At 50.0% G+C, this 122536-nt stretch overlaps 1 protein-coding gene across 2 annotated transcripts; it reads right to left on the bottom strand.

Annotated features, from left to right (window-relative positions):
• Positions 1 to 25229: 25229 nt before the first annotated feature.
• Positions 25230 to 115778, bottom strand: LOC140430760 (probable D-lactate dehydrogenase, mitochondrial). Of its 2 annotated transcripts, XM_072518439.1 has the most exons (11): positions 115636 to 115778; positions 109626 to 109738; positions 107512 to 107653; positions 103224 to 103365; positions 88506 to 88665; positions 72160 to 72359; positions 58269 to 58397; positions 39062 to 39189; positions 38882 to 38972; positions 36770 to 36881; positions 25230 to 26712 (listed from the first exon to the last, which is right to left on the bottom strand). In XM_072518439.1, the coding sequence occupies exons 1-11, from the start codon at positions 115708 to 115710 to the stop codon at positions 26547 to 26549; spliced, it is 1458 nt and encodes a 485-aa protein (XP_072374540.1). In that variant the 5' UTR covers positions 115711 to 115778; the 3' UTR covers positions 25230 to 26546. The 2 variants fall into 2 exon arrangements, with proteins under 2 accessions (XP_072374540.1, XP_072374541.1); XM_072518440.1 differs by lacking the exon at positions 36770 to 36881.
• Between the last annotated feature and the right edge of the window lie 6758 nt (positions 115779 to 122536).

Raw genomic sequence — 122536 nt, 5'->3', positions numbered from 1 at the left:
GTCAGGCTTCCTGGCCTCGCCAATCTCGGTCCGGGGGCTCGTGGGCCTGAATAATATAATTTAGGCGACGGGTGGTCGGGTGTCCCAGGTCGAGGACCTCCATGCCCTACACCTCCTGTTCCCCTTGATCCCCGCTCTAGTGGGAAATGGTTATTTCAACGGCCCTGTGTAGGTCCAAATATTCAGCCGGTTTCTCTGCATCGCCGCATCGCAGATACCGAAAACCAGCCTATCTCGCAATGTTTTGGACAATGATGCCCCAAACTCACAGAACTCCACAGGCTTCCTTAGCTGGGCCAAGAATTTGGTCACGGACTCCCCCGGGTATGGAAATGGAAGCGCCTAACTATGATGGGCAGCCTGAGGCCGAAATGCTTGCCCACAGGGGCTGGTTTAGCACAGGGCTAAAGATCGGGCTTCAAAAGCAGACCAAGGCAGGCCAGCAGCACGGTTCAATTCCCGTACCAGCCTCCCCGAACAGGTGCTGGAATATGGCGACCAGGGGCTTTTCACAGTCACTTCATTTGAAGCCTACTTGTGACAATAAGTGATTTTCATTTCATTTTTCACCAACATGACCAAGTCAGTGAAGATCCGTGTATGAGGTGCGTCGGGGTGTATGAGGTGGGTCGGGGTGTATGAGGTGCGTCGGGGTGTATGAGGAGCATCAGGGTGTATGAGGTGGGTCGGGGTGTATGAGGTGGGTCGGGGTGTGTGAGGTGGGTCGGGGTGTGTGAGGTGGGTCGGGGTGTGTGAGGTGGGTCGGGGGGTGTGAGGTGGGTCGGGGGGTGTGAGGTGGGTGGGGGGGGGTGAGGTGGGTGGGGGGGTGTGAGGAGCGTTGGGGTGTGTGAGGTGCGTCGGGGTGTGTGAGGTGCGTCGGGGTGTGTGAGGAGCGTCGGGGTGTGTGAGGTGGGTGGGGGTGTGTGAGGTGGGTGGGGGTGTGTGAGGTGGGTGGGGGTGTGTGAGGAGCGTGGGGGTGTGTGAGGTGCGTGGGGGGTGTGAGGGGCGTCGGGGGTGTGAGGGGCGTCGGGGGTGTGAGGTGGGTGGGGGTGTGTGAGGGGCGTCGGGGTGTGTGAGGTGCGTCGGGGATGTGAGGTGGGTGGGGGTGTGTGAGGAGCGTCGGGGTGTGTGAGGAGCATCGGGGTGTGTGAGGGGCGTCGGGGTGTATGAGGTGCGTCGGGGTATGTGAGGCTCTTGATTACGCTAAATGTGGTGGCCCCACAATCCGTGAGGAGGAATACCGTCTGCCGCTCGTCCCTGATAATGGCATTAATACGAAAATAAATACTGCATTCGCTCCAAGTATTGGAACCAGTTCTCGTTACCTGCAGCAATGTTTTGTAGCTTCCCTGTGTGTGGCATGTGTGCCGTCAGTAAAGCGGCCTCTTGAGGCCTTTGAAAAGTGGGCTGAGTTTGAAGAAGTTGGAGCCATCAGCAGCTCCACTTTATCCTTGTTGCCAGTGTTGAATCTGGGCAGAGCAACCACAGGAAGTGATGGAGGCAAAACAAAAAGGTTTGATTTTTCACACAATATACAAACTCCGGGTCAAACTCCACATCCGGGTCAGGATTTTTATATCCATAGAAACAGATTCCCTTGTTAAGGGAAGCCGCTTAACGGGGAAGTTCATATTCTGCCGAGGTCGGGGGAAGCTAATAGTTCACACCCTGTGACCCCCGTGAGGGTTATAACAGCATGAAAAGCAGAAATGTGCTGTGGTTGCGGACAGATCACAACTCTGTTACAAACCTTGCAGGATTGAACCATTCCGAACAGTGGGCCCAACAGACCACAAACACCTTTGGGTGGAATGAATAAAAACCCCCAGAGAATTCTGGAAATACTCAGCAAGCCAGACAACATCAGTGGACAGAGAAACAGAATTAACGTTTCAGGCTGATGACTTCTCATCAGAAGTGGAAGATGTTAGAGATAAACAACTCTTAAACAAATACAGAGCCAGGGCAACTTAAAAAATAGGGAGATTGGGTGGAGGAGAGGTGTGGGGCAGGATTTTGAGTTTGGGTCAGGATGCTAACATCAGGGGCAAATAGGGGTCCCACGTGCACTGGAAACCGTCGGCTGGCAGTGAATTCCCTGAAATAGCCAAATACTGGCCAGAGGGCATGTTCGTCATCTTGGCTCTTGATACTGGAGGGTCAATGAGAGGCTGATGGACGGGAACAAACTGGAGTTGTAGCTTGCCCTTTCAGGTAAGAGAAAGAGAATGTGCCTGTAGCTTGAGTCCTCCCCAGTAAAGTTTAAAACCGTTTCATTTATAAATGACCGCATTTACAAGGGTGACATTTTTGGATGGGGCACCCCCCCCCCCCCCCCCCCTCCGACCCCCCCAACAAGGAGAGCTGTAGCCGTAGCTGTTAATAGGTAAATGGAAAGGATATTAAAGTCTGCCTGAAGCACTGACCACCTGGTCTCCCATCAGGAGGCTGCCTCCAGGCCTCTGGCTGAGTGCCCGATATCGTCAGGGGCACAGAAGCCTCACTAGAAAATCCAAGTCGGCCGTTAAAAATTGGCCTTAATGGCCATTTATCTAACCTTAATTGGCTACCTAACTCTTGCTAGCGGGTAGCTTTTCGCCCCTGATCCTGCCCCTGGGAAAATGGCCCGTAGGCGGATAAGTGCTGGCTCGCCTCCTCTGCATTAGCGACCCCTGCCCCCACCCACCCCCACATGTCAACACAAATTTTTTTTTTTTTAATGTATTTTCTTACAGACATGTATCAAAACAGGTTAAAACCCATAAACTCCCCGGGAAACATACTTTCCAGCAAATTTGTACCCCCCCCCCCCCCCCCCCGCCCCCCCATGACAAACAGCTCCACAAACATAGTCACAAATGTCACCCACCTTTTCTCAAGCTCTCCACAGTGCCCCTTAACTCATATTGTATCTTCTCCAATCGCAGCAAGTCGTACAGGTTACCCAACCAAGCCTCTACCCCCGGTAGCGATGCCGACTGCCGTTCGAGTAAAATTCGCCACTGTGCAATAAGAGAGGCAAAGGCCACGTCCTCCTCCGCTATCCTGGCTAAGACCGCGAACACTCCCGCCCAGAATCTTCCCAATTTTTTGCAACCACAAAACATGTGCGCGTGATTCCCTGGCCCCCGACCACACCTCTCACGCTCATCTGCTACCCCCTGAAAGAACCCCCTCATTCTCGCCCGAGTCATATGCACCCTGTGCACCATCTTAAACTGTATCAGGCTCATTCTTGCACAGGAGGAGGTCCTGTTTACCCTTCGCAGTGCCTCACTCCATAATTCCCAATTGATTTCCATTCCCAACTCCTCTTCCCATTTCTCCTTGATCTTCACCACTCACCCCCATCCCTGCCCCCCCAGCCACTTTCATATATCCCCAATTCTTCCCTCCCCTTCCACATCTGGAAGCAGCAGTCGCTCCAGCAGGTGTATCCCAGAAACCTAGGGAACCCCCTCCAGACCTTTCGTGCAAAGCCCCTAACCTGCAAATACCTGAACTCACTCCCCCTCGGGAGCTCTACCCTCTCCCTTAGCTCCTCCAGACTGGCGAACCCTTCCTCCAAATACAAATCCCTCACCTTGTCCAGCCCCACTTCCCTCCAACTCCTGTATACACTAACCAACCCCCCCCCCCCCCCCCCCCCGGCTCAAACCCATGATTCTCGCACAGCGGCGTTAGCACCGACGTCCCTTTCCATCCTAAAATGCATCCTCAGCTGATTCCATATCTTCACCGTGGACTGCACCACTGGGCTCCCTGAATACCTACTCGGAGCCATTGGCATCGCTGCCGACACCATAGCCCTCAAACTAGACCCCTTACAAGATTCCTCCTCAATCCTAACCCACTCTACCCCTTCTCCTTCCCACTTCCGCCGCACCTTGTCCACATTCGCTGCCCAATAATAATGAAGCAAGTTTGGCAAAGCCATCCCCCCCTGCTGCCTCTGACTCTGTAGCAGGGTCCTCCCCACCCTCGGCACCTACCCCACCCATACAAAGTCTGAAATGATCATGCCCAATTTCCGAAAAAAGGCCTTTGGTATAAAGATCGGGAGAGCCTGAAAGATAAACCAGAACCTCGACAGAATATTCATTTTCAGCACTTGGACCCTCCCCGCCAATGTCAAGTGCAGTTATACCACCTCTTTAGATCCTCCCTGGCTTCCTTCTCCAGCTTCGCTAAGTTCCACTTATGAAGCTTTGTCCATTCCCTCACTACCTGTGACGAATGTGACATAAAATAGTTACTTTAGAGATATTAGTTAATGTAATGTAGAGGTAGGCCAGTCTAATTCTGGTGAGTTCACAGACAAAGGATTTCAGACCGCATGGAAAAGCAGGAAGAGGTGCGTCCACCAAAGCAGGAGAAAAGGATGCTGAGTAATAAGGGCCAGAGGAAGGGATTGGAAGTGAGCCAATCAGAATAGATCAAACAGGTCAGGAGGGATATAGGCTGACCTATGGGCGTCGAGTATGTGAAACCTGATACCATTTGAATTGATTTGCAGAGATCCCTTTGTCTTTTTGTTCATTCGCTTTCCTGGATATAGGAGACTGGACGTGTCCTATGTTTCTGTGAGAGGAATCAAGCTTGCAAGCTAAATAAAATAACTAATGCTGTACCTGCAAATCCATCTCGACTTTTATTGAGGCCAGACTGACGGGTAAAGAAACTTGGGATTCAACATTTGGTGCCGAAAACCCGGATTTCTCAAGACGGTTCAGACCAACTGCGAAATCAGAATTAGACTGATTATGAACAGGAGGATGGGGAAAGAGGGCCCACAATGCAGAACTGGAAAATGACCACGCATTGATTTTTCCCCTCTTCTTATCGTCTGATTAGTCTGGTCACTCGCGGTTGGTACAGAAAGATTGTCTCGACGAAATCAAAGGTCAGTCTGGGAATTAGCAATTTAATTGATGGGATTTCATATTGTTAATTCGGCTTGGGTTAGGTTATGGAGTTGATGAGACATTTGAAATTGAAAATGGTTCAACTCCATGTGTGAGTTCTGATTCAGCTTGGGTTAGCTTATGGAGTTGATGAGACATTTGAAATTGAAAATGGTTCAACTCCATGTGTGAGTTCTGATTCGGCTTGGGTTAGGTTATGGAGTTGATGGGACATTTGAAATTGAAAATGGTTCAACTCTGTGTGTGAATGTTTTAAATATATAGTTGATTAAGCTAAAATTGTACCCTTGGACTGTGGTGGCGAAGGGCGCAGTTCTGAGGACTAGTTGAGATTGTGGGGAATGCTGCATATTGGTTGAAGCAGAGGTCTCTCAAAGGGTTAACAGCAGCAGCCTGTAGTGTAATCGGATACCTTTCCTTTGAGTCAGTGAACTCCAGCAAAGTTACGTTTTGAATTAATTAAAGGAAACCAGTGGGTTTCTCCACCTCTTTGATAAAAGTTATTATTTTCGAAAGCAATTGATTGAAATTGCCAGAATCTTAAGTTTTACTTACTTGAAATAATGTTTATCTCATTTTATCTGGAGATTAATAGAAACTTAAAGAAGATCACGGACACCATTTTAAAAAGTGTAAATCTGGAGATGATAGTTGACTGTGCCAACATTTTTGTGAATGTAAGAAAAACTTGTTAAAAGAAAAATTGTTAAGATAAAGAATTAATTAAGTTGTAAATGTTATACAAGTTTGTGTTAAGCAAATCGTGAATTTAGTTCTGAGTTGAGATCAGAGCGAAGCTTGCAAGTTGCAGTAATTCAATTTGAATTTTCAAACATTTTTAAGTTTAAAAAAAAAACACTGTTAGAACCTTTTCAATCGCTTTTCCAAAAAAAAACCAAAAAAAAAACGCGCAAGTAGAGACAGGAAAGACGCGGGTCAAACAAGAGATGAGCTACGTAGTTCAATGGCTGGCCTTGAATTGACAGAAAATGATAAATTCAATAATTTAGAAAATGTTCACTAAAAGTTCCGACTGCACCTGTAGCATTGTCTGCACTAATTCCAGAACCACCAGAGTATAATAATTGATATCCAGTCACTGCTCCCAGATTCCAATTATGCCAGTAACTCAAGCCCTTTTGGGTGATAGTATGGGTCCTGATTTACCATCTTCACGATCAGTAGAGAAAGAGGAGCTCTGTTTCGCAAGCCCAGTTAGCTCTAGGACCAGATCTCGGACAGCGAGAGAAGGGCTTGATCCTCACCAGAAACAATTAAGTATACCACCTAAGTCCCTCCAAACTAAGGAGAAACCGCAAGGTTTGTAGAACAAAGGAAGCTGCAACAGATGATTTTGAAGAGAAAGAACTCCCTCTAGTGACAGGGAGAGACGTCGAAGAACCAGAGGAAATAGCTAGAGTGCCCCCTGGTGAGATTCGGAGACAGTTGCCGATTAGGAAGATACCAAACCCACCCAAAAGGACCCTCAGCTCCTTTTTATGGCCCACCGAATGCATCAACAGCTTTACAACCGCAACCCCCTCTAAGGGACCATTAGTCTACTGGGAGAAGAGGACTAGGCAGATATAGAGGGAGCAATGCATGTTTTAATTGCGGCCGTGCAGATCACTGGCAACAGGAATGCCCCTTTAAAAGACAGGCAGTAGAAGGAGATTATCCGAACCAAAGGAGGGGGTACCCACCAAGGGGAGGACAGACGAGATACACTGACTTCTCCCAGGAAAACCCTTTCCCAACACAGGATTGACTAGCTAATTTAGTCATAAGGACTCTCCAATCGGACAGGGAACCTATTATCTCTCTGCAGATAGGAGATCAACATCACTCATTTGTAATCGACACTGGAGCAGCCATGTCTTCTGTGCAATCAGAACTTCGACTACCACTATCCGACCACACGCAGCAATTGTCGGGGTTCCAAGGACAGGTGTGTGAGTATCCTATTTCTGAACCTGTCACAGTCACTTACGAGAATAAGTCTGCAGATCATCAGTTTGTAGTGACTACTGGATTGGACTGTAACTTGTTGGCCCGAGATTTACTGTGTATCTTCCAGCTACAGCTAGAGTACGGAGACGAAGGGGTAACAGTTAAATCATGGAGGATGAGACAACAGTGCTATATTTCTATCACCCCCCAGTGGTGGACGTTAGACATTGAACAGTCACTGCATCACGTTACCCTGGCCTATGACAGCACTGGACGAAACAGGGAGTTGGAGGACAAATACCGGCCATTAATTGGGACCGAATGGCCAGTCAAGGTTACAGCCACAGTCACGGGAAAAGAAGGTACAGCCGATTTTGTTACAATATCACCACATTTATGGCCACAGTAAGCTTCGGTAAGCCCTCATATTACACGTCAGGTCCACGACCGGTACCATGCCAGGGATCTGGGGCGAATGGTAAGGAGGGCAGTGGATCATTCGGATCCAACAGAGTACGCACTTCAAGTCATGCCGGACGGCACTACCATAAAATATTTTGAGGTCCCTGAAACAACTAACACTCGACTGCAGCATCACTGGGGACATGATGTGTTGGAATATGTCAATCCACAAGTCTGGACGGAATACCCATCACAAGTGGGAAAGACAAATGTTACACCTATAAAGGTAATGATTAAGGATCATGTAAAGCTACCTTCCATTCGGCAATACCCCCTGAAATCCCAAGCTGCTCCGTCTATAGACAAATTAATTCAAGAGCTGTTGCAACAGGGTATTTTGGTCCCTTGCCAATCAGAATGTAACACCCCCATACTTGCTATGCCTAAACCAGCCAAACCAGACCAGTACCGATTAGTAAATGATTTACATTCAATCAATGCCATCGCATAGCCGTTACATGCTCTCACCCTCCAACAGGATATTACGGTGTATAGCTCCCACTCGGTCATCGCACTATTGGGGCAACTGCAGACTCAGCATCTTACCGCAGCTCGTCAGAATAGGTATGAGGTATACCTTTTGAACAATCCACGTCTGACATTTAACCACTGTACCACTATCAATCCAGCCTGTTTTCTTAGTGGTCCCCCTGGCCATGAAGACGCACCTGGCCACGACTGTTTAGCCTTGATTCAGGAAACTACCACAATAAGGGGCGATTTGAGTGACATTTCGTCAGAACAACCTGACATGATTATGTGTGGTCAAATATCCCACCGGGGTTTAGTTAATGACCTACTGCAGGCCCTTCTTATCCCCGCGCAGATTTCCGTTATTAAATGCGCTGCCCACACAAATGGTAAGACCCCAGTTGACGTTGGTAATGAACGAGCAGATTGTGCAGCGCGGACAGCCGCGCAAATTCAGCAAGTGATGGTGCCTAAAATGTTAAGTCAGACTAAACGATCTACTATAAATATGTCTGCTTCTGACAAGTCAATGCCAACCATCCAAGACGTCATAATGTTACAGGAGGACGCTCCTGAGAGTGATAAACAAATGTGGAAACGGTTAGGTTGTACATATGATTCTGTTTCCTCTTTATGGACCACGCCAGCACATCAGACTTGTATGTCTGATGTACTGGCTTTATGGGTCATTGAATGTGTACACTTTGCAACTCATTGTGGGGCTCGAGGGACTAGTGATTTGTTGCTGGACACTTGGTGGCACCCTAAAATGCAGGGGTTGGCCCAGAGTATCAGTAATCGGTGTTTGATTTGTCAGCAATATAACACCGGAAAAGGTATCCCTTGTGGGATGGGGCAAACCCCGTTGCCCAGTGGTCCCTTTGAGACGCTTCAAGTGGATTACATTGAGTTGGAAAGGTGTCAATGTTATAAATATGTTTTGGTCATTGTGGATGTGTTCAGCAGATGGGTCGAGGCGTATCCGACTACCGATAATAAAGCTGCTACTGGGGTTAAAGTTCTGATGCGGGAAAGCATTCCCCGGTACAGTAGACCAGCTCAGTTGAGTTCTGATAACGGGCCTCATTTTCTTGGACAGATTAACCTGCCTCCCTTCTCCAGTGCTATTTTACAGGTGTGGAGCATGATGGGGTGGCTACGCACCGTCTGTGTGATATTTGGCCTCACCTCGCTTGGAGTGTTATTGGCGATGGACATGGAAAAGGAGAATATTATCTATGTTTGTAACCCCAACCAATCTACAAGGATACATCACCTATGCAAAGGTGATGTTCTTCGCTGCCCCCATATACGAGGACATGGTATCGACTCATGGAAGGTTGTCAAAGTTAAGGAGAATGCAGGACTCATGAAGCAATTGCACCGGTCCCGGCGATGGGAAGGGAATATTATATGGACATTGCCTTGTTTTTGGAATACATGTAAATTTGATTTTGGATGTGTTAAGATTGGTGCAAGAAAGGTAACATCAGGTCATCAGGAGAGCGTAGGAAGAGGCTATGAGAAAGAGAAAGGGACTAGAGAGAGGACGGGGCGTGTGAGAAGGGAAGTACAGCTAGAACGTAGGTTACCGGGAAATACACTTAAGTTAGTTAAAGGCCAAACTGAGGAAAACCCGGGTAGTATGAATCTCTTTTACCAGATTTACCACCGCTTGTATGGCCAGGGACGGGTTGTCTGCTACCCGAACCCCGCAGCGGTGTCTAGGTTATTTTCTGTTTCACCGCTTTGGGGCACTCCCCAAACGGTGGTTCATTGTCAGCATTCCGAGCCACTGCCCGAGCAAGTCACTCTTCCTTACGATCCGGGTTCAGCACCACTGGCTATTTGCCTTCCCCTTCCTCGGGATAATTCCCATTCACAGTATGATAGGCTGCAACAGTGGAGGGCGTACATACCTAGCCACTTCACTCCCAATAGGGATTCCCGGTCGTACGAGAATTGTTTCAGCAGTGAAGGATACGGCTGTTTGCTGGTAGAGGTGGAAACGAATATAACATGTCTGTTCCCCACCTGTACGGACAGGAGGTGCCATATCACCCAGGCGTCTGGCCAATGCGTTTGTTACAACACCACTTGCGTTCCATTGAACGCCGGCCTCCAGCTCCTTTGTGGATGGGCGAATGTCTCTCATATCACTGTTGGGACTAGGGCTTTTCGCATTGCTAGGCGGCCCGAATGGGCGTTTCAAAGCTGGATAAACTGGGCTACTGGGGGATCCTTACGCAACCGATATACTGATTGTGATGCTAGCCTGCACACGGAACAAGGATACTACTTTTTATTTAATGGCACAGCGACCAATGTTTTGTCACCCCCATTTCCCCGCCAAATTGCTATTGGGACTCTAGTCCCTACCACAGTCCCCTGCCCTTCGGCGTGGAAGCTGCATAATCAGTTAGCACGCCGGGCAGTCTCTGCTGAATTTTGCGAGAACTGGAAAAAACCTCAGGTTCTTGCACCCAACCGGGGCCACTCATCCGGGTGGGGGATTCTGAGCGTCTTGACACTGGGAGGTGTGGGGGATTCTTTGGCTGTCAGCGATAGGAATTATTTTATTTGTGGCCTTACCATCTTGGGAAATGAAGCCTTGGGAGCCCTCGGGGCAATAACCAAGGAATTGTCTCAGCTACGGTTGTTTGCAATGCAGAACCGGTATGCTCTTGACTATCTTCCGGCCCGTGAGGGTGGGGTATGCGCCATAGTGCAGGGCAAGTGTATCATGGGAGTTCAGGACTTGACCGCTAACATCACTAAATTTATGGATCACATACGGGATCACCTGGACGGAATGCAGGATCCTGGCTCTTGGGGTAACTGGGGATTTGGAGGTTGGAAGGACTGGTTGATAAATATGGCCATGTATTTAGTGGTGGCTATCGGCTGCATCTTTGTGGGCCTAGCTATCCTTAAATGTGTGTTGGGTAGAATGCGGGGTGCACTGGAACAGATCAACGCCCCTAAAATCTTAACTGTTAAAATCCATGAGGGTGCAGCAGATGAGGGGGGGGGGGGCTGAGCCAGGAATTGGAAATGCAGCGACGGATCTTTTTAGATGAGGAACCGTAGCTATGGATTGGATAGTTCGGTTATCATGGAATGATAAAAGGAGGGAATGACGAATGTGATATAAAATAGTTACTTTAGAGATATTAGTTAATGTAATGTAGAGGTAGGCCAGTCTAATTCTAGTGAGTTCACAGACAAAGGATTTCAGACCGCATGGAAAAGCAGGAAGAGGTGCGTCCACCAAAGCAGGAGAAAAGGATGCTGAGTAATAAGGGCCAGAGGAAGGGATTGGAAGTGAGCCAATCAGAATAGATCAAACAGGTCAGGAGGGATATAGGCTGACCTATGGGCGTCGAGTATGTGAAACCTGATACCATTTGAATTGATTTGCAGAGATCCCTTTGTCTTTTTGTTCATTCGCTTTCCTGGATATAGGAGACTGGACGTGTCCTATGTTTCTGTGAGAGGAATCAAGCTTGCAAGCTAAATAAAATAACTAATGCTGTACCTGCAAATCCATCTCGACTTTTATTGAGGCCAGACTGACGGGTAAAGAAACTTGGGATTCAACACCTGAATCCCCAAATACCTAAACCTATCCCTCGCTACAGGAAATGGCTTTCCCGCTAAATTGGCCAACCTCCCAGCTCGTTCACCGGGAAAACGTTGCTTTTCCCTACATTCAGTTTATATCTCGAGGACCCTCCAAACCTCCCCAGTAGGCCCATAATCCTTCCCATACTCTCCAGCGGATCTGAAACATACAGGAACAGGTCATCGGCATAGAGCGACATCTGATGTTGCTCCCTCTGTCCCCTCATTATTCCATGTCACTCCACCGACCCCCTGAGAGCCATCGGCAACGGCTCTATGGCCAGCGCATATAGTAACGGCGACAGCAGGCACCCCTGCTTCGTACCCCTGTATAAGTCAAAGCTCCGCGAACTCATATTATTCGTCCTCACACTCGCCCTTGATGCCACATACATGCCACATATAGAAGTTGATAAATTCCTGATTTCTCGAGGAATTAAGGGCTATGGAGAGAGAGCGGGTAAATGGAGTTGAAATCAGCCATGATTGAATGGTGGAGTGGACTCGATGGGCCGAATGGCCTTACTTCCGCTCCTATGCCTTATGGTCTTATGGTCTAACTGCACCCATGCTGCAAATCTCAGCCCAAACCCAAACCTTCCCAAAACCTCGAACAAGTACCGCCACTCCACTCGATCAAATGCCTTCTCCACGTCCATGGACACCACCACCTCCGGTACCAGAGCCCCCGACAGATTCATCACTACATTCAACAGCCGTCTTATATTACCCGCCAACAACTTGGCCAATACTTTCCTATCCGTGTTCAATAGTGATATCATAAAATTGACAATGCAGAAGGAGGCCATTCGGCCCATCAAGTCCGCACCGGCTCTTGGAAAGAGCACCCTACTTAACCCCACATCTCCACCCTATCCCCATAACCTTGCAACCCCATCTAACCTAAGGACAATTTGGCATGGCCAATCCGCCTAACCTGCACATCTTTGGACTGTGGGAGAAAACAGGAGCACCCGGAGGAAACTCACGCAGACACGGGGAGAACGTGTAGACTCCACACAGCCAGTGACCCAGCGGGGAATCGAACCTGGGACCCTGGCACTGTGAAGCCATTGTGTTAACGACTATGCTACTGTGCTGCTCTCCACTATGCTACTGTGCTGCCCTCCACTATGCTACCGTGATGCCCTAACGTGGGCCTGTACGACCCACATTCCACCGGGTCCTTCTCCTTTTTGGGGATTAGCATGATTACTGCCTGCGTCATCGTCTCCGGCAACTCTCCCTTCTCCAGTGTTCATTAAACGCCCCCAACAGATGTGGTTCCAGGTCCGTCACAAATTCCGCCGGATACCCATCCGGCCCTGGGACCGTTCCTGACTTCATACACCTGATACTATCGAACACCTCCCTCAGACCCGGGGGCTTCTCCAACGCCTGCCTCTTTGCTTCCTCCATCTGGGGAAACTCCAGCTCGTCCAGAAACTGCCCCATATCCCCCTCCTCTCCTCTCCCGGGTCCGCCTCGTACAGTTCCTGGTAGTATTCCCTAAACGCCTTGTTTATCTTCCCCGGTTCCGACACCACATCTCCAGCCCCAGTCTGTATCTGCAATATTTCCCTGGACACGGCCTGCCTCTGCAGCTGGTGCGGCAGCATGCGGTTCGCCGTCTCCCCATACTCGTATTGCACCCCTCTTGCCCTACGCAGTTGCCATACCACCCTCCCTGTTGTCAAACTGTCCCTGCAACTTTTTCCTTCCAGTCAATCCCTCCGCGGTGGGTACACTCGAATATTTCCTGTCCACCTCCACTATCTCGCTCACTAGACGGTCATGTTCCTCCCTCCTTTCCCTATCCGCACGAGCCTTAAACAAAATAATTTCCCCCTCCGACCACTACCTTCAGTGCTTCCCAACAAATGGCCGCCGACACTTCCCCATTTTGATTCAACTCCACATTCTCCTTAATCGCTGCCCGCACTTTATCACAAAAACCTCCATCCGCCAACAACCCCGAATCAGACCTCCATCCCGGCCTCGCTCATCCAGATCTAAACCGAATCTCCAGCCAGTGGGGTGCATGGCCTGAGATAACTATCCTCGCATACTCTGACAGCATGAAAATTCTGTCCATATTTCAGATATATCACTTTCAAAGTCATCTTTTTTTTAAATTTAGAGTACCCAATTCTTTTTTTCCAATTAAGGGGCAATTTAGCGTGGCCAATCCATCTACCCTGCACATCTTTGGTTGTGGCGGTGCAACTCACACAGACACGAGAAGAATGTGCAAACTCCACACGGATCGAACCCGGGTCCTCGGTGCTGTAAGGCAGCAGTGCTAACCACTGCACCACTGTGCCGCCCCAAAGTCATCTTTAAAAAGATCCTGGTTAGATACAGAGCTTCCCGGTGGAGCCGGCCTCCACATTGCTGGAGGCCGGCTCTTCTTTCTGCTGAATTATACAGAAAACAAGCTTTCCATTACAGCAAATCTGATGGAATTAAAAAGAAACAGTTAGTTCTCAAAGCAAGGAGAGTGTGACATTGGGCGGGATTCTCTAATAATGGGGCTATGGCCCAACGACTCCGGCATCAACGGCCGCCGAAAGTGAGGAATTCTCACCTTTCTAGGAGGCTAGGTTGCTGCCGGAGACGTCCCCGCAGCTCCAGCCAGCATGGAACGGCCGGCGCGAATTCGCGCATGCGCAGAACGGCCGGCGTATTTCCACGCATGCGTGGGGGTTCCCTTCTCCGTGCCGGCCCCGGGCAATATGGCGGAGCCCTACAGGGGCCCGGCGCGGAGTAAAGTAGGCCCCCACGGAACCAGCCCACCCACCGATCGGTAGGCCCCGATTGCGAGCCAGGCCACTATGAGAGTCGCCCCCCCCCCCCACGTCGGATCCCCCCGTCCCACCTCTAGCATGGCCCCGCACACTCACCTTCCAGGTACCACCGTGTAAGAGGTGAGTAATCCATGCCGGCGGGACTAGGCCAAACTCGTCGGCCACTTGGCCCATTGGGGCCTGGAGAATCGCCGGGGGGGGGCCCCTGTCAACGGCCCCCGACTGGCGTGGCGGCGATCCTGTGGCTGCCCAAAAAACGGCGCTGGAGAATGGGGAAGCCGGCGTCAGGGAGGCAGGGCCCGATTCTCGTGCCCCCCCCGGCGATTCTCCGACCCGGCGCCGGTACATTAAGAGTTAATGTGATACTATATCCTACCACCAGATGGAGCTGGGGAGCAGACCTATAAAAAGGAGTGCCTCAGACTTCTGGGAGAAGGTGTAAGAAGGAGTAAGGGGAAGCTTAGAGTAGGTGTGAGTTAAGATACATCAGTAGTATAGGGTTCTGTAGCATATAGTATAGTCTTATTTATTAGTTAATACCTTGTAATGTGTTCAAATCATAATTTGTGTAGTGTAAATAAACAGCTTTGTTTGATAACATAGCATGATGTTCTTTGGCTACACTACAACTTTAATCCATCCTGAGAAACTCAACAAAGAACATCACAGAATGCATGGAATGGAAATTTTAGTAGATCCATCAAATTTGCAAGACAATCAGATGTTTTTGAAATATCAGGAAATCCTGGATAATTGGATCCGACAAGTCTTTGAGAAGGAGAGGCAGGAATGTGAGAATTCTGTATCAGTTGTAACAACAAGTCTTGGAGGAAATTTAAAAAAAAAAGACAGCATTTTTTTGACAAGGTCCCTCATGGCAGACTGGTACAGAAGGTGAAGTCACACAGGATCAGAGATGAGCTGGCAAAATGGATACAAAACTGGCTTGGCATAGAAGTTCGAGGGTAGCAGTGGAAGGGTGCTTTTCTGAATGGAAGGCTGTGACTAGTGGTGTTCCACAGGTCCAGTGCTGGGACCTTTGCTGTTTGTAGTATATATATTTGGAGGAAAATGTAGCTGGTTTGATTAGTAAGTTTGCAGACGGCACAAACTTTGGTGGAGTTGGGGTAGTGAAGAGGCTTGTCAGAGGATACAGTAGAATATAGATAGGTTGGAGACTTGGGTGGAGAAATGGCAGATGGAGTTTAATCCGGACAAATGTGAGATAATGCATTTTGGAAGGTCTAATACAGGTGGGAATTATACCATAAAAGGCAGATCCCTTAGGAATATTGACAGGCAGAGAGATTTGGGCGTACAGGTGGATAGATAGTAAAGAAGGCATACGCCATGCTTGCCTTCATCGGTTGGGGCACCGAGTATAAAAATTGGCAAGACATGCTGCAGCTGTACAGAACCTTAGTTAGGCCACATTTGCAATATTGCATACAATTCTTGTCGCCACACTACCAGAAGGATGTGGAGACTTTGGAGAGGGTACAGAAGAGGTTCACCAGGATGTTGCCTGGTCTGGAGGGTATTAGCTATGAGGAGAGGTTGGATAAACTCAGACTGTTTTCACTGGAACGACGGAGGTATAGGAATGATCTGATAGAGGTTTACAAAATTATGAGTGGCATGGACAGAGTGGATAGTCAGGCGCTTTTTCCCAGGGTGGACAAGGGGACATAGGTTTAAGGTGCGAAGGGCAAGGTTTAAAGGAGATGTGCGAGGCACGTTTTTTACGCAGAGGGTGGTGTGTGCCTGGAACTCGCTGCTGGGGGAGGTGGTGGAAACATATACGATAGGGGCATATCTATCGGGGCAGCACAGTGACACAGAGGTTAGCACTGCCGCTTCACAGCGCCAGCGACCCAGGTTCAATTTTGGCCTCTGTGTGGAGTTTGTACGTTCTCCCCATGTCATAGATTATCATAGAATTTACAGTGCAGAAGGAGGCCATTTGGCCCATCGAGTCTGCACTGGCTCTTGGAAAGAGCACCCTACCCAAGGTCAACACCTCCACCCTATCCCCATAACCCAGTAACCCCACCCAACACTAAGGGCAATTTTGGACACTAAGGGCAATTTATCATGGCCAATCCACCTAACCTGCACATCTTTGGACTGTGAGAGGAAACCCACGCACACACGGGGAGGATGTGCAGACTCCGCACAGACAGTGACCCAAGCCGGAATCGAACCTGGGACCCTGGAGCTGTGAAGCAATTGTGCTATCCACAATGCTACCGTGTCTGCGTGGGTTTCCACCAGGTGCTCCAGTTTCCTCCCACAGTCCAAAGATGTGCAGGCTAGGTGGATTGGTAATGCTAAATTACCCTTAATGTCCAGGGATGTGCAGGTTCGGTTCTGGGTTACAGGGATATGGCAGGGTGGATGGAGAGTGGAAATGGGTAGAGTGCTCATTTTAAAGGTCGGTGCAGACCTGGGGGGCCGAATGGCTTCCTTCTGCACTGTAGGATTTCTATGATCTTGATGAATACAAGAATAGGAGCGGAAAAGAGGGATATGGACCCCGGAAGTGCAGAAGGTTTCAGTTTAGACAGGCATCATGATGGACGTAGGCTTGGAGAGCCTGGGTCACTGTCTGTGTGGAGTCTGCACGTTCTCCCCGTGTCTGTGTGGGTTTCCTCAGGGTGCTCCGGTTTCCTCCCACAGCCCAAAGATGTGCAGAAATGGGTGGATTAGCCACGATAAACTGCCCCTTCGTGTCCAAAAGGGTTAGGTGGGGTTGCTGGGTTGCAGGGATAGGGTGGAGGCGTGGGCTTAAGTAGGGTGCTCTTTCCAAGAGCCGGTGCACTCGATGGGCCGAATGGCCTCCTCCTGCACTGTAAACTCTATGATTCTATGAGAACTCCTGCCCTCCGGGGAGAACTCCCGCGTTCTGGCAGAAATTCCGTGTTCCAGGAGAACATCACGTGCTCCGGGGGGGAACTCCTGCGCACTGGGAAGAACCCATGAACTCGCACGCTCTGGGGAGAACTCCCACGCTTCTGGAGAACCCCTGCGCTCCAAGGAGAACTCCCGCATTCCAGGAGAACTCCCGCACACTTGGAGAACTCCTGCGCAAACTCCCATGCTACTGACTTGTGATCCCTTAGGCAGCCGCGCGATCGCGTCTTCGTGTGACCACTTGGTCTACACTACATTACCCCTTCTTCCCCCTTTAAAAAATGAAGGCTAGTTGTAGAATAGTTCATGACATAAACCTGGAACCTTGTATTAGCTTACTCATACACTCTGAGTGTGTAATTATGCCAGCTGGCCGGGTTGGAGTCCTCAGTGTGGATGGTAATAGGCGCTCTTTCGCTGTACCTGGTGGATGCAGGGTTTGCTGCATCGGTCTCTGGCAGACCTTCCATTTCCACTAGCTTGGGGGGGTGGGGGGGGGGCTGGATTGTAGGCTGGATGGCTGGGTGGTGGTTGATGGTGCTGATTCAGATACCTGCAGTAGGTGACGCTGGTTTCATATGTAAGAGGCACCATCCGAGGCTACCATGTAGCTGTTTGGCTGTGGGGCATGGCCGTGTACCACTGCCAATTTGTCACGGCCACGTGTGTGGTCTGGATCCTGACTATTTGACGAGGCGTTAATGGGCAGAATCTGTGTACATGGTAGCACAGTGGTTAGCACAGTTGCTTCACAGCTCCAGGGTCCCAGGTTAGATTCCCGGCTTGGGTCACTGTCTGTGCAGAGTCTGCATGTTCTCTCTGTGTCTGCGTGAGTTTCCTCCGGGTGCTCCGGTTTCCTCCCACAGTCCAAAGATATGCAGGTTAAGTGGATTGGCCATGCTAAATTGCCCTTAATGTCCTAACAAAAGATTAGATGGGGTTACTGGAATAGGGTGGCTGTGTGGGCTTAGTTAGGATGCTCTTTCCAAGGGCTGGTGCAGACTTGATGGGCCGAATGGCCCCCACCTGCACTGTAAATTATATGATTCTATTCTATAAATTCTATGATTCTAGCACCTTTTTCCCCTTAGTTGGCACTCCATAAGGGTGCCTCGATGTTTGGTTGCAAGAGGATCTTCTCAATGGGGATTGGGATCCTAGTGCACTTGTGATGTGCTCAAAGTCCCCATGTGTGTGCAAAGTTCCTAAGCTCATTGGAGACAATCTGGCGAGCATTATCCATCATTACCCTCTGGGGATGCCGAGTGTGGCGAAGTGTCTCTTGAGCTGGATTGTGACTGTTGCTCTTCATGCCTGGCAGGTGGTCAAGTTTAAATCACCTGGAATATGAGTCCATTCCAAAATGTCAGCCACCATAACTGACCCTGGGAGGTCCAGGACCTCGTATAGGTGAAGTGACTCTTTAGTTTGATGCGGCTTGAGTGCATTGCATGCTGCACATCTAGATACATGGAGGGCCAGTATAGGGATTGTTTGCCCTGTATCTGGTTGCTTCCAACCCTGGGTGCCCTTGGTGGAGATGCTGGATACAGCATCTCTGCAGAGAAACGGGAATGACAAATTACTGGCCATGCATTATCAGTCCATCTTGTACAGTTTTTCATCTCTGATGTTGGAAAACCTGTGGAGCTCATAGGGAAGATCCCTTGAGGATTTGGACGAGTTTTTCATGGTGATATCTGCCTGTACGCCATCTTTGAGTTCCTGGATGCTACAAGAGGACAACACCTCTATTGCCATAATATTCATGTCCTCCTCACAATCTGCCTGGTCTATAGTCGGTAGGATGGCTCTGGAAAGGGCTTCAGCAAAGTGCAGCTCCTTACCACATTTGTAGCCGGCACTGAGAATGTAGTGTTGCAACTTTAGCATCATGCGTTGCTGATGATCAGTTTCAACACTTGCAGGACAACCATAAATGGAGTCTTAGAGTTTCCAACAGTCGAGAACTAAGGCGAGGAGTTTCTTCGCCTCTATCTGTGCACAGTGAGCCTCAGTGTCACTGAGGGTCCTTGATGCACAGATATTGGTCATTCTGGATGCAGACTGCGTCAAGTCTGTGCTGGGAAGCATCTGCTGATAGGAGTCCGGGTGCTCGAATGTCAAAGTATTGTAGCACTGGCAGGGCTGAGAGTGCCCGCTTGAGTTTGTTGAACACAGCAATATGGTACTCCTGCCAACACCATTCGACATCCTGGTGGAGGGGGTAGAGGTTCAGTGACCTCACTGTAGCAAGGAACGAACATTGGAAGATAATTCATCATACCAAGGAAACACTGTAAAGCATGCATGTCCACAGGGATGGACATCTGTCGTATGGCCCTGGTCTTGCCTGGATCTGGCTTCATGATATTAGCTGTTAGTAGGTGATCCACGCAGGGAACCTGGTTGACTCTGAAACTGTATTAAGTGAGGTTGAGTATCAGCTGTATTGCCCTGATTCTGTCAAGGACGAGACAAAGATGTGCATCGTGTTCTTGCATTGTACGACCCCATCAGCTAAAGTTCGGCAGCGCCAGCCTGCCCCCACCCCCCCCCCCCCCCCCCCCCCCCCGGCTCCGCTCAAGCATCCCTTTTACTCTTGCCCGCCCATACAAAGCCAGTGATTACCTTATTGACCCGTTTAAAAAAGGACCGCAGAATAAAGATGGGGAGACACTGAAACACAAACAGGAATCTCGGGAGGACTATCCTCTTCACTGTCTGCTGATGAATTAAGATCTCACTGCATCCGTTAAAAAAAATTAAGAGGTTTGTCCTCAAGCTCGCCATGCTTTGGAGTTTTGAGGGTTTTAAACTTTAATTTGTCAGTGCTTCCTTGCATATAACACACATAGGCTTTGCAATGTGATTTGCATGGGCACAATTAATAAAGCCATACCTTGAAAATCACCTTTATATTGCTTTGTTCCGGATTTCAGCTTCTTTGTTTTTTTTAAATGTTTTTATTGGTTTTCACAATTTTAATGTTACATATTTCAGTTTGTATGATTAGTTTACAGGTTTCATAGCCACACCTAGTGTTTGGGAAGACAATTAAGACTGATGTTACACAAAAGATATCGACGAAAGTACAATGAGAGAACATACAATCACAGATCATAGATTAGATTATCATAGAATTTACACTCCCTGTGCCCGCCAGTCCGAGGCGGCCGTGGGTCCAAGCTGCACCCGGCCCAGGAGCACCCTCTGCCCACCAGAGACCGGGGGGACCGCGGTACGAGGCTGCACCCGGCCCAGGAGCTCCCTGTGCCCGCCAAAGACCGGGGTGGACCGCTGGACGGGGCTGCACCTGGCCCAGGAGCTCCCTGTGCCCGCCACCACTATACTTATTTACAACTACTTATTTCTCTCCCCTTCTGTGGCAATGGGCCCCATACGGTTGTTCTGCCTTGGCTGCTCTTACTACGCTGGCCCCAGCATGAGTTGCCTCGCTTGTTGCTGTTCCCCTTGGCTCTCCGCTTGCCCTCGGGCCCAGTCCACTGCAGTCTTGACCGTGGCCATTTTCCCGGGCTCTTGTCCCCCTTCCCCCCCATCCCTACCCCTGGGTGAGGACTCTGGATATTTTCACTGGGCTGTTGAGACCCTGAAGTTCAAGGTGACTATTCTGATGGGGTTTCTGTACCACCCTCCCTCTGCTGCGGGATCAACCATACTTACCTTGTGGGTGAGCCCCTGCACGCTGGGATTTCCCTTTGTTATGCGGACCCTCCAAAGTGGCTGCATGCGGTGGCTCTGTGTCCCCTGCTGCCATGTGTGATCCGTCGTAGCCAGCCTTGCACCCTGTCCCTCCTGTGCCTCTGTTGTCTCCATGAGGTTTTCTCCCTTCTCCCCTCCCTCCTTGTCACTGCGAGTGCCCCCGAGTCTTTCTCCCCCCACCCCGACATCCCTTCGCTCATACATCTTGGAACTAGCTTACCGCTAGTGTGGTGGTCCCCCCACGGGGTGAATCTATACCCCCCCCCCAATCGCTGCGTTTCTTTATCCCCCCCCCCTTATCTTTGCTCCACCCCCTTCTGCACTCTGCTGTTCTGGCCCCTCCTCTGTGAGTCTTAGTTCTAACATTCCAAGCCAGGCGGTACAGTCCCACGCAAAACAGTTTCACATTGTCCCAGTCCTTGGGGCATCCGGTTCATTAAGGTTTTGTTGCTGTCTTCCCAGTCCGTGTTTGTGGACTAATTCGTCTGCATCTGTCAGTGCAGTGAAATAACATTCCCTTCCTGGAAAGTCACCCAGAGCCTGACTGGGTACAGCATTCCATATTTTACACTGTTCATATAAAGGGCTGCCTTGACCCTGTTAAACTCTGCCCAGCGCTTGGCCAGGTCTGCCACAATGTCTTGGTACATCCGGATTGGGTGTTCCTCACAGTTGCAGGACTTTGTTTGCAAGAAGGTGAAACAACTGAATGGGAACAAGAGAATCAGGCCAGTATGATTCAGAGGAAGAGCAGACAGGGAGATGTTGCAAAACACAGCGGGTCTGGTGGACTGAAGTGCATTTGTTTCAATGCGAGAAGTGTAACAGGTAAGGCAGATGAACTTAGAGCTTGGATTAGTACTTGGAACTATGATGTTGTTGCCATTACAGAGACTTGGTTGAGGGAGGGACAGGATTGGCAGCTAAACGTTCCAGGATATAGACGTTTCAGGCGGGATAGAGGGGGATGTGAAAGGTGTGGGGGAGTTGCACTACTGATTAAGGAGAATATCACAGCTGTACTGCGGGAGGACACCTCAGAGGGATCATGCAGCGAGGCAGTATGGATAGAGCTCAGGAATAGGAAGGATGTAATCACAATGTTGGGGGTTTACTACAGGCCCCGCAACAGCCAGCAGGAGATAGAGGAGCAGATATGTAGGCAGTTTTTGAAAAGGTGTAGAAACAAAAGGATTGTTGTGGTGGGTAATTTTAACTTCCCCTAAATTGACTGGGACTCACTTAGTGCGAGTGGCTTGAATGGGGCAGAGTTTATAAGGTGCATTCTGGAGGGCTTTTTGAAACAATATGTACATAGTCCCACTAGGAAAGGGGCCATACTGGATCTGCATTAGGGAATGAACCCAGCCAGATGGTTGAAGTTTCAGTAGGGGAGCATTTCGGGAACAGTAACCATAATTCAGTAAGTTTTAAGGTACTGTTGGACAAAGATAATAGTAGTCCTCGGGTGAAGGTGCTAAATTGGGGGAAGGCAAATTATACCAATATTTGGCAGGAACTGAAGAATCTAAATTGGGGATAGATGTTTGAGGGTAAATCAACATCTGGCATGTGGGAGGCTTTCAAGTGCCAGTTGATAGGAATTCAGGAGCGGCATGTTTCTGTGAGGAAGAAGGATAAGTATATGGCATATTTTGAGAACCTTGGATAACGAGGGATATTGTGAGCCAGGTCCAAAAGAATAAGGAAGCATTTATAAGGGCTAGAAGGCTGGGATCAGCGAATCCTGTGAGGAATATAAGGAAAATAAGAAGGAACTTAAGCAAGAAGTTCAGGAGGGCTAAAAGGGATCATGGAAAGCCACTGGCAAACAGGATTAAGGAAAATCTCAAGGCTTTTAAATGTATATAAAGAGCAAGAGGGTAGTCAGGTAAAGGGTTGACCTACTCAAGGACAGGGAAGGGAATCTATGCATGGAACCAGAGGAAATGGGTGAGGTATTGAATGAGTACTTTGCATTCGTATTCACCAAAGAGGAGTTGGTGGATGATGAGACTGGGGAAGGGTGTGTAGATAGTCTGGGTCACATCGAGATCAAAAAGGAGGCGGTGTTGGACGTCTTGAAAAACATTACGGTAGGTAAATCCCAGGGCCTAATGGGATTTACACCAGAATACTGAGGGAGGCGAGGGAGGATATTGCTGGGGCCTTGACAGAAATCTTTGCATCCTCACTAGCTACAGGTGAGGTCCCAGAGACTGAAGAATAGCTAATGTTGTTCCTTTGTTTAAGAAGGGTAGCAAGGATAATCCAGGAAATTACGGCCGGTGAGCCTTACATCTGTGGTTGGGAAATTATTGGAGAGGATTCTTCGAGACAAAATTTACTCCCATTTGGAAGCAAATGGATGTATTAGCGAGAGGCAGCATGGTTTTATGAAGGGGAGGTCGTGTCTCACTAACTTGATCGAGTTTTTCGAGGAAGTGACGAAGATGATTGATGAAGCAGGCCCTGAGTCTGGGTGGTTTCCTTTCATTTAGCAACCTGGCAGTAAAAAGGCTGTTCATGAAACCAAATTAATTATATGACAGCTTCAATAGCAAGTAGTCCTGTGACATAAACGCAGCATGAGCCTTCACCACTGCAGTTATTGGCAACATTTTACATTAAACTAAATATTGTATATTTCCATGTGACTTTTGAGATATTTTTGTACTGGACTGAAGTCAATCACTGCCATTCCAATTGCAGATAAGATATTGGCTGTCAAATAAATGAATTCATTTTTGTACTAAGAAGATCGAGAATACAGTTTTGTCCCAGCTTGGCTTCTTGAGCTGCAGAGACACCCCTGGGTGTATCTTTTGCAAATCACAACTTAAACTACACTCAGGAATATTCTAGAAAATATTCAAATTATTTTCAACATTCCTTTTTTCCTCATATCATTTTTGGATCTGATTTTTCTTTGTAAATCATGGCGCTGAAGATTATAATCTGCCATTTTTACATTCAAAGATTCTCGCGATGGATGTGCGGGGCATACTGGGGACTAGCTTCTCCGTTCCTGCATCTAAGTGCTGACATCAACGGAGGATCCGTGGTGTTCCACGACTGAAAAACGCTGTGAAACCTGCACCGATTTTGCTACCGGTGAGGGGCTAGCACCGGCGCCACGTGAAACACCCGCGAAACGCATGGAGAATCGCCAGATCCGTGCTGCACATGCGCAGGGCTGACAATCTGCAGCTGCGTGTAAGACTACTGCGTACCCACCCATCCCGACCCCACAGCCCATCTCCTGGCCCCACCACTACCCCCAGCCTGGCAGAAGCCCCTCAGCCAGCGGCACGGATCTCAGTCGAGTGTGGCAGTGTTGGACACTGTCAGCACGCCCTCTCTCTCTCTGTAGCCGCCACGCCAGGCTCACGACCGCTGAGACCACACGTGGCACGCGCCATCAGGAAATCGGCCCATCAGAGGTACAGCATTACGGTGGGCCCGCTAATAACATTCCAACGGGATTGTGACAAAACGCGTGTCCCGATGACGCTGATTGGGCGGGGGAGCGGAGCATCGTGACCCAGTGTCAAACCAGCACCTTCCACGATTTTGGCTTCGGGAGCCATTCTCCACCCGATCGCCGTTCCCGATTTCGGCATTGGGCAACGGAGAATACTGCCCTGGATTTCTCTACGCACGACTGAAAGATTGCACCAACATTGGTAATTGTTTCTTATGGGAATGAACTATAAGGAAAAACAAGTCAGAAAAGCACATTTACCCATGACTAGAGTAGAAGGAATGACATGGATTGTGAAGTATTTTCGTCTATGATAAAGCAGGTCTTACCAGGGGAAGTCAGTAATGACCGTTTAATGTAGTGACGGCCTCATGGGTCACACGCAGCGCATTATTCCTGATAAAACTCTTTGATTTCACTTGGCAATTTACCCCTTACCTGTTCCAAAACATGTAGTTGTAGCTCCTTAGAATTGCTATCTCGATTATTTGCCTTAGTTTGGTATATTTCCAATTGCAAGTGAATGTTCAGCAAATGAGGAAGAATGTTGGACTAATTTTGGTATGAAACTCAAACTCCAGTTATGAAAGCTCCTGCCCAGTCCAATCCTCAATCATCTTCCTGACATGGTAGTGCTTGAACCCATGCTGTACTCTTATTTATCTCTTGCTTTTTTAGGAATTCTGGTTGCATTTCAGAACAAAAGCTTTTCTATGAGATGGGAGGGAAAGGTGGAACTCAACTTGGCCAAGATGTTCTTTAAAGGGAGAGTATTCCCGGAGTAATATTCTTCCCCATGATAGGGTATGATGGTTCCTACTTGCATTTGGATGCTGCATTTTCACCAAAGAACTAAGGAAGACACTGCACTGGAGATAACAGTTTTATTAGTCACATTTATCGCAATATAATCATTACGTGACACACATAATACATCCTCCTCACTGAAGGAAATTTTAAATTAAAAAAATTTAAATAGTAACATCTGAGGATAAAAACATGATTCATTTCATCTTTTTGTAAAATGTTCAATGGATTCTACAAATGTGAGGTAATGCATTTTGGAAGGTCTAATACAGGTAGGGAATATACAGTGAATGGTAGAACCCTCAAGAGTATTGACAGTCAGAGAGATCTAGGTGTACAGGTCCACAGGTCACTGAAAGGGGCAACACAGGTGGAGAAGTTAGTCAAGAAAGCATACGGCATGCTTGCCTTCATTGGCCGGGGCATTGAGTATAAAAATTGGCAAGTCATGTTGCAGCTGTATAGAACCTTAGTTAGGCCACACTTAGAGTATAGTGTTCAATTCTGGTCGCCACACCCTACCAGAAGGATGTGGAGGCTTTAGAGAGGGTGCAGAAGAGATTTACCAGGATGTTGCCTGGTATGGAGGGCATTAGCTAAGAGGAGAGGTTGAATAAACTTGGTTTGTTCTCACTGGAACGAAGGAGGTTGAGGGGCGACCTGATAGAGGTCTACAAAATTATGAGGGCCATAAACAGAGTGGATAGTCAGATACTTTTTCCAAGGGAAGTGGGGTCAATTACTAGGGGACATAGGTTTAAGGTGCGAGGGCAAGGTTTAGAGGAGATGTACGAGGTAAGTTTTTTTACACAGAGGGTAGTGGGTGCCTGGAACTCGCTGCCGGAGGAGGTGGTGGAAGCAGGGACGATAGTGACATTTAAGGGGCATCTTGAAAAATACATGAATAGGATGGGAATAGAGGGATACGGACCCCAGAAGTGTAGAAGATTTTAGTTTAGACGGGCAGCATGGTCGGCGCAGGCTTGGAGAGCCGAAGGGCCTGTTCCTGTGCTGTACTTTTCTTTGTTCATTTTCAAGTGCTCCTTGCTATTTTATGATTCATTTGTATTTTATTATTTGATATCCAACAAGCCTACCATTTGTAAGGAATCAAGATCATTTTCAGCAAATCAATTGATAAATTACTCAAGTTAAAACTGGTGTAACCTTTATCTGTCATGCACATGTGTTTTCTTTCAAATCTAATGTCCAGTACTCATTCTTGTTGTGTAACACTACCCTGTAAAACTTCCTCACGCATTTCCTTTCGAAGGAGATTTTAAACTTCAGTTCATTGTTCCCAATGACACTCATACTTGCAAATTATAGGGAAGTGGAGATCTTTGGACAGAAAAAGGGGCCTACCCTCACTCGAGTACTCTACACCACTTTGCCAGGATTCATGATGCCTTTCGGGTCTAACGCAGCCTTAATTTCCCTCATCACTTGCATACCGACAGCACCAATTTCTTCAGTCAGGAGCTGTCGTTTACCCACACCTATGCCGTGCTCCCCAGTACAGGTACCGTGCATGGCCAGAGCTCTTCTGTGGGAGAAAGAAGGGGAAGAGTCCAATTAGCCAGCTAACCTATTACAATACAGTATTTTCCCATTCTGTAAGGTGCTGCAGTTTAAGTAGCTTAAGGATAGAGCATTAACGTTCACACAAATCTATTTGAATCTTTAGTAAGGCAACTTTGTCAGTTCCCAACAGACCCATGGACTGAGAAACAAGGGACAAATCAACAACATAAAAAGATTTCTTACCAAACAGTGGATTGGCTACACACTGTTCCCATCCTTCCAACTGGCATAGCAATGCATAAGACTCACAAGTGCATTTGTTTAGAAGTCTCTAAAAAATACCTCCGCATGACTTCCGGGTGCGGCGATGACCAGCTGAGTCGCACGTTTCGGCAGCTCCCTGTGAAACGGACTTTTGGGCTCTTGATAGGAGCCCCAACGGCAATTTTGACGGCTAAAAACACTGTGCGGTAAACCAGAAGGGAATCCCCCCTGGATACGGATGGAAAAAGGAGGAGAGAGTGGCCAGATTGCAGTGGATCCTTTAGAACAGCGGCAAGGAAGGCAAGCAAAAACCAAGATGGCGTCGGAAGGTGGCAGTTTAACATGGGGCCCTGAACAACAAGAGTTCTTGAAATGCTGTGTGGAAGAGATCAAAAAGGAAATGAAGAAAGAGCTGTTGGCCCCGATACTACAGGCGATCGAAGGGCTAAAGGAGGAACAAAAGACCCAGGAGCGGGAGCTTCGGGTCGTGAAGGCAAAGGCAGCCGAGAATGAGGACGATATACAGGGCCTGGTGGTGAAGACGGAGACGCAGGAGGCACATCAGAAACGATGTGTGGAAAGGTTGGAGGTACTGGAAAACAACGCAAGGAGGAACAACCTGAGGATTCTTGGTCTTCCTGAAGGTGTGGAGGGAGCGGACGTCGGGGCATATGTGAGCACGATGCTGCACTCGTTAATGGGAGCGGAGGCCCCGGCGGGTCCGTTGGAGGTGGAGGGAGCATACCGAGTGATGGCGCGAGGACCGAGAGCAGGAGAAATTCCCAGAGCCATAGTGGTGAGATTCCTCCGTTTTAAGGATAGAGAAATGGTCCTTAGATGGGCGAAGAAAACTCGGAGCAGTAAATGGGAGAACGCGGTGATCCGCGTTTATCAAGACTGGAGTGCGGAGGTGGCGAGAAGGAGGGCGAGCTTTAATCGGGCCAAGGCGGTGCTTCATAAAAAGAAGATAAAATTTGGAATGCTGCAACCGGCAAGACTGTGGGTCACATATCAAGGGAGGCACCACTACTTTGAGACGGCGGATGAAGCGTGGACTTTTATTGTGGAAGAAAAACTGGAATGAGCGGGTTATTAAAAAGAACGTTCGAACAAAGTGGTGGGGCGAATGTGGGGGGCAAAGAGGGGTTTTATGTACTAATCCTGCGATGTGGTAACTTTTCTCTCTCCCACAGGTGGTGATGGGGGGAGGAGGGGAGGTGGAGGAGATGGGGCGTTGGCCATTGGGGGCGGGGCCAAGGGAGAAGCGCGGGCTTGGTTCCCGCGCTATGATAATCATGGCGGGAATAGAGAAGCAGGAAGGAGGGGGCGTCGCACGGTGCGAGCCGAGGTCACGGGGGGAAGCCGAGGTCAGCCAGAGTTTGCTGACTTCTGGGAGCAACATGGGGGGAGTAATTACGCTAGCGGGGGATCTAGCGGGGGGGGTGGGAGGGGGGAATTACTGGGTTGCTGCTGCTGGGGAGAGGGGGGAGCTGGTATGGGAGAGGATGGGCGGGGGGGCACCGCCTGGGGGAGATACAGCTGCGTGGGAACCGGGTGAGGAGCTGGAAAAAGGGGATGGCTAATCGACAAGGGGGGGGGGGGGGCGGGGTAGGAAGCCCCCCAACTCGGCTGATCACGTGGAACGTGAGAGGGCTGAACGGGCCGATAAAGAGGGCACGGGTACTCGCACACCTTAAGAAACTTAAGGCAGATGTGGTTATGTTACAGGAAACGCACCTGAAACTGATAGACCAGGTTAGGCTACGCAAAGGATGGGTGGGGCAGGTGTTCCATTCGGGGCTAGATGCGAAAAACAGGGGGGTGGCTATATTAGTGGGGAAGCGGGTAATGTTCGAGGCAAAGACTATAGTGGCGGATAACGGGGGCAGATACGTGATGGTGAGTGGCAAACTACAGGGGGAGACGGTGGTTTTGGTAAACGTATATGCCCCAAACTGGGATGATGCCAATTTTATGAGGCGGATGCTAGGACGCATTCCGGACCTAGAGATGGGAAAGCTGATAATGGGGGGAGATTTTAATACGGTGTTGGAACCAGGGCTGGATAGGTCGAAGTCCAGGACTGGAAGGAGGCCGGCAGCAGCCAAGGTACTTAAAGATTTTATGGAGCAGATGGGAGGTGTAGACCCGTGGAGATTTAGCAGACCTAGGAGTAAGGAGTTCTCGTTTTTCTCCTATGTCCATAAAGTCTACTCGCGAATAGACTTTTTTGTGCTGGGAAGGGCGTTGATCCCGAAGGTGAGGGGAACGAAGTATACGGCTATAGCCATTTCGGATCACGCTCCACACTGGGTGGACTTGGAGATAGGGGAGGAAACAGGAGGGCGCCCACCCTGGAGAATGGACATGGGACTAATGGCAGATGAGGGGGTGTGTCTAAGGGTGAGGGGGTGCATTGAAAAGTACTTGGAACTCAATGATAATGGGGAGGTCCAGGTGGGAGTGGTCTGGGAGGCGTTGAAGGCGGTGGTTAGAGGGGAGCTGATATCAATAAGGGCACATAAAGGGAAGCAGGAGAGTAAGGAACGGGAGCGGTTGCTGCAAGAACTTTTGAGGGTGGACAGACAATATGCGGAAGCACCGGAGGAGGGACTGTACAGGGAAAGGCAAAGGCTACATGTAGAATTTGACTTGCTGACTACAGGCACTGCAGAGGCACAATGGAGGAAGGCACAGGGTGTACAGTACGAATATGGGGAGAAGGCAAGCAGGTTGCTGGCACACCAATTGAGGAAAAGGGGAGCAGCGAGGGAAATAGGGGGAGTGAGGGATGAGGAAGGAGAGATGGAGCGGGGAGCGGAGAGAGTGAATGGAGTGTTCAAGACATTTTATAAAAAATTATATGAAGCTCAACCCCCGGATGGGAGGGAGAGAATGATGGGCTTCTTGGATCGGCTGGAATTTCCCAAGGTGGAAGAGCAGGAAAGGGTGGGACTGGGAGCACAGATCGAGGTAGAAGAAGTGGTGAAAGGAATTAGGAGCATGCAGGCGGGAAAGGCCCCGGGAGCGGATGGATTCCCAGTCGAATTCTATAGAAATTATGTGGACTTGCTCGCCCCGGTACTGACGAGGACCTTTAATGAGGCAAAGGAAAGGGGACAACTGCCCCCGACTATGTCTGAAGCAACAATATCGCTTCTCTTAAAGAAGGAAAAGGACCCGCTACAATGCGGGTCCTATAGACCTATTTCCCTCCTAAATGTAGATGCCAAGGTCCTGGCCAAGGTAATGGCAATGAGAATAGAGGAATGTGTCCCGGGGGTGGTCTACGAGGACCAAACTGGGTTTGTGAAGGGGAGACAGCTGAACACGAATATACGGAGGTTGTTAGGGGTAATGATGATGGCCCCACCAGAGGGAGAAACGGAGATAGTAGTGGCGATGGATGCCGAGAAAGCATTTGATAGAGTGGAGTGGGATTATTTGTGGGAGGTGTTGAGGAGATTTGGTTTTGGAGAGGGGTATGTTAGATGGGTGCAGCTGTTGTATAGGGCCCCAGTGGCGAGCGTGGTCACGAATGGACGGGGATCTGCATATTTTCGGCTCCATAGAGGGACAAGGCAGGGATGCCCTCTGTCCCCATTATTGTTTGCACTGGCGATTGAGCCCCTGGCGATAGCGTTGAGGGGTTCCAAGAAGTGGAGGGGAGTACTTAGGGGAGGAGAAGAGCACCGGGTATCTTTGTATGCGGACGATTTGCTACTATACGTGGCGGACCCGGCGGAGGGGATGCCAGAAATAATGCGGATACTTGGGGAGTTTGGGGATTTTTCAGGGTAGAAATTGAACATGGGGAAAAGTGAGTTGTTTGTGGTGCATCCAGGGGAGCAGAGTAGAGAAATAGAGGACCTACCGTTGAGGAAGGTAACAAGGGACTTTCGTTACCTGGGGATCAAGATAGCTAAGAATTGGGGCACATTGCATAGGTTAAATTTAACGCGGTTGGTGAAACAGATGGAGGAGGATTTCAAGAGATGGGATATGGTATCCCTGTCAATGGCAGGGAGGGTGCAGGCGGTTAAGATGGTGGTCCTCCCGAGATTCCTCTTTGTGTTTCAGTGCCTCCCGGTGGTGATCACGAAGGCTTTTTTTAAAAGGATTGAAAAGAGCATCATGGGTTTTGTGTGGGCCGGGAAGACCCCGAGAGTGAGGAAGGGATTCTTACAGCGTAGCAGGGATAGGGGGGGGGGTTGGCACTACCGAGCCTAAGTGAGTATTATTGGGCCGCTAATATTTCAATGGTGAGTAAGTGGATGGGAGAGGAGGAGGGAGCGGCGTGGAAGAGATTAGAGAGGGCGTCCTGTAGGGGGACTAGCCTACAGGCTATGGTGACAGCCCCATTGCCGTTCTCACCGAGGAACTACACCACAAGCCCGGTGGTGGTGGCTACACTGAAGATTTGGGGACAGTGGAGACGGCATAGGGGAAAGACTGGAGCCTTGGGGGGGGTCCCCGATAAGAAACAACCATAGGTTTGCCCCGGGGGGAATGGATGGGGGATATGGAATGTGGCAAAGAGCAGGAATAACGCAACTGAAAGATCTGTTTGTGGATGGGAAGTTTGCGAGTCTGGGAGCGCTGACCGAGAAATATGGGTTGCCCCAAGGGAATGCATTCAGGTATATGCAACTGAGGGCTTTTGCGAGGCAACAGGTGAGGGAATTCCCGCAGCTCCCGACACAAGAGGTGCAGGACAGAGTGATCTCAAAGACATGGGTGGGGGATGGTAAGGTGTCAGATATATATAGGGAAATGAGGGACGAAGGGGAGACTATGGTAGATGAACTAAAAGGGAAATGGGAAGAAGAGCTGGGGGAGGAGATCGAGGAGGGGCTGTGGGCAGATGCCCTAAGCAGGGTAAACCCGTCGTCCTCGTGTGCCAGGCTAAGCCTGATTCAGTTTAAGGTATTACACAGGGCACATATGACTGGAGCACGGCTCAGTAAATTTTTTGGGGTGGAGGATAGGTGTGCGAGGTGCTCAAGAAGCCCAGCGAATCATACCCATATGTTTTGGTCATGCCCGGCACTACAGGGGTTTTGGATGGGGGTGACAAAGGTGCTTTCAAAAGTAGTAGGAGTCCGGGTCGAACCAAGCTGGGGGTTGGCTATATTTGGGGTTGCACAAGAGCCGGGAGTGCAGGAGGCGAGAGAGGCCGATGTTTTGGCCTTTGCGTCCCTAGTAGCCCGGCGCAGGATATTGCTAATGTGGAAAGAAGCCAAGCCCCCGGGGGTGGAGACCTGGATAAATGACATGGCGGGGTTTATAAAGCTAGAGCGGATTAAGTTCGTCCTAAGGGGGTCGGCTCAAGGGTTCACCAGGCGGTAGCAACCGTTCGTCGAATACCTCGCAGAAAGATAGACGGAATGGGAAAAAGAAGGCAGCAGCAGCAGCCCAGGATCGGGGGTGGGGGGGGGGGGGGGGGGTGGGGGAAGGGGTTGGGGGGGGGGGGGGGGAGGAACCAGAAGGACTCTCAGGGTTGTTAATATATACTGTATAGTATGTATAGGTCGTTGCTACAGATAATTATATATTGGACTGTTAAATTATATTTTTGGAGAGTGTTACTTGTGACAAGGCAGTTGCCAATTAGGGCTAGTTTTCATTTTTGTTATTTATTATTTATTCATTTTTTGTTTATAAAATAGGTCATTGTTATTTGTGTTGTTATAATATTGTGTAAAGGATGCACAATGTACTGTGTTGGTTGACCAAAAATTTTCAATAAAATATTTAATAAAAAAAAAACCTCCGCATCTCAGTTTGCTTAGATTGCTGGATTCTGAAAAATATTCTCTACTATTTTTGGTCCAAAGTAGTTTCTCTTTCACAGCCAGACCAGGTGAGCTTTGACAACAAGTTGCAATGAAGCTGGCTGTATGAGGCCCCTCCCCACCAGAGGAACGGTGTTAAACACACCCACCGATTATTTTTCTGACCAAGTGTCAGAATATCTGGGCCGATTACCAGACTCTGTTCCTGGGGGAAACATGCCTATTTTCAGACAGAACCTGGCACTTTGCCATTTTTTCAAAACTCTCTGACCTGAAGATGCAGTGTGACTAGCGCATTTTGAAGCTTCAGTCTCAAAGTTATATTTTCCTTGGTTTGGCACAGTTCAATGTTGTTATTTTTCAATGCCCTGCCAAGACTGGACATGTTAATTGTCACCAGTCCCAGACCATATTTCCTTTAGTTTCAGCCCAACAAGTTGGTTCAACACATTTGATACCCTGTTTCTTCCTTCCAATGCGTCCTTGGATAAGTAACCTTGCCAATTGGCAGTGTCTTTAGAGAGGCAGTGTCTTTAGAGAGCTTGTTCAGTGTGTCTATGTTTGCGGACTAAAGCCAGGGCAATTCCGCAATGGCATTTCTTCTCACATCTAATGCAGCAGAACTGTGGCTCTATCCTCCTCACATCAAGCTGTGGAGGAGAACTTTTCCAAGAACTGAAGCTCCTACCTGCGCATACAGCGGTGGCACTCACTTCTCTTAATGCTGGGAGCAATAGAGAGGACAGAAAGATCTGCTCCTCTGAACATGTTCTAGCTTATATAGAACATAGAATGATACAGCGCAGTACAGGCCCTTCGGCCCACGATGTTGCACCAAAACAAAAGCCATCTAACCTACACTATGCCCTTATCATCCATATGCTTATCCAATAAACTTTTAAATGCCCTCAATGTTGGCGAGTTCACTACTGTAATAGTTCACTACTGTATAGCGAGAAAGACAGAGCAAGTGTCGGGATGGACAATACTGAGGCTGCTAAAGGCCACAATCTCCTTGTTTTGCCAACATGTGGTGTGGTGATTTGTGGCGATTGTCCCTTTAAAGGAAACACAGCAGAGTAAGGGTCACCTGGCTTGGGGAACCAATTGGGTTGAAGAGTGGGTAATCACCCCAGGGAGTGGCGTCTGTTCCTAGGCAGGAGATACGTAGGGGAGTAGGTGCAGCCATATGGCTCCTGTACTGCTGTATAATTCTTCTTATTAATAAATCCCTCTGCAGGGCAGCATGGTGGCGCAGTGGGTTAGCCCTGCTGCCTCACGCGCCGAGGTCCCAGGTTCGATCCTGGCTCTGGGTCACTGTGGAGTTTGCACATTCTCCCCGTGTTTGCGTGGGGTTCATCCCCACAACCCAAAAATGTGCAAGCTATGTGGACTGGTGACGCGAAATTGCCCCTTAATTGGAAAAAATGAATTGGGTAATCTAAATTTAAAAAAATAAAATAAATCCCTCTGTGTTTCTGATGAAGTCTGTGAAAGTGCATCATTACATGTGGGCACTCCCCTGTCACACACTAATACCTATCAAATGGGCGGCACAGTGGCGCAGTGGTTAGCACTGCTGCCTAAGGTGCTGAGAACCCAGGTTCGATCCCGGCCCTGGGTCACTGTCTGTGTGGAGTTTGCACATTCTCCCCGTGTCTGCATGGGTTTCACCCCCACAACCCAAAGATGTGGGGCGAGATTCTCCGACCCCCCGCCGGGTCGGAGAATCGCCAGGGGCTGGCGTGAATCCCGCCCCCGCCGGTTGCCGAAGTCTCCGGCACCGGGTATTCGGCGGGGGCGGGAATCGCGCCGCGCCGGTTGGCGGGCCCCCCCACGCGATTCTCCGGCCCGGACGGGCCGAAGTCCCACCGCTAAAATGCCTGTCCCGCCGGCGTAGATTAAACCACCTACCTTACCGGTGGGACAAGGCGGTGCGGGCGGGCTCTGGGGTCCTGGGGGGGGCGCGGGGCGATCTGGCTCCGGGGAGTGCCCCCACGGTGGCCTGGCCTGCGATCGGGGCCCACCGATCCGCGGGCGGGCCTGTGCCGTGGGGGCACGCTTTCTCTTCCGCCTTCCCCACGGTCTCCACCATGGCGGAGGCGGAAGAGACTCCCTCCAATGCACATGCGCGGGAATGCCATCAGCGGCCGCTAACGCTCCCGCGCATGCGCCGCCCGGAGATGTCATTTCCGCGCCAGCTAGCAGGGCACCAAAGGCCTTTTCCGCCAGCTGGCGGGGCGGAAATTCGTCCGGCGCCGACCTAGCCCCTTAAGGTTGGGGCTCGGCCCCCAAAGATGCGGAGCATTCCGCACCTCTGGGGCGGCGCGATGCCCGACTGATTTGCGCCGTTTTGGGCGCCAGTCGGCGGACATCGCACCGTTTCCGGAGAATTTCGCCCATGAATGGAAGGTGGATTGGCCACGCTAAATTACCCCTTAATTGGAAAAAAATAATTAGGTACTCTAAATTTATGGAAAAAAAACTAATAACTATCAAAGCAGACAGATTTCGGGAATTGGCAAACCTGGACACCTCTACAGCCAATGTGCACATTTCATATTGTAAGCGTCTTGGGGGAAAGTCAAACTGAAATTACATGTAGCAGGGCCCAACAATCTGCATCATTGGCATTGCATAAGTCTTTTCATCCCAGCTCCAAGCAGCTGAAGCACAGATCATCTTGTGAAATTCAACCTATGATTATTTGGGATTAGTTTTACAAACCATTACTTTCCACCACTGTGTCCGTTGCTGAACTGGAGTAATCCACTTCAACACTGAGATCACAGTTCAACAGATCACAACACACTTTGGAAAATGCAATTTTCTTCTCTTGAGGGAAATCAGGTACTGCAACATCAGAGACAAGGTGACTTATTGTGTACCGACTCAACCTTCTTTCAGCATCCACTAAGAGAATCTGATCGGATCTTCTCCTTTGATGGAGGGGAATATTACCATGATAACGGGCTCTACATTAACAGAGATGATCCGAGCAGACATGCTAGTTTTGACATCAATGAAACAGAGATTTCTAAGAAGGGTTGAAATGATGGAAACAAATTATTTGTAAATGTGCAACTCCCACCCTAGGGGACGGTGACTAAGGATGAGGTCAGGAAAGTAATTCACAGCCTGAGGAGGGCACCTTGAGTGTGAGAAATTGAGTAAAATCCATAAATGGGCCCAACAGTGGCAGATAAAATTTAATAAGTAAATTAATGGCATTGAAAAGTTACAAGGGCCAATGATCATTCTATATACTCTAACTGAAGAGTGTTATTGCTAAATAAATAGAATATAAACAGTGCTCTAATCACCTTAAGTGCTGTGTCCTGTTTTGGGTAGCATAGAGAACCGGGATGCTGGTCCTGAGTATCACAATACTCCAAAAACCCTGCACTCTTCCAGCGCTGGCCTCTAGTTCTCTCTGATTTTCTTTGCTCCACCTGCTGGTGGCTGTGCCTTTAACTGTCTAGGCCCTAAGCTCTGGAATTCCCTCTCTAAATATCTCTGCATTCCACCTCTCCTACCTCCTTCAGCATGCACCTTTGATCAAGCTTTATGTATCTGTCCTAAGATCTCTTTCTCTAGCTCTTTGTCAATGTATTTGTAAAGTGCCTCAAGATGTTTTACTACCTTCAAGATGCTGTATAAATGCCAGTTGTTACTGTGAGAGAAAGGTCTGAATAGTACAGATAAGGTCAATTGTTAGCACAAGATAATTAGTTATGACAGTTGGATAGGGCGCATAGCTTAAAACACATGAAAGATTAATTTAGAAATGGCTTTTTATGCAAAAAGTGACCAATATTTGAAATGGGCTCCCAGGGAGGGTAAGAGGCAAAAGGCTTTGATAAACTTAAGGGCCAGTTGGATGACCTGACAGAATTGCAAAGTTTTTATTATTGCTAAAGATGATTGAGTTAAAATAGGCCAATGACATCTGTCGCCTGTATTTAGATTTGACCTTGCCTATACTATTGTTGCATATGTTCGAAGACAATATCGCTGTACCTGGCTAATCTATCCGTGAACTCTTTCACTCTCCTCCCTTCATCCTCACACTCTGGGTTCATAAACATGAAGCAGTGGAAGTTGCCATCTCCTACGTGGCCGACAATAGGTCCTTGAGTTGAACAAAACAAATGGTGAGATGTTTCAGAACAGATGCAAAGAAAATATTCCAGAAAACAAAAATGCATTTAATTATAAAAACAAAATACTGCAGGTGCTGCAAATCTGAAATAAAAATAGAAAATGCTGGGAAACCCAGCAGGTCTGATAGCATCTGTGGAGAGTTAACATTTCGAGTCCGTATGAAACTGAGGAACCTCTAAGAGGAGCCATACATACTCAAAACGTTAACTCTGTTTCTCTCTCCACAGATGTTGCCTGAACTGCTACATTTTCTCAGCATTTTCTGTTTTTATTGTGCACTTAAAACATTGGCCATTTGAAGACCTAACCACATTCAATCATATCCAATAAGCTTAGAATAAGTTACCGAAAGGAGCCACAGTTTAAACCATGCCAGTCAGAAGTCTAAGCACTTCTCTTCCCTTTGCTATTCCCTTTAAAACACAGAAACATTCATCAATTCAGCCCCTCGAGTTTGCTCTAGCATTCAGTTATATCATGAAAATTACCTCAAGGTTTCTTACCCTTTTTCTATCTATCTATTGAAATTACTTAACTAACAGAAGTCTACCCATCTCAGTCTTCAAGCCTTAATTATCCTTTTTTAAAGAATACATTCCAGATTTCCAATATCCTGTTTGTGGAAAATGTGCTTCCTGATTTTGGTCACAAAGGGCCCAGCTCTAATTTTAAAATAAAGCCCTCTTGTTCTGGATTTCCACACCAGATGAAATAGTTTCAGTGATCTGCTCTAGAAAATCCTTTTATCATTTTACAGACCTCAATTTGATCAGCTCTCAAAATATCAATAAAATGATGGGGAAGTTGCTACGTTTCTACGTTTTCCCCCTCTTTTTATTACGATACTGATCAATGTAAGTTTCTTTTAAAAAATGAAACAGGTATTAGAATCATAGAATCCCTACAGTGTAGAAGGAGGCCATTCGGCCCACCGAGTCTGCACGTGCCTTTGCTCCGATAGAGCACCCTGCCTAGGCCCAATTCCCCGCAAACCCACCCAACCTTTGGGCAATATTAGCATGGCCAATCCACCTAACCTGCACATCTTTGGACTGTCGGAGGAAACTGGAGAACCCGGAGGAAACCCACGCAGAAGGTGAATGTGGGAGAATGTGCAAATTCCACAGAGTCACCCAAGGCTGGAATTGAACATGGGTCCCTGGTGCTGTGAAGCAGCAGTGCTAAGCATTGTGCCACCTTGCTGCCCAAGGTTAGGTTTCACATATTTCTAATGTGCAATTGTGGCTGAACAATCACTTCCCATTGTAACGTCTCCACTATACTGCCTCCCACTCCTGAGGCAGTGAGATCGTCTGCACTGCATGTTTCATCACCAATGCCATTCTGTGAGTACCCGACAGGATATGTGCAAATGTCTGGTAGGAATGAGCAACAATCTGAGAAACAGAAGTGTGTTGCCTTACCCTGCACTGTACTGAGAGTCGTCAGTCAGTCTATTTAACAGATTATCTCCTGAAATAAAGTCACAGAGTGACCCAGGAGATAAAACATGCAGTACCCAATGTGACATTGAGTACCAACATAGAATCATAGAATCCCTACAGTGCAGAAAGAGGCCATTTGGCCCATTGAGTCTGTACTGACCCTCTGAAAGAGCACCCGACCCCGGCCTACTCCCCTGCCCCATCCTCGTAATCCCACCCAACCTTTCGACACTAAGTGGCAATTTAGCATGGCCAATCCAGCTAACCTGCACATCTTTGACTGTGGGAGGAAACCAGAGGAAACCCATGCAGACACGGGGAGAGCGTATAAACTGTACACAATCACCCAAGGTCAAAATCAAACCTGTGTCCCTGGCGCTATGAGACAGCAGTGCTAACCACTGACCCACTGTGGGGCCTAGCAGTAGCTCATACTGATCCCAGCTAAGATGTAAAGTCCAGCAGCAGATGCGGGAATCACAATGGTTAGTACAGGTAAATCCTATCATTAGTTACAGCTAACCTGTTAGATTTGACCTCACCAAGTCTTCTTTCGTAGCCATGATGATTTCAGGTAGCTGAGATATTGGGACGCACACATCTGTGGAATAACCCTTCGGAATAAAGGAGATTTTGTCTCTTAGTTCAACTAGCTTGAAAAGATTGTTTGAAGTTCTTGAAATAAAGACCAGAGCCACCTTACCTCATAGCCTGGGTACAGGGCCCGAGCAGCGTACCACGCACTGTGTCGCGCTTGCCACAGTTTGTTCCGGCTTTCTTGATCCTTTGCCCAAGCAAATTCAGAGCCATTGTTCATCTTCACTATTTCCTCTGTAAGGGAACCAAAATCAATCAGGGTGGCAATCCAACAAAGAAATATGGGCAGAAATACCAAACTGGATGAAGGGATGAAGAGTAGTTTTACTGTCCTGCTTGACGTTATTTTAACAGAAGAAAAAGCAAAAACATTAAATACATCCAGACCCCAATCACAACTTTAGATAAATTTACAAACACCTGTAAAAGTCACAGTAATGGGACAGGAAGTGTCCTGTTGATGGTAGTCTCAGTGTAAACCTGCCTCAGACACTTTGAACAGTCTTTGTCAGCCCAGAGGGGGTTGCATTGTACAATAAAGCCACTGGTACAATGGATGTGGACACTGCATCAGTACCAAAGCAACATTTTATTTTGCTCCATGTTTGTATGCAGCAACAGATGGCAGTGTGGTGACTTAGTGCCGCTGGTATTATCCCCTTCCTGTGTCGCTGTAGTTTGACTTGCAACGAAAATAGGTGTGTTTTTAAAAATCTATTTTACCCATTGGCTCACCCCCACTACCTCTCAATGCTTATGAACATAATGTAAAGAAATCCCATTTACCAACGCTGAAAATTATGGCAGGGCTTCGTATGATTGAATATTAAAAGTGTGACAAAGCCTTCTGCAACCCAGCTCAAGTGAAGGAAACATTGTCGAGATATAAAACAAATGAAAAAGGATTATAAAATAGGAAAAATTTTATTTCAGCATTAACCCACATTCACTTCAGTGATTCATTCTTCAATAATTTTGTAGGAGTGGGTGGTGATGTATGCTTAAAAATCGTGTCCTCGTTTGAATGGCGAGTGTGTTTATGTGACATTGAAGAGGTATAAATATAACAGAGATATGGCTATGGCCAAGGTTGTATAACTTTTCTAATAAAAAGTAGATGAAGTCGGAACAAAACATTCCAGGTTTCCTTCATAGCATCTTCAAAAAAAGAGAGGATTGTCCATGCTTACAATGGTTGACAAAAATTGTTTTACAAGATTTAGATCAGAAATTCCAATGGAACTATTCAAAGGTTTGGAGTGTTCCATTGTCAGGAGACATGGAAATTAGGAGGAGTAGGCCATTCGACCCTTCGAGCCGACTCCGCCATTCAACGTGATCATGGCTGATCCTCAATCTCAATGCCATATTCCCGCTTTCCCCACATACCCCTTGATGTTATTAAATTTTTTTAAAAATCTATCTCTTTCTTGAATACATTCAGTGACTTGGCTTCCACAACCTTCTATGATAGAAAATTCCACAGGTTCACTACTCTTTGAGTGAAGAAATCTTTCCTCATCTCAGTCCTAAATGGTCTACTCCGTATTCGGAGAATGTGTCCCCTGGTTCCTCAATCAGGGAAAACATCCTCCCTGCATCCGTCCGTCCATCCCTACAAAACTTTTATATATCTTTCAATCAGATCTCCTCCCATCCTTCTAAACTATAGTGAATATGGATACAGTAGAAGCAATCTCTCCTCTTAGGACAGTCCTGCCCACTCCGACATCAGCCTTGTGAACCTCAGCTGCACTCCCTCTATGGCAGGTATAGCCTTTCTCGGGTAGAGTGACCACAATTGCATGCAATACTCCCGGTGTGGTCTCATCAAGGCCCTGTACAACTGCAGGAAGGCATCCCTACTTCTGAACTTAAATACTCTTTAAATGAAGGCCAACATACCATTTGGCTTCTTAATTGTTTGCTGAACCTGCCTCTCCACTTTCATTGACTAGTGTACAAGGACATCTAAATCCCTAAGTACATCCACACTTCCCAATATATACCATTAAATAATACTCTTCCTTTCTGTTTTTCACACCAAACTTCACATTTAGTTGCATTGTACTGCATCTGGCATGCGTTTTCCTACTCACTCAACTTGTCTAAATCACCTAGAAGCCTCATTGCATCTTTCTCATAACTCACAATTCTGCCCTTCATGTTCTGGTTCAGCATCTTCTGCAAGCGAATGAGTCTCCATGGAGTGCAGCTGTCAATTAAATCTCAAGCAGCCCATCACTCCTAAAATAAGCACGTAGAAAAAACCTTCATGTGACATATGTCGGGCTTCCGGTGGCGACAAGTGGATGGAGGTCGCACGTTGGGTGGCTCCTGCTGGTTTTTGGCTCTTCGCATACAGTTTTTGGAGAGAATTTGGTGTGATTATTTGTGGGCAAGTCCATGGCAACCAAAGGATGTTGATAATCCAGAAAAAGAATCAGGGGAAAAAGAGGGCAAGAAGGGCGGCACGTGGCACAGTGGTTAGCATTGTTGCCTATGGCGCTGAGGACCCGGGTTCGAATCCCGGCCCTGGATCACTGTCCATGTGGAGTTTGCACATTCTCCGCGTGTCTGCGTGGGTTTCACTGACACAGCCAAAGATGGACAGGTTAGGTAGATTGGCCACGCTAAATTGCCCCTTAATTGGAAAAAAAATAATTGGATACCCTGAATGTACTTTAAAAAAGAGGGCGTGCAAAAGTCCGCCGGCAAGTTTGGAGGGGGGGGGGGAGGAGTCCAGCAGGAGGAAAGATGGCGGGTGCAGGTTTGTCAAGCACCCATTACAGTGGATAAGCTGGCCGAAGTGAAGGCGGGGAGTTTGAGTGGTTGTTTTTTTAAGCACTTTGACAAGCATCGCACAGAGATGACGGAGGCTTGGCAAAGACGTCAACAGAGGTGGGGGAGCAAGGAGAGAGGTGTTGGAGGGAGTGGAGGAGGCATTGTCGCGGCACAGCGACCAATTCACCTCGATGGGTGAGGAGCTGCGGAGGGTGGTGGAGAGTAACAAAAGGCTGAGAATCCAAGTGGAGGACCTGGAGAACAGGTCACAAAGGCAGAATTTAAGGATTGTGGGACTGCCTCAGGGGCTGGAGGTCGATGGAGTATTTTGCGGAGATGTTCGGCAAGTTGATGGGGGAGGAGGAGGACCCTTCCCTCTATGAGTTGGACAGGGCTCACAGGTCACTCCGGCTGAAACCAAACGCGAATGAGCCACCGAGAGCTAGTATTCTTCCACTGCTATCAGGTGACAAAAATGTGAAGATGGGTGAAGCTCAATTGAGAGGTGAGATGGAGAGGCGGTGGTATTCATATATACCAGGATCTTACGGCGTAGCTGGTGACAAGGCGGGTGGCATTTGGTTGGGCGAAGGCGGCGGTGTATAAAAGCAACGTGAGGTTTGGGGTGGTCTACCTGGCAAAGCTGGGAGTCACATTCAACTCCAAGAACGGCGGAGGAGTTTGTGAATGCTGAAGGACAGGGACTGAAATTAGTTTCATGGAATCATAGAATTTACAGTGCGCAAGGAGGCCATTCGGCCCATCGAGTCTGCACCGGCCCTTGGAAAGAGCACCATACCTAAGCCGTACACCTCCACCCCATCCCCGCAACCCGACAACCCCACCCACCCCCTTTTTAGACATTAAGGGTAATTTAGCATGGCCAATCCAGCTAACCTGCACATCTTTGGACTGTGGGAAGAAACCGGAGCACCTGGAGGAAACCCATACGGGGAGAACGTGCAGACTCTGCACAGACAGTGACCCAAGCCGGGATTCGAACCTGGGACCCTGGAGCTGTGAAGCGACAGTGCTAACCACTGTGCTACCGTGCCACCCACTAAAGCCTCACCTGGTCTTTGGTGCTGTTAATCTTTTTTCTATATTTTTATCTTCTCCTTTTTCTTTTTGTTTGTTTATCCCCTGCTTAACTTGTATTTGGGAGGGGATGGTTGGGGGGCTTTGGAGTGATTGGTTGGGATTTGCTTCTTTTGGGTTTGAGAGATTACTGTGCTGGGAGTTTGGAAGGTTTGGTGTGCGGGGTGTTGATGTTGTTTTTGTGAATAGTGGGGGAATGGGGATGATACTGGGTGAGGGGGTTCGAGCGGAAGTGGCTGGAGGTTTATTAGGAGGAGGGGAGGGGTAGGGGCTGGATGGTGACTGGGGGAGTGCTGTGTCCCGCCTATTGGACGAGGCCAGGAGTCGCGGTTATGACTGATACGAGGGGTGGGGAGGGAGAGAGAGTGGTGAGGCCCCCCCAGCCCAAGTGGTGACGTGGATCGTGTGAGGGCTGGGGGAACCGGTGAAGTGAAAGGGAGTTTTCTTGTATTTGAAGAACTTGACAGCCGACATGGTGCAGTTGCAAGAGACCAACTTGAGGGTGAAGGACCAGGTGAGGCTTTGATAGTAGAGCCTGCAAGGGGGAGGGGGGGGGGGGTGATTCTGATGGGTAAGAGGGTGAGGTTCCAGATGGCGAAGGTGTTGGCCGATCGGGGGGGCATGTAGGTATGCTATAGTAACAGGTGCTTTGGAGGTTGGTGGTGTTGGTTAGCGTATACGGCCTGAATTGGGAAGTCGTAGGATTCATGGAGAAGATGTTGGCTGTCATACCAAATCTGCATATGCACCAGTTAATACTGAGCGGGGGGACTTGAATACAGTGTTGGATCCTAAGGTGGATAGGTCCAGGTCGTGTTTGCTGACCCCCTCAGGAGAGGTGAAGGTGTTGGCTGCGTTTATGAGGGAGATGGGATGGGTGGACCCATGGAGGTTTCTGCACATAGGGGATAGGGAGTACTCATTCTTTTCGCCAGTACACAATGTGCATTCAAGGATTGATTTTTGTTTTGAGAGGGAAGACACTGTTAGCCGGGGTGACGAAGGCAGAATATTCTGTGATCGTTATCTCGGACCATGCTCCACATTGGGTGGATGTGGTCCTGGAGAAGGGGCAGGCACAGAGGCTTGCGTGGAAGTTGGACGTGGGGTTGTTGGCAGACTCAAATTTCTGTATCAAAATGGGAAAGAAGATTGAGGATTACATGGATTCAATAGGAATGGGGAGGTTTCGCCATCAGTGATATGGGAAGTGTTGAAAGCAGTGGTGAGGGGCGAGGTCATCTCATTTAAGGCTCAGATGGGCAGAGAGGCAAGAGAGGAGCGGCAGCAGTTGTTGGAGGAGATTTTGGAGGTGGATGGAAGGTATGCCGAGGATCCGATTCCGGATCTTCTGGTGAGGAGGAAGGAGCTATAGGCGAGGTTTGACATTGCGTCCACGGGAAAGGCGGTTTGGAGTTGAGGCGGGCAAGGGGGCCGTGTATGAAAATGGGGAGAAGGCCAGCCCCTTGTTGGCGGGTCAGCTCCACCGACAGGCAGCTGCGAGAGCAATTGTTCGGGTCCGGAATGGTACAACAGAGCTAGTGGTGGCACCGGTGCAGGTGAACAAGGCATTTGAAGAGTTCTATAAGAATTAGTATACATCAGAGCCTCCGGATTGAGTCAGACATAAGGGAGATTTTGGGGGGATTGGAGTGCCCAGAAGTAGGAGAGGGCAGGATTGGAGAAGCCAATGGGGGTGGAAGAAGTGCAGGTAGCAAGAGGGAAAATGCAGACGGGTAAGCCACCGCGGCCGGATGGTTTCCTGGCACAGTTTTATAGAAAGTTTATGGATACGTTGCCGCCATTGTTGGTGGAGATGTTTGAGGAAATGGTGGCGAAGGGGGCATTGCCAGATACAATGGGACAGGCATCCATTTCATTGTTGCTTAAGAAGGGCAAGGACCCGGTGAAGTGTGGATCGTATTGGCCTATATCTTAGTTGAATGTGGATGCCAAGATATTGGTGAAGGTGCTGCCGTTTAGGTTGGAGGAGTGCTTCCCGAAGGTGACTGGGGAGGATCAGATGGGGTTCATAAAGGGCAGGCAGTTGTTGCCAAATGTGCAATGTCTGTTGAATGTGGTGCTTTCTCCGGCAGAAAGGAAGAGTTGGAGGTGGTGGTTGCACTGGATGCGAAGAAGGCGTGTCGAGTGGAACTATTTGTTTGCGGCGTTGGAGAAGTTTGTGATTGGGCCTAAGTCTGTGGCATGGGTGAAATTGCTGGATATGGATCCGATGGCTTGGTGCGGACAAATGAGATGAATCCAGGGTACTTTCCATTGCATCGGGGAACGAGGCAGGGGTGTCCCTTGTCCCCCCTTCTGTTAGTGCCGGCCATAGAGCCCTTGGCCATTGCGCTCAGGTGCTCGGATAAATGAAGGGGGATAGTGAGGGGGGGTGGAGCATAGGGTGTCCCTGTATGCGGATGATTTTTTGATGTATATCTCTAACCCAGGCTCTTCAGTAGGGACATTTGGGGCTTTGTCAGAACATAAGTTAAATTTGGGAAAAAGTGAGCGTTTTGTGGTGTCTTCTTTAGTGGGGGGATTGGGGTAGGGGTGTTGCCATTTCGGGTGCCAACAACCTACTTTAGGTCTTTGGGAGTGCAGGTGGCTTGGGGTTGGGCCCGGCTCTGTAAGTTGAATTTTTTGAGTCTGGTGGGCAGGTTCAAAGCGGAGTTATTGAGGTGGGCCAGTGAGGTGGGCTGGTTTAGCTCAGTGGGTTAAACAGCTGGCATGTTGCGCAGAACAATTCCCATTTCAGCATCTCCGAACAGGCGCCGGAATGTGGCGACTAGGGGCTTTTCACAGTAACTTCATTGAAGCCCACTTGTGACAATAAGCGATTATTATTATTATTCCCCTATCATTGGCTGGCCAAGTGCAGGCGGTTAAAGTGAACATTTTGCCGCAGATTTTATTTTTATTTCAGTGCTTGTTCTTCAGCACCATATCAGCGATCTTGCATGTGGATTTAGAGCCCAGTCTTCTGGGAGTCATATTCGGGGTGTCAGACTTGTCGGAGTTGCAGATGGGAGCGGGGCAGATGTTTTAGCCTTTGCCTCGTTGATCGCTCACATGTGGATTCTGTTGGCGTGGAGGTCAGCTTCTCCACCCTGTGCCTCGGTATGGCTGGGGAATTTAATGGAGCTCTCGCACTTAGAAAAGGTGACATTTGCTTGAGAGGGGTGAGTGAGGGGTTCCATAAAAGGTGGGGTTTGTTTATACTACATTTTCACAGAGCTGGTTACCGTCAACTGCTAGGGGGAGGGGAGGGGGCAAGGTGGGTGTGGATTCAGGGGTTGGTGCTGGGTTTATTTTGTTTTGCAATGTTATGTGTGTTAAATGTAAAAATTTGAATAAAAATACTTTTTAAAAAAGTGACACATGTCTGGGAGGACAACCTAGAATTAAAAGACCTGAATGCGAGGTTGACATCCTGTGGGATACCTGCGTCTGGTGGATAGATGTGGCAGCTCTTCATCACACACATCGTAGGAGCCTATAAACCCCTCCTGTTGTGTAGGACTAATCACCCTATCGATTGATATGAAGACGGTTACAGCTACGGAAGGAGGATTCACAACGTCATTTGCAAAACTTTGAACCAGCCTCTAAGTCCTTTCGCTGTTCTCCAATTAGACAGTATGAGGATAAAAAGGCAAAAACATCTCTGCATGTTTACATTAAGAAGCCTCAAGCCGGAGTAAAGATCATCAGAATTATTTTTTTCTCACAGGGTAGTAAATATAGAATCATAGGTCCTGTGAACAGAATTGAGGAATGGAAAAGGAGGCCGGTCGTTGATGGGAGTTGTTTATAGCTGTCCAGAGACCTAGGATCAAATAGTGGGATAAATAAACATGGAACTCAGAGAAGCTTGCTCTAAAAAACAGAGTCATTATAATGGGAGACTTTCATTTTCATAGAAACCAGGAGAAGCAGAATAGCTCAAGTCACAAAGGCCGTGAAATGAGAGAATTCAGGTCAGTTTTCTGGAAGAATAGGCACCTGCAGCAGCTGTCAGGCCACTAATCGACCTGGGGTGGGCTTTTCTCACCGAGATGTTATGTTCTTCGTCTCTTTAACGTAAACATGCCAATCGTACACAAGGATTGGTAAAACAATAATGTGGGTTCTTTATAAACAGAAAAAGAACAGAAGTCACTCTGTTTTGTATGTCTGATTTCTAACACAGCTGCTTGCAGATTGACTACAAGTCATGTGACTAATACATCACATCCGGTCAAAGTGAGGACTTTTTCTTTATTAATTCCTGGGATGTGGACATCGTTGGCCAGACCAGCATTTAGTGCCCATCCCTAATTGCCCTTGAGAAGGTGTTGGTGAGCTGCATTTTTGAACCACTGGAGTCCATATGGTGTAAGTACACGGACAGTGCTGTTATAGAGGATACTGTCCCAGCAGCATTGAAGGAACGGCTGATATATTTCCAAGACAGGCTGGTGAATGGCTTAGAGGGGAACTTCCAGATAGTGGTGATCCCATGTGTTTGCTGCTGCCCCTGTCCTTCTAAATGGTAGCGGTCGTGGGTTTGGAAGGTGCTGCCGAAGGAGCATTGGTGAGTTCAAGGAGTGCATCTTCCACAATGGTACACACTGCTGCCACTGTGTGTCAGTGGGTGAGTCAATGTTTGTGGATGGGGTGCCACGGTTCACCGTGGTTAGCACTGTTGCCTCACAGCACCAGGGATCCGGGTTTGATTCCGGCCTTGCGTGACTGTGTGGAGTTTACATGTTCTCCCTGTGTCTGTGTGGGTTTTTTCCGGGTGCTCCGGTTTCCTCCCAAAGTCCAAAGATGTGCAGGTTAGGTGGATTGGCCACTGTACAAAATTGCCCCTTAGGGTCCAAAGTTGTGCAGGTTAGGTGGGTTTACAGGGACAGGGACTAGGGGAGTGTGCCTAGGTTAGGTGTTCTTTCCAAGGGTCGGTGTAGACTAAATAGACAAATGGCCTCCTTCTGCACTGTAGGGATTCTATGGTTCTATGGATTCAGTGATGTCAAGGGACGATTCAATGTGTAATGACTGACAGTAATTTAAGATACATGTCATCATAGCCACAACACTACTGTAGAGGAAGTGCCGCCTCCATGAACTGCTGGTCAATCAGAAGGCTGGCAGATCTGTTGGCCCAGCAGTGCCACAAGGAGCAGTGGCCACTGCTGGAACTACAAGCATCTCCAAAGATAAGACACCAATGGAGCCTGGGCTTAAAGGTAAGTCCAGGGTCTCACTGGGGTCAGGCTGACAGGCATTGGCAAGAGCGGTGGGGGAGAGGGGATATGATTGTCCAGGCGGAACCAGAAGGAGATGAAGGGGAAACTCAGAGGCAAGAATTATGTTGGGGGCTCTGATGGGCAGAAGGTGCCTAAAAAGGAGGCACCACCTCCTTGCCCCTCCCCTTGCGGGAGTCGTTGCCTGGCATCCCAAACAGACCAATTTGCCTGGACAGTATACTTGAACACTGTGGGAGGCATCACCACACACGCAGCAGCCAACATCCGACCACCCAGTGGATGGGGCACAGCTCCAGCGACGTGTCCACGGCCGGAGGGTGGGTGAGTGCCACGGGGAGGGGGCCATCACCTGGTCTGTTGGTTGTGAATGGGTGACTGGGGTACAGGTTCTGGGGCCCGGTGAGGGGGCCCGCTGCGGCCTGGGGTACGTAGGGAGGGCATTCCGTGTAGGGTGGTGTGGGGAAATCAATGAGGGAATAGAGGATCCCGGGGTGGGAGCCACAGCTGTTTGCCGGTCGAACACCCTCTCCCAATGCCTTAGAGATAGTGAATGCTATGGCAGGGATGTTGAACGCAGAAGTTGCCCGAGTGATGCTGGTGCTACACGATGTGGCCAGTTGCCGGAGAAGGCGCAGCAGCAGCGTCTGCAGATGCTGGAGGCAGTGGCCCATTTGCCGGACTCCGCCCCACACCCTGAGGACCTGACCGCCCATCAGGCTAGGGAGGGACCCAGAGGCAGAGTCCCGCGATGGCCCAGGGTGCACAGGCATAGCTGGTCATTCAAACAAATGACGGACAGCGCGCACCGCACGATGCTCCACCTCAAGGAGACGGTGCGACACCTGTGCCATATCCTCACGGACGTGGCACCACGTGGAGGAGGAGGACACCCGCTCCCAGTGGCCGTCAAGGTCACTGCAGCTCTGAACCTTATGCCACGGGATCATTCCAGGGCTCGAGTGAGGACCTGTGTGGTATCGCACAAGCACTGTCCACAGGTGCATCCGGCAGGTCACGAATGCCCTGTACGCCCGGGCGAAAGACTACATCATTTATGACATGGAACAGGCCCAAAAGAATGCCAGAGCAGCAGGTTTCTCCACCATCGCTGGGATGCCCCAGGTCCAGGGGGTAATAGATGCCACGCATGTTTTCCTGCGCTCACCGGTCCATCCGGGGGTGTCCTATGTTAACCAAAAGGGGTTCTACTCCCTCAACGTACAACTTGTGTGCGACCACCAGATGCAGATAATGCACGTGTGTGCCCGCTTCCCGGGGAGTGTGCATGACAGCTACATCCTAGGGCAATCGGTCATCTTCAAGGAGCACCCCAGGATGGCCGGCTGATTCTTGAGGGATAAGAGATATCCGCTGAGGACCTGGCTAATGACGCCAGTAAGGAGGCCGGAGACTGAAACGGAGACCCACTACGAGGCCCATGCAGCCACCCAGACAGTCACTGAGCAGTGCATCCTCAAGATGCGTTTCCGATGTCTCGAGCCCTCTGGAGGTGCACTGCCCGGAGGGTCACCCGCTTTGTTGTGGTCTGCTGCGTCCCCCACAACCTCACACAGCAGCGGGGCGACGAGCTGAAGGTTGCTGACAAGAAACATGTGGCCACCTCGGAGGAGGAGGACGAGGGGTTGAGGAGGCGCCGGACCAGCAGGAGCTGGAGGACGAGGCCGGGGAGGAACCTGAGGCCGAGCTGGAGGCTGCAGAGCAGGAGGCACTGCTGAGGGCCAGAATGGCCCTCATACTGGCCCGATTCACCTAGGACGTGGCCTGGTCCATAATAGAATTCTTACCCACCTGCCACTCCCATTTCCCACCCTCCCAGGGTATGTATCACATCACTCCAGGGTGGTGAGACTGTGTCGGCACTGTCCGCGGGTCACTGTCGAGGGCAGGGGGGTAATGATAACCTGCAGAGAGATGGGCACTGGTCCTCCTCAATCTATGCCATAATCTGACCCCTGTCTGCTGAGTGCTTGCTCACACACATCACCTGCACGCAGCAATGCTTTGCAGGAGATAGTGACAGAAGCTCCCTACTGGTTATGCACAAGGGTGTTTATTGTTCAATATATGCCCCCACTTGCCCGATGGTGCACGTCCCCCCCCCCCCCCCGCCCAAGCCCTCAGTGATCCTCGATGTGCTTTGCCATCCTAGCTACTACCACTACGTCTTGTTGTGTCCCCAGGATGTACATCACAGGTGGACGCAGCCAGCTGCCTACCTTGTCCCAGGCAGCGCTAGCTGCCCTGTGGCTCACCCTCCGGGAACCTCAGGGGAACAGGACATCCCTACTGGCCTCCACCGCGTCCAGGAACCTCCCCAGGCCAGCATCACTGAATCTTGGGGCCTGTTTCCTCGGCGCCATTGTTGTGAGCTGGCTTGGGTTGGCTGAACAAGTGCAGCCTAAGTGCTGCTCGCCGTTATTAGCGGGGGGCTGACGAGCGCGGTCCCAGCTAATCAGCTGGCGAGCTGCCAATCGGGGTGAGAAGCCCGTGAGGCCTCGTTAAGTGGACCAAATAACGTTGAATAGTATTGCCGGTCTCTCTGGGCCGAGTGGCGGGAAACCTGTGGCAATTCCCGCTCGCTACATCACTTGGATTCCGGAGAATCGCAATGAATATGTTTTGTAATGGTGATGGAGAAGCTAATATTATTAAAGGCCAATCCCTGAGACAGTACTGAAAGAAATAGGTCAGGAAACTTTTGCTGGGTTCGTCATGATCTTCCAAAACTCTCAATTCAAACATTGCTTACTTAGATGCCATTCGATTGCTTAAGATGGATAGAAGAGACAAATTAGGAAACTTTTGGTGTACTATTCTAACAAAAGTTTTGGAAAAATTACTAGAACCTGTTATTAGGCTCTGAGTGACTGAACACTTGATGAGCTGATTGGAATAAGCTAACGTGGATTTTATAATAATTAGATCATATCTAATGAACTAAGTTGAATGTTTTCAAGAGGTAATTAGCATGATAGGTAAGAGCGTCAATGCATGTTATTTGTATGGAATTCCAGAAGACACTCGACAAGGCTTCACGTTAAGAAACTGTGAACTAAAATCACAGTACATGGAAGTGGAAGCAAACTATTAGCTTGGATTGGGAGATAGAGATGGGAGAATGGGTATGAAATCACATTGGCAGGATGGGTCCAGTAGGTTTCTCCAGGGATCTGTACTGGGGCCATAACATTTGACCGCATAAATGACACAGATGAAGGAACAGAGAGCCAGATATCGAATGCATTCACTACTTTACAATACTTTACAGAACTCAACATTCAGTTCAACAATTTCACATTTTAACCTCTGACTTAATTTTTTTCAGACTACACTGTAGCTATTAGTGAGGATTCTGGGTGGTACGGTGGTGCAGTGGGAGCACTGCTGACTCACGGTGTTGAGGACCCAGGTTCGGTCCCGGCCCTGGGTCACTGTCCGTGTAGAGTTTGCACATTCTCTCCGTGTCTGCATGGGTCTCACCCCACAACCCAAAAAGATGTGCAAGGCAGATGAATTGTCCACGCTAAATTGTCCCTTCATTGGAAAGAAAAAGAATTGGATACTCTAAATTTTTTATTTTTTTTAATTAGTGAAGATTTTGCACTTTACTGTTCACACTTTCTCTCCACCCGTAGCTTGTTTTTTTTCCTGTCCCAGTACCATCTTCTTTTCCTTTACACCATCATCCTTTTTGTCACTTAATCTCTCCTGCCTTCCACCCTATCAGAGACCTCCCCTTTTGATCTTCCTGCCCCTCTCCCTTTTCCTGCCTCTGTACTTGTTTAAAACCTGTTACAGCTCTAACTTGCTCCAGCTCTGACAAAGGTTCATCAACCTGAACCGTTAACTATTTCACTCTCCACACACGCTGCCTGACTTGCTGGGTATTCCAACCTCCGCTGTATTGTGCTTTCACGTTACCGCAGTATATATAAGTTAGGTGGTGCAGTAAATAATGTAAATGGAAGCAGCAGGTTGTAAATGGCTATTACCAGCACAAGTGGGTGGGCAGAACGGCGACGGATAGATTTCAATGTGGATAAGTGTAACGGCATCCACTTCGCATCTAAGAGATTTACCACAGATTGTATTTAATGCTGGGAAGCTAAGACCTATGGATGGGAAAAGTGATTTAGGGATCCAACTGAAGAAATCACTAAAAGCTAAGGGCCTTGTACAAAAAAATAGTTTAATAGGTGAATAGGAACAAAGGGAGTGATGATGGTGAACATCCGAGGGTAGGCCTGGAGTGTCGCGTGACATGGGCCGGGGGCTGGCCCAAAAAGGGATATGGTTGATCGGCAGGGGAAGAGGGCGGAGAGCCCCCCAACCAGGCTGGTCACGTGGAACGTGAGGGGCCTGAATGGGCCGATCAAACGGCCATGCATGTCCGTGCGCCTGATGAGTCTGAAGACGGATGTGACTTTTTTTGCCAGAGCCGCATTTAATGATAGGCAATCAGGCAAGGTTGAGGAAAAGATGAGTAGGGCAGGTGTTCCAATCGGGACGGGACATGAAAACGAGGGGGTGGAGGTGCTGGTGAATAAGCGGGTGGCATTCGAGGTGGGAAACATTGTGGCAGATTTGGGGGGAGGTTTGTGATGGTGAATGGGAAGCTGGAGGGGATGCCGGTGGTTTTGGTAAATGTTTATGCCCCAAACTGGGACGATGTAGAGTTTATGAGACAGGTGCTGGGGAAGATTCCTGACCTGGACTCGCACCGGTTGATCATGGGAAGGGATTTTAAAGCGGTCATTGAGCCATGTTTGGATCGGTCGGTGACGTGGTGGGGAAGGAGCTGAAGGGGTTCATGGAGCGAATGGGGGGGAAGGGGGGGGTCGTACTTTTCTCATGTGCACGGGGTGTACCCCTGGATTGACTGGATAAGGCTTTGCTGGTGGGGGTGGCCGACTCGGAGTATTCGGCAATTGTGGTTTCACACCACGCGCTGAACTGGGTGGATTTGCGAGTGGACCTGGGTGGGAGGGGCAGCGCCTACAGTGGAGGCTGGATGTGGGGTTGTTAGCGGATGAGGAGGTGTGCGAGCGGGTGAGGGCTGCCATCCGGGGGTATGTGGAACTCAATGATACGGGGGAGGTCACGGCCGCTATGCTGTGGGAGGCACTAAAGGCAGTGGTTAGGGGGGAGTATGTTTCGATTCGGGTGCAAAGAGAAAAGGTGGAATGAGCAGAAATGACAAGGTTGGTGGAAGAGATCCTGAGGTTGGATAGGAGGTCCTCGGAGGCCCCGGAGATAAGGTTGTTGAAAGAGCGGCAGAGGCTCCAGATGAAGTTTGTCCATGGGGAAGGTGGTAGGGCAGTTGTGGAGGGCCACGGGGACAATGTACGAGTAAGGGGAGCAAACAAGCAGGATGCTGGCCCACCAATGTAGGAAGCAGGAGGCGGTGAGGGAGATTGGAAGAGTGAATGCCGGGATGGGAAGGGTGGTACTAGACCCAGTGGGGTGAACGGGGTGTTTGAGGAGTTTTAAAGGAAGCCATATGAGTCGGAGCCCCCAGCCGGGGGAGAGAGAATGCGGCAGGTCCTGGTTGGTTTGGAGTTTTCCAAGGTGGACGAGGACCTGGTGGAGGGACTGGGGCCCCCATTGGGTCGAGGGGGGGGGTGATGAAAAGTATGGGGGCGTTGCAGGCAGGGAAGGCCTCGAGCTCGTATGGATTCCCAGTACAGAGTTTTATAAAATGTTTGGGGGGGATCTGGGGCTGCTGCTGGTGAGGGCATATAACGAGGCTAGGGAGAGGGGGGGATCTCCCCTACACTATCACAGGTGTCCATCTTCCTGATACTGAAGAAAGGTAAGGATCTGGAGCAGTGCAAATCCTACCGTCTGACATCGTCTTTAAATGTGGATGACAAGTTGCTGACGAAGGTGTTGGCTTCGCGAATCGAGGACTGTGTCCCGGTGGTGATAGGTGAGGACCAAACAGGCTTCGTGAAGGGGAGGCAGTTGTCGGCAAATGTGAGGGGGTTACTTAACGTGATTATGATGCCCCTAGGAGGGGCAGGAAGTGGAGGCGTTAGTGGCAATGGATACAGAGAAGGCTTTCGATCGGGTGAAGTGGGAATATCTGGGGCTGTTTAGCACAGGGCTAAATCGCTGCCTTTGAAAGCAGACCAAGGCAGGCGAGCAGCACGGTTCAATTCCCGTACCAGCCTCCCCGAACAGGCGCCGGAATGTGGCGACTAGGGGCTTTTCACAGTAACTTAATTTGAAGCCTACTTGTGACAATAAGCGATTTTCATTTCATTTCATTTTCATCTGTGGGAGGTGTTGGGACGGTTTGGGTATGGGCAGGGCTTTGTGGATTGGGTCTGGTTGCCGTGTAAGGCGCAGGTAGCAAGTGTGCAGACGAACCAGGTGAGTCTGGGATATTTTGGGTTGCACCATGGGACAGGTAGGGGTGCCGGCACTTCCCGTTACTTTCTGCCTTAGCAATAGAGCCATTGGCAATGGCACTTAGAGGGTCGAGGGGCTGGAAAGGGATTGTGCGGGTCGGGGTTGGGTACAGGGTTTTGCAGTTTGCGGACGACCTGTTGCTATATATTTCGGACCCATTGGGGGGCATTGGCAGAATTATGGGGATTTTTAAGGACTTTAGCCAGTTTTCCGAATACAAGCTGAACATGGAAAAGACCGAGGTGTTCCCAATTGAAACCAGGGGGCAGGACAGGAGGTTTGGAGGAGCTACCGTTCAAGATGGTGGGAGCGAGTTTCAGGTACTTGGACATTCAGGTGGCGAGGGGCTGGTCACAGCTGCATAAGTTGAATTTGGCGCGGTTGGTGGAGCAGATGAAGGGGGATTTTAAGAGGTGGGATGTGCTGCCATTGTTGTTTGCGGGATGGGTGAAGACGGTGAAGATGACGGTGCTGCCAAGGTTCTTGTTTGAATTTCAGAACCTCCCGATCTTTGTTCCGAAGTCATTTTTTAAAAAGGTCAATGCGTTGATCATAGAATCAAAGAATTTACAGTGCAGGAGGCCATTCAGTCCATAGCCTGCACCGGCCCTTGGAAAGAGCACCCTACCCACCCCAAGCCTCCACCCTATCCCCATAATCCAGTAACCCGACCTAACCTTTTTTGGACACTAAGGGAAAATTTAGCATGGTCTATCCATCTAACATGCATATCTTAGGACTGTGGGAGGAAACCGGAGCACCCAGAGGAAACCCATGCAGACACTGGGAGAAAGTGCAAACTCCAGACAGATAACCATCCGAGGCCAGAATTGAACCCGGGACCCTGGAGCTGTGAGGCAGCAGTGCTAACCACTGTGCCACCGCGTCGCCATATCTCGAGGTTTGTGTGGGCATGGAACGCCCCATGGGTCAAGAGGGTGTATTTGGAATGGGGGTGAGGAGGGGGAGGGTTGGCGTTGCTGAATATAATGAATTATTACTGGGCGGCTAACCTCGCTATGGTTAGGCAATGGGTAATGGGAGAGGGGTCGGTATGGAGGTGGATAGAGGCGGGTTCTTGCAGGGGAAAGAGTTTAGGAACATTATTGACTGCGCCTCTGTCATTCTTGCCGGCCAAGTACTCCGCAAGCCCAGTGGTGGTGTTGGCCTTGAGGGTATGGGGGCAGTGGAGGCAGCACCTGGGACTGGAGGGTGCCTCGGTTTGACACTGATTTGTGATAACCACAAGTTTGCACCGGGGGGGCTGGACGCAAGGTTTCGGGGGATTGAGCAGTTTGGGGATCTGTTCATAGGGGGCAGCTCTGCGAGCTTAGAGGACCTGGAGGAGGGATATGAGCTGCCCAGTGGGAATGGGTTCAGGTACTTACAAGTCTGGGATTTTGTGAGGAGGCAGGTGCGGCCTTTGGGGTTGCAAGATAAGGTGCTGTCGAGGGAGGGGATGGTGTCGGAAGTTTATAAGGAGCTGATGGACTGGGAGGGAGCCCCGATAGGAGATGTTAAACAGAAGTGGGAGGAGGAACTACGGGGTCAAGTGGAGGCCAGGATGTGGGAAGAGGCCCTGCAGCGGGTGAATGCATCCTTGTCGTGTGCAAGGCTCAGTATAAAGTAGTTCACAGGGTGCATATGATGGTGGCAAGGTGCGCCGAGAGATCTGTGAACCATGTCCAGAACCATGTTCTGGGCATGTCCGAAACTGAAGGGGTTCTGGCAGGGGTTTGTGGACGTAATGTCCAAGGTGTTGGGGGTAAAGGTGGTCCCGAGTCCAGAGATCTGTGAACCATGTCCAGAACCATGTTCTGGGCATGTCCGAAACTGAAGGGGTTCTGGCAGGGGTTTGCGGACGTAATGTCCAAGGTGTTGGGGGTAAAGGTGGTCCCGAGTCCAGAGGTAGCGATATTTGGGATGTCGGAAGACCCGAGAGTCCAGGTGGCGAGGGAGGCTGATATCTTGGCCTTTGCCTCCCTATTAGCCCAGAGACAGATTTTGCTTGGGTGGAGGGACTCAGAGCCGCTGAAAGCGGGGGTGTGGGTGAGTGACCTGGTGGAATTCCTGAGTTTGGAGAAGGTCAAGTGCGTCTTGAGAGGGTCAGTTGATAGGTTCACACGAAAGGGGAAGCTGTTTATTGACTTCTTTAATGAGGATTGAGGTGTCAGCAGATGGGAAAGGATGGGGAGTGTGCGGGTGCTGGTTATTTATTATGTTGTACAATTTTGCTTCTGCTCTTATTTGTTGAGGGGGGGGGAAGGGGGAGAAGGAGGGGGCTCCTTCACCATGGGGTGGCCTCCGATGGGGTCTGGCCCGCGATTGGGGCCCACCGATCAGCGGGTTGGCCTCTCCAGCCCCGGCCCTATCTTATTACCCGGCCGGCCCCTGAACCCCCACGCCATGTTACGTCGGGGCCGGCTCGTTGAGGAAGTCCCCCGCGCATGCACGGGTTGGCGCGGCGCCCAGTTGGTGCCGGGAAGGGAGGCTGGAGTGTCGTGAACCGCTCCAGCGCTGTGCTGACCCCCTATGTGGGCCAGAATCAGTAGTGCCCGCGCCCGTTTCGCACCGTCGTCTGCCTCCATTTCGGAGAATCCCGCCCTGTGCCTTTATCTCAATAAAACTGGAATATAAAGGGATGAAAATTATGATTGAGCAGTGCAAATCTCTGGTTAGACCCCAGCTGGAGTATTACATTCAGATCTGGGAACCACACCTACGCAAGGATATATTAGCCTTGAATAGGATGCAGTGCAGATTTACCAGTATTGCACCTAGACTAAAAAAGATTTCAAATACAAGTGCAGCCTGTATGGAATATTACTTATATAGAAGAGTACAGAATGATTTAATTGAAGTGTTTAAGATAATTAAAAGATTTAAATTCAAACTATTTCCTTTAATGGAAAAATCCAGACAAGGAGGCATTATCTCAAAATGAGAGCTAGGCCTCATGGATGGTGCAAGGAAGAACCTCTTCATGCAAAGGGTAATGGAAATTTGGAACTCTCTCTTCCCCAAAAAGCTGTTGAATTTGGGACAATTGAAATTTAAAAAAAAGATATATTATTGTTAAACAAAGATATCAAGGGTGACAGAACCAAAGCAGGCAGATGAGGTTAAGTTCAATATCAGCCACAATTAATTGATTGGCGGAACAGGCTTGAGGGGCTGGTCCTATGTTCCTCTGAATGACAAAACAATGTTAGAAATGGAAGTTTTTAGAGTTTGGTGCTCTATAACCTTGGAATCAAGATAATAAAGGTTTCAAAAGGTGGTCACGAAACACCCAGCAAAGGGTCCTCACTCTGAATTTACACTGCAATTTAGCACTGATGTTAAGTGCAACTCACTTCACAGCAGTGTGAAAACATGCAGTGTAAATGCACAATGAAATGGCAGAGATTCTGATAAGGTGCTTGGTAGAAAGGAGAAGTCTGAACCTTTTCCAATTCCATTTTCTGTTCTTATAGTCGAGACAATGGATGCCATTTCTGCCTTGTGTACAAAGGCCATTTATGGTCATTCATCTCACATCGCTTCTCTTTAATGTTGCTGACATTTTTTTCTGATCTTGTCTGATTTGTCAGTGAAATAAAATGATGGAGGTAAAGTGGCCATGTCAGGGTCAATGGCTGCAAAAAAAGAAATTCAACTTGTGCAAATGGGGTGAGTGTGGAAAGAGATAGAGAGAGGAAATAGAGAGAGGAAAGTTCCTAAAAGAGATTGGGAGCCTACCTGTGGCCTCAATCTGTTCTTCCACCCCTTTTTCAGTGCCATGAAATTCCAGGAATAATGTTGATGAGACAGTATAGCTCAGTTTGCTGTATTTGTTGAAGGCATCCATCATCACATCGTCCAGAAACTCTGAGGAATAGACATTTGTACACCAAGGTAAGTTGTTGTTGTGGTCCAATTGTTTGAACACAGTTACTGTTCTGTATGCCAGACCTAACCAGCATATTCAACAATGCAGCAGTCATTTCCAAACAAAAACCTACCTTGTGAAGATCATTTGCTGTTCACTGTGCCTGGGGTACTTTTCCATTCCTGCTCCATTTTATCTGGAGTAAAGTGATGCTGCTGCTTTTTTTTTTAAAAAGATAATTTATCATCAAAATAGAAGATACTGATTTGGCGACATTGTTGTAAAAAATGTTTCACATAAAAAGTGAATTGATATCCAAACAAGTTGGCAAAGGAGTTAATGGGGAGAGATAGAGAAACACTGGCACAGAAGGCGGTATTGGAAAAGGCAAAGCTCAAGGCGCGATCCTCCGGCCACACTGCGCTGGAAAAGCACCTCGCCTCGGCGCAGCATGGCCGGTGAAAGTCAGGAAACCCCATTCCCGGGATCTACTCGTCTCGCAAGATTTTACACAATCTCGCAAGATGTTGCAAGGGGAATCCCGCCCATTATGGACGGGATCACTTTTTAGCAAATCTGCACATTAGAGCGAGGCAGTAAGCCTTACTCTGAAGTGCAGATTCGTGAGGTACCTGAGGCTTTGGGATTCAAGCCCTTCACCTCGGGGACCTCAGGCGAGTGCCATTTGGTACTGGTCGCCACAAATGAGGACCGGATGGAACGGCACTCCTGAGGGTATCCAAGGTGATCAGAGGCACCAGTTACATGCCCTTTGGGCAGGGTGGTGCCCTGGCACTGCTGGTGCCATCCATGCACCCTGGCAGTGTCACCTGGATGCCAGCCTGACACTGATGTGCTCAGGTGGCACTGCCACCTGGCAGGGGCATTGCAAGGTTGGCACTGCCAAGGTGTCAGGCTGGCATTTTTTTCACGTGCGTGATCTAGCCTGAGAAACCCTGCCAGGTCACCCCCCCCCCCGATTTTGGGGTGCCCGAGTCCCTCCATTCTAACAAGATCCGTCTCTGGGGTACCAGGGAGGCAAAGGCCAAGACATCGGCCTCTCTCGCCCCCTGGACTCCTGGGTCTTCCGACACACCAAAAATCGTCACCTCTGGACTTGGGACCACCTTCACCTTCAGAACCTCCGACATAACCCCTGCTATGATTCCCCTAAGCTTTGGACATGCCCAGAACATGTGGACATGGTTCGCAGGCCCACCTACGCACCACCCACACCTATCCTCCGCCCCTTCAAAAATACCTGCTCATCCTGGCCACAGTCATATGTGCCTTGTGGACCACCTTAAACTGGATAAGGCTGAGCATAGTGCACAATGAAGATGCATTAACTCTCCTCAGGGCATTCTCCCACAACCCAGCCCAACTGTGGCCCAGCCCAGCCTCCAACTCCATACCCAACTCTTCCTCCCACTTACGCTTCACTTCCCCTATCGGGGCTCCCTCCCAGTCCATCAGTTCCTTATAAATTTACGACACCTTCCCTCCCCTCCCCGCGTTCTTGACACCACCTTATCTTGTAGTCCCTGCGGTGACAGGTGCGGAAAGGTTGATACCTGTCTCCGAACAAAGTCCCTCACCTGGCAAATATCAGACGGGCAGCTAAATTTCCTCCTCCAACTCCTCCAAGTACAGAAAGCCGCCGTCGATGAACAAATCCCCAAACCATTTGATCCCCGCCTGTTGCCACCCCCGAAACCCCCATCCAGCCCACCCCCCGGAACAAAGCCTTAGTGTTGGGTGGGGTTACTGGGTTATGGGGATAGGGTGGAGGTGTTGACCTTGGGTAGGATGCTCTTCCCAAGAGCCGGTGCAGACTCGATGGGCCGAATGGCCTCCTTCTGCACTGTAGATTCTATGATAATCTATGAAACCGATGATTGCCACTTATCGGTGCCCAAACTGAAGCCCCCTCTAGCCCAGGTGCTACCGCCACTACCCCCACAGCCTCGGGGCCGCCACCACTACCAGGCTTGTGGAGTGCCTGGCGGGCGAGAAAGGCAGAGGCACTGTTAACAATGCCCCCAAACTCATGTCCTCACGAGGCTGCCTCCATCTGCTCCCATTCCGATCCATCCCACACAACCCATTTCCTGACCATCGCTCTATTTGCCACCCAGTAGTAATTCATGAAGTTCGGAAGAGCCCCCCCCCATTCGTCCCCGCTTCTTCATCGGCGGTGTTTTACCCGCCCGCACAAATCCTGAAATCACCGCATTCACCCTCCTAAAAAAGGCCTAGGGAATAAAAATCGGGAGGTTCTGGAACACAAACAAGAGCCTCGGCGGGAGCGTCGTCTTCACTGTTTGAACTCTCCCCGACAGTGACAACGGTAGCGCATCCCACCTCCTAAAGTCCCCCTTCATCTGCTCTACCAACCGAGCCAAATTCATCTTCTGCAGCTGCTCCCACCTCCGCGCCACCTGAATGCCCAAGTACCGAAAGCTCCCCCTCACCACCTTAAACAGTATCTCCCCCAATCTCTTCTACTGTCCCCTCGCCTGGATCGGAAAAACCTCGCTCTTCCCCATGTTCAATTTATACCCCGAGAACCGGTCAAATTCCTCTAAGATCCCCTGAATCCCCTAATACATTCCAGCGGGTCCGAAATGTACAGCATAAAGTCGTCCGCATAAAACGAGACTCTGTGCTCCACCCCCCCCACCACCCCCCCACCCACCCCCGTACTATCCCCTGCCAGTCCTTTGACGCTCTCAACGCCATCGCCAGTGGCTCTATAGCCAAGGCAAAATGCAATGGGAAGAGCGGACACCCCTGCCTCACCCCCTGATGCAGCCTGAAATAATCCGAGCTCACCCGGTCTGTCCGCACACTCGCTACCAGTGCTTGGTACAGTAACCGGACCCAATCCACAAATCCCTGTCCAAACCCAAACCGCCCCAGAACCACCCACAGATAGTCCCACTCCACCCAATCAAAGGCCTTCTCCCTGTCCATGGCGACCACCATCTCCAACTCCATCTCCCGTCCCTCGGGGGCATCATTATCACATTCAATAAGTTTCTAATGTTGGCCGACAGATGCTTACCCGTCATGAACCCCGCTTGGTCTTCCCCTACCACCCCTGGCACACAATCCTCAATGCCAAGATCTTGGCCAATAACTTGGTGTCCACATTTAATAGTGAGATCGGCCTATAGAACCCACACTGCTCCGGATTCTTGTCCCTCTTTAAAATCAAGGAAATTGAGGCCTGCGATAACGTCGGGGGGAGCACCCCCAGCTCCCTCGCGTCATTAAATGCCCTCACCAGCAGAAGCCCCAGGACCCCCAAAAACCTTTGTAAAACTCTACTGGAAACTCATCCGGGCCCGGGGCCTTGCCCGTCTGCATCGCCTTAAGCCCCTCCATCAGCTCTACCAGCCCAATGGGGGCCCCAAGCCCCTCCACCAGGTCCTCCCCCTCCCTCGGAAACTCCAACCCCTCCAAAAAATGCCTCATTCCCTCCACCCCGGCCAGAGGTTCTGACTCATACAGCCTCTTGAAGAAATCCCCAAACACCCCATTCACCCCCACCGGGCCCAAGACCGTGATCCCCCCCCCACCTGTCCTTCACCTTCCCAATCTCCCTTGCTGCCTCCTGTTTCCTCAATTGATGCGCCAGCATCCTGCTCACCTTCTCCACATATTCATAGACCACCCCCTTCGCCCTCAACTGCCCTACCATCTTCCCCGTGGATAAAAGCCCAAACTCCACCTACAAATCTGCCGCTCCATTAACAGCCTCGCCTCTGGGGCCTCGAATCCTCCTGTTAATCTGCAAAATCTCCTCCACTAGCCTCTCCAACTCCGCCCGCTCCGCTTTCTCCCTGTGCGCCCGTATCGAACTAAACTCTCCCCATACCACTGCCTTCAATGCCTCCCACAACGTGGCCGCTGAAATGTGTTCCGTGTCGTTCAGCTCCACATATCCCCGAATGGCCGCCCTCACCCGCTCACAAACCTCCTCATCCGGCAAAAGCCCCACATCCAACCTCCACTGCGGGTGCTGACTCCCTCCCCTGTGATGCACGATCAATGACCACTAAAGCGAGGTTGTAGTCCAACTGAAGGCTTTAATAAGCTAGATGTTTCCCCCAGCAGCTCAGGTACAGAATGAAGGCTGCTGGGGCGGCACGGGCTCTTGTACCCCGCCTAGCAGGACGGAGCTACCATACAGCTTGACCAATAGGAAGCATACAATGTCTACCAATGGTGTTCCAGCATTACCAGGTACCGTAATACCTCTACACAGACTACCACATTCACCCCCTGTTAAAAAAGAGTCCGGCGGGGGTGGTGGCCTGATACTACAAACATGGAAACGTGGTAGAATCAGTTATGGAGGTACCGTAATACCTCCGTACAGCGTTTTGTAACTATTTACAATTCTATTAACTATTTACAATTTATGATTTAAATTTACAATTTAAAATGAAGCAATCAGTCGATCGGGGGCCCTGGTCGTCTTCTGTGATCGTCGGAGCTTCGGTGGTGACTCCGGTGTAGGCTCGGGCGTCTGTGACTCCGGGATCTCTGTGGCAGCTTCGACACCCCTAGATGGCGCTGGTGAGGAAAACGGTTGACCTGGGAAGGGAGCGCCTGCGGGGTGCGTCGGTGGGTGGGTGGGGGGGCCTAGACGGGGCCGGCTGAAGGACCGATCCTCCTGTAAGGTGCCCTGGTGGAGGGGAGGGTGGGACTGGTGGCTGGTGTGTGCGTGGGGCTCCGGCGGGCGCCAGGTCTCATAGGGAGACCGTATCTTGTCGGCCGTCGGGGTACGCCACGTAGGCATACTGGGGGTTAGCATGGAGAAGATGGACCCTCTCGACCAACGGGTCCGACTTGTACGCCCGCACGTGTTTTTGGAGCAGGATGGGTCCGAGAGCTTCCAGCCAGGTCGGGAGCAAGGTCCCAGAGGAGGACTTCCTGGGGAACACAAGGAGACGTTTGTGAGGTGTCTGGTTGGTTGTGGTACAAAGCAGTGACCGGATGGGGTGGAGGGCATCCGGGAGGACTTCCTGCCAGCGGGAGACCGGGAGATTCCTGGACCGTAGGGCCAGTAGGACGGTCTTCCAGACCGTTCCGTTCTCCCTCTCTACCTGTCCGTTACCCCGGGGGTTGTAACTGGTCGTCCTGCTCGAGGCGATGGCCTTGCTGAGCAGGAATTGACGCAGTTCGTCGCTCATAAAGGAGGACCCCCTATCACTATGTATGTAAGCAGGGAACCCGAACAGTGCAAAGATGCTATGGAGGGCCTTGATGACGGTGGTTGCGATCATGTCGGGGCAGGGGATGGCGAATGGGAACCGGGAGTACTCGTCAATCACGTTCAGGAAGTACGTGTTGCGGTCGGTGGAGGGGATGGGGCCTTTGAAGTACATGCTGAGGCGTTGAAAGGGATGGGAAGCCTTTATCAGGTGCGCTTTCTCTGGCCGGTAGAAGTGCGGTTTGCACTCCGCGCAGATTTGGCAGTCCCTGGTGGCTGTCCTGACCTCCTCAATGGAGTAGGGCAGGTTGCGGGTCTTGATAAAGTGGAAAAAGCGAGTGACCCCCCGGTGGCAGCGGTCCTCGTGGAGGGCTCAGAGGCGGTCCACTTGTGCGGTGGCACATGTGCCGCGGGGACAGGGCATCAGGAGGCTCGTTTAGCTTCCCGGGACGATACAAAATCTCGTAGTTGTAGGTGGAGAGTTCGATCCTCCACCGCAAGATCTTATCGTTTTTTATCTTGCCCCGCTGTGCATTATCGAACATGAAAGCAACCGACCATTGGTCAGTGAGGAGAGTGAATCTCCTGCCGGCCAGGTAATGCCTCCAATGTCGCACAGCTTCTACTATGGTCTGGGCCTCCTTTACGACTGAGGAGTGGCGGATTTCGGAGTCATGGAGGGTACATGGGAAGAAGGCCACGGGCCTGCCCGCTTGGTTGAGGGTGGCCGCCAGAGCTACGTCAGACGCGTCGCTCTCGACTTGGAAAGGGAAGGACTCGTCGGTGGCGTGCATCATGGACTTTGCAATGTCCGTTTTGATGCGGCTGCAGGCCTGGCGGGCCTCTATCATAAGAACATAAGAACTAGGAGCAGGAGTAGGCCATCTGGCCCCTCGAGCCTGCTCCACCATTCAATGAGATCATGGCTGATCTTTTGTGGACTCAGCTCCACTTTCCGGCCCGAACACCATAACCCTTAATCCCTTTATTCTTCAAAAAACTATCTATCTTTATCTTAAAAACATTTAATGAAGGAGCCTCTACTGCTTCACTGGGCAAGGAATTCCATAGATTCACAACCCTTTGGGTGAAGAAGTTCCTCCTAAACTCAGTCCTAAATCTACTTCCCCTTATTTTGAGGCTATGCCCCCTAGTTCTGCTTTCACCCGCCAGTGGAAACAACCTGCCCGCATCTATCCTATCTATTCCCTTCATAATCTTATATGTTTCTATAAGATCCCCCCTCATCCTTCTAAATTCCAACGAGTACAGTCCCAGACTACTCAACCTCTCCTCGTAATCCAACCCCTTCAGCTCTGGGATTAACCTAGATCAACAGGGGAAAAGCTGTGGATTGGATCAGGGGACGGGCCTTGTCCGCATAGTTGGGGACCCACTGGGCGTAGTAACTGAAAAACCCTAGGCAGCACTTCAGGGCCTTGGAGCAGTGAGGGAGTGGGAACTCCATAAGGGGGCGCATGCGCTCAGGGTCGGGGCCTTTAACTCCATTTTGCACTACGTAGCCGAGGATGGCTAGGCGGTCGGTGCTAAACACGCATTTATCCTTGTTGTATGTAAGGTTAAGGATCTTTGCGGTCTGGAGCAATTTTCGGAGGTTGGTGTCGTGGTCCTGCTGGTCGTGGCCGCAGATGGTGACATTATCGAGATACGGGAATGTTGCCCATAAACTGTACCGGTCAACCATTCGGTCCATCTCGCGCTGGAAGACCGAGACCCCGTTGGTGACACCGAATGGAACCATGAAGAAGTGATAGAGCCGCCCATCTGCCTCGAAAGCAGTGTATTTGCGGTCACTAGTGCGGATGGGGAGCTGGTGGTAGGCGGACTTAAGATCCACCGTGGAGAAGACCTTGTAATGCGCGATCCTGTTTACCAGGTCAGGTATGTGGGGGAGAGGGTGCGCGTCCAGCTGCGTAAACCTGTTGATGGTCTGACTGCAGTCGTGACGATCCTATGCTTCTCCCCGATCTTTAACACCACTACTTGAGCTCTCCAGGGACTGTTGCTAGCTTCAATGACTCCTTCCCTCAGTAGCCTTTGGACCTCTGACCTAATAAAGATCCGGGCCGGGATTCTTCCCTACCCGGCAGGGCGGGGGAATCCGGCGTAATGGAGTGGCGGGAACCACTCCGGCGTTGGGCCAAGCCCTCACCTTGAGGGGCTAGGCCCACACCGGAGTGATTTCCGCCCCGCCGGCTGGCGAGAAAGGCCTTTGGCGCCATGCCAGCCGGCACCGAAAGGGCTTCGCCGGGCGACGCATGCGCGAGAGCGTCAGCGACCGCTCACGGCATCCCCGCGCATGTGCAGTGGAGGGGGTCTCTTTCACCTCCGCCATAGTGAAGACCATGGCGAAGGCGGAAGAAAAAGAGTGCCCACACGGCACAGGCCCGCCCGCCGATTGGTGGGCCCTGATCGCGGGCCAGGCCACCGTGGGGGTACCCCCCGGGGCCAGATCGCCCCCCCCCCCCCCCCCGGACCCCGCCCGCGCCGTCTGCTCCCGCTGGTAAGGTAGGTGGTTCAATCCACGCCGGCTGGCAGGGTTGACAGCGGCAGGACTTCGGCCCATCGCGGGCCGGAGAATCGCCGGGGGGAGCCCGCCAACCGGTGCGGCGCGATTCCCACCCCCGCCGATTCTCTGGTAGCGGAGAATTCAGGACACGGCGGGGGCGAGATTCACGCCAGCCCCCGGCGATTCTCCGACCTGGCCGGGGGGGGGTGGGGGGGGGGGTCGGAGAATTGCGCCCCCGGTCCTGGGCACTGTAGCGTCTGCTCCTGGCGACGGGTTTGCAATCCGGGGTGAGGTTCGCAAAGAGGGAAGGCGGATCGACCTTGAGGGTTGCGAGGTTGCAGACAGTGAGGGGGGTATAGGGCCGCCGAATTTGAAAGTTAGACTTTGGAGATTACACTGGAAGTCTGAACCTAGGAGTGTAGCCGCGCAGAGGTGGGGAAAGATGTAATTTTTAAACTCCCTTCCCTGGACTGTGAAGTTTGCTACACAAAACACCTTTATCTCTACTGAGTGGGAACCGGAGCCCAGGAAAATTTTTTGATTAACGGGGTGGACGAGGAGGGAACAGCGCCTTACCGTGTCGGGGTGTATGAAGCTCTCCGTGTTCCCAGAGTCGATTAAGCAGGACGTCTCGTGCCCGTTGATAAGTACAGTCGTTGTAGTAGTTGAGAGTGTTCGAGGCCGGGACTGATCCAGAGTCACCGAGGCAAATCGCAGCAGTTGAGTGTTCTCTTCGGGCGGTGTGTGGTCAGCCGAGCTGGGGTCCTGGGGGTCCATCCAAGATGGGGGCTCCCATTGGTCGCACATGACTGGAGGGGCACAAAATGGCGGTGCCCATCCATCTAACGTGGCGTCCGTGGGACAAGATGGCGGCGCCCGGGAGCCGCACGAGGCCCTGGAGTAGGAGGATGGCGGCGCCCGCTGGCCGCACGGGGACCGTGGTTAGGTTTGTGGTGGCGGTCCGCATTCACCACCGGAGACCACGGCAACCGCACGGGCCTGGCATACCACCAGGAAACGGCCCTTTTTACCACATCCCTTGCAGGTGGATGCGCGGGCCGGGCAGTGCTGGCGGGGGTGCTTGGCCTGCCCGCAAAAGTAGCAGCGGGGCCCCCCAGGGGTTGCCAGGCCGCCTTGCAGCACAGGCTTGTGGGGGGATGGGGGATGTCTCGGGGTCGGCTGCGGAGGGGTTCCACGCTGCCCAGGGGGCTGCCGCGCGGTCGGGAACGTAAGCGCGGGCATTTCTGGAGGCCACGTCCAGAGAGCCGGCAAGGGCCCGTGCCTCCTTGAGGCCCAGGGTGTCTTTTTCCAGCAATCGCTGGCGGATCTAGGAGGACAGCATACCTGCCACGAAAGCGTCCCGGATCTAGAGTTCTGTGTGGTCGCTCGCCAAAACATGCGGGCAGCTGCAGTTTCTCCCCAACACCAGGAGCGCACGGTAGAATGCTTCTAGCGATTCCCCAGGGATTTGTTGCCTCGTTGCTAGCAGATGTTGGGTGTAGACCTGGTTTACTGGGTGTATATAATGTCCTTTTAGCAGCTCTATTGCCGCATTGAAGTCTTCCACGTCCTCGATGAGGGTGTAAATTTCCAGGCTCTCCCTCGAGTGCAGGACTTGCATTTTCTGCTCTCCTGTGGGTGTGTTTTCAGCCGTTCCGAGATATCCTTTAAAACACGCCAGCCAGTGCTTGAAGATTGCTGCTGAGTTCGCCGCGTGGGGGCTGAGTTGCAGACACACCGGCTTGATTCGGAGCTCCATCCTTTTAAATCTGGCTTATTAAATTGATGCACGATCAATGACCACTAAAGCGAGGTTGTAGTCCAACTGAAGGCTTTAATAAGCTAGATGTTTCCCCCAGCAGCTCAGGTACAGAATGAAGGCTGCTGGGGCAGCACAGGCTCTTATACCCCGCCTAGCAGGGCGGAGCTACCATACAGCTTGACCAATAGGAAGCATACAATATCTACCAATGGTGTTCCAGCATTACCAGGTACCGTAATACCTCTACACAGACTACCACACCCTGTTTACCCGCAAGTCCACCCAGTGCGGCACATGGTCCGACACTACAAATGCCAAATACTTTGAACCAACCACCCCGCCAACAACGTCCTATCCATCAAGAAAGAATCGATTCGGGAGTACACCCTGTGCACATGGGAGAAACCGAAAATCCCTCGCCCTATCGCCCTCGGCCTATCAAACCTCAAAGGATCCCTCTCCCTACCATGTGTTCCATAAACCCCCTCAGCTCCTTCGCTACCGTCGACATTCTCCCTGACCTCGGACTCGACTGATCCACCCTTGGATCCAGAACCGTATTAAAGTCCCCTTCCATTATCAACTGATGAGAGTCCAGGTCTGGGATCTTCCCCAGCACACGCCTCATGAACTCCACATCGTCCCAGTTCGGAGCATATATATTCACCAATACCATGGACAGCCCTTCCAATTTCCCACCATCATAACATACCTCCCCCCAGAGTCTCCGACTATATTCCCTACTTCAAAAGTTACCCGTTTATTAATCAATATTGCTACCCCCCTCATCTTTGAGTCTAATACAGAATGAAATACCTGTCCTACCCACCCGTTCAGCATGGTAGCAGTGGTTAGCATTGTTGCTTCAAAATGCCAAGGTCCCAGGTTCGATTTCCGGCTTGGATCACTGTCTGTGCGGAGTCTGCATGTTCTCCCTGTGTCTTCGTGGGTTTCCTCCGGGAGCTCCAGTTTCCTCCCGCAAGTCCCGAAAGATGTGCTGTTAGGTAATTTGGACATTCTGAATTCTCCCTCTGTGTACCCGAACAGGCACCGGAATGTGGCGACTAGAGGTTTTTCACAGTAACTTCATTGCAGTGTTAATGTAAGCCTACTTGAGACAATAAAGATTATTATTAAATTTCCGAAGCCAAGTATGATCCCCAATCATCAAGTGTATTTCATGTAAAAAAGCCACGTCCGCCTTTATACAGATGTGTGACTGCAACTCTTCCTCCCACTGAGCGAGCCCTCTTAACCGGCCCATTCAACGCACTCCCATTCCATGTGATCAGCCTGGTCGCCCCCCCCACCAGCCCCCCTTTGCCCCCCAGGCCGATCAACCATATCCCCTCCTGGGCCAGCCTCCAGCCCGCGTCCCGCATCTCCTCAGGCCTGCCCTCGGATGTCCACCGCCATCGACCCTCCCCTTACCACATTTCAAAAGCCCCACTCTGTCCCCCCACCACGAAACACCTATAGGTGTGCCGGGTACAGCATTCCGAAACCCACTCTCCTCTTGGCCGGCTCTGCAACCAGGTCTGGTACACTCGCAGCTCGTTACCCTCCCAGGTACATCGCCTCGTCTGCCTGGCCCACCTCAGGATCCGCTCCTTATCCAGGAACCGGTGCAGCAGCACCACCATCGCCCTCGGCGGCTCGTCCCTCTGCAGCTTCCTCATCAACGCCCTGTGTGCCCGGTCCACCTCTAGGGTCGTTCAAAGATCCCCCTCTCCCAAGCAACTTCTCGAACATCCGAGCCGGCACCCACTCCCTCGTTGCCCTCTAGCAGCCCTGGGATCGTCAGGTTCTGTCTCCGGGACCGGTTCTCCAAGTCCTCCACCTTCTCTTGCTGCTGCCTCTGAGTATCCGGCATCACCCCCAACTCGGCCGCCATCGAGATAAGCTGCTCCTTGCACTCCCCCACCATCTCCTCCACCTTCTGCATCGCCTGGCTCTGGGCCTCCAACCTCGTTTCCAGGTGGTCGATCCCTGCCTTAATCGGATCCACCACCTTCGCCAGGTCTTCCAGATTCTCCTTCCTCTGCTGGGTGAACTTCTCATTGAAGAAGCCGTCGACCATTGAGATGGTAGGGTTGATCCCCGACTCTCCGCCATCTTCCCCTGTCGCAGGTACAGCTACTCACTCCAACTGCTTCTTTCTTTAAAGACCATGGCTGGTCTACGAATCCATCCACCAGTGGGACACCCTCTCTTTCCCCTCCTGCACCTTTTTTGCTCAATACATCCACCGATAACCGGGGAAAAGGTCCAACAATACCACCATGCACCATGAATGGGAGCCACCAAATGTGTGACCACTCATTCCATGGCTGCCACCGGAAGTCGTCGAGGGTTTTATTTCTGGGCCTCGGAGATCAGGATGTCATTCAAAAATGGCGCCCCGATCTCTCGTTACAATGGGGAGTTCCAGCGAGCGGAGATCCCCATTGTAAAAAACAGGGCTATGTGCGGCGTCCGCCGCGCGTTCCCCGTTTAGGCCCCTCATTCAAAGCGAGTCGCCTTAAATAGCCATGTGTTCTCGGCACTGCGAGTGCCGGTAAAGACACAGATAAATGCGCTCGCTCGGGAACATTATTCCCTTTTGGGAAGATCGTGCCCACAGGGTTAGTTCTCAATTTAATGAAGGGCCCAATTTGAACCAGTGTGGCGAATAGAAATGAAGACGCCTCAATTGCCTGCCGTCTTATTTAAAAAAATTGAGGTGGTACATCACCAAAGTGAGAGTGGATGGAGAATTGTTTTTTCATTTGTTCATGGGATGTGGGCATCATTGGCTGGGCCAAACAATTTATTGTTTGTCCCTTGAACTGAGTGGGCATTTTAAGAATTAACCACATTGCCGTGGTTCTGGTATCACATATAAGCCAGACTAGGTGAGAACAGCAGATTTCCTTCCTTAAAGGACATCAATGAACCGGATGGGTTTTTACGATAATCAATAGTGGTTTCATGGTCATCATTAGACTTCAATTCCAGACTTTTATTAATTCAGATTTCACCATCTGCTGTGGTAGGATTTGAACCTGGCTTCCCAGAGCGTTACCTTTGGGCTCTGGTTTGCTCGTCCAGTGACAATACCACTATGCCACTGCCCCCCTATCACATTGATTGTAAATTCCATTTTACATCGGTAACTAACGTCTTGGATTGAAAAGCAAGAGACATGTAGCTCCATCCAACTCAAAATCCAACTCTTTGTCAGGTGGACCATTAAAATTGTGCATTGTAGAGGCTCCTGAGATCACCACCCATCCTGCCCCCACATACAGGTTATAGTGCACCCATGCACAAGTTATATCTCACCCGTGTAAAAATCGAATCACACCCACATACAAGCCACAACACATCTGCGTATAAGTCATCCCTTACCCGTAAACAAGTCATACGTCGCCTGTACAAGTGTATAAACCGCATTATGCTCATGTAAAGGTCGTGCCGCACCGCATACAGACCATGGATGGGTCAAACCACTCCAGGATGAAAGATAAAGGGTTGGATTCTCCGATTTGAAGACTAAGTGCTGATGCCGGCGTGGGAACAGTGGATTTTACGCCAGAAGAAATGTTGTAAAAGCTGCACCGATCCTCCATCTGGTGGGGGGCTAGCAGGCATGCTGCATAAAGCCCCCAGCTTTACCTGCAGATACGGCCAGAGAATTTCCGAGTCGTGGTCGCGCATGCGCACGGCGGCAGCCTGCCACATACTGTCCCCCAGTAACCCCTCTCACCACCCCCGGACCACCCGCCACAAGTACCCCCAGCCCCCGCCAAAGACCCCCAGCCCGCGGAACGGCTTCCCCCCCCCCCGACTGTGGCGGCGCTGGGGTCAATCCGCAGCCGCCACGCCGGGTTCACGAAAAAAAATAGCATGAATGACCCACGCCATTGGGAATTCGGCCTATCGGGGGCGGAGCATCGGGGAGGGCCTCATGTGACGTCCTGAGGCCGTCCATACGGCATGCTTGTTTTCGAGGGGGCAGAGCATCGCAAAAGCGGCGCCACCCCTGATTTCAGCGCAAGCGAGGATTCTCGAGCCGATAGCCGAATGCGATTTTGGCGTCGGCGACCAGAGAATTCCGCTCATGGTAACTCATTGGTGCATTTATCCATCCTACTTATTTTGCAATTTGAAAATGACTGAAATCTCACTCATTCGCATCTTCTGTTTCTCACTCTTTTTATTAGTACTTTAGGTAGAACATTATATTTTAAATGCTGAGCTTACCTATCCTTGCTATGGGGATGCCACACTGTAATATTTGCACAGTGCAATCCACAGCTGCTTGTACTGTTGGGAATGAGCAGACTGCAGACACCACAGCTTCTGGGATTCCATAGAGACGCAGCGTGGTCTTGGTGATTATTCCCAGAGTTCCTTCAGAGCCAACGAAGAGATTGGTCAGGTTGTAACCAGCAGACGTCTTCCTGTAGCAGAGAGTATTATCATGTTTTATCCTTCATTAACTCAATGTCACGTTTCTCCGCGCTGGCCAAACATGTTGACAGACTGAACACTGTACCCGCACTGGGAAAGTAAAGGCTTTGAGTCGAGCGGGTACTCACTGTGACGACTCATTTGCTTCATTTACATGAGTTTGTTACACTCTGAGATCAGTCACTGATTGAAGCAAAACAAGTAAACACCTGAATTTATAAAGCAACTTTCAGCGGATCCCAAACCACTTCACAGCCAATGAGGTGCTTTTAAAGTGCAGCAAGAGTGCAATGTAGGAGACAGGATGGTAGAGCAAAGCCAGACTAACTGGAATGAAATAACTGATGGGGTGAACTGATTTTAGTTACTGTTTGTGGGATAAGTATCGGCCAAGATTGGGATGTTTTATGTTCACCCGAGTGAGTAGATGGGGCCTTGGTTTAGTGCCGCACGCAAAAGATAGTGCAGCACTCCCTCAGTACTGCACTGGCGTGTTGACCTACAGCACGTGCTCAGGTCTCTGGAATGGAGCGTGAACCACCAACTTAGCCACGGTTGATGTCCAAGTGATACTTTGAAACAAGGGGCCCAATCTAACCGAATTGCAAGAGTCCCGTGTCGAGCACGCTTAACGGGGTGGTTCCCTGCGCTCACAGCGCCGAGAAATACCACGCTATCTAATGTCCAACGGGGAATGCCCGACTGAGGCCGCACTTATAATAGAATGGACAGTACAGGAGGCCATTCGGCCCATCGTGTCTGCACCGGCCCTTGGCAAGAGCACCCGACCCAAGCCCACACCTCCACCCTATCCCCGTAACCCAACCTAACCTGCACATCTTTGGACTGTGGGAGAAAATGGGAGCACCCGGAGGAAACCCACGCAGACACAGGAAGAATTTGCAGACACTGCACAGACAGTGACCCAAGCTGGGAATCGAACCTGGTACCCTGGAGCTGTGAAGCAACTATGCTAATCACTGTGCTACCGTGTGCCATCCCATTTCCTGCACTGAGGAGCTCCGCTCGCTGGCACTCATCAGTGCAGGAGGAGATTGGGACCCCAGTTTTAAATGGCGCCCTGATCTCTTGACTCCACAACATGACCACCGGATCCCCCTAAAGCCCCAACTCAACTATGATGGGGTCCTCAGCTCCCTTGCATCCCATCTCACATGGGCAGGGCACCCTCGGGTGCAATCCCCAGCACGAGAAAATGCCAGCCTGGCACCTTGGCACTGCCGATCTGGCAATGACCAGCCAGTTGGCAGTGCCACCTGGGCACCTTGGTAGTGTCAGGCTCGCATCCAGGGGGAACTGCCAGCCTGGCACAGGATTCCGACCGCGACATCTCACAAAATCCCATTAGATTTTGCGAGGCATGCTCTGGTGGCGGCGATGTGCTGAGCGGATGCACATCAGCGGACCAACATAGCGAATTCCTTTGAGTTTTTGCCCCAAAAAGCCACCTAAAACTCCCCCAGGCATAAAAGGCACGAACAGCGACGAGGGAGAGGGAAGGTGCAGGCAAACAGCAGCTCAAAGAGACGACGAGAAGGCAGAAGTGGAGGAAAGGTTCAGGAGCAACGGGCAGAGAGACCAGCAGCCCCATAAGGCAGGGCAGAGGCCCAGGCGAACCAAGAGAGGGGAAGATCGGCGACCCGAACGGCAGAGCAGGAGCAGACAACAACATCCCCCCCTTATACAGAGGGATGGATGGAGGAGCGTTTAAAAAAAGGAACTGACCGCTATGAAGGAAGCAATCAAAATGGAGTTCCAGGTGGTGGTGTCGGAAGCGCACGATAGAGGACCTGGGACGGAAGGTGGAGGCCCAGGAGAAGACGATCCTGGACCTGGAGAACGCGTCAACGGACCAGAGCGACAAGATTGTGGCTCTGGAGGCCGAGGTGAAGAGGTTGGTATCGGCCCAGGGGAACTTAAAGGGGAAGGTCGAGGAACAGGAGAACAGGTCCACGCGGCAAAATGTCCGCATTGTGGGTCTGCCAGTGGGGATTGAGGGAAGGGACCCAGCTACATCGCCCAAATGCTGGGCAACTTAGTTGGGAGGGAAAGCTTTCCAAACCCCCCAGAACGTGACAGAGCACACTGGGCTCTGGCCTAAACACAAAACTGGGGAGCAGCTGAGAGCGATAATTGCAAAGTTGCACCGATACCAGGACCAGGAAAAGATCCTGAGGTGGGCCTGACAGACAAAGTTGGGCTCGTGGGAAGGGCACAGAATCAAGGTCTATCAAGACATTGGGGCGGACCTGGCAAAAAAGGGGGCCGAATTTAACAGAGCGAAATCGGCGCTCTACAAAAAAGGGTGAGATTTGACATGCTGTTCCCGCCAGACTCTGGGTAACATACCAGGGGAAGGAACATTACTTCGACACCCGGCGGAGGCTGCGAGTTCGTAAAAACGAACAACATGGAGGGAGAACGGACGCGGCAGCGGTGAAGGCAGCAGGGGGAGGAAAAAACAGAAGAAAGGGAACAAAAGTGGAGGACGGACCGAAAACAAGGACTGTAATGTGGACTATGTTTTTGCGCGGGACCATGCTGCCTTGTTTTCGCCTTTATTTTCAGTTTGAGTTGGGAAACAGGGAGAAGGGAGTGAGAATAGGGGAAGCAGGTAAGGGGGCAAGGTAGGGGATAGAGACGGGGAGGCAGAATGGGGCCTAGATCAGCACTGGGAGGGGAGCCACCGTACTAACGAGGAAGGCTAGCACGGGAAGACAGGCAGCAAGGGAGGCAGTGGCGCACCTCTCAGGGGAAACGGAGTGTCTGGCCAAGGGGGTGGGGGTGCAGGGCAGAAGGGGGGGGGGGGGGGGGAGTACACAGGGCGGGGGGGACAGAGAGAAGGAGGACAGGGAGGGGAAGGGGGAATGGAGACGGGGAAGACGCGCAGAACAGAAAGGGAACAAAGAGACAGGAATGGCTAGGCAGCAAGACAGACACAGGCCTCGGCAGGCATGGAACAGGGCAAGGAACCAAGATGGCACCGCAAGCAATCACTCGGGAGGGCGTCTGGGCAAAGAGAGACCCCGGAGTGCAGGGATGCACCCACGTGGCGTACACATAGTTGGCGGCCATGTTGGGTGCTCCCTGGATAAAGGGAAACCCCGGAACGCAGGGGCCCGACCTCATGGTGAGAGCGGCGATCCCGACCATTTTGGACGGCCCCCTAACAAAGGGAAACCCGGGAGTGCAGGTGCGCGTCCACCAGGTAAGTATGGTTGATCCCACAGGACCGGGGGGGGGGTGTCAGAAACCCCCACCAGGATAGTCACCTGGAATGTAAGGGACCTTGACGACCCAGTGAATAGTTCCAGAGTTTTCCCCAACCTGTGAAGGCTGGCATAGTCTTCCTACAGGAGACACACCTGAGGGAGAAGGACAGATTGCTGGTAAGGAAGGGCTGGGTGGGACAGACGAGGGCTAGGGGAATAGCCATACTGAACAGCAAGACAATGAGATTTACTGAGACCAGGACGACGATACGTCATGGTCAGCGGTGTCCTGGAAGGGACACAAATGGTGCTGGTAATTGTGCACGCTCCCAATTGTGACGACACAGAATTTATAAAAAAGACCATGGCAGAAATCCCCGACATCGACATACAGTGACTGACTATGGGGGGCAGCTTTACTGCATACAGGACCCACTGACCGATTGATCAAACCCCAGAACGGAGAAAAAGCCAGGTATGGCTAGGGAATTGGGAGCATTCATGGAGCAGATGGGGGCGGTGGACCCGTAGAGGTTCCTACACCCAGTAGAAAAGGAGTCCTCATTCTTTTCGCAGCTGTACAGTGTGTACACCTGCATCGACTTCTTTGCAGTGGGGAAATCGGTACTCCCAGGAATCATCGGAACAGAATATTCCGCGATCATCATCTCCGACCACACTCCATATTACATGGATGTGAGGTTGGAGATGGGCCATGCCCAGCGCCCCACATGGAGGCTGGACGCGGACCTCCTGGCCGACAAGGCCTTCTGCCAGAAAACATGTGGGCCACAGGCGATTATGTTAGTAACAACCAAAATGGGGAGGACTCACCCTCCACGTTTTAGGAGGCACTGAAGGCCGTGATTAGAGGAGAGATTATAGCCTACCAGGCATGCAGAGATAGGAAAGAGAGGGCAGCCAGGCAGCAGCTGGTCGACTCCATCTTGGAGGTTGACAGAAAGTATTCCGAGGCCACGACCGTAGAGCTGCTGGCAGAGAGGAAAAAGCTACTTTAACCTGCTATCCACCAGAAAAGCAGTGCACCAACTCCGCCAGATATGGGGGACTGGAAGCACCAATAGATCTGGGAGAAACCATGGAGAGCATCAGTTCCATGCAGGCTGGGAAGGCACCAGGACGCAGTGGGTTCCTAGAGACTCCTATGAAAAATTCGGGCCAGCCCTGACCCCACACCTATGGGTGTTCGTGGACTCGCCTTGCTCCCTACACTGGTGCAGGCCACAATCTCATTGATACCCTGTGGTAGTCACCACTGTTGTATTATATTGTATATACTGCACTGCATACGGGGGTATTACGGTAAGGCCCCTGTACTACAGGTACGGGGGTAGATCCCTGCCTGCTGGCTCCGCCCAGTAGGCGGAGTAGAAATGTGTGTGCTCTCCGAACTGCAGCCATTTCGGCAGCAGCTGTAGGAGGCCACACATCTCTGTGTAATAAAGCCTCGATTACTCTCTACTCTCGTCTCGTCGTAATTGACAGTGCATCATACACAAAAAAGACAAAGACCCGACGGAATGCGGATCATATAGACCCATTTTGCTGCTAAATGTAGATGCGAAAATACTCACAAAGTCTTGGCCAAAAGGTGCATACCAGAGGTGGTCGCAGAGGACCAAATGGGCTTTGTCAAGGGTAGGCAACTTACTCTAAACGTCAGGCGGTTGCTGAATGTGATAATGACCCCCCTTGGGGAGAGAACACCAGAGGTGAATGTCTCCCTGGATGCAGAAAAGGTTTTCGACAGGGTCGAACGGAAGTACCTCCTCGAGGTACTGGAATGGTTTGGGCTAGGAGCGGGATTCAGTGCCTTGGTGAGACTCCTGTACAACGCTCCCAAGGCGAGCGTTCGAACCAACACTACCAGCTCTGAATACTTCCAGCTACAAAGAGGCATAAGGCAAGGATGCCCGTTGTCTTATTCGCGCTAGCAATTGAACCCCTGCAGTGGTGAAAAGCTGGAAGGGCATCCAGAGAGGAGACAGAGAGCACAGAGTCTCACTCTATGCGGATGACCTGCTCCTGTATGTCTCAAAGCCACAGGAAGGACTGAAGGCAATCATGCAGATCCTGAAAGAGTTCGGAACCTTCTAGGGTTACAAACGCAACCTGGGCACAAATGAGGCATTTCCAGTGCACCCAAACAGGGGAGGCGCAGAGCTGGAGGGGCTCCTGTTTAAAATAGCCCCAAACAGATTCCGATACCTGGGGATCCAAATAGCCAGAGAGTGGACACAGATCCACAAGCAGAACCTGACCAGGCTAGTGGAGGAAGTTAAAAGGGACCTACAGAGGTGGGGCGCACCCCCATTCTCCCTGGCGGGGAGAGTGCAGACGATCAAGATGAACATGCTGCCGAGGTTCCTCTTCCTGTTTAGATCTATACCGATCTTCATCCCCAAGGACTTCTTCCAAAACGTAGACAGCTTAATCATGGCGTTTGTGTGGCGGGGTAAGAATCCGAGAGTTCCCAAATCAACACTGCAAAGGAGGAAAATCAAAGGTGGCCTGACATTACCAAACCTGCAGTACTACCACTGGGCAGCAACGGTGGAGAGTGAGGAGATGGGTGAACGAACTCAATTCAGAGTGGGTGCGGATGGAGGAGGCATCCTGCAAGGGGGCGATTCTCCGGGCCTTGGCTACAGAAGCACTCCCATCCCTCGGCAAAATACACATCAAGCCCAATGGTAGCGGCTACACTGAAAACATGGGCCCAATTAAGGCAGCACTTTGGGCTGACTAGGATGTCCCCCATCTGCAGCAACCACAGATTCCCCCCAGTCATGCGAGATACCACCTTTAAGAAATGGAGACGGGACGGGGGCACGCTGACAGTTAGGGACTTTTACATAGGGCACAGACTGGCGACACTGGGCGAACTGACGGAGGAATGGGAACTGCCGACAGGACAGCAAATGAGACAACTGCAAATAAAGCACTTTCTCCGCAAAGAGACAGTCGGGTACCCCTGGGCCCCGGAGACCACACTATTAGAGGACCTGATAAATACAGACAGTAAAGAAGGGGGACTCTGTGGGAAAATGTATGGACGACTACTGGACAGAGTCCGAACACCACTGGATGAGATCAGACGAAAATGGGAGAACGAACTGGGGACAAAAGTGGGGTGGGGACTCTGGAGCGAAGCACTGATCAGGGCCAATTCCACCTCCTCCTGCGCAAGGCTCAGCCTCATGGCGTTCAAAGTGGTGCACAGAGCACACCTGACCAGAACCCTAATGAACAGGTTCTTCCAGGAGGTGGAGGATAAATGTGAACAGTGTCTGAGGGGTTCTGGGCTTGTCTTAAACTGACTGGGTTCTGGACAGCCTTCAGGCAATGTCCCAGGTTGTGGGGGGGAGGGTGAAGCCATGCCCAAACATGGCAATCTTCGGAGTATTGGAGCAGCCAGAGCTACACCTGGGAAAGAGGGCCGACGCCCTAGCTTTCGCTTCCATAATCGCGCACCGAAGAATCCTGCTCGACTGGTGATCAGCAGCATCACCCACAGCTGCAGACTGGCTCGCTGACGTTTTGGAATTTCTCCACCTGGAGAAGATTAAATATGCCATCCGAGAGTCGGAGGAAGGCTTACTAAATGCATGAGGGCAGTTTGTCAGCCAGTTCCAGAACCTGCTTGAGGTCAGCAACTGGGATACGGGAAACATAGGAAAAGAGAGAGGAAAAAGAAAAGAAAGACAAGGGGAACCACAGTAACGCGCAACCCGGGGTGAGAGGTAAGAGGAGAAAGGGGGGGAGGAGAGGGAGGGTCGGGGCGGGGAGCCAGATGGCGGCAGGCTGCATATAGGAAAACTCAAGGGAAGGAAAAGACAAACCTTTCTGTTTCGTATAGTGAATGAACACGACCAGCAATGTACATAATTGTTTATAATGCTTGAAAATACCAATTAAAAGATTCAAAAAAGATTTCGCGAGGCATGGCAAGCCGGGTAGATCCCCGAAGAGGGATCTCCCAGCATCTACCAGCCACACAGCGCCTCGTTTGGGGGTGCAGCCGATAGCTCGTGTCCAAGATGTTCTGTGCTTTGGTGAGGAGGAGGAAAGAGGTAAAGGTATTCATTGTCAAAAAAATGAATCTTTGCTACAACCTACTCATATGACTCCTACCGGCAAGCTCCAAAGTTCTGGCGTACACATAGTTGGTGGCCATTTTGGATGGCTCCCTAACAAAGGGAAACGCCAGAGTGCAGGGGCGCATCCTCAAGGTAAGTATGTGTAGCGCACAAAGACTCCCGAGAGACGAATAGAGGTGAAGTCGATGAGGCTTTATTAAGCGTGACTCGTTCCCCGCAGTTCAGCAACAGACTGGAGGTGCGGGGAGAATTCCTGGTTCTTATACTCCGCCTTCAGGGCGGAGCTAGAGATCAACAGCCAACCAGGACCCGGGATCTGTCAGCCAATGACATCACGGCTTCACAGTCCCACATGACCCCTAATGCATACTACCACATTCACCCCTTGTTAAAAATGAACCCGGCGGGGTGGTGCGTCGCATGGTGGTAGGGGTTTACAAGGCTGGTCCTGGGAGGAAAAAACTTTTGCATGTCATTACAGTGCCCTACACTGGGCTATGTACAGGGTTTTTTTGTTTTGAACTATTTACAGTATTCGTAAGAGGGAAAAGGGAAAAAAACATTCTCGTTAAAGTCCACAACATTCTAGTGTTACACTGATGCCACGAGTCGGGCGGGCGTTCTGGTCGTCCTTGTCGATCGCCTCAGCCCCGGTGGTGGTGGTGCTTGTTCCAGTGTTGTCGCCTCCGGGAGCTTTACGGTTTCTGCTTCAGCTTCACTTCTGGTCGAACCTGGGAGGAGGACCGATCCTCCCGGGAAGGGGGCTGTCGCGGGGTGCGCCGGTGGCAGGGAGGGGGTGATTGGTGTCGAGGGGGTGTGTGTGTTGCCGGCGGGCGCCAGATCTCGCAGGGAGACCGTGTCCTGTCGGCCGTCGGGGTACTCCACGTAGGCGTACTGCGGGTTCGCGTGGAGGTGAACCCTCTCGACCAACGGGTCCGACTTGTGCACCCGCACATGTTTCCGGAGCAAGATGGGTCCTGGGGCCGCCAGCCAGGTCGGCAGCGACGTTCCAGAGGAGGGCTTCCTGGGGAAGACAAGGAGGCGCTCATGAGGCGTTTGGTTAGTGGTGGTACACAGTAGCGACCGGATGGAGTGGAGGGCGTCCGGGAGGACCTCCTGCCACCGTGAAACTGGGAGATCCCTGGACCGTAGGGCCAGTAGGACGGTCTTCCAGACCGTGCCGTTCTCCCTCTCTACTTGCCCGTTCCCCCGGGGGTTGTAGCTGGTTGTCCTGCTCGAGGCTATACCCTTGCTGAGCAGGAACTGGCGCAGCTCGTCACTCATGAAGGAGGACCCCCTGTCGCTATGGACGTATGCGGGGCAACCGAACAGTGTGAATATGGTGCTAAGGGCTTTAATGACTTTGGCCGCTGTCATGTCAGGGCAGGGGATGGCGAAGGGGAAACGGGAGTACTCGTCCACCACGTTCAGGAAGTATGTGTTGCGGTCGGTGGAGGGGAGGGGCCCTTTGAAATCCAGACTGAGGCGTTCAAAGGGACGGGAAGCCTTGATCAGGTGCGCACTATCCGGCCTGAAAAAATGCGGTTTGCACTCTGCGCAGATGTGGCAGTTCCTTGTGACTGTACGGACCTCCTCCACGGAGTAGGGGAGGTTGCGGGACTTTATAAAATGGTAGAACCGAGTGACCCCCGGGTGGCAGAGGTCCTCGTGGAGGGTTTGGAAACGGTTAATTTGTGCGTTGGCACATGTGCCGCGGGATAGGGCATCGGACGGCTCGTTCAGCTTTCCGGGACGGTACAAGATCTCATAGTTGAAGGTGGAGAGCTCGATCCTCCACCTTAAGATCTTGTCATTTTTAATTTTGCCCCGCTGTGCATTATCGAACATGAAAGCTACCGACCGTTGGTCAGTGAGGAGAGTGAATCTCCTGCCGGCCAGGTAATGCCTCCAATGTCGCACAGCTTCTACTATGGCTTGGGCTTCCTTTTCCACTGAGGAGTGGCGGATTTCTGAGGCGTGGAGGGTTCGGGAGAAAAAGGCCACGGGTCTGCCCGCTTGGTTAAGGGTGGCTGCTAGAGCTACATCGGAGGCGTCGCTCTCGACCTGGAAGGGGAGGGACTCGTCGATGGCGCGCATCGTGGCCTTTGCGATATCCGCTTTGATGCGGCTGAAGGCCTGGCAAGCCTGTCGACAGAGGGAAGGTCGTGGTCTGTATTAGGGGGCGGGCCTTGTCTGCGTACTGGGGGACCCACTGGGCGTAATATGAAAAGAACCCCAGGCAGCTTTTTAGGGCTTTTGAGCAGTGAGGGAGGGGAAATTCCATGAGGGGGCGCATACGTTCGGGGTCGGGGCCTATTATCCCATTGCGCACTACATATCCCAAGATGGCTAGCCGGTTTGTGCTAAAAACGCACTTGTCCTCGTTGTATGTGACGTTCAAGGCTTTAGCGGTCTGGAGGAATTTTTGGAGATTGGCGTCGTGGTCCTGCTGATCGTGGCCGCAGATGGTTACGTTGTCGAGATACGGGAACGTGGCCTGCAACCCGTGTTGATCAACCATTCGGTCCATCTCCCGTTGGAAGACCGAGACCCCGTTTGTGACGCCAAATGGGACCCTTAGGAAGTGGTATAATCGCCCGTCTGCCTCGAAGGCTGTGTACTTGCGGTCACTTGGGCGGATGGGGAGCTGATGGTAGGCGGACTTGAGGTCCACGGTGGAGAAGGCCTTATATTGGGCAATCCGATTGACCATGTTGGATATGCGGGGGAGAGGGTACGCATCTAACTGTGTGTACCTGTTGATGGTCTGGCTATAGTCTATGACCATCCTTTGCTTCTCCCCTGTCTTTACTACTACCACCTGTGCTCTCCAGGGACTATTGCTGGCCTGGATTATGCCTTCCTTCAGTAGCCACTGGACTTCGGACCGAATAAATGTCCGGTCCTGGGCGCTGTACCGTCTGCTCCTAGTGGCGACGGGTTTGCAATCCGGGGTGAGGTTTGCAAACAAGGATGGGGGCTCAACCTTGAGGGTTGCGAGGCCGCAGATAGTGAGTGGGGGTATTGGGCCGCCGAATTGGAAAGTTAGGCTCTGCAGGTTGCACTGGAAGTCTAATCCCAGTAATGTGGGCGCGCAGAGTTGGGGAAGGACATACAGCCTTTAGTTTTTAAACTCCCTCCCTTGCACCGTTAGGGTCACTATGCAGAAGCCTTTGATCTGTATGGAGTGGGATCCTGCAGCTAGGGAAATCTTTTGCGCACTGGGACGGATGGTCAAAAAACAGTGGATGAAGCTTTCTGTGCTCCCGGAGTCGACCAGGCATGGTGTCTCGTGTCCGTTGATCAGCACCGTTGTTGTCGTCGTCTGGAGCGTCCGGGGCCGTGCTTGGTCCAGCGTCATTGAGGCCAGACGTGGTCGTAGTGCTTCAGCGTCTTCCTCGAACCCCGTGGAGCTGTCGATGCTGGGGTCCATTGTTGCCGTCCAAGATGGCGGCGGGGTGAACAAAATGGCCACCCCATGCATCGCACATGGCTGGGGGGGTCACAAGATGGCGGCGTTGTGGACAAAATGGCCGCCCCCATGCGTCGCGCAGGGCTGGGGGGTCCCAAGATGGCGGCGCCCCTCCTCCCCTCGTGGTGGCCGGGACCCAAAATGGCAGCGCCTGCGGGTCACACATGGGGCGCTGGGGGGGTTGGGGAGCGTTTGGAACGCGCAGGACTCCTTCTTCTCCGGGGACAGCGGCGACCCCCCGGGACCGGCACACAGCCGCGAAATGGCCCTTTTTCCCGCAGCTCTTGCAAATCGCTGCGCGGGCCGGGCAGCGCTGCCGGGGGTGTTTCGCCTGGCCGCAGAAATAGCAGCGGGCTCCCCCGGGACGGCTTGGCGTCTGAACCGCGCAAGCCTGTGGGGGGGGGGGTGTCCACGGAGCCCAAGGGGCTGCCGCGCGGTCGGGGCCGTAGGCGCGGGCGTTTCACGCGGCCACATCTAGTGAGGCTGCAAGGGCCCGTGCCTCTGAGAGTCCTAGCGACCTTTTTCTAAAAGTCTTTGGCGGATTTGGGGAGAGTTCATACCAGCCACAAACGCATCGCGAATTAACATGTCCGTGTGTTCAATCGCGTTTACCGGCGGGCAGCTGCAGGCCCGTCCCAAAATTAGCAGCGTGGCGTAGAATTCGTCTAGCGATTCTCCGGGACTTTGCCGTCTCGTTGCGAGTTGGTAGCGTGCGTAGATCTGGTTCACTGGGCGAACATAGGTGCTCTTTAGTGCTGCGAACGCCGTCTGGAAATCCTCTGCGTCTTCTGTGAGAGGGTAAATTTCCGGGCTTACCCTCGAGTGCAGGACCTGTAGTTTCTGGTCTTCTGTGACCCGGCCGGAAACCGTTCGGAGGTAGGCTTCGAAACAAGTCTGCCAGTGTTTAAAAACTGCTGCTGAGTTCACTGCGTGGGGGCTGATCCTCAGGCATTCCGGGACGATCCTGAGCTCCATAGTCCTTTAAGCACGCTTAATAAATTGTAGCGCACAAAGACTCCCGAGAGACGAATAGAGGTGAAGTCGATGAGGCTTTATTAAGTGTGACTCGTTCCCCGCAGTTCAGCAACAGACTGGAGCTGCGGGGAGAATTCCTGGTTCTTATGCTCCGCCTTCAGGGCGGAGCTAGAGATCAACAGCCAACCAGGACCCGGGATCTGTCAGCCAATGACATCACGGCTTCACAGTCCCACATGACCCCTAATGCATACTACCACAGTATGGTTGATCCTGCAGAAGTGGGGGGACAGAATTCCCCCACCAGAATGGTCATCTCGAATGTCAGGGGACTTAATGGCCCAATAAAAAGATCCAGAGTCTTCGCCCATCTGAAAAGTATGAAGGCTGACATAGTCTCCCTCCAAGAGACACACCTGAGAGAGAAGGACCGACTGCGGGTAAGAAAGGGCTGGATGGGACAAATGAGCCATTCGTCCTACGGGTCGAGAGCTAGGGGGGTGGCCATACTGTTCATCAAGAGAACAGCATTCACAACAACGAGGACGGTTACGGACTAAGGGTCATGGTCAGCGGTGTCCTGGAAGGGGCACCAGTGGTCCTTGTTAATGTGTATGCTCCCAACAGGCGATGCAAATTTCATGAAAAGGGCCATGGAGGACATCCCTGACATAGACACACACTGACTCACCATTGGGACGACCATGACTTTAATTGTGTACCGGACTCACGGACAGATGGATCAAACCCCAAATCTAACATGACGTGTTCATGGTACAGATGGAGGTTCACACACCCAGAGGAGACGGAGTTTTCCTTTTCTCTAGGTACACGGGGTCTACACCTGGATCAACCTCTTTATAGTGAGGAAAGCAGTGCTTCCAGCGGTAGTAGGAGCGGAATATTCCGCGATTGTAATCTCCAACCACGCTCCACACTACATGGATGTGAGGTTGAAGACGGGCAGCCACGAGGGAAATAACCCAGGTTAGGGGCGGCTGTGGCAGGCTAGTTGCCGTGCCAGAAAGGGTCAATGAGGCCTTCGAGGGGGACTCGGTGATGAAGCAGTTCCTCAGCGGACTGGAAATGCCAGTCTTGGGAGAAGATAGAAGACAGGGCACCATTAGAACTGGGGGACACATGGAGAGTATTAACTCCATGTAAGCGGGGAAGGTGCCAGGGCCGGTCCGATACCTGGCGGACTTCTACAAAAGATCTGCCACACTTGGACCCCACACCTGCGGGAGATGTTCACAGACTGGCTGGTAAGGGGAATCCTGCCACCGACACAAGCCTCTTATCGCTGATACCCAAAAAGGACAAAGACCCAACTGAATGTGGGTCCTACAGACCCATCTCGCTGCTCAATGTAAATGCGAAAGTCCTGGCAAAAGGTCTGGCTAGGCGGTTGGAGAGCTGTGTACCGAAGGTAGCCGCAAAGACTAGGCGGGTATTGTCAAGGGGCAGACAGCTAAGAATGAATGTCAGGCGACCGCTGAATGTGATAATGACTCCATCCGGGGAGAGAACACCAGAAGTGATCATCTCCCTGGATGCAGAAAAGGCCTACGACAGAGTCGAGAGGAAGTACCTCATAGAGGTACTGGAGCGGTTTGGGCATGGACCAGGGTTCACTTCCTGGGTGAAACTACTGTACAGTGCTCCCATGGTGAGCATACGGACAAACACCACCAGCTCTAAATACTCAGCTGCACAGAGGCACAAGGCAGGGATGGATGCCCACTGTCCCTGCTGCTGTTAGCCCTGGCAATCAAGCCTCAGAATGGCAAAAGGCTGGAGAGGTTTCCAGAGGGGGGGGACAGAGAGCAGAGTCTCACTCTATGCAGATGACCTGCTCCTCGACATCTCGGACCCCCAAGCTAATACTGGAAGGGACCATGACACTCTTAAAGGAGTTTGGAGCCTTTTTGGCAAACAAACGCAACTTGAGCAAGAGTGAAGTCTTCCCAATGAACCCGTTAAGAGAGGGACAGAGCTGGAGGGACTACCGTTCAAACAAGCCCAAAGCAAACTCTGTTACCTGGGGATCCAAGTAGCCCATGACTGAAAACGGATCCACAAATGGAACCTGACGAGTCTGGTGGAGGAAGTAAAAAAGGACCTGCAGAGGTGGAACACACTCCCACTCTCAATGGCAGGAAACGTGCAGACGATCACTTTTTAAAAATAAATTTAGAGTACCCAATTATTTTTTTCCAATTAAGAGGCAATTTAGTATGGCCAATCCATTTCGCCTGCACATCTTTGGGTTGTGAGAGTGAGACCCATGCAAACTCGGGGAGAATGTGCAGACTCCACACGGACAGTGACCCAGGGTCAGGATCGAACCCGGTTCCTCAGCAACGTGAGGCAGCAGTGCAAAACACTGTGCCACCCATGCTGCCCCAAGTACAAGCGATCACAATGACCGTGCTGACCAGATTCATCTTTCTGTTCAGATCCCTCCCAATGTACATCTCAAAGGACTTCTTCAACACGGCCGATAAACTAATCATGGCGCTTGGGTGGGGATGGGGGAAGGATCCAAAAAAGGGTCCTACAAAAGAGAAGATGTATGGGAGGCTTGGCCCAAACTGCAATTTTACTACTGGACGTCCACAGCAGAAAGAGTGAGAGGATGGGTGAAAGAACCAGGAGCAGAATGGGTGAGGATGGAGGAGAGTTTCTGCATAGGGTCTTCCCTCCGAGCCCTAGTCATGACCGCACTCCCATGCCCCCCGCCCAAACACTCAAGAAGCCCAGTGGTAGTAGCCACGCTCTGAACGTGGTATCAAATGAGACAACATCTCGGCCTAACAGAAATGTCCCAAATGGCTCCCACCCGTGACAACTACAGGTTCGCGACCGCACAATGGACGCCACCTACAAAAGGTGGAGACAGGCTGACGGTTAGCGACATGTATACAGAAGACAGAATAGCGACCCTGGAAGAACTCACGGATAGATTCCAACTACCTAAAGGGAACAAACTGAGAAATATACAGGTCAAGAACCTCCTCCGTAGGGAAACAACAGTGTACCCTCAGACACCAGGACATTTACTAGTTGAGGAACTGTTGGACGCGGCTGACCTAGGGTAGGGGGATTGTGGGGACCAATACGGGTGACTGTTGGAAAAGGGACGCTCCCCCCTGAATGAGACAAGGGAAAAATGGGAGGAAGAACTGGACACAGAACTGGGGGGGTGAATGGACTCTGGATCGAAAAACTACACAGGTCGAACTCCAACTCCACATGCACAAGGCTGAGCCTAATGCAGCTAAAGATGGTGCACAGAGTGCACCTAACCAGAACCCGTATGAGCAGGTTCTTCCCTGGGGTGGAGGACAAATGTGAACAGTGCCAGGGAGGCCCAGCCAACCACACCCCAGACTTGTCAGGTTCTGGATGACCTTCTTTGAGGCAATGTCCAAGATTGTGGTGGGCGAGGGTGGAGCCATGCCCAGAGGTGTCTCAAATCAGCCTGAACTCTTTATGGGAAGGGGGGCTGACGCCCTAGCCTCCCTAATCACCCGTCGAAGAATCCTGCTTGGCTGGCGATCAGCATTTGAACCCAAAGCTGCAGACTGGCTGTCCGACCAGTCGGAATTCCTCCAACTGGAGAAGATAAAATTTGCCATCCGAGGGTCGGAAGAGGGCTTCCACAAGACGGGGAAGCCACTCACCAACTTGTTCCAAGACCTGTTCGTAGCCAGCAACCAATAGAGTGGAGGGAAGGGGATGGGCTCGGACGAGCCACAGATCGTAAAGGAAGGGGGGGGGGGGGGGGAGTGGGCAAAAGCCCATAAAAAAGATTGCGTGTCACAAGGGGCATAGCCACAGGGGACAGGCCGAAGGGCAAGCAGAAAACCAGAGGGAGCAGCAACACGCTAGGTAATACATACCAGGGTCAACACTGGGCAGTGCAACTGAGGCAGATTGACCAAATGGAGCCCGCAGCCATGGGGGGGGGGGCGGGGTGGGAAATGTAGATGCAAACAGTTATAGTGATCATTGTTTGTGTGTATATTGCTTTTCTCTTGCTTTGGTCTATCATTGTTTTGACATTTAAATTTCTCCTTGGGTTGTTTTTGCTTGATATTTTGCATGGTTATGACACTTGCAATTTATTGTATGAGCTGAAATGTGTGACATAAAAATATGAAAATCAACAAAAACACATTTTAAAAAACAGAAGTAAAATAAAAATGTTCCAAAGTTCTCAGAGATGAACCGCAGGAATGTCATTTAATAATGTTATAAAATATAATGTAAAATTATATTTTGAAAGTCATAATAAGAACCGGTACTTGAGGGATAAACTGCTTTTGATACCTAAACCTTCGCTGCTGTCCTGCTGTATACATTATCCTGCCATCTGCCAGCACCACCTCCAAGTTTATCACATTTTCCCTCATGGTCCCGTATCGCACCGCATTTGTACCCGAGGCACTGGTGGCAGCCATTCCACACAGAGAGGCATCAGCACCTGGATCTGTAAAACAAATCAGAGTCTTCTCTGGAGTCACCTGAAGACCTCTCATCGTCCAATCATTTTAATTTCATCCCTCCTCTTGTGTGAAGTTCCAGTATTCAGAGCAACATCCCAGTCAGGAGGTTTACCAAGTCCCCTTCACCCACCAGGCCCATACCCATTGTCCTACATTGGCTGCAGCTTCAGCAGCTGAGCCAAGAATGACACCCAAAGAGGGGCAGCAAGGTGGTGCAGTGGTTAGCACTGCTGCCTCATGGAGCCACGGTCCCAGGTTCGATCCTGGCTCTGGGCTATTGTCCGTGTGGAGGTTGCACATTCTCCTCGTGTTTGCGTGGGTTTCACCCCCGCAACCCAAAGATGTGCAGGGTAAGTGGATTGGCCACGCGAAATTGCCCCTTAATTGGAAAAAATGAATTGGGTACTCTAAATTTTTTTTAAAAAGAATGACACCCGAGTGGAATTGGACTTTAAAATTTGAAGCATTGTTTTCAAATGCCTCCATAGCCTCGTCCCTCCCTTTCTCTATGACCTGCTCCAGCCTGACAATCCCCCAAGGTCTCTGTGCTCCACCAGTTCTGGCCTTTTGTGCTACTCCAATTTTCATCGCTCCATCATTGGTGGCGGTGCCTTGAGCTGCTCAGGCCTTTTGCTCCAGAGTTCGCTGGCTAAACTCATCCTTCTTACTTTCATTAAAAAAAAAAGTGTTATTGGTATTTTCCAGTTTGTATAGAGTAACGGCTCAAGTGTGTCAGATAATTACAAATAAATTTGTTTCTTATTTCCACCGCTTTTTACATGTGGTTTCCCCCATCACATTCACATGTCTTCCACCTCCGGGAAGAACCTGCTCATTCGGGTTCTGGTTAGGTGGTCTCTGTGCACCACTTTAAACTGCATGAGACTTAGTCTGGCACAGGGGAGATGGAGTTGGCCCTACTCAGTGCTTCGCTCCAGAGCCCCCAACCAACTTCCGCCCCCAATTCGTCCTTCCATTTTCATCTGGCTTCGTCCAGTGGTAGTCTTTCCCTATCTAGTAACCGTCTGTATACGTTCCCGCAGTTTCCCCCCTCATTACAGTCCGTGTTTATTAGTTTCTCCAGTAGTGTGTCTCTTGGAGCACTTGTGTCTCCTTGCGGAGAAAGTGTTTAATTTGGAGGTGTCTGAGTTTCTGTCCTGTCGGCAGGTCCAAGGTCGCGAGTCTGTCCCCTATGTAAAAGTCTCTGACAACTAGTGTCCCTCCGTCCTGTCTCCATTTTAAAAATGTGGCATCAAGCATAGCTGGTGGGAATCTGTGATTGCTGCAGATGGGGGGCATCCCGGTTAATCCGAAATGCTGCCTCATTTGGTTCCATGTTTTCAGAGTGGCCGCCACCACTGGGCAGGATGTGTACTTTGTTTGGGGGGGGGGGGGGGGGGCGCTGTGGCAAGGGCTTGGAGGGTCACTCCCTTGCAGGAGGATTCCTCCAGCCTTACCCATTCCATGTTTGGCTCTTGTATCCATCCCTTCACCCTCTTGGCTGTGGTTGCCCAGTGGTAATACTGTAGGTTCGGCAGGGCCAGACCGCCCATGTTTTTCCTCCTTTGAAATGTTGTCTTGGGGATTCTTGGGTTCCTGCCCCCTCCACACAAACTTTGTTGAAAAAACCCTTGGGGATGAAGATTGGTATGGATCTAAACAGGAAGAGGAACCTCGGCAGTCTGTTCATTTTGATCGTCTGTACCCACCCCGCCAGGGAAACGATGAGCACATCCCGGGCGCAATTCTCGACACCGATATTGTAATCAGCGAATTTCTTATAGAAGTCTGCTGGGAACCCAGAATCTCTATGGCCGGGGCCTCGGAGTACTTTTTGTCGACCTCCAGAATGAAGTCAATCAATTGTTGCTTGGCCACCTCTCTTCCATGTCTCTCTGTGCCTTTTTAGGATATACTCCGCCTTCAGTGCCTCCCAGACCGTGGAAGGTGAGATCTCCTTGTTCTGGTTATTTGTGATATACTCACCTATAGCTTGTGATATTTTCTGGCAGAAGCCCTTATCGGTCAGTAGGTCCGTGTCCAACCTCCATATGGGGCGTTGGGCACGGCCTGTCTCCAACCTCACATCCATGTAGTGTGGAGCATGGTCGGAGATAACTATTGCGGAATATTCTGCTTTTACTATTACTGGAAGGACCACTTTCTCCACTGCAAAGAAGTCTATCATTGAGTATGCTTTGTGGACCAGTGAAAATAATGAGAATTCCTTCTCAACAGGGTGCAAGAACCGCCAAGGTCCACCGCCCCCATCTGCTCCATGGATGGTCCCAGCTCCCTAGCCATACCTGTCCTTTTCCCCTATCTGGGGTTCGATCGGTCCGTCAGCGGGTCCTGTACACAGTTAAAGTCGTCCCCACCCCCATGATTAGTTGATGCGGATCAGTGTCGGGGGTTTCCACCATGGTTTTTTTAATGAAATCCGTGTCATCCCAGCTGGGCACATACACATTTACCAGGACTACCGGTGCCCCGACCAGGACACCGCTGACCATGATGTACTGTCCCCTTTGGTCCGTAACCGTGCCTATCGATGTGAATCTCGTCCTCTTGTTAATCAGTGTGGCTACTCCCTTAGCCCTCGTCCCGCAGCATGAATGGTACGTCTGTCCCACCCAGCCCTTTCTTACCCGCAGTCGGACTTCTCCCTCAGGTGTGTCTAGGGCTGGAAGACAGTCGGCCTTCAAACTTCTTAGGTGGGCGAAGACTCTGGATCTTTTCACAGGGTCATTAAATCCCAGTTTCAGTCCCCCCCGCTCCTCTGGGATTAACCGTACGTACCTGGTGGATGCGCCCCTGCATTCTGGGGTTTCCCTTTGTTAGAGGGCTGTCCAGAATGGTTGCGGTCACCATTCTCACCATGAGGTTGGGTCCCTGCGCTCCGGGATTTCCCTTTGTCCAGGGGGCACCCAACATGGCTGCCAACTGTGTGTACGCCACGTGGATGTGACCCTGCACTTTGGGGTTTCCCTTTGCCCCGGGACCCTCCAAAGTGGCTGCTTGCGGCGCCATCTTGTTTCCTCAGCCCGTTCCTCACCCGCCAAAGCCCGTGCAAAAATCAACTCATTTTCCCTGTTCTATTTCTTTGGTGCTATTCCCCCCCGCCCCCCAACCTCCCTTCCTGCGTTGCCATCTCCCTGGCTCCCCCTGTGCTTTCCCCTCCCCCTGACCAGGCGTTCCCTCCCTTCCGAGAGGTGCGTCGCGGTCCCCCTTGCTTTCGGTCTTCCTGTGCTAGCTATTTCTGCTAGTGTGATGGCTCCCCTCCCAGGGCTGGGCTAGCCCTTACCTTATGCCCGCTGATTGCCCATTTTCCCTGCCTAACCTCTCACCTGCCTTCCTGTCCTCGCTTCCTTTTGCGATTCAGTCTTCCCCTTACTATCAGAGCGAGGCAGCACAATCCCGCGCAAACATGCTCACAGTCCAATGAGCCTTTGATTTTCCCTCTCAGTCTTTCTCTGCACAATCCTCACCGCTGCCTGATTGAACTCGGCCCTTCGTTTTGCTAGGTCTGCCTCAATGTCTTGGTAGATACGGATTTTATGTCCTTCCCAGTGTCATGTTCTGTAGACTGGCTGATATGAATGATGCACTACAGAACATCTAGTTTAAATAATTTATTATAAAACTGCGTGGTAAAGATAACCAGAATAAATAAAATAACAAACTACTAGCACTAACTATTATAGAGCTACTGCTAAATATGTCTATCCACCAACACGACTTACTCTCAACTCCCTAGACACAGGGTCACAGGGCCACCTGATGGGTTTACACTTCCATCTGGTGGTCGGATGTCGTGTACAATTGCACAGAATTGCTTCATACATATTATCACACCCAGTTGCTTGCGTTTGTCTGACACACCGACCGCAGGATACTCTCACGGTCCTGGTATCGGTGGAGCTTTGCAATGATTGCTCGGCTGCTCCCCTGCTTTTGGTTTCAACCTAAGTGACCCGAGCTCTCGGGGGTTGGGGAGGTTGTCTCTACCGACTAAGTCGCCCAGCATTTGGACAACATAGCCCGTTGGATCCCTGCCCTTGATACCTTCCGGCAGGCCCACGATCTGAATGTTCGTAGCCTTTGGCATGGTGGCCATCGCCTCTGCCGCCACAACCTTGACTGCCACCTGGATTTCTGTCCTGATCGTCTCTTTCATGGCAGTCAGCTCCTTCATGAGGAAGTTCTTCCATCCGTCTCCAGGTGGTGCGGGCGGGCTGATGCTCGGGTCGTTGGTCTCCCTCTCTCCTGGTCTGCCGCCTCGCCCTTCTGCTGCCCATGGCTCTTTCTGCCATCTTTGCGGCCCCTGGAGCTCCTGTTTGCTGGCATTCTCTCGTGGTTGTTTCCTTCTCGTTGTTGAGATAGTTCGGTCTTCGAATTTTGGGCAAAAATCGACTAAAAGTGAACTTTCTGGTTCTGGTTTGGAGGAGAGCCACCTGATGTGTGTCCGCTCAACACATCACTGTTACTGGAAGTCTCCTCACTTTAATTTTTGATGTTTCTTAAAACCTACCTCTCTGATGAAGCTTTTGGTCACCTGCGCTTAAACCTCTGCATGTGACCCAGCTTCAATTATTGTTCGATAACACTCCTGTGAAGTATTTTGGGCAAATAAAGGCACTGTATAAATGCAAGTTGCCACTGGTGCTAGTTAAGCAATCTGGTCCCACCTTTGAGCTATCAACGGTCAACGTGTTAGTGTTCTATGTGCACTGTTTGGCCCTGACTTGATTATTCCTGGAGCTTTAATGTCATTAGCCAAAAACTAGACATCATAATTATAAAGGATTGCCGTTAAACTGTTGCAGGGTGAGTCTGGTAGGTTTATTCCAATTGCTGCTGACAGATCCAGTCTGCAGCACTTAAAACAACTGCAGACCTCTCCATTTGTACATCGAATTACATGAAAGTCTCACTCCCATTTGTACACTAGCAGAACATTGCCTTCTTCGCCAGGAGACTGAGCTTACCCCTTATGTATTTAATTTAATATATTTAAACTGAGACGAGGAGGAACTACTTCTCGCAGAGAGTGGTGCATTTGTTGAGCTGATGCCCCATAGTATGGTGGAATCTGAATTATTTAAATGTTTTGACGGAAGAGATAGATATACTTTTGATAACAAACGGGTTGAAGGGATATGGGCAACACGTGGTGAGGAGGATTTGAGACCAGGAAGAGATCAGCCATGATCTGATTGAATGGCGGAGCAGGCTTGAAGCGTTGAATTGCCTACGTCTGCTCCCAGTTTCTAGTTCTTATATTAATTCTCAAACAAACTTGTGGTGATTGTCCCTTTAAGGGCAACACAGCAGAGTAAGGGTCATCTCACCTATCGGACCCAGGAGGAGGAGTCTCTCTGGCAGAGGCATGCTGCTGCTCCTGTAGATCCTTGTAAATAAATGATTTGTTGTTCACGAATGAAATCTCTGAAAGTGCATCATTACAAATTTATAAATTATACTTCACTTGCTTCTTTTTAAAAAAATATATTTTATTGAAATTTTTCATTCACAATTTTTTCCCCTTACACATCAAACATAAAGAAAATTTAACAGTACAAGTAACATGATAACTACAATCTAATAAAGAGTAACTAACTAACATAGTAAACTAACCCAATAACATAAAATGAAACTTTCCCCTCCCCCTCCCTCCTCCCCCTGGGTTGCTGCTGCTGGTCATCTATCTTCCCTCTAACGTTCCGCTAGGTAGTCGAGGAACGGTTGCCACCGTCTGGTGAACGCTTGAGCCAATCCTCTCAGTGCAAACTTAATCTGCTCCAGTTTTATGAACCCCGCCATATCGTTTATCCAGGCCTCCAGTCCGAGGGGTTTCGCTTCCTTCCACATGAGTAAAATCCTACGCCGGGCTACGAGGGACGCAAAGGCCACAACATCGGCCTCTTTCGCCTCCTGCACTCCCGGCTCATCCGCAACTCCAAATAAAGCTAACCCCCAGCCTGGTTTGACCCGGACCTTCACCACCTTCGAAATCACTCCCCTCCAATACCCCTCTACTGCCGGGCACAACCAAAACATATGTGTGTGCTTTGCCGGGCTTCCACCGCACCTCCCACACTTGTCCTCCACTCCGAAGAACCTGCTCAACCTTGCTCCCGTTATGTGTGCTCTATGTAGCACCTTAAATTGAATCAGGCTTAGCCTGGCACACGAGGAAGAGGAATTTACCCTGCTTAGGGCATCAGCCCACAGACCCTCCTCTATCTCGTCCCCGAGCTCTTCTTCCCACTTTCTTTTCAGTTCGCCCACCAGCTCCTCCCCCTCTTCTCTCATCTCTCGGTATATTTCTGACACCTTGCCCTCCCCAACCCACACCCCCGAGAGCATTCTATCCTGGATCCCCTGCGTCGGGAGCAATGGAAATTCCCTCACCTGTTGTCTTGTGAACGCCCTCACCTGCATATACCTAAAAAAAATTCCCCGGGGCAGCTTATACTTTTCCTCCAACGCTCCCAAACTCGCAAACGTCCCGTCTATAAATAAATCTCCCAGCCTCCTAATTCCCAGCTGGTGCCAGCTCTGGAATCCTCCATCCATCCTCCCTGGGGCAAACCTATGGTTGTTCCTAATTGGGGACCCCACCAGGGCTCCCAGCACACCTCTCTGTCGCCTCCATTGCCCCCAAATATTTAATGTTGCCGCCACCACTGGGTTCGCGGTAAACTTTTTTGGTGAGAACGGTAGTGGCGCCGTCACCAGCGCCTCTAGACTCGTCCCTTTACAGGACTTTCTCTCTAATCTTTTCCACGCCGCTCCCTCTCCCTCTATCATCCATTTACGGATCATCGCCACATTGGCGGCCCAGTAGTAGTCGCCCAAATTCGGCAGCGCCAGTCCCCCTCTGTCTCTACTACGTTGTAAGAACCCCCTCCTTACCCTCGGAACTTTCCCTGCCCACACGAAGCTCGTGATGCTCCTGTCTATTTTTTTAAAGAAGGCCTTAGTGATCAGTATAGGGAGACATTGGAATACAAATAGGAACCTCGGGAGGACCATCATCTTAATTGCCTGCACTCTACCCGCCAGTGACAGTGGCTGCATGTCCCACCTCTTGAAGTCCTCTTCCATTTGTTCCACCAGTCGTGTCAGATTAAATCTGTGCAAGGTTCCCCAGCTCCTGGCTATCTGAATCCCCAGGTATCGAAAGTTTCTTTCCACTTTCCTTAAAGGCAGGCCATCTATCCCTCTACTCTGGTCCCCAGGGTTTTTCACAAAAAGTTCACTCTTTCCCATGTTAAGCCTATATCCTGAGAAATCTCCGAACTCCCTCAATATCTTCATGACCTCTGTCATCCCCCCCACTGGGTCCGTCACATACAACAGTAGGTCATCCGCGTAGAGTGACACTCGGTGTTCTTCTCCCCCTCTAATCACCCCTCTCCATTTTCTGGAGTTTCTCAGTGCCATGGCCAGTGGTTCAATTGCCAACGCGAACAGTAATGGATAGCGGGCATCCCTGTCTTGTTCCCGTTATGTCGGAAATACTCCGATCTTTGCCGACCCGTGACCACACTTGCCGTTGGGGCCCCATAGAGGAGTTTGACCCAGCTAACAAACCCGTCCCCGAACCCGAACCTCCTCAGCACCTCCCATAGATACTCCCACTCCACCCTATCAAATGCCTTCTCTGCATCCATTGCCGCCACTATCTCTGCCTCCCCCTCTGCTGGGGGCATCATTATCACCCCTAATAGCCGTCGCACGTTGACATTTAGTTGTCTCCCCTTTACGAATCCTGTCTGGTCTTCGTGCACCACCCCCGGGACACAGTCCTCTATCCTCGATGCCAGCACCTTTGCTAGCAATTTGGCGTCCACATTTAGTAGTGAAATAGGCCTATAGGACACGCACTGCAGCGGATCTTTATCCCGCTTCAAAATTAGCGATATCGTCGCCTCCGACATTGTCGGGGGTAGAGTCCCCCCTTCCCTGGCCTCGTTAAACGTCCTCGCCAACAGCGGGGCCAGCAAGTCCACATATTTTCTATAAAATTCCACCGGGAACCCATCTGGTCCCGGGGCCTTCCCTGCCTGCATGTTCCCCAGCCCCTTGGTAACCTCGTCCACCCCAATTGGTGCCCCCAGGCCTTCCACCTCCTGCTCCTCCACCCTCGGGAACCTTAATTGGTCCAAAAACTGCCGCATCTCCTCTTTTCCCTCCGGGGGTTGGGACCTATAAAGTCTTTCGTAAAAGGTCTTAAACACCTCGTTTATCTTCCCTGCTCTTCGCACCGTAGCTCCCTTTTCGTCTCTAATTCCCCCTATCTCCCTCGCCGCTGTCCTCTTTCGCAGCTGATGGGCCAACAGGCGACTAGCTTTTTCCCCATATTCATATCTCATCCCCTGTGCCTTCATCCACAGCACCTCCGCCCTCCTGGTGGTCAGAAGGTCGAACTCCGTCTGGAGTCGTCGTCTCTCCCTGTACAGTCCCTCCTCCGGGGTCTCCGCATATTCTTTGTCCACCCTTAAAATCTCCCCCAGTAATCTTTTCCTTTCCTTGGCCTCTGTTTTCCCTTTGTGGGCCCTGATGGAGATCATCTCTCCTCTGACCACCGCCTTTAGTGCTTCCCATACCACTCCCACTCGGACCTCCCCGTCGTCATTGGCCTCCAGGTATCTCTCGATGCATCCCCGCACCCTTCCACAGACTCCCTCATCCGCCAACAATCCCACATCTAATCATCAGAGTGCACGCTGCTCCCTCTCCTCTCCTAGTTCCAGGTCCACGCAATGTGGGGCATGATCCGAGATAGCTATGGCTGAATACTCAGTTTCTTCCACCCTCGAGATCAACGACCTTCCCAAAACAAAAAAATCTATCCGGGAGTACACCTTGTGAACATGGGAGAAAGAAGGAGAACTCCTTGGCCTTCGGTCTAACAAATCGCCATGGATCCACTCCCCCCATTTGGTCCATAAACCCCTTAAGCACCTTGGCCGCTGCCGGCCTTCTTCCGGTCTTAGATCTGGATCTATCTAACCCTGGGTCCAGCACGGTGTTGAAGTCTCCCCCCATTATCAAGTTTCCTACCTCCAGGTCCGGTATACGTCCCAGCATCCGCTTCATGAATCCCGCATCATCCCAATTCGGGGCATATTCGTTAACCAACACGACCTCCATTCCCTCCAGCCTGCCACTCACCATCACATATCTGCCTCCACTATCTGCTACAATGCTCCTAGCTTCGAATGATACCCGTTTCCCCACCAGTATGGCCACCCCTCTATTCTTTGCATCCAGCCCTGAATGGAACACCTGTCCCACCCATCCTTTCCTTAACCTAACTTGGTCCGCCACCTTCAGGTGCGTCTCCTGAAGCATAGCCACGTCTGCCCTCAGTCCTTTCAAGTGCGCAAACACTCGGGCCCTTTTAATCGGTCCATTTAGGCCTCTCACGTTCCACGTGATCAGCCGCACTGGGGGGCTACCTGCCCCCTTCCCACGTCGACTAGCCATCCCCCTCTCTAGGACAGTCCCACGTCCCGATTCCGCGCTCCCACTCGTTCCCCAGGTGGTGCATTCCAGCCCCGGCCACCCTTTCTTTAGCCAGTTCCCCTTTGATTTCTGCAGCAGCATCCCAATTATCCCCCCCCCGCCAGATCCCCATCTAGCGTGATTGCTGCCCCCATGTTACTTCCGAAAGTCAGCTGACTTCAACTGACCCCCGGCTTCTCCCGCTGACTCCTTGACCCCCCCGTGTGGGGAACTCCCTTGCGCCTATCTTCCCGCCATCACCTTTCTGGAGCGGGAACAAGGACAGTAGGCTCCATATTCTCTGTAGCTGTCCCGCCCCTTATGGCGCAGCTCCCTCTCCATTCTCCGCCTATGTCTCTTCTTTCCCCCCACCGGCGCCCACATTTCTTAGTGTCCCCCCCCTTCCCAATTTACATCTCTATATACATCGACAGTAACATTTTTCTCTAATATCAGTCCCTCAGTTCCGATCCAGTTTCTCGTCTTTAATAAAGGTCCATGCTTCTTCCGCTGTTTCGAAGTAGTGATGTATCTCCTGGTACGTGACCGCCAGGCCCAGGATCTCGTCTTCATTATCCGTCACCTTCTGCCCCACCATGCGGAGCTCTGTCTCCTGGGTCCTTTGTGCCTCAAGCCCCTCAATTGCCTGTAGCATCGGGGTCAGCATCTCCTTCTTAAGTAGCTCCACACACCGTCTTAAGAATTCGTCTTGATCGGGCCCCCATGTCGCCTGGGCTTTCTCCGCCGCCACCTTGCTTCTTTTTTCCTCCTGTCCCTATCGTCGAGGATTCCTCGCGATGTAGCCGCCACCGCCGATATTTTTCTCTTTCGTTGGGGGGGGGAACTCCCTGTTAACTCACCCCACACCGGGTTTCGTCCTGGAAAAATTCCCCGTTGGGGCTCTTAAAAGAGCCCGAAGGTCCGTTTGAGCTGGAGCCGCCGAAACGTGCGGCTTAGCTGGGCATCGCCGCAACTGGAAGTCTTCACTTGCTTCTTAATAGCAAAATACAGCATATGTTGGAAATCTGAAATGGAAACTGCTGGATAAACCTAGCAGGTCTCTCTCCACAAATGCTGCCAGGCTGAGAAGCATACAATTCCTAGAGTGGAGAAGGAAGCCATTTGGCCCTTCGAGTCTGCACCGGCCCTCTGAAAGAACACCCTATCTAAGCTCACTTCCCCGGCCGTTTATTGAGTTTATCCAGCATTTTCTGTACTTATTACCTAGATATTATTGAGTTTGACCTCTGCATGACGTTCGGAGGCCAGAAGTGGACCACAGATTATTTACCCATCTTGACGCAAAACAGCTGAAAGTTAGAAGGACTTTTGCATTTTTATTTCTCAAAGGACTACAAGTTTGAAGATAATTTAATGCTGGTTGAGATTGAGTCACGGAAATAAACGAGCAGGAAATGCCAAGGAAGAGTTACTGTTTTGCTTACTTTTTAGAAAAAAGAAGCAGTCATTAATCTCTGCTGTAAATGTCTCTATATTATTATGACAAATGAGATAAGTTAGTGTAAATCTTTGGACACTAAGCAGACCAAAGCAATGTATTGTGTAAATACTCAATGACTGCAGACTATCCGATCAGTATTTGGAAAAATCTCACAAACAAGATAATTTAGTAGCTTTTCCAGTAATGACAAGAGGGTGCATTTGCAAATAAATTTATTTTGTTTTGTGATAAATTAGACTTGCTTTTGTGACTGTATTAAAAGATCTTCTGTAGTTCTACCCATTGTAAGTGGGATGATAATTTGTTTTAATAAAAGACTTGCATTGATGTAGTGCCTCAGGACACCTCAAAGCACTTCAGAACAAAATATTTCTCCAAGTGTTGTGACTATTGTAATATTGGAGGCAAAGCGGCCAATTTGTGCACAGCAAGCTTCCACAAACAGGATGGTGATAATGGGCAGGGTATTGCTCATTCTTGGAGACAGTGTAGCACAGTGGCTAGCACTGCTGCCTCACAGCATTAGGGACCCGGGTTCAATTCCAGTCTCAGGTAACTAAGTGGAGTTTGCATGTTCTCTCCGTGTCTGCGTGTATTTCCACCGGGTACTCCGGTTTCCTCCCACAGTCCAAAGATGTGTAGTTTCGGTGGACTTGCCATGCTAAATTGCTCCTTGGTGTCCAAAAGGTTAGGCATGGTTACCAGGTTACAGGGATAGTTTGGGGTCGTGGGCCTAGGTAGGTGCTCTTTCAGAGAGTCGGCGCAGACGCGATTGACCGAATGGCTTCCTTCTGCACTGTAGGGATTCTATGATTCTTTGAACTAGTCCCATAAGATCTTTTACATTCAGCCGAGAGGGTAAGGGGGACCTTGTTTAGCATCTCATCTGAAAATTGCTTTTCCAACAATGCAGCACTCTCAGAACTCTCCTAGAACATCAGCCTCGATTTTGTTTTCTGAAGGGCATCATACTTTTGATTCGGGGCGAGAGTGCTACAAACTAATCCAGGGCTGACACTGGGACATGAAAGGGACATCACAACAGGTAACACACAGTGTATCATACAGCTATTTATGATATTTAGCTAATGCTCCGTGTAATGTTATTTGTCTCTTTTAAGTCCCCAAAGTCCACATGTACATCCTGAGGTTGATTAAAGGCAGATTGCTGGCTTGCTGTATCCTTGCTTAAAAAGTTGAACTGTAGTTTACTGGCATTTTTGTACAAAGTGCAGAGTGTCAGGTGTACTTTGGAATGTCTTTCTAATCACTGCCCTGTCTCCTGTATTAGTGCACAGTGTAGGACAGGACTGTGGTCATTTGTAAGGACTGGCCCACTGTACCATATCGAGAAAGAACTTGAATTCATGCCTTTCACAATCAAATATGTCCGAAGGTACTGTATGATGAAGTGCTCCTTGAACTCCAGCCACCATTATAATGTGGGAAAATACTGCAGTTCACACAGCAATGAGATCATAGACTCTTGACAGCACAGGAGCCCATTCAGCCCATCATGCCTGTGCTGAGTCTTAAAAGAGCTATTCAATTACTCCCCTTTCCATGTTCTTTCCCCAGAATTCTGCAGAATGTAGCACAGTGATTAGCACTGTTGCTTCACAGCTCCAGGGCCCTAGGTTCAATTCCCGGCTTGGGGCACTGTCTGTGCGGAGTCTGCACGTTCTCCCTGTGTCTGCGTGGGTTTCCTCCAGGTGCTCATTTTTCCTCCCACAAGTCCCAAAAGACGTGCTGTTAGGTGAATTAGATATTCTGAATTCTCCCTCCGAGTACCTGAACAGGCACCGGAATATGGCGACTAGGGCTTTTCACAGTAACTTCACTGCAGTGTTAATATAAGCCTACTTGTGACAATGAAGATTATTATAAGATGAGATAGCAATAACTTCTTTTTACAGTTGTGGAGGGATAACTATTGCTCAGAACACTGGGGCAGCTCCTCCAGTCATCTTTGAGTAGTGTTGTGAAATCCGATATATCCTTTGAGTGATCAGACATTTGGTTTAACATCGAATCTGAAGGTAGTACCTCTCCAACAGTACGGCACTCCACCAGTACTGTATGAGTGTTAGCCAGGCTTGCAGACTCGTGCTGTGAGTGGGACTTGAACCAACAACGTCCTAATTCAGAGACGGGATTCCCACGACTGGGACGGTGCATCATAGCACAGGCCCTAGATGACTGGAGGCTCTGGCACCAATAGTGGAACAGTTGGAGTGGGAAGGGAAGACCAGATTGAAATGAGTGGAGGGTTTGCACAGGAATGTGAAGGAGAAGGAAGCAGATAGCTGGGAAAGACCATGGTGTGTTTTGTTAAAGGATTCTGAATTCAAAGTGTCAAAACAGTGAACATTGGAGACTGGTGAGGATAAGCTACAGGCAGCACAATAGCACAGTGGCTAGCACTGTGGTTCACAGCTCCAGGGTCCCAGGTACGATTCCCCGCTGGGTCACTGTCTGTGCGGAGTCTGCATGTTCTCCCCGTGTCTGCGTGGGTTTCCTCCGGGTGCTCCGGTTTCCTCCCACAGTCCAAATACGTGTAGGTTAGGTGGATTGGCCATGCTAAGTTGCCCTTAGTGTCCAAAAGGGTTGGGGGGGGGGGGGGGGGGGGGGGGTTGTTGGGTTGCGGGGATGGGGTGGAAGTGAGGGCTTGAGTGGGTCGGTGCGGAGTGGCATCCTTCTGCACTGTATGTTCTATGTTCTAAGTTATTATTGTCACAAGTAGGCTTACATTGACACTGCAATGAAGTTACTGTTAAAAGCCCCCAGTTGTCACATTCCGGCGCCTGGTACACGTAGGGAAATTACCTAACAGCACGTCTTTCGGAACTTGTAAGAGGAAACTGGAGCACTCGGAGGAAACCCACGCAGAGATGGGGAGAACATGCAGACTCCACACAGACAGTGATACACCACTCATCACATCCTGCCAATTAGAGTACTTACCCATTATCCCCATTCTCTGTCGCTTGCCATTCAACCAATTTTCTAACCATGTCAATAATTTGCCCTCAACTCTGTGGGTTTCCACCTCAGTTAACAATCTATTCTGCGGGACTTTATCAAATGCCTTCTGGAAGTTCATATAAATAACATCCACAGATATTCCTCTGTCCACTACTTCTTAAAAAATTTCAACGATATTTGTCAGGCATGACCTTCCCTTCATGAATCCATGCTGGCTCTCTCTCATCGACCAAAATGTTTCATGGTGTTCAGGTTCCCAATCCCTGATTATAGACTCCAGCAATTTGCCCACCACAGATGTTAAGCTAACCGGTCTGTAATTCCCTGGTTCCAACCTTCTTAAAAGTGCAATTTTCCAATCCAGAGGGACTACTCCTTAATCTAGGGAGAACAAAGAACAGTACAGCACAGCAACGCGCCGGGTAGGAGGCTTGATGGAGGTGGGGCAGGGGGGGCTGAGTGAGACCGATCATTGGAACATTATCAGTTCTATAGGTCTACAGATCGCTATCAACCGCACAAGGCAGTGAGATAAAGTGTCCTCTGCCAGTGTCTTGGGACCAATTTCACCAAACTTACCAACTGGAAACCAGAGGCCACTGCCTCGAAGGTAGTCATTGAGGCCTTTTCTGGTGACACCTGGTTCAACTGTCACATCAAAGTCTACCGTGTTCAGCTCCACAATTTTATCCATTTTTGTGAGGTCGAAGCACACTCCTCCCTGACGAGAAAGTAAACACTCATAAGAACCCAGAAAGTAATGGCTAGATTAACTCCATTAACCTTCAGTTAGCCACCTGAAAATGAAAATCGCTTATTGTCACAAGTAGGCTTCAAATGAAGTTACTGTGAAAAGCCCCGAGTCGCCACATTCCATCGCCTGTTCGGGGAGGCTGGTACGGCCTCCTTGAGCCTGGTATCACTGCTGCATTCAGAAGCAAGAGTGGTTTACATTGCATACACCCTGGCTGAGTGCGTGATCAGTTCCAGCCTCACGGACCCTGGAGTCCCAACATAGGTGAATTGACCAATAATTTGTGTGTTTTCCTGAGGTCTTTAACCCTTGACTGTTCCAATGAGTTACAGGCACCAGATTTATAGATAAAACATTAACTGTTTATTTATAACAAGAGTAAAAGATGAACATATAATGGAAACAATGGTCTACTAGTCTAACTATTCCCAAAACCCTGTCCCAGCCTCCACCGAGACACACAGAAGACAGGCACACAGTGAAGGGGTAGGAATGGTTCAAATATAACAAGGTAAGAGGTATGTGAGATTTGAGGATCTTTGCTGCTGGGGTTGATGTCCTTGGAGCAATGATGCCTTCAGAATGTGAGGTTTGAACCATTGGTTGGTTTGGATCTTCAAGCTGGGCCACTCAGGCCGGACTCTCAGGCTGTGGGATCTCCTCTGGGGACACACTCTAAATTATGTTGGGCTGAGTCTTACCCTCGGAAGATACACTTCAGGACTGCTCACTTCTTGATATGTGGTCAGCTTCAGCAGACTCATCAGCAGTTTGTATCGGAGCGTCAGTTATCGGGAGATCTTTGAGTGGTCTGGTGCGTTTAATGGGAGTGTATTGCGGAAAGTTCCCCTTCCCCAGCTTGCTCTTCAGGTTTTGAGTACTCACTAACTGCTCTGTGAATCTGTAGGAAGTTCGAGCTAAGATTTCAGAGAGAATTCCTCTCTTCTGGGAGAGAGACTTAAAAAGGATTCTGCTTAGTTCTGCAGTTCCCAAACAAAACTGAAAGCAAAAACAGTCACCAGCAGGACATTCTAGAATAATCCGGAACAATCCACATCGAGAATCTGCCATGGCCTGGGAAATGAAAGGAGCCGGCTTAAACCGGCCAGCGTGGAGGCACCCGCCCGGGTCCCTTTCCCACTTGCCCGGCCCTAGGAAAGCCCAAAGATCCCCTTTTAGCACACAAACCCCGCATATCCACCTACATCCCAAAGAACCCTCATTTTGAGTGAAAGTCCCGTCCCTTCCCTTGTCCAAATATATACCACATTGGCACCTTTAGTCTCTACACCCGCCCGCAGTGATACAAAAAAGAAGAAAATACAGTCATGAGGTTACATCGGCACATGGCCATTCCTCAATTTGTCAGTTCTGCCACAGTCCTTCCGCTTTCGCAAACTCCTCCGCTGCTTCCGCCGTTCCAAAATAAAAGTCCCTGAGCTTTTAAGTCACCCTCAGCTTCGCTGGATATACAATGCCGCACCGCACCTTGCTAATGTACAGTGCCCTCTTCACCCGGTTGAAGGCAGCCCGCTTCCTTGCCAGCTCCACCGTAAAGTCCTGGTACACGTATACCAGCACCACCCGCTTCTGCTTGGCCCAGCTCAGGACCTTCTCCTTCACACTGTACCTACGGAAGCACAGAGTCACTGCCCTTGGCGGCTCACTCGCCTTTGGTACAGGTCTCCACGACCGATGAGCCCAATCCAGTTCATATCGGGAGGGATCCTCCCCCTCCCCCAATAGTTTTGCCAGCATCGCGGCAAAATACTCAGTCGGCTTCGGTCCTTCAACTCCTTCGGGCAGCCCCACAATCCTCAAATTCTGTCGCCTGGATCTGTTTTCCAGGTCTTCCATTTTTCCTCGCAGACCCTTGTTAGTGTCCATCACCTTCCGCATCTCTTTCCCCATCGAGGCAAGTTGATCACCGTGCTGCAATAATGTCTCCTCCACTTCCTTCAGCGCCTCCCCTTGCTCTCGCACCTCCGCCACTGCGCTCGCCACTCCGTCCTCACCGGGGAAACCGCCTCCTCCACCAGCACACTCAAAACCTCCCTCATCTCCTTCCTACCGTCTCCATGCATTTCGCAATCTGCGCCAACTGCTTTTCAAATTCCGCAGCCATCATCTTAGTTATTTCTTCAGCCGTAAGCAGTGCGGCCTTCCCTGGTGCTCCAGCCTCCATTTTCCTTGGTGACCCCGCGGTGACCTTTCCACTCCCCGACGGACCTTCAGCTGTTTTTTTTCCCGGCCGTTTTCTTGCTCACCCTCAACATTTTACTTTGTTCTTTTTTTCCTCCTGTATCTTCACTGTGCCTCCTCCGTGCCTTCTCCCGCCTCCGCGGACCCTGGGACCGGGCTTAAAGCCCCGAAAATGCCGTTCCCGAACGGGAGCCCTCCATTGTGCAGCCGCCTCCCGCCCGCCGTCACCGAAAGTCCCTGGGTGACTTTTACAGATACTCATTTTTATTTCAATTCCAAATATCCATTGAATTCCAATTTTCATACAGCAATGATAGGATTCAAACTCACGGAGTTGAATTCTATGCTGAGGTGGTGCCCACATTCCTCGATGAAGAGTTGTGATGAGCCCACCTCCACTTGGCTGGGTCACCCCGGCTGATTTTATGACCATTGGGAAGTTAATAGGCACAGCGATTGGAAACAGATGGAGGGAGAGAGCCATGGGGTGGGATACTCCACTGGACATGGACGGGACAACCCTTTCAGCCCGTTAACATCTCATTCTGCTGACAAAAGCCCATTGGAAGCACGAGTGGCCATTAATAAAATACCAATGGAGGTGGGTTGGCGACGGACAGGTACTACCACCATGGCATCCAATTTCGACAACCCCCCCCCAAATCTGGCTTGGCAGCCCTCTCCTGGGGCAAGGACCTGTAGAATTCAACCCATGCTCTCTAGATCACTAGCTCAGTAACATAACCACTACTGCACTCATTAATGTTAGAAAACTGTTAGAAATGGTAACAAATCCTACAATACAACAATTAAGGATCAGTAATGGAGCTCAGATGATTATGTGGAATGTTGTAATGAAATTATACCTTTGGTTAATGCCTTCTTTTGTTGAAAGGGTGAAGTGGAGGCTATGTGAATAAGACATGTCTGTTTGAAAGTCTGGTTTTAACACAATTTTGGGCCTGATTGCTGTTTACCTTAAATTTAATTCTTCCTGGAGGCACTAAAACAGGCGGCTGCAAGTTTAGTGCTCAGGCCCTGAGTTAAAGCAATTTCCACACACCAGTATACATGGATTGCATGCACCATTTCCACTGGAATGTATAATGGCATGTTTCAGGATTGCTCAGGGACCAAGGCACTCACACGGGTTCTCAGGGCATGACTGGAGATCTTGGTGGTGGAAGTCCAGAGGAGATTCTTGCTTCCTCCCCCTGCCCCACAGCATCAGGGTCTGCTCTGCCTGCCCTCCTCCCATTCCTCCTGCAGACCCAAAGTGATCCCGAACAGGATGGCCACGGTGGAGGCATTTGCCTACTGATTCCTACAGGATGTCCAACAAATTAAAGTCGTACAGCACATGCTCTTTTTCCTCACATGGAATTTCTGGAATAAACACTGACAGAATATTGGGGAGGTTTTGGCAAAGTATCGGAGAAGATCTCCAGAGTGTTTTAAAAGTCCACTTCAAATCTGCAGCATTACGTAGCATTACGTAGAAGGTTACGTCTGGACTCAAAATCCTCAGCAAAAGACCCATTTAGCTGGTCATTGAGGGCAATAGTTCATGTATTATATAGCAAAATGCAATGCAGCCTCTTTAATGAAAGCTAGCTGGCAAGCTCAGCGGCAATCAGACCTCTTATCAAATCTCTCAGAGGCCATTCCTAGCACTAGCTTTAACTCCTTTACCAAAAGGGCGTTCATCACCAAACCAAGGCAAGCCAGCATTGGAGCTCCAGATCCACCTTGACCTCTCTTGGAGGCTCTATAGCACCAAAACAATCCAGAGAAAACAAAGCCTCAATGTTTACCAATCACATAATGCCACATCAGGGCTTTATGAGCTACCATGAACCTGAAAGAGGGGAAAGGATTTTTGTTTTTTGAGAACAAATTAGCTGCACCTACCTTCATGGCGAGGACTCCTCCTTCCAGCCCTGTGCTTGTACCAAAAGGGACGATGGGGATATTGTTTTTGAAGCAGATCCTAGCCATTCTGCTCACCTGCTCCACATTCTGTGGCCACACGACTGCGTCAGGAGGTTTGCACCTTCACACAGAATGGAACAATTGTGGATTGTGCTGCGAGGGTTCTGCAGATCAATACTCCAAATACTAATCAAAGCTATCTTGTCAATCCAATTTAATATATTGACAGATATTACATTTCAGGAGGAAATAAAATAATTTTGCCTTCAGGGAAACACAACCTGATATGCCCTTATGTGGTTAGTCCCAGTATAGATATCTCCTTTGGCTCAGTGTCCTTAGGGTTTCTACTCGTATTAAAAAATATTTTATAATGGCACGATGTTGTTGTAAAGACCCTTTAAACCATAAGAAAGATGATCCTGAAGCTACAGGCACAGGCCCTCATTGTGCCCATTTGGAAGGGTTTAAACGAGGGCCGTGAGATGCAATTTCAAGAACTGATGCCCTGAACCTCAGGAATGCCTGAAATATATCAAACGCAAAATCGGCTTGGGCCATTTTTCAAGTTACAGGGCAGCCTCTTAAAACAGTTGTGAGACCAGGAGAAGGGATTACAATTAGTTAGTGCCTTTAATGACCTCAGAATGTCCCAAACCAATTTGTAAAGAGCAGGAGCCCGCAAACAAAACAAAGAAATGACCAGATAATCTGTTTTAGTGATGTTAGTTGAGCAATAAATATGGCCAAGAGAAACCACTCTGGTCACCTACTTGAATGAATTGCAACAAGTTTGCTTTTGCTACGAGGAACTGGTACCCCAATTACAGGTCTGGTGCAAGATAAAACCAGCTTTAACCCGGTCAATGTGAGCTTTGATTTGAACAGATGAGGGCCTATCTCTTTAATTGAAACAACCAGCCATAGCTCACACTCTTTTGATATTGGTACACTTGCAGCATTTGGGTCAAATGATTCATTCCTCAAGCCTGACTTCATCAAGATCACTCACTGACCACTGCAAACCTTGCAATCTCTGTCATTGGGGGATGATAAAGGAAAACATACAAAGCCCTGATGTCATGCTTAATGTCAGAGTTGAAAGGCTCACAGTCTGTGACCTGACTCTTGTGACTATCAAAGGACTCATCCTAATGTGTGCATGACATGAAATAAATATAATGAACGCAGAAGCCCCTGTCAGAGTGAGTCTAATTTTCCCCATGAAGATCATAAAATGATACAATACAGCAGGAGGTAATTCAGCCCGTCATGCCTGTGCTGTTGTTTGGTAGCCTTATCCAGATAGAGACAGGTAATATAAATGCTAGCCTAGCCAGCAACATCCACATCCTGTGAAACAAATTTTAAGAAGTCCCATTTCCCTGATCGTTCCCCATAGGCCTTCAAATTTCTCCCTCCAAATATTTATCCAATTTTCTTTTGAAAGTTATGATTGAACCTTCCAAAACCATTTCCATCTGTGCATTCAGATCTCAACAACTCACCGCATAAACAAATCTTGTCTCTAGTCCCAGAACACAATTGAGAAGCAATATAGTAAAATCGAAATAAAAATATATGCATAATTAATTTCCTTACAGTCTAATACAGGTTAGATTTAAGGAATGTAGTACATTTTAAAATTAAAATTTATTACAATATGTTGTGAATCTCTGTGTATAACACCACAGGCTGGATTTTCTGGCCCTTTCCTCTGCGGGATCTTCTGGAGCATTGTAAGGGAATGAGGCAAGATCCCAATGGAAGCCTTTTAATGTCCAAGTCTTTTTTTTTTAAATTTTAAATAATTCATATTTTTTCCAATTAAGGGGCAATTTAGCATGGCCAATCCACCTACCCTGCACATCATTTTGGGTTGTGGGGGTGAGACCCACACAGACACGGGGAGAATGTGCAAGCTCCACAAGGACAGTGATCCGGGGCCGGGATCAAACTAGAACCCCAGCGCCGTGAGGCAACAGTGCTAACCACTGCACCACTGTGCTGCTCTGATGTTCAAACCATATTAAGGTGACTTTAGAGGGAATCAAAACTACAATATTCTTCAACATTAAAATCAAAGTTCATACCTATGGTATGATTCATCTTTTCCATGCTGTTCCCGGACAGCTGTTGTCGTGGAAACGTTTTCAGACCCTGCTGCTGCTTGCAGAGCCTCAATAATATTACGATGCAATCCCCTCTGAGGAGTGAGAACAAAACATTTAGTCAAATCACTTTCAAAAATCATTAGCTGGCAGTGCCTATATTTTTTTCACACTATTTCCTCAACTGATTCACAATATTCTTTCCTGAGATAAGCTTCTGTATCTGGAATTGTCTTTGCAATTTCAAACCACCAATGCTCCAATGTAACAGTTAGTAAATGCACTGTCCACTCTGAAACTGATGTGATGTGCAGACTGTGTTCATTTAGTTGATGGCCATCAAATAAATGACCCCTGAGCACCAAACGTTTCGTTCTCTAAAGAGTGGTTCACAAGTCTGCATCAGGGACAGCTGTGATGCTCCCAAGCTGAACAGCCTACTGGGAGTCATTGTCTGTGCTCACGTGACAAATGGCACCATGGCAACTGGCATTGTTGAACCATAGTCCAGGCAGCACCTTCAGGGGAACAAATAAAAACTTTAAAAGTAACAGTTCCAACTTGATACAATCCGCTCATTTTAAGCAGCACAACACAAATATCTTCACCCTCCCTCTTCCACTGTCTCCTGACTATTGCCAATTAAATGCACAGTGTTTACTGGAGATAGATATCTTACACAAATATTTCCTGAGTTCTCTTCCAGAAGTTGTGAGAGCAAAGCCACTCTCTCATCTCCCCTACACACACTGGCTCACTGTTAAGGTACTCCAAGGTGAGGGAACATTCATTCACAAAGGGAAATGGGAGTGTGATACCACTACCCAGGTTAGCGCGTTAATAATAATAATAATCTTTATTGTCACAAGTAGGCTTACATTAACACTGCAATGAAGTTACTGTGATAAGTCCCTAGTCGTCACATTCCGGACCTGTTGAATACACAGAGGAGAATTTAGAATGTCCAAATCACCTAACATAGAATGTGTAAATAAGATCCCTCACAGCTTGGCTTTTCCTGGCAATCTTTTGAAGCTAAATAAAATACAGTGAATATGGTATCCATGGATTTTGAAAAAAACATTTGATAAGGGGCGGCAGAGTGGGTAGCACTGTTGCCTCAAAGTGTCAGGGACACGGGTTTGATTCCGATCTCGGGTGACGGTGTGGAGTTTTCACATTCTCCCCGTGTCTGTGTGGGTTTCCTCCAGGTGCTCCGGTTTCCTCCCACAGCCCAAAGATGTAAGGGGTATGTGGATTGGCCATGCTAAATTGCCCCCATAGTGTACAAAGGTTAGGTGGGGTTACGGGGATAGGGCGGGGGATTGTGCCTAGGTAGGGTGCTCTTTCAGACGGTCAATGCAGACTCGATGGGCCGACTGGCCTCCATCTGCACTGTAGGGATTACTCAGGTAGCACATGAAATACTTATGGTAAAGATGATGGCGCATGGAATTAAAGGGAATGTGACCACATGGATAGAGAGATGCCTGACGGGACAAAAGGCAAGTTTCTCTAACTGGAACGATGTGGTGAGTAGCATTTCTCAGAGTCTGCGTGACCCCGCTTACTTGTGGGAAAGATAAATAATCTGGGTTCAGGAATTGAGAGAAGTATTGGCTTTGTGAAGGTGACAATTGTGAAGTACAGCAAATTATAACGAGGACTGCAGGAGAGTACATACAGGCTCAAAGGCCACTATTTCTAATACTTCTGATAGGTAAAAACATTAAGCCCCTAGTCTATTAAACCTCAGTTTATCCATTTAAAATTAAGAATTTCAGTACTCTCATAACCTCAGGTCATTTCAAGATACATATTCAGCATAAGTCATTTCAGCAAAACTCACTCTACTGAGTCCCATTGTTCTAACAAATACATTAACAAAGAACAAAGAAAAGTACAGCACAGGAACAGGCCCTTCGGCCCTCCAAGCCTGTGCCGACTATGCTGCCCATCTAAACTAGAATCTTCTACACTTCCTGGGTCCATATCCCTCTATTCCCATCCTATTCATGTATTTGTCAAGATGCCCCTTAAATGTCACTATCGACCCAGCTTCCACCACCTCCTCCGGCAGCGGGTTCCAGGCACCCACTACCCTCTGTGTAAAAAACTTGCCTCGTACATCTCCTATAAACCTTGCCCCTCGCACCTTAAATCTATGCCCCCTAGTAATTGACCCCTCTACCCTGGGAAAAAGCCTCTGACTATCCACTCTGTCTATGCCCCTCATAATTTTATAGACCTCTATCAGGTCGCCCCTCAACCTCTGTCGTTCCAGTGAGAACAAACCGAGTTTATTCAACCGCTCCTCATAGCTAATGCCCTCCATACCAGGCAACATCCTGGTAAATCTCTTCTGCACCCTCTCTAAAGCCTCCACATCCTTCTGGTAGTGTGGCGACCAGAATTGTACACTATACTGCAAGTGTGGCCTAACTAAGGTTCTATACAGCTGCAACATGACTTGCCAATTCTTATACTCAATGCCCCGGCCAATGAAGGCAAGTATGCTGTCTGCCTTCTTGACTACCTTCTCCACCTGTGTTGCCCCTTTCAGTGACCTGTGGACCTGTACACCTAGATCTTTCTGACTTTCAATACTCTTGAGCGTTCACTGTATATGGGGCTGTTTAGCACAGGGCTAAATCGCTGGCTTTGAAAGCAGACCGAGGCAGGCCAGCAGCCCGGTTCGATTCCCGTAACAGCCTCCCCGAACAGGCGCCGGAATGTGGCGACTAGAGGCTTTTCACAATAACTTCATTTGAAGCCTACTTGTGACAATAAGCGATTTTCATTTCATTATATTCCCTACCTGCATTAGACCTTCCAAAATGCATTACCTCACATTTGTCTGGATTAAACTCCATCTGCCATCTCTCCGCCCAAGTCTCCAAATAATCTAAATCCTGCTGTATCCTCTGACAGTCCTCATCGCTATCCGAAATTCCACCAACCTTTGTGTCGTCTGCAAACTTACTAATCAGACCAGTTACATTTTCCTCCAAATCATTTATATATACTACGAACAGCACAGGGCCAAGCACTGATCCCTGCGGAACACCACGAATCACAGCCCTCCAATTAGAAAAGCACCCTTCCATTGCTACTCTCTGCCTTCTATGACCTAGCCAGTTCTGTATCCATCTTGCCAGCTCACCCCTGATCCCGTGTGACTTCACCTTTTGTACCAGTCTACCATGAGGGATTTTGTCAAAGGCCTTACTGAAGTCCATATAGACAACATTCACTGCCCTACTGCATCAATCATCTTTGTGACCTCTTAGAAAAACTCTATGAAGTTAGTGAGACACGAACTCCCCTTCACAAAACCATGCTGCCTCTCGCTAATACGTCCATTTGCTTCCAAATGGGAGTAGATCCTGTCTCGAAGAATTCTCTCCAGTAATTTCCCTACCACTGACGTAAGGCTCACCGGCCTGTAGTTCCCTGGATTATCCTTGCTACCCTTCTTAAACAAAGGAACAACATTGGCTATTCAACATTTGCAAGATAAAGTGCAGTCCAAGGCCATGACAACAGCATAGCAACAGTATAGAACCTAAAAGAGTCAAGTCAGCAACAAACCAGTCCAGGCCGCTTGCAATAACAGCGCTAAATCGCATTCCATAACTCATACAGGAACTCATCTATGAAACATTTTAGACTAATATTGCATATGGAAGATGGACAGCTTACCATCAAATCAAATGTATTTGACTCTAACCCAAACCAATAGGATTACATCGGGGTGTAATTAGATGGCTGAAGACAGATATGATACAGTATAACTGTGGGGTTTCGTTCGGCCATTTTTATCTGGATCATGCTCGCTCGCTCTCTCTTTCTGGAATCAATCTATACTTCGACTTAACTATTCACTGACTCTCTGTTTTTCATATTTCTGACTTTGACTTTTGAAGTTATTGCGAGCTGTTTGCCTAAACAAGAAAATAATTTCTGTGATTGTTTGAAAGTACAATTGTCTACAAATTGCCTCTCTGTGAGTCCTATGCTGGCTGGACTTTATTAGAGAATAAGATTTTTAAATGACTCTCAATTGTAATCAATAGAGACAAATAAAACAGATTCTTATTTGCACCTGAGAAGTTTTAACTTAAATTTCTACTGAGTTTTAGTAATCGCAAAGTGCTGCTAAGACCACATGGTAGATCTAACAGGGAGTAACCTTCACAATGGTTTTAAATACAGCTGATAAGACCATCAAATTGAACAAACGGGATCCTTCTTTTATTGTCAAAAACAGGAAGGAAATGTTGAACTTAAACAAGATCTTATTTAGTCTGAAGTTGTGCTATTAATTGCAGATTTACATGTCCTATGACAGTATGGGGTATAAAAACAATGGGAAATATACAGCATAGATTCACCAGAATGTTTCTTGGCCCGAAGGTGGCACAGATATGAGAAAGGACTGTCATTGACTTCACTGAATCCAAGAGAATTAAGGGTAATCTTATTAAAATGATAAAGGGACTGCAGCAGGTCTCATTGCCACATTGGCAGTGCAGGTACTCAGTGATCCATAATATGCGGAGCTATGGGGGTGGGGGGGGGGGGAGATTACCAGGTCCTAATTAAATACAATTCATCACAATATTGAAGAACTGTGGCACAGAAAGACCACAGGGAACCTGTGCCTAGAGCTGCTAGACACTGATTGAACCTCAGTGTGTGTTTTTAAAAATTAATTTACAGTACCCAATTATTTTTTTCAATTAAGGGCAAATCCACCTACCCTTCACATCTTTGGGTTGTGGGGGTGAAACCCACGCAGACACAGGGAGAATGTGCAAACTCTACACAGACAATGACTTGGGGCCGGGATTGAACCCGGGTCCTCGGCGCCATGAGGCAGCAGTGCTAACTGCACCACCGTGCCACCCGAGTGTGTTTTTTTTACTGAGAGACCAGTAAACAAAACAGACTGAGACATAATAGAGTCAAAAGAATATAGCAAAAGAGGAAAAAGTAGCAAAGAAAGAATGATGAGGAAGAGAGACAGACTAAATCAGCAAGGTACAATGAACAAATATATTCAGACACTGCAATATATTTAAAGAGATGAAAAGTAAGAAAGGAGAATATTTTAGGAATCTATAGTGGGTGTGATCAGTTAAACGTTTAAAGTGTTGTTTTTATTACTCCTTGTGTCTGTTATTATGTTGGGTGAATCCCAGACTTTGATTTAGAAAATTAGAAGCCAAGAGTTGCAATGTAACTGTGAGCCGCTTGTTTATGCTGCTGTCATGTTGCATTGAGCATGGTTGATGTGTTCGTACTGACCAATCAATGTTATCCTCGCCGCTGGTGAACCAAGGGGTATAATGACAGAGGACTGGACATGTGAGGGGGGCATTTATGATTTGCAATAGACACATCGCGAACCTATTTACTCAGTGTTTATTTTTGAGTGAACCTAAAAATAACTAAATGTCATCTAAGTTGAGATTCGACGCAAAGTAGTTTCACTTTCAACATGGCAGTCAGTAGAATTCGGATGTCAACATCTGAACTTAAAGCACGAAAGTCTAAATCGATTTAATGTTTAGTCCAGCTCTATCTCCGGACTATTCTGTACCTCCTCGATATGAACCGGTTTGCAGCGCCCAAGGGGTGATTTTTTGTGGTTGAATGCCACTCTTAGTTAACCTGGCAATATTGCACGATTACTTTAACCTTGGCTCGCCAGGTCGCATAGGAAACAATTGTGATTTTAATTGTAAATGAAGGATTACAAGTCAAATGAACCGACTAAACTTGCATTAATTACAAAATAGTAGTCTCAGAATCTCCCGGATTTAAGGTTAGACATATTTGCTGCGGCCTGGGGGGTTTCGGTATCTGTCACCCGGAAGAACGTAGTTAATGTCCCTCGGAAATAAAGCACCGCGATAGTCAGCTACATACTGCCGGGGCTGAGTGATAAACATTGCGGTCGTGGCCCGGATTCTCATCCACCCTGTACCTGGGGTTTTCTCCAGCAGGTTGTGGAGTATTTGAGAGCCGGGAGCTGCCAGTGCAGAGCGCTGCGCAGAGCCATGGAACAAGATCCTAGGGCAGATGGATACACTTCACGCCACTATGTAACAAATTACAATCCACTGGGTGGCGGAGGGGAGACTGCAGCGCCCCTGGAGGAAGAACCGACATCCAGGGAACTGCCCTCACCACCCTCCACCCCCCGGACCCTTCCTTTACTGTCCAGCTGGGAGGGGGAGTTTCAGGGTTTTGAGCCAACAAACATGAAGGAACTATGAGGCAAATCATCAGGTCAGGATTGAATATGATTTGGAGTGGATACCTGGCCATGAAAAGAATTCCACTGCCCTCACGGGCAGCACGGTAGCCTTGTGGATAGCACAATTGCTTCACAGCTCCAGGGTCCCAGGTTCGATTCCGGCTTGGGTCACTGTCTGTGCAGAGTCTGCACATCCTCCCCGTGTGTGCGTGGGTTTCCTCCGGGTGCTCCGGTTTCCTCCCACAGTCCATAGATGTGCAGGTTAGGTGGATTGGCCTTGATAAATTGCCCTTGGTGTCCAAAATTGCCCTTAGTGTTGGGTGGGGTTACTGGGTTATGGGGATAGGGTGGAGGTGTTGACCTTTGGTAGGGTGCTCTTTCCAAGAGCCGGTGCAGACTTGTTGGGCTGAATGGCCTCCTTCTGCACTGTAAATTCTATGATGATGTCCACATGTCCCTTTGAACGTTTGGAATTAAGTCCCAGGTTTGCGAGGTTCAGTTGCAGGAGGTTTGGCGAGTTGCTGCAATGTGTCTTGTAGGCGGTACACACTGCTTCCAGCTGTGCCAGTGGTGGAGGGAATGAAGTTAATGTGGTGGATGAGGTGTCAATCAAGTTTTGTCCTGGATGGTCCCATACAACATGTGTTATTGGAGCTGCACTCATCTAAGTGGGGAGCACTCCCCACCACACTGCTGACTTTTAAAAAAAATTTAGAGTATCCAATTATTTATTTCCAATTAAGGGGGAATTTAGCGTGGCCTACCGTGCACATGGTTTGGGTTGTAGGGGTAAGACACACGCAAACACGGGGAGAATGTGCAAACTCCACACGGGCAATGACCGAGGGCCGGGATCAAACCTGGAACCTCGCGCCGTGAGACCATGCCGCCCTCACTGCTAACTTGTGCCTGGTGGAAAAGCATTGGGGAGTCAGGAAGCAAGTTACTCACCCCAGAGCTGCCAATCTCTGACCTGCTGTAATAGCCACACTGTTTACAAGACTGATCCAGTTCGGTTTCTGAAACCCAGGATCCATAAGATATAGCAACAATATGCCATCCAGCCCATCGAGTCTGCTCCACTATTCAATGAGATTGTGACTGACCTGACATTATAATTCTCAACTACACTTTCCCGCCTTATACTCATAACCCTTCATTTCCTTACAGATTACAAATTGGTCTATCTTAGCTTTGAACATAATTAATGACCCAGCCTCCACAGCTCTCTGTGGTAAAGAATTCCACTGATTCAGTACCCTTTGAGAAAAGAAATTACTCCTCATCTCTGTCTTAAATGGATGACCCCTTACTCTGAGATGATGCCCTCTGGTCCTAGACTCTCCCACAAGAGGAAACATCCTCTCAGCATCTACCCTGTGAAGTCCCCTGAGAATCCTGTATATCTCAAGAAGGTCACCTCTCATTCTTCTAAACTCCAATGAATATAGGCACAACCTACTCAACCTCTCCTCATAAGAAAATCCCTCTTACCCAGGATCAAGGGGCAGCATGGTAGCATTGTGGATAGCACAATTGTTTCACAGCTCCAGGGTCCCAGGTTCGATTCCAGCTTGGGCCACTGTCTGTGCGGAGTCTGCACATCCTCCCCGTGTGTGCGTGGGTTTCCTCCCGGTGCTCCGGTTTCCTCCCACAGTCCAAAGATATGCAGGTTAGGTGGATTGGCCATGATAAATTGCCCTCAGTGTCCAAAATTGCCCTCAGTGTCGGGTGGGGTTACTGGGTTATGGGGATAGGGTGGAGGTGTTGACCTTGGGTAGGGTGCTCTTTCCAAGAGCCGGTGCAGACTCGATGGGCTGAATGGCCTCCTTCTGCACTGTAAATTCTATGATAATCTATGATCAAGAGAGTGAACCTTCTCTGGACTGCCTCCAATGCCAGTATATCTTTCCTTAGATAAGGGGACCAAAACTGCTCACAGTATTCCAGGTGTGGTCTAACTGGCGCCTTGTGTCATATTAGCAGGATTTCCCTACTTTTCTACTCCATTCCCTTAAAATAGAGGCCAAAATTCCATTTGCCTTCCCTATTACCTGCTGAACTTTCAAACTAGCTTTCTCTGATTATGCTCGAGGATCCCCAAATCCCTGTGATGCCGTTTTCTGCAGTCTGTTTCCATTTAAATAATATTCAGCTCCTTTATTCTTCCTATCAAAGTGCATAGCTTCACATTTACCTACATTATAGTCTATCTGCCACCTGGAATTCTTTTCAAAAAAAATATTTTTATTGAACATTTTCTGAATATATAAATACAAGAAACAAATAAACAACCCCAAAACAAACATGCCCCACTTCCACTAGCATTTGATGATGACCAGTTCTTTGAAATACATGACAAATGGATGCCATCTTATGTAAAACCTCCCAATCAAACCTCTCACCGTACATTTAATTTTATCAAGGTACAAAAACTCAGAGATCTCTCAGCCACGCCGATGCACTGGATGGAGAAGCTGACCTCCACTCCAACAGAACCCCCTGCAAGTAATCAGCGAGGCGAAAGCTAAAACATCTGCCCCCACATCCGTCTGCAACTCTGGCCGATCCAACATCTCAAAAATGGCTTTTAGGGGACCAGGCTCAAATTCCCTTTGTAAGATCGGCAACATGGTGCTGAAGAAGGAACCCTAGAGGTTCAGTAGCTTAGGACATACCAAGGACGTTTGTACGTGATTGGCTGGCTCCCTCCCACACCACAAATACCTATCTTCTATCCCCTCAAACACTCGACTCATCCTAGCCCTCGTTAAATATGCCCAATGCATCACCTTTAATTGTATGAGCCCGAGCCTTACACATGAAGAGGTGACATTCACCCTCTGCGGGGCTTCACACCCACCCTAGTTCTTCCTCCCACTTGGCCTTAATTCCCTCCAGTGTCACGGTGTCCCCCGCCAGAATCCTCCCACAAATTTTGGAAGTACTCCCCTCTTCCGCCCCCGCCAACGACAGTTCCCTCTCCACCAACGACGATGGTGGAAACACCAGGAAGGCCGGAAAAATCCTAGCAAAATTCCGAGCCTGCAAGTATCTGAAAGCCTAACCCATACTTCTTCACTTATTCCAGACTCGTAAACCACCCCCCAGGAATAAATCGTCCATTTCTGCCACCCCTATATCCTCCTAAACTTGGCATCCAATCTAGTTGGTTCAAACATATGATTGTCCCTCATCAGTCAGCTTCGAATTCCCCCCCCCCCCCCCCACCTTAAAATGCTTGGAACAGTCCACTTTCGGGTACAAGACCGTATTCAGGTTCCCGTCCCCTTCCCCCAAGATCAACTCGTGTCCATGCTCAGGATTTCTGCCATGATCCTCTTCATAAAATCTATGTCATCCCAGTTTGGGCCAAACCATTGACTTACCCTCCAATATCCCCTTAACCATAACATAACTCCCCCCCAGTCTACCACCACCTTCTCCATCTGGAGCCAAATTCATTTATTGATCAAGAATGCCACCCCCCGGGCCATACTATCAAATCCCGACAGAAACACCTGACTTATCCAATTTAAAGGAGCCTTACCTGGTCCGTCACTCGCAAATGGGTCTTCTGCAACAGCATCACATCGGCCCTCAGATTCTTTAAATGTGCATTTCACCGCGCCTTCCAATTCTCAGACATTCCATGTCACCAGCCGAATCGGGAGGATTTCACCCCCCCCACCCCACCCCACTTCATCCTGCTCTGTCATCAACCCTCCGGGGGATGCACCCACCCCTTCCCCCACCCCGAATTCCAGCCTAAAGTCCACACAGGTTGGCGCCGGGCCCCACCCAACGCGTGGACCCATCCCTGGCCCGCAGTCACTGTCGGCCCACTGCTCCCTCCACTCTCCTTATTAGAAATCTCCCAACCATTCCTTCTTGAAACCATCTCATTCCCCACAATCCCCCCCCATTCATATCTCCTGGGCATGTCAAAATCTTCCTGAACAGGTTCAGCAAGCCTCCCCCACATCGCTCCCATTCACTAGAGAACTGCAGCTTGCTAGCAAGGGAGCCCCTCCACCAGAGTCCTCCTCCCCCCACTCAAACAAAAACATCCAACCACCCTGCTGCCATGATGCACCTCACTATCCTCAGCCACCCCAACAGCAACAATATCTCTCTTTCACCATACCTAATCCAGTCCCAGTCCTTCTGCCTTTATGAAGGCCTCCGTCTCCTCCGCTGTCTCAAAGAAATGGTCCTTCAAGTTGTGCATAGCCCTAATTTCGCCGGGTAGACCACTGCGAAGCGTACTCCACTCTTGTACAGTGACGCCTTTGCCCTGCATCTTCACCGGGTCCACCATAAAATCCTGGTAAATACGAATATCAGTGCCTTCCCACATCACCTCTCGTGTCTGCTTGGCCCACCTCCAAGAAGATGCATTATCTAAAGCAGCGATACAAACTATTAGTAGTAAAAATTGCTGAAGACGTAGATCTGCATGTCAATCTCATTTTTACCCTACCACCTATAGCAGATACAAAACCACACGTTATCACGGTGATAGAAGAACCCACCAATAGGATAAATTCCATGGTGTGTATGAAACAAAAAAATGGTGATGCTCACATAGGCATTGATCCCAAAGATCTTAACGAAAAAAGTGTACATATTGTACAATAATCATTACAGAAAGCATTGGACAGCCAATCTGATCCAAATCTCACAAAATCATGTTACAAAACGTTACCGGTGTCACATGGTAGATCGCCAGCAGCGTTACTCATGAATAGAAACGGAGGACAACACATCCATACTTGGCAAAGAAGGAGCAGAATGCAGTGGTACTGCAGGAAATGCAAAACATTAAAGCAAAACAAAAGCAGTTCTATGATAAAGTGTCTGGAACTTTACCACCTCTGGGTAGTGATGATATTGAGTGGAAGATTCGGGCAATTGAACGAGGTAACATAGAAGATAGAACATACAGTGCAGAAGGAGGCGATTCGGCCCAACGAGTCTGCACCGACCCACTTAAGCCCTCACTTCCAGTAACCCAATAACCCCTGCTAACCTTTTTGGGCACTAAGGGCAATTTAGCATGGCCAATCCACATAACCTGCACGTCTTTGGACTGTGGGAGGAAACCGGAGCACCCGGAGGAAACCCACGCAGACACAGGGAAAACATGCAGACTCCGCACAGACAGTGACCCAGCGGGGAATCGAACCTGGGACCCTGGCACTGTGAAGCCGCAGTGCTAGCCACTGTGCAACCGTGTTGCCCTTAATAAGCCATTCTACATGGAAAAATACCACCTCGTTTCTACAATGTACAGAGAGAGGATGGTTTTGTTTTCAGAGGAAATCGTCGCGCACTCTTGAAAACCATAGAAGACTTTCACAACAACGTGATAGATGACAAATCCATGTCAGAATTAACGTCAGCTGCAGTGTCAGATAGTGCAGCAGTTTCTGAGCATGAGAATGTCATGGAAGACATTGGGCGGGATTCTCCGCGAACCGGCGGGGCAGGCCACCTCTGTACCTTCAGGGGCTAGGCCGGCGCCGGAGTGTTTGGCGCTGCGCCAGCCGGCGCGGAAGGGTGTGGCGCCACGCCAATCAGCGCCGAAGGGCCTCCGCCGGCCGGTGCGAGTTAGCGCATGCGCGGGAGCGCCAGCGTGTGCTGGCATCAATCCAGCGCATGCGCAGGTGGGTTCTTCTCCGCACTGGCCATGGCGGAGGTTGACAGCGGCCAATGCAGAGGGAAAGAGTGCCCCCACGGCACAGGCCCACCCTTGGATCGGTGGGCCTCAATCGCGGGCTAGGCCACCGTGGGGGCACCCCCCGGGGCCAGATCCCCCCCTGCCCCCCCAAGGACTCTGCAGGCCACCTGTGGAGCCAGGTCCCACCGGTAAGAACATGTTGTGATTTACGCCAGCGGAATCCGCCGGCCGAAGAATCGCCGGGGGGGGGGTGCTGCTGCCAGTGGCCACCGACCTGCGCTGCGCCATTCCCGCCCTCGGCAACACCCCGGCGCCGGAGATTATGGCAGCCGGCGGGGGCGGGATTCACACCACCCCCGGCCATTCTCCGACCTGGCACGGGGTCGGAGAATCCCGCCGATTGTATCTACAAGTTCTGAGCAGCAAGGTCAAACTTTGAGAAGATCAACTAGAGTCAGAAGAAAACCCGATTGACTCAATTTGTAGATTTGGGGCTTTTTCTACATACTATGCTTGCTGTTCCTATATATATTTGCTGAAACAATTTTAAAAAAAATTTAAAGAAAACATTTTATACTGTTAGACTCAGGGGCTAATATCACATGTAAATATACTGATAATATAGGAAATTCATTAGTATATAAGTGAATGTTAGAGTCAGGTGACCTCAGACTGACTGGAGAGCTGAAAGGGAGAGGTTGCTTGTGCATGTTAATACTGTTATTAATCTGTTGTATTATATATAGTTGACCCACAGTTAATGTTAATAGCTTTAGCTACAAGTGTTCTTGTAATATAAATCAGGCCACCCGACAAGAACATTAGAATGGGGATAAGGCAGGAAAGTAGAGTTGAGGAATATCATTTCAGATCAGTCATGACCTCATTGAATGGCGGAGGTGACCCAATGGGCTAAATGGCCTCCTTCTGCTCCTATGTCTTATG

The sequence above is a fragment of the Scyliorhinus torazame genome, chromosome 10 (assembly GCF_047496885.1).
Source record: "Scyliorhinus torazame isolate Kashiwa2021f chromosome 10, sScyTor2.1, whole genome shotgun sequence".
NCBI lineage: Eukaryota > Metazoa > Chordata > Chondrichthyes > Carcharhiniformes > Scyliorhinidae > Scyliorhinus > Scyliorhinus torazame.
The sequence above is the reverse complement of the archived record's forward strand: the minus strand, read 5'-3'. Positions and strand labels throughout refer to the sequence as shown.

What these genes read in the sequence shown, in the direction of transcription:
- LOC140430760 (XM_072518439.1), bottom strand. Translation starts at nt 115,710, where the DNA reads ATGGCTCTGCGCAGCGCTCTGCACTGGCAGCTCCCGGCTCTCAAATAC. An exon ending in GAGGAGTCCTCGCCATGAAG is followed by an intron (nt 103,366 to 107,511) that starts GTAGGTGCAGCT and finishes CTTTCTCGTCAG; the next exon opens with GGAGGAGTGTGCTTCGACCT. An exon ending in GGTGAGGTCAAATCTAACAG is followed by an intron (nt 36,882 to 38,881) that starts GTTAGCTGTAAC and finishes GTTCAACTCAAG; the next exon opens with GACCTATTGTCGGCCACGTA.